Genomic DNA, 143,176 nt, shown 5'->3' with positions numbered 1-143,176 from the left:
ACACCCAAACACATCCTTCTAGCTAGCCTCTCACTATTTCTGCATTTCACAATTTTGTAACACATCACTGCAAGCTCTTTATTGATAAGTCAGTCAGGGACTATTTATGGAAAGTCCTCTACAATTTCTAATAGAAATGCTTAGATCCTCAATCACTCTCATAAACAACTCCACTTCTATAAACAAATCTTCAAGCTGCAGCCATTTGTGCCATGCTTCTGGGTTAATGGACTTTGGGCTGAGTTCTAATGAACGTCACCCACTGAGGGCCATTCCACGGGCTTCACCTAACTTCCATTTGACAAATACAATGGCACAAAAATATGCTGTTCTCATTTACTACTGCTTTGTGAAGTAAGGTCTCTGTTGTAAAATTTCCAACTTTTTTATCCTGTTTCCTGAGAACATTTGCCAGTCTTCTTCCTCCTTTTTGATGAGGAAGCACTAATCTAGATGTCTTAAGGTGAAGAATCACTTTTATCAATATTGTTTAACTTTGTGTTTGAACACCTTCTGGATCCCCTGTTGTTGGAATCCTTACAAGGTGTTAACTCATTAGAGTTGATAGAGACAATGATTATCTCATTTAGCATGGTTCCGTGTTATTGACCTGATCTTACAAGGAGATGTTATGGGCCAGAACTTGAAACAAGCTACTAAGTGGAACTGATAGAAACAATGCTTGTGTTCACACCTTTAGAGAGCTCATATAAGCAAGAAGCTCTTAGGGCCAAAGAGCACTCTGGGAGGAAGCCCACAATCTCTCTGAGGAGGAGTCAACCTTTTACATCGAGCATAAAAAAAGCTTCAGTGAGCACTCAGTCAGAGTCAGTTCGGAACATTGCCAGGAGTCGGAGAGGAACACTCTGGGACAGACACAGGAGCCCTCTGGGAGATTGAGAGCAGAAGCCCTCTCTCAGAGGCAGGACAGATTCATTCCAACTTTCACCTTGGTGCCGGCTGGAGACATTCAGAGTTGAGCTAGAGGTAAAAGACTAGCGACGAGAGCTCTCAGAACCAAAGAAAGCTGAGGCCTCTAAAAAAGCTACCCGGCCCAAGGAAGGATTTTATCATCTGGCTGCATTTGGAGGGATTATTACTTGGAACCGAAACTAAGGCTGCCTCCAGAAAACCTCCCGGAGAAACCTGCTCCCAGAGAACCATTATATAAAAGAAGAAGAACACCACACCCTGTCAGCTATTTTATTGTGCCAAATGTATATGTAAAGACAAGATCATCACCAGCATCACTTTTTCATTCTCATCTTTATGTTTGAAAAAGTTCAGATGCAAACAGTCCTAGGCCAAATTATAGCTCTATTTGTTTTACTCTTTAGTAAGTGGCAAACTATTTTACAGGTGAATGAGATAATTGATTTGTGTAAGTGAATGACAGTGTCATACTAATTATAAATAGGTGGCTCTCTTCTAGATTCCCTAAAGTTGTCTTGTGGACAGCTGCAGCAGCAGACAGGACGGCATGTCCCTATATGCTATTTATTTATTTTAACTAATAGATCAGCATCTTTTTAGGGTATTTCATTCCACAGAATTTGAATATTAAGACAATTTAATATCATTATTTCTCTTAATACCATTCTTTAAAATGTTCCATCAGTGTTCCATCCATGTGTTCGTGGATGATCGTTTTGTCAGTAATGATTCTCGGGGTCTAGAACCATACATTGTTTTACTTATTGGAGATATTTGGTAGCTTGTGGATGTAGTATAATGATTTGTCATCTGTTTATTAACAAAGAATAATGAGTTCCCGTTGTCTAATTTTGGTCCTAATGACAAGGGAGATTCTGAAGCTCAGCTGTTTGAAAGCTGTCTAGTAGAAGAGAATACATACTCTGGAATGGGATGAACCAGCATAAGAAGGACAATTCATCCATAGGTCTCAATAAGTTTGCTCTTCCAGCATGGTTGAAAACAGAACTAATTAATGCAAAGATTGCTATCATTTCCTGGTGTCGGCTAGTAGTGGTATATGGCTACAAAATATTCACACGGGGAAAAACGGGCCAAATCCCGGAACTCAAATGGATGCAACCAAGACCTGAAACTCGATAAAACACTCAGCTGCTCAAAGAATGCTCAGTTTGCATCATAAGGATCCAGTAGTCAGGAAACAGCAGAGGGATCCCACCCCTGCTAGCTTGGGAGAAGCACAAGGATTGTTTGCAAAATATCATGATCCAGAGCTGAAAGATCATTTGGCCAATCCCCCATTTTGCAGATGGATTTCGGGGTGAGCTGATCCAGAAGAGGAATTTTGTTTTCAGTTTCCTCGTCTATAAATAATAATTAATTATAATATAATTTGCAAAATGCTTTATGGATATACATCATTTACATATTTAATTAGATGTTGCAATAAGTTGTCTTGTAGTTCTTTCCCAGCCCCATGTAAAATCTGTGGATTCCTAGGAAAATAGCATCATTTCATTTCCCCCTATGTAAAAAGAAAGGGTTTGATAATCTTTATAGTCCCTTCTGGTTCTAGCTATGGGGTGCTATAAGCCTCTTCCAAAGCTCTTTTCACATTAAATTAAATTTTAATAAGGGGGAAAAATTCAAAAGGTAGCCACAACTGACCTGATGAAATCCCAGGTAGTCCTGAACAGTAGGTGAGACATAGAAGATATATCCATCGGCAGTGACTGCAATGAAAAAACCATGGAGAGCCTGGGTGGGGAATGGGGAAGGAAAAGAGACAGAGAGACAGAGAGAGAGATACACAAAGAGACACAACAGAGATACACACACACACAAACAAGGACAAAGAGAAAGAGACAGAGAGACAGAGACAGAAATAGAGTGACAGAGACAGAGATACAGAGAGACACAAAGACAGAAATAGAGACATAGAGAGAAAAAGAGAGAGAGAAGGAAAAGGGAAGGGAGAAGAAGAGAAGAGAGAGAAAAGAACATTAATCACAGCCACTGACCGTCATTATCAAAATCTATTCACCATCATTTTATCATCATTACCCAGAATCAATCCTGTGCCAGAGTCTGATTTCAGGGTCAGATAGAATTTCTGCTAGAGCCTTACTAAGTCAAGGAATCTCACAGGCTGTTTTGCTTAGATCAAATCAGATAATGGTAGCTTATGACAATTCAATCTGACAAGCATTTATTAAGCACCTCTGTGTGCCAGGCTTTTGTCTTTTAAAGTCGATTATCTTTATCAATATGTTGTTATTATTGCATTCTTTCTCCTAGCTCTTCTCATTCCATTTTGAATCAGTTCATATCAAACTCCCCAAGATTTTTGAAATCATGTCCATCATTTCTCATAACACGAGGGTATTCCATTGCATTCACACATCCTAACTTACTCATTCCTCAATTTATTTTTGAATTCTTTGACACCATAAAAAGGCTGTTACAAACATTTTTATGGATTCTTTCCCTCTCTTTGATTTCCTTGGGGCACAGAGAGTGGCAGTATAGCTGGGTCAAGGAATATGCACAATTCAGCTGGAAAAGATCTGGTTTTAGTGGACTCCAAACTGCATCTGTCTGCAGTATTCTGGAGCAGCCTAAAGTGTTGCTGTACCCCTTCAGGTGCATTAAGGGACATTGTGTCTTGGAATCATTTGGCCATCCTCTGCACATGTCTGCCACTGGGTTCAATTCTTCTCGGTGACACATTTTAAGAAGGACTAGAAGACATTCGAGGCATCCAAAGGAGAGTCAGCAGGACAACACAAATTATGCCCCATGGTGATCAGCTGAAGGAAGTAGAGATATTTAGCCTGGAGAAGAGAAAGCTCAGGAAGACATTGGCTGAAAGTATTAGGACTGAAAGAGACCTTGAAGACTTCTTCACTTTAAAGATGATACTTGTCTTCAAATACTGGAAGGGTCATCACATGAAGAGGCAGATTTGTTCCATTTGTTGCATCCCCAGTGGGCAGAAAGTCAAGCAAGGGGAAGAAGCCGTACAGAGCCTATTTAGGCTCTTTTAATAGGAAAACCTTCCCAACAAGGAGAGCTGTCCCAGAATGCAAGGCTTGCCAGGAGAGGTGGTTGGCCCCCTCTATGGACTACTTCCAGAATAATCACACATCAGAGAACCAGAGAGGAGACTTTCATTCAGATGGATGTTGGACTCGATGGCCTTTGAAGCCATCGTTCCTTCTGGGATCTCAGGATCCTTGGATACTGAAATAAGTCTCACCTTTGCCCCAATTCATTAAGGCCCTGAGATACCTACCTAGTGAGACATTAAAGATAAAGCATCTTATCGCGGCTTCTTGGGATTGCATATTAACTTGGTCAGACATTCAACACTACTCCGTGAGACTGTGTCACAAGGAGATATTTCACTGACTTCCTGATCATTTCTAGGGGATAAATTGGAGGTTCGTGCAGACCAGGGAATAAACAACTAGGCTACGGGTTCAGGATCCCAACAGAGGCAGAGTACTTGAGAAATCTTTGATCTTGGTTTTTCCGGGAGATTCAGAGAAAGGTGAATAGAATGGAGAGTTTTACGGGAGAATTCCAAGAGCGCTGCCACAGGCCCCCCATAAGAACTCCGTGGGTTTCTGTGGGCTATGCCCTGGCACCTACAGCAGGGACAGGGAGGGACTCAGCCACTGTAGGCAGACACGCAGCTCCTGGCTGAACCGAATCACAACTAGTTACCAGGTGTTCTAGCCACCTTGTCCAAGGTGTGGGCATTTAGTGGCACAAGGGAAAGTGCCCAGGGAGTTGGCACTACAGTGGTCAGGCCACAGAACTGATCCGGAGTCACACCGGCCACTACTTGCTCCTGGGGACTCTCCCTAGTGATGTGTGAGTGTGTGTGTGAGAGAGAGTGTATATGTGTTGTAAATATACATGTTTGAGTGTGTGTGTGAGTGTGAGCGTGAGCTGCCATCGATAAAATGGCTTTGAAACTGCTCTCACCCTGTTGCAGCCTAGTACGGGGAGGTGGGAAGGCCGTACCCAGTGCTGAGCTCTCCCCACGCTCCTCCAGCCGCCATGTTCCCGGGCTTTGCCCTTACTCCACCACTTCAAGTTACCGACCAACTAAGCCAAGGATTTGTTCAACACCTACTAGGGGCCAAGCATCGGTGACACAAAAGTGAAAATGAAACAGCCACATCCTCAAGGAGCGTATTGGGAGAAAAATAATGTGTGTATATACAGTCACATACATATATAAATCCTTTTACAGTAATATATCATGTTATATATTATTATAATATAACATTTATATAATTTATATATGTAATATTTAAAATGTAATTTGTTAATAATAAATAATATAATATCAACATATGTATGCACAGTTTAAGTATGAGGGAAACACATGTATACATATGCCTTCAAAGGCACATGCTCATTGCACGCCTTCTCCAGCACTGTTAACTAAAGAGAAGAATGGCTAAAACTCTCCCAACATGGAGGCAGCATCCTGGCCCTCCCAGAGCTTACAGTCTACCTCCAGAGAAAGGACTGACAGTGCAAGAACCAGAATATTAATTACTGCATTTGTGGTGACTCCATCCCAAGGTTAACCCAGTGGAAGGACTTGGACCACGCTCCCCCACCCCCCAGTCTACTGAGAGAGAGAGAGATGCATCTGTTCCCATCAGAACCAGCTGGCAGAGCAGCAGGAGGTCTCAGGAGGTCCTCCAAGCTGCTGAGGCAGGAAGCTGGGCTAGCATTCCCATGGCCCACTGCTCCCAACAGTGTGGAGGCCAGAAGCCTCCTGGACTCCCTCCATCTTAGATCCATCCGTTCCCAAGTCCTGCCCATTTTAACTTCCCAATATATCCCATCTCTCTCCTTCCATTTACTTCCACTGCCCTTTCTCCCCCTCTTTCAGACCCTCAGCCCCTCTCTCCTGGACAATTCTAACAGCCTCCTACTTGGTCTCTGCTTCCTGTGTCTCTCTACTGCTTCCCCCAACAGCCATCAACATCACTCTCCTAATAGCTGTGGTCCCTCCCCTGCTCCCTAGTTACTATCTCATGGTCCCTAGTAAAGCACAAACTGGGCAGCATGGGATCAAACTCCTCAAATTTGGATCTCCTCTACTTCCCCCCATCCCACCTTAAATTCCATAATCCCAGGTCCCACGTCAGGGATGATCCATGCCAACAGTTCGAAGAGCCCAAACTCATCATGACGTCTCCCACCTCCCCACGTTCGCATGGGCCAGGTCCTCATTTCCAGCCATCCAAAGCCTTCTCGGCTTTTCTGCCTTCCCTCAGAGCCATCCCTCTCTGGAGTCTTCCCTGATTTCCCAGCAGACACGTTCTCTGCCTCTGGACATTTTCCGGGCTTCCTTTCCCTGAATCTCTCTCCTCTGACTTACCTGAGCCTGGGAGCCATTTATCTGTGTCCAGGCCTTGCTCTGCCCCAGCAGGGTGTTGGCTCTTCCAGGGGAAAGATTGATTTTCGGCCTTGTCTTTGTACCCCCGGGCTTAGCCCGGAGCCTGACACCGAGAGGCAGGGAATGTGTGTGTTGAACTGAATTGAATCTGTTCAAAAATCCTTTACCGAAGTATCCTCCTGAGACCGACTGCTGAGCAGATCGTTTGGGGAGTTTTTAAGCCATCACACCCAGGCCAAAGACTTCCAGAGAGTGAGCAGATTGGCAGCCTCAATTCGGCTTCTGGACACCCAAAGCACCCAGGGCCAACTTGGGTCCCTCCAGGGACTATGACCAACAAAGTCCTTTCCTCCACAGGCTGCTAAATAAAAGGAGGGAACCATGGGATGCCCCAAGCCATTGGCTGGGCCAGACCCTGAGCCAGAGCCTCTTGCGGCTGTTTCTAGCCCTGCCTGGTTCTATTTAGTTGCTCCCAGCTTTTCCATGTACTTTGTGTCCCTGAGGACGGAAGGAGGGAGCAGGAGAGCATGACAATCTATGTGCTCTCCCAACTCTATTTCAGATTTACCATTCCTGCTGTCTATTGTGTCTATTATATCCCTTCATGTTTTTCTGTAACCTCTTCCCCTAATTAAATCTACCTTTTATCAAAGAGAATGGCCAATGCGACTCTGTCACGTGTCTATTTTGAACCAGGTATTGCCATCGCATCATATCACTGACCATAGCTGATGTTGGAGAAAAGTCTGCGGGAACCAGGATCCACGCAGTTGGGCAATAACAGTAGGGGGGGAAATCAGTAGGATGAAAATGGTTGTGGTGACTTCAGTGGCCAATTAAAAAAATTGGATCTGATCTTTCTTTTTTCATCTGTAAAAAGAACTGGGTGGACCAGGGGACCACTAAGATTCCGTCCAGCTCAAATAATCCACCATTTCCTACTGCAAATCAAGCTGGTCTCATTTTCAAAGCGATGGCAGCTAACTGGCCAATCCAGTTGGGGAAGGGCCATTCGCATGTGTAAGAGACAGACCGGTTAACAGAAATGCTAAGTTAAGAGCAGTTTTTAAATGAAAAAGTGTCCCTCAGAGGCAGCCGATGATTTAGGGGGACCATCTCTGGCAACGGAGCTGATGAGTTAAGAAACCAATTTGTAGGAGGAGAGACAACTGCCAAGCCCTCGAAAGAGAGAGCTTGTTGAAGCGGGGCAGGCGGCAGAGATTCAAAACTGTCCAGATGGAATAAATGGGGGGCAGCGAGCTGGCCTCGGGGTGGAGATAACTGAAACCCCCAAGCCCCAAGGCAACAAGAAGAGAGCAGCTTTAGGTGACGATGTCAGTCAAAGCCTAATGGGATCCAGGTGGCTTCATTAGTGCCACCGGGGAATCAGAGGCACCAGAAGGCCCTCACTCCTAAGCTGGTGGTGGCCACACAGCAGCTGGGAGGCAGAAGGGGAGCAGGCCTTCAAAGAGGGAGGCTAAACATAAGCCTCTGAGATGTAGCGGGAGTCAAGGCGGGCTCTCCAGTCCTGAGCCTGCCATCACTGGGTGAACTACAGAAGTCATCTTCAAAGTGCAGTTGACAAATGACATTAGGACATTCAATTCCCATGCTCCCACTGCTCCAAGCTTATTTATTGTCCCTACATCTGACTGATGATAAAAACAGGTTCTTGATGTTTCCAGGAATCGAGCTCGAGTCTAGAGTCTCTTCTCTCTCCTTTTATAAAACTGAGCCATTTGCCTTTCAGCAAGTCTGCTGGGCCTCTTCTAGTCCCCACATATTTTCCAAGAATCCTAACCATGATTTTACACAGACAGCCCTGAGTCCCAGAAACATCAAGTGACTTATACACCATCACACACAGGCAGATGAAGAAGCCTGAGCCCCATCTTCTGAATCCAAGTCTGGAACTCTTTCCAAATGACCTCCTTGCCCCTCTTAAGGGATAGGAGAAGCATCTTGCCCAAGGTTGCCCAGACCCGTGGCACTTTGGGACCGCAATCATTGTTGGGATGGCTTTTCTGGGTCTCAATTAGGCTTCATAATATTTCTGTGAGAGAGGAGGCATGGGTATTGTTAAATCCATTTTATAGATGAATAAACTGAGACTCAGAGATCAAGGACACCTCTCACAGTTGTGCAACTTAGAAACTTCAGAGGCAAGATTGGAATCCAGATCTTCATGACTCTGCCCAGCACTCTCAGCCAGAGAGGAGCTACGAAGGGGTTTTTAAGAGGGGAGCAAGTGTCCACGGGAAACCACTACTCCCAGCATTTGCAAAATAACACTGGTAAGCTCTAAAGTGATTGTAGTTTTCTTTATTTTTTAATCCAGATTGCTGGAGTGAAAGAAATTAGAACTAAGGCTGAAAGCTGTGAGGAAGGTTAATTATAGTTTATCCTAAAGTATTTTCTAATGTTAAAGCAGTCTACTGAGAGAGAGGAGTTGATGTTTGGGATGGGCTGCCATGTAAAATGGTGAGCTCTCTCATCACTTAAAGTCTGCAAGTAGAAGCTGCAATACTCTGGCCTCTAAAATCCTTTCCAGCTCTGAAGGTTTGTACTCTATAAATCATCGAGTCACAGAAGCTTTGATTTCATGAAATAAGGACCTGATTACAATTCACTTAACTAAAAGGGTCATGAACAATATAAGTCTTTCACAAGACTGACACATACTACCACAGACTTGCAGATCCCAATCCCATCTCCATTGGGATGGATTACAAGCCAAGTTTTCCCCACATCTTGAATATTCCCTCCGCGGTTAATTTCCCCGCTGCTAAATATTTGTTCGCTTCACATCCCACCAAAGAGTCCTTGTTGATGTCTCCTGATCTTGGCATCCCATCCCCTGCCTCCATGGCTTTACAGAGGCGGCCTTCCACGGCTGGGTCACAACTCCTTTTCTTCATGACTCATGCAAGTTAGGCTTTCCAAGAGAAGTCTTCCCTAAACCTCCCTAATGTCTATGCTGTCTCTCTGATCAAATTACTTAATATTTACTTCTCTGCTAGTTAATGTGCTGGAATCTCTTTGAGCGTAAGAAGCATTTCCTATCAGCTTTCTCATTGCCAGCACCTGAGCATGGTACCCTATTCACAATGGATGTTGGTACATGGGAGTATTAAACTTAAGAACCAACAAGACTTGGGTTTCAATAATGCCGTAATATGACTTAACTTCATGACTTTGGGCAAATTATTTTATTTTGGAGCGCTCCAGTTTCCTCTTCTATAAACAGAAGTAATAATAGCATCTACCTCTTAGAGTTGTTGGAAGGATAACATAAAATAACATATAGAAATTAATTTATAGATTTTAAGCATTATAGAAATATCAGCTGTTGTTGTTTCATTGTTAGCCAACATTGTCAAGAAAATATTCGTGTCTTGTATTCCAGATCCAGGTCTCTTGGCTTGATCCCAAAACACTCATTTTTGAAGCCAATCACAATTCTAAAGTATCAAAGAAAAAAAAAGGATGTGGACTTTACATATGAAATAAGATTCTACTAATCTCAAGACAGAGAACTTTCTGGTGAACTATCTGCTGACACAAATGTGCCCCATGAGTCAGATCCCGATGGAGCCTCCTCTTCACAATTCCTGTCTAGGAAAAAGATACAGGTATCATCCACCTACCTGAAGAAGCAAGTCTCCTTCGGAAAAGGCTTCCTGGGTGAAATGAGGGGGTATCATGGCATTTCCTCTGGAATTTGCAGATTGTTCATCTGGCCCACCTGTACTGAGGTTCTTCAAAATGGCTGAGAAAGCAAAAGAGATTTTGTTATAATGTAGCTGAGGGAATGTATAAACTCCAGCTGATCTTTCCAGTTTTCTTGGACATGATGATATCCAACTAATCCGTACTCCAATCTGCTCACTGGACTTGGCATCCCATATCCCAATCCCAGTGTGTTTGTCTGAGCTTTTCCCCATGTTTAGAATTTTCTCTTCATCCTATTTCTACCCAATAAAAAAGCCTCTCTTCTTTCAAAACTCATATTCAGATGCTCTCCCATTATAAAATTACTAACCATTTCCCTCACCCCTTACACATCCCCAGAGCTGAAAGTGATGTCTTTGTTTTGACGACCCTGATTATCTGGAGCTATCCTTTGTCCTTATCATACTTTAACTTATATCTGTGTTCCGGTCATCCAGTTGAACAAATATTTAAGCCAAGGACTGGGTGGGATACTGGAAATACAAAGGTTTTTTGTTTTGTTTTGTTTTGTTTTGTAAATAAAACATCTCACCTCAAGGAGCTTACACATTAGAGGAATTCCCAACAAATTTTTCTTGTCCTAATTTTGTACCTACTTAGATATTCTGGTTCCCAATACAGATTGGCAAACTGCTTTGTTTGTTTTGTTTAATTGTTTTAATTTTGTTGTTCAAGTACTAAGAACAGTGGCTGGGAAGAATTAGGTGCTTAAAAAAGCTTACTGACTAAATGATTGGTTCTATCAAATTTATAACCTCTGAGGATAAGTGTTTGAGAATAAGTCCAGAAAAATCTCTTATTTATGTACCCAGTGCCTAGCCCAGAGACCAGCCATTTAAAAAATGGCTCCTGTCTTTCATATCTGATCCTGTGTTTGGTAGAGAATCATACATGTAAAAACTGGCACAGGACTGGCAATGGCATAGGATAACGGTGGGCAGAATTGGGGGAATTTCTTCCATTCTAAGATTATAATTAAGCATATTTTTGCTGTGTTTTTATATATCATTCCCAATATGATCCTAGTTTATATATTATAATGATAAGGTTTTCAAGAATCCAAAGCCCAGTTGAAAAATCCAAAAGTTATTTATTATTTCCTGAACAAACTTCCTCCACAGCACCTATCTTCCATATGGCTTTATGCCTTCTATAGCTGTAGCTGCTGGGACCAAAATTTCAAATACATATACTTATGCTAAATTGAAACCTGAATCCTAGAGAAACAACAACAATAACAAGACTAGCTGGGACAGTCTTTGGATTCTCCCCAAGTGATCAGATTTGAGTCCCATCTCAGGATGTGGCTGTGAGACTCTGCCATAGAGCAAGGTCGGCCATTTTGGTAGAGTGGATGGTGATGGCTGAGAAAGGGCATCCAAGGAGCAGAAGAGTGATGCTCTTGCTGCCTACAAAATAAGTGGTGCTGGGACAGCACCTAGCCCCAAAATAAGTCTCAGAAAGCCATGACCAAATCCCAAAGGAAAAGAACAATGTTTTAGACCAAAAGTAGATTCAAAGAATTAGCCTGCTTCCCTAATATTTGTAAGGATCAGTAGAGGATTGAGCAACATCTCTTCTCTCTGACAAGGGAAGCAAAGCATGAATTCTAAGTTGTTCTTCAACACTATGGGATGCTGATGGTCAACTCTATTGACTTGCGCTGTCCAATTCCACCCAAGAAGGTGTTTAGGAACCCATCCATAACACTCAGTGTTGTGTCATTCTCTGTTCTTAAGTTTTTGTACATATAGCCACTCTTTCGTGATGACTAAGAACTGGAAATCAAAGGAATGCTCATCAATAGGAGAAAGCCAGGGTATATGATTGTGATGGAATATTGTTATGGTATAAGAAATGACAAGCAGGATGGTTTCAGAAAAATAAAAACCTAGAAAGACTTGCATGAACTGAAGTGAGCAGAACCAGGAGAATTTTATACACAAATTAATATTGTACGGTGGAGAACTATGAATGACTTACTTATTCTCAACATTACAATGATCTCAGACAATCCCAAAGGACTAATGATGGAGCACATTATCTGCCTCCAGAGAAAAAACTGATATTGACTGAAAACAGACTGAAGCATGCGATTTTTCACTTTCTTTCTCTCAGTATTTGGAAGATAGGCCCCTCCTAATGTGGCCCAAGATCCCATTAGCTTCTTTGAATGCCATTTTGCAATACTTTAATATGCTTTTTATAGTTGAGGCAAATGAGAGACCCATATAAAATAATGGCTTGCCCCCGTCTCATGGGTTTATTGTTGTCTTTAAGTTGTTTTCATTTTAGTCACGTCCAATTCTTTGTGACCCCATGTGGGATTTTCCTAGCAAAGATACTTTTCCATTTCTATCTTCAGCTCTTTTTACAGATGAGGAAACAGAGGGGAAAATGGGTTAAGGGATTTGTCCAGAGTCTCACAGCTAGTGCGTATCTCAGGCCAGATTTGAACTCAGTTTTTCCTGACTCCAGACCTGTTGTTCTATCCACTGGGCTACTCCACTGCCCTATATTCTTATTTTTTGTGTTGCTTGTCCTTCATTTTCATTTTTAAAGAGAACCCTTGATATCACATCTTGACTCATGTATGGATTAGATGAAGTGGGGTAGAGTTGTCCAGCCTTACTCTCTCTCCCTGACTCATCAAAGTCCAGTGGCAGGACAGAGGCAGGATGATGGATGATGGCCCAGGATGTAGTGGATGAATGAAAAGTGCTTAATAAATGCTTGTTAATTGACTGCCTCTCAATTCTCTTCCATTCCATTGTATCTACTCAGCCTGTTTTGCAAGGGCCAGCTCAACAATAAATGATCATGCCCCTACACTTCTATAGAGCTTATTATTTGTCCCCATAGCCACAGTTACTAAATACCCAGAAAAGGTTTTCAGCAGTTGCGGGAATTATGAAATAGTTCTCATAGAAGAAAACAAAGGGAACTGAAAAGCTAAGGGAAGAGGAATGAACACATGGAGCTTGGAAGCATGGTTTTGATGTCTGGAAAAGAGGGTCCGAAGAATGGCCAGGGCCGTTCTGCAAAAAGGAGGACTTAGGAGGAACTTAGATGTGGGGAGACCTCAGAGTGACATTCAGGTAGAGAAAGCCATCGAGGTGCTTGGATGTTCCAGGATGAGGAAGACGCAGGTACAGGAGGAGAGAGCAAGGGGGTCATGGTCTGAAACTTGTCTGACCATTCAGGTGCCAGATCAAGCGATTTCTACATTCTCTATATCTCTCCCCTTTCGTTCTCCCACACAATTATATGGTTAGTTCAAGTCCTCATCACCTCTCACCTAGATTACTGCAGTCTGCAAACAGTTCTCCCTGGCTCAGCTCTCCCCACCCCAATCCATTCTGTAGCTGCTGACAAAGTAGCTTCCCTTAAATGCAGATTTGATCACATGACTCCCTTACTCCACCAGCTCCAGCTGTGTCCTATTGCCTCCAGGAGAAAATAGAAACTCCCCTTTCTAGCTTTAAAAGCCTTTCATGAACCGGTCCCAACCTTGCTTTCCACTGTAAACACAGAGCTTCATCCAAATTGATTTGGATCGATGTGAGGAAGAGTACCCTAAGAAACCAAGCTAGGACCACATAGGAACGTGTGGGGCCCCCTCACTAGAAATCTAGAAGAAGACGCTGATGATGACCTTTGGCAGTATGCCTTGCTTCAGGTATGAGGTTAAACTGGCTGGCCCTAAATCCCTTTCTAATTCTATAAATTAGGGAGTGTGTCAATATTGCTGACCATTACTGAAAATCCACCCAACCCCAAAAACACCAAGAGTTGGCTGCACTTGGAACAACAACAACAACAAAAATATTGGGGGGGAGATTTTATACATATATATATATATATATATATATTCATGTGTGTATAGACATGTAACATACATATGTGTACATGTGTGTATATATGTACTATATATTTATATTATCTATAAATATATACATATACATATATATGTATGAGTGTGTCCAAATATTTATCCCACAGAGGATTGTGTATTTTTCTGTTAAATTTTCCATTTGCTATACCATCCACTGCAGATCCATGCAAATAAATCTGTTGGGTGGGGGAGGAGGAAACCGAACCCATGTGGTCTTCATGATTTCACGTTTCTAAATGTTATCTTTCTGCACAAATAAGCCCGTACATGCCCAATGTGTGTTTAGCTGCATAAACATGTAATGAAGTTTCTGGTGCTGGTAAAGAAAGATTTCTATTTTTACTTTTGCAGAGAATGATTTCCTTGTTCAGGAAAATCCCCCGGATCGACTTGAACATTCAACCACTATCAGAGTAGGAAAACAACTGGGAGGCCATCTGCTCCAAAATCCTTCTACGTGCAGTAGGATCCCCCCATGTTTATACCATTCTCAGCCAGTGAGCATCCAGGCCTTTCTTGAAGTGATGGGTTAAACCCCATTGCTCCCAAGGTAACCTATTTCATTACTGAGCAGCTCTCATGGTTAATTGTATGTTCCTTAATTGATGAAGGAGGTTGGGGGGGGGTACTTTTAATAAAATCCTAGGGTAAAGAAAGACCTAGTAGAAAAATTATTGAACCAGAAGTGAAGGCACAGTTTTGTACCCTTTATTATATAGCTATGTAAAGTATCAAATGATATTTACATTATGTATCCAGCAGGTTTGTTCAATATTAGAATCAATTGTGTAAACTGTTCCTCTCTCTGCTGCTATCCCCATCTTTTATCTGCTGGGAAAGTTGTATTCTTAGGCCTTCCGTTGTAAATCAAATTTGTTAAGCACATGCTATTTGCCAGGCACTGTGATCATTGCTGGTGAAATCAAAAGAGAGAGGGGGAGAGAAACAGAGAGACAGAGAGAGAGAGAGAGAGAGAGAGAGAGAGAGAGAGAGAGAGAGAGAGAGAGAGAGAGAGAGAGAGAGAGAGAGAGAGAGAGAGAGAGAGAGAGAGAATCCTTCCTCTCCAGGAACTCACCTTCTAATAGAAGAAGATCAAAGGTAAAGAGGAGCTGGGAAAGTGGTGGAGAGGGGGAAGGAAAGGAGAGGGTCCATGTGTATGAGCAAAATGACTGTGTGGAGTGAGAGCCCACCTATGAAAAACTGGGCAGAAGAGAGCTGAGGAGGAAAGGAAAATCCTCAAGGTGATGGTGTCCCCAGACTCACCAGTCAGTGAATAAGTAGACCTCAATACAATTAGCTTTTGGTGAGCATTGGACTAATTTTTTTCTGCCTCTTCATTTGGTTAAATTTACTGATTGCTTATTAATGGTATTGGTCTTTAAAAATAACTCAACTTTTGTTGTATTTTACCAATTCAATTGTTCTGTGATTCTTGATGCCTTTATTTAAAATTTGATTCCTTTGTGTCTATGATTAATTATTAATTTATTCATTTTCTAATGCCTTTTGTTACAAATGTTAACTGGTTTTCTATTTTCCTCTCTTGTGAAAATGCCCATTAGGACCACAACTATGCCTTGGAATTTTGACCGAGCATTGGTTACACTCCAAAAATATAGGTATGTTGCAACGATATTGTCATTATCTCTAAGTGATCTGCTCTTGTTTTTATTTTTTCTTGAACTCATGAATTATTCAACTCATCACTTTGTGTTTCCACCCTGGATTGCATCCTTTGATCATGTTTTTTGTTGTTATTGTTGCTGTTCAATCATTTCAGTCATGTCCAATTCTTCAGATCCCATTTGGGATTTTCTTAGCAAAGGGTATCTCCTTCTCCAGCTCATTTTATGGATGAAGAAACTGAGGCAAACAGGGTTATGTGACTTGTCCAGGTCCCAGAGCTCCTAAATCTCTGAATCTTCCTGATTCAGCACTCTAATCATTGTGCCACGTAGCTGCCCTTTGATCGTGTCTCCAACATTGTTTTTTTTTTTTTTTTATTGCATTTTAATGTATCAAAGAACAAACAAAAACTATTTCTAAATCTAGTGGTTCATATTTCCTCTAAATGTATCTGCATATTCTCTGTAGTCTAGAACATAGTTTATTATCATGAAATCTTGAATGTTCCTAGGGTTTTCAAGTGGAAAGCACTACATAATCTTTTGTTCATTCGGTTCTCTCTGAGCACCTAGCACAGTGCTACCGGGTATTCAGGAGGCATCTACTACATGTTTGTTGCTTGGAAATGCCTAATAAGCCCTCCTAATACTCTTCAGACTGAGACATTTGGTGTTTTCTTGTTGTTTATAATTCACATCATACTCTCTTACTGAGTTATTGATATCCGCCATCACTACGTATTTCCCATCTAAATCTTTTGGCAACTTAGTTATTTTCCTGTATGTATTTAGTTTCCATTTCGTTGTGTACAAATAAGTTTCATGCTGATATGTTGCACTTATCAATGGTGTCTTTGTACATAATATAATATCTTTAGGAAAAAAATCTTTGTCAATGTTTCTAAATGGAGTGCAGTTTTGCTAATATTATGGCATGGATCTGGATCTTCAGGAAATTATAGAAATGAGGTCCATTTTAGGCCAGCCTGCCCCTGAAACGTAGACATACCTGGACACATTGTCTGAAGACAATATATGGCTGGGTTGGTGTTTTAGTCTACTCAATAATCCATTTACTAGGATACCTCAATTAACTTAGATTCAAGGTCATGATTATTTAATCATATCAATTGTTCAATTTGATTTATTCGTTAGTGTTTTTTTTTTGTTAAATTAATTTTACCATGATAGAAAATAGTACAATCCATGGACTCAGAATATCACATTTAGCTTGAGGCAGCAAGTTTGGGAATGGATATTAGAAAACTGGAATGAATTCAGGGGGCAGCACGTGGACCGAATGAGCTATTCCTCTTCACATGGCACCTGTCCTGATGAACAGCTCCTGCCATTGGTGGGAATGACAAGGTCCAGGTCGCTTGCCCCTTTCTTCCCTATGGCATCCCATGTCTGGAGGGAGGGGGCAGTCAATGTATAAAATGGGTTATTGAGTGTTTTACCTTGTTTGTATATGTTTGTTTTTGTCTCTACAATTTCTGTTCTAAATCAAATATGCTTAATCATTTTATACACGGAGTAAGATGAATATATTTAGAGGTTTTCCCAGAGCATGGAGAAAATGGAGCAAAGGAAAAAAAAAGCCCTTTTGGTGATTACGCTCTTTCTAGTCTGTGCAAAATAAAAAATCTTTCAGAGAAGGGATGGGGGAAGCTTGGGTCCCGTTGGTGCTCTACGCCCCGTAGGGAAGGGACATGTCTCTGACAAGCATCATTTGACACTCAGTCATCTGCCATCTCAGGGTCATCTACAGTAACTCAAGACTAATCAAAGGAGTCCCCTGTGTTTCTCAGAAAGGTACCAGAGAACATTCCACCCTCTAGAGGAAGTGTTTAGTTGAAGACCTACACCACGTCATATCATCTCATCCAATTAATGGAAACTCCCATTGGCTCCTTCTACCGAGACAAATGTGGGCCCCTGCTCACTACTCGCTATTAACAGTAAATCCAATTCAGCAAGCTATCTCATATAACTTTTTAAAGAAAAGATCAAAACTATACTATTGTGGTTTGAGGAAAATAAAAACCTACATCATTATAGTTGTGCTTACAAAATAAATAGCAATAAAAAATCTCATATTTAGGATTGTGCATCCAATGTTGTCTAGCTTTCATAAATTGACGGTCGACAAATCCCTATGCTATAAATATAAACATTAAAATATCCTGGAGAAATCAACACATAAACTGTACTAGAATCAGGACATTATCACAGGGATGAGCTGGGATCTAAATTATTGGCATAAAAGCGATCAACGGAAACTTCCAACTAGCATTTGAAAGCACATCACCCAATGTTCTAAATCTGCATCTACTACAGAATGAAAAGCTTTCAAGAAGCAGAGACTTCCCAGAAGAACACAGAACCCCGGGGAAGTGATGAAATACACATTGCCTTCATCATCCTGTTGGCTGCTTTAGTTAAACTGAAGTTGTTTTCAGTAAACCTGTAGAGGAAACGCTTACATCCTAATGTTTTTATCTAATGGTAAAAAGCAGTATTTTATCCAGCTCTGAAACAGTCCACAGAGTATTAAATATAAAGAAAAATATCAGGACAGTGATTTGTCCTTTTATTATTTAGGATTTCATTGAAAAGCATGAGAATATGGAAAACCAACAACCAAATGAGAAAATAAAGATGAGAAAAATAAAGTTGCTACAATAATAATTCCAATGTGACTTAAGTGTAGTGTTCTAAGTTCTCCAAAGCCCTTTCCACTGATTTTCTCATTTGAGTTGTAGCCCAAGCCTTTCAAGCAGATGAAGATATGAAGGTTCAAGGACTTCCAACCAAGATCAGTAAATGGTAGAGCAATAGCTTAATCTAGGTTTTTATGTGAAGTCCAAAGGCCTTTGAGTGATGTGCCACAAATAAGGCTAAGAAAAAACACATCTGCACAAAAGTCGATATTCCACTATTCTTGATAGACACGAATCCATGAATTGAAGCTGTGACATGAATCAGTTCTTCAGAATAATGAACGGTTATTTACAGCTTATCGGAAAGATTTTCCTGACTCATTGTGGTCCCTTCCCCCAGCCCCAATACACACATACAGAGAACAGGAAAATCTATTTTTTTCACTATAATCAGTTCAACAGAGCCTTTGAGGTCCTAAATGTCCATTTCACATTTCTTCTCGTGGTGAGCAGAACGAACAAGCAGGCCATTGTTCTTAAACATGTCTTTCCTTCCAGGCAAGCCAAGGCACGTTACACATCTTAGCTTTTGCTTCAAGTCTCAAGTTCCTCTGAACCTTCAGGTAAACAACACAGATTCAATACCATTGAACTTGATCATATTAAGGAAACTGAACAGTCCTTAAAGAAACAAACAAAGATCCAAACATTCCAGTCTTTGGTTTGGGATGGAATGGGGAAGGGAACAATATCTATTCCTACTGGCAAAAGAATACTTCACAAGAAAAAGAAAGAAAAAATTACACTTGATAAAATACTTAACAGCAATTCATACAAGATGTTCTTATTTTTTCCTAACATTCAGAGACATATGAAAGGAGAGAAGAAAGAAGAAAAAAAGAAAAGAAAGAAGGAGGGAGGGAGGGAAGAGGAAGGAAGAGAAGGAGGGAAGAGGGGGAAAAGAGAAGAAAGAAGGAAGGAAAAGAGAGAGAGGGATGAAGGGATGGAGGAAAGAAAAGAAGGAGATATAAAAGGAAGGAAAGAGAGAGGGAGGAAGAAGCTAATCAAGTACTTAGGTTGTGATCATATTTATTTCCCTCAACCCCCAAATGTCCCAGTCAAGGAGTCAATTGATTTCCCCTAATAATCCCTACCCACAAAGGCTCTTTCCAACTCAAATCATTTATAGTGACAAAAGCTTATGCAAGGAAATGGATGGCATTCAGCCAGGGAAGCTAGACACCCCAGAATTTCTTTCAAAAACTCTTGTTATAACCAAGCTGGATTGCAGTAGGTTTCAAAAAGGGACAGGCAATGATTGTCCAGTTAAAGAAATCATGTACCATGAACTAAAAAGCTGTAACTTCAGAAGTGTAGCAAGGGGCCAGATCCCATGTAAATGAGCCTTCGCTAAGCAAGGATGCAGCCATGCACCCAGGGAGAGATGGTGGGATGGGGAGGGATGCAAAGCAAAGAAGCTCTTGGTAACTGGAAAGATTTTTTTTTTCCTGAGGCAATTGGGGTTAAGTGACTTGCCCAGGATCACGCAGCTTGAACTTGTGTTGAAGGCTTTGCATGTCTTCAAGTCTTATTCATACTGTAGCTTGACGTGTCTGGCAAACCAAGGTAGTAATTAAGGATTGGTTCATAATGTTGCTATTACGTTAATAAAGCAGGGACTTGTAATGTTGGAAAGCTGAATGTGTGCTGAGGTGTGCCGCGTGTTCTTCTGGTCCATCGAGAGAGGAAGGATGACATGGGGGGGAAATGCCAGTCTTGGGTTCTGATCCTGACAATGGCATTTACTTAGGCGAGCACCGCAGCCCCGTGTCCCCGTCTGTGAAACGAAGGCAAGGACGTCTACGCTGAATAAGCCGCACGGGGTTTGAGACTCCGTAAATGCTCGGCACTTAAGTGTGCCCTAGGATGACTGCCCCCCCCCCATGTCCCTCGGGTCCGAGTCTCCCAATTTCACGGCCCCTTCTCTCTCTCCCAAGCCTCAGGCAGTGGGGCTGAAGAAAAGGGCCTTCCATGGCAGGCAAAGCATCGGGGAGGCCGTGACGAGCCTACCGAGCGATGGAAAACACTGCAGAAAGGAATAGAGAAATGTAAGCCGAGAAAACGCATTACCGAAGATAAAACAGGGCCAGAACTTCACCGGGGGCTGCCCGGAGCAGGAGATGAAAGGACGAGATCACAATCCAGCTATTCTTTGGGAGACATTCTCTCCAGGGATGGGCTGGGATCTAAAACCGACGATCAGTAGAGTCGCCCTAAGTCTCGATCACGCAGGAACGCAGGCTGAGTCACTCGTCCCATCGTACCCTTCTATTCGGCCGATGACCGCTGTCCTGGAGCCAGTGGGTGGGGCCCAAGCCAAGTGTTTGTTACAGAATAGGAATAAGGAGCACATTTCCTGCTGCACAAACTACGACCATTCATTCATTCACTGAATCGTCGTTGTCTTTCTGTCCCAACCAGCAACTCCCCTGCCAGGTCAGAGCCTGGCACCCCTGGGTTTACTTACTACCTGAGGAGCAAGTTGATGACAGCCAGAAAGGGCCTCAGACACTTTCTAGTCCAATTTCCTCATTTTGCAGAGAAGGAAACTGAGGCCCAAAGAGGGGAGGTGTCTTGCCCTAGAGGGTAAATGTCAGGACCAGAACTTGAACCTTGGTTCTCTCAGTATTTTGCGATGGACAGGGCTCTGGGCCAGAAGGCAGGAGATCTGGTTTGGGGTCAGCTCCTCTACTAATGACAGGACCTACAGCACACCTCTCACCGCGCCTATTTCCTCCTCTGCAAGCTCTTAGTCTATGATCTGGAATACAAACTTCCGAGTCTCAGATTCCACCTCTGTAAAATGGGTTTGCGAGGCCAGACGGATTTAAGTTGCCGTTCTGGTGTTCTATGAGCCTGTGACCTCTGTGGACCTCAGCTCCTTTATTTGTACAGTAGGAGGGTAAATGACCTCAGACTCCTTTCCATCCTGATGTTCCAACACCAGAAGATTCCTTTTGAAAACTAAGCAGCCGAATGCTTCTGCTTCCCCCTTCCCTCCAGCCCCCAATGATGCCCATCCCTCTCTCTGCCATCTCCTTGGTCCCCCAGAATCAAAGTCTTGAGGTTATCCCTGATTCTTCCCTCCCCCAATCACGTGTCTGCCCCCACAGAATCCCACTGCATATGTCTGCCCCCTTGCATATTTTTGGTTTTAGCTAAACTGGTCCAGAAGCTATTCTCCAAATCCCACGTTCCCCCTCTTCGTGGTCACCCGGGCTTCCGACCTCTGGACCACCCTCTCTCCCTTTCTGGAGTTTCCCATCCTTCAAGGCTCAGCTGAGAGACTTCCTCCATGATGCTTTCCTTGCCTTGGTTTCCCTCCTCCAACAACAGACAGTTATAGAGCTTGTTAAATAGCTTGACCACTGAACTAAACTGGAGCCAATTAATTATTCTCTTAAGGAGGAGCCTGAGTCAAAGGACCTGGACTTCATTCCTGCCACGAAGCTCTCTGAGTGATCACTGACAGCTCGTGTGGGGTTCTCCGTCTGCAAGACGGGAAGGTCGGACAGACGGACGCGGCCCTGTGACCTCGGGGCAGACGACGCTGGTCTGCGCTCAGTCTCTTCTTAAGGGCAAAACCTGCGTCTGTCAAACCGGGGACTTGGGACCGTTCGGAGAAACCCTCTGGGATGCCCAAGGAGCGCTGCCCAGTGCCCCGTCCGCCCCCGCGGCCTCACGCCGTCCCCCACGTGGACATGGCTGCTCTGAGCCGATCTCTTCAGGGGTGCGACGGGTGAGAACACAGCAAGGTAAATAATTAATGATGTGTAAAAGCAGCCCACTGTTGGCCAGCACCTGCCGGGATCCCCCGGGCCCAGAGCCTGCCCAGAGGGGCGCTGAGTGGTAGCAGCAGGTGGTGTCAGAGAGCCAGATGGCACCTGTCCCCTGCTAGTCCCCCCCACATACACACTCACTCATACACACTCACAGACTCACTCACACACATGCATACTCACACACTCACACACTCACACACATACACACAAACACTCACACACACACACTCACACACTCACACACATACACACAAACACTCACACACACACACACACTCACACACTCACACACACACACACACTCACACACACACACACACACACTCCTGCAGAGCCCAAGGAGTAAGGCTGACAAAGTCCGACCCCTGGCACACATGAGGTATGGACTAGTTAGTGAGGGCAGAAAAATGCAGCCAAATCTCCTGGCAAAGCCTCACGTCCAGGGAGTATGAGAAAGTGCGGCTCCTGGCCGTGTCGCAGAGACCATACGGTCACAAAACGCCTCGCGAGATTTCTTGCAGAGCCTCCTTCCGATGACCCGGAGTCAGTGTTCACACGCTCGTTTTCACACGCACCGAGACCTGCCAATTGCCCACCAGCCAGCTGGGGGGAGAGCCAGGGTCAGACCCTCTGCAATTGGCTTTTCCTGCTACCAATGGCTTGAGCTCGCCATCAATTTGAGGCAGAGGAAGCAGTGACTGGGACATGACAGTAGCAATGGGGTGGGGCTGGCAGGGCCCTGGGTTCCACTAAGTGACCCGTGAGGTGGGATGGGTAAGAAGCCCCTTGCAGACTTCCGGGCCCCTGGGAGGGGCGTATGAGCGCTCCCTCCCCTCCCCTTCATCGCAGTCTCACCCTCATCCACGGCAAGAAGCTGCCCCCTGCCAGGGAGCAGAATGAGCCCAGGAGCGGGCCGCGTTCTGATTGGCCCAAGGGGGCAGAGGGGAGCAGATGGGGGGGCGGGGGTTGGATTTAACGGCAGGAATAACTTCAGTCAATAAGTGTTGATTGTGAAGGTTCAGCAAGCGTCAGGTCCTGTGAGCGCTATCAGAGAGACACAAATACAGATCTAATACACTCTACTGGGTATCCTGGATCTAATCTATTATGCTAGCTATGCTAGATCTAATATACTACATTAGCATATGCTATAATATACAATAAAAATACTAGAAATTATCCCAAACAGCCTCTGAGTCATTAGGATTATCTAAAAGGTTTTAGAGATGAGGCTGCCTAAGACGAGGCTGCCCCAAGGAAGTGAGCTCTCCATCTTTGGCGATCTGCAAGCAAAGCTCAGATGACCTTTTTTTCAGGATGTTCCAGAGACGCTCCTTTGGGATCCCTGGGAATCTGGAAAGCTTTTAGAGAAGGGGACCCGGGAGACAGACCAGAGCCTCTGCATCCCTTCCTTCGGTTGGTCCGACAGTGCTCCACGCCCAGGAGAAAACCTCAGTGGGCTCGTGCATGAATTGGGCAAGAGAAGCAGGCCGGGCCCACTCCTCCATCCCCACCGTGGCCTGGGCCAGGCCCTTCCCAGACGCCCGGGCTCTCCCTGACGGCAGCTGGCCTGGCGCCCGGGATCAAATGAGTCCAGCTTGGGGACCATCTGAGCAGCGAGTCTTGGGCAAGGAGACATCAAAGGGCCGAGCACTGGAGCCGGCCCAAGAGCAAGCCCAGGCTGGCACGCCAACAGGGAAGAGGGATCGGCTGAGAGAAAGAGACTCGACTGCTTAGTAACTGGGAGAGAAACAAACAAGCGGCAGTGCCCAAAACCACCCTGGGAGGCTGTGACAGACCCTGGGGGTCTTCGCTGGGGAGCATGAGGGGGAGGGGGCCTTTACCCCCTTCCCGTGGCTGCTCAGCTCTATGCTGGAGGGGCAGCAGGCCCCAGGCCGGGCCAGAGGAAGGACCAGGGCTGCACAGAGGTAGCCCCACTGCCAGGCCCGAAGCCGGGCAGGGCAGGGGACAGAGAGCTGGGGCAAAGTCTAGTTTTTGAACTCTTTGTGTGACTCTGTTTCTTCCTCTATTAAATGGGAGAGTTGGACTCGATTTCTACTATCCTTTCTGGCTCTGAAGCCAGTGATGCTCCCCCATGGCCAGAGAGAATGAGGGGATCTTGACTAAGAGCCCTGGGAGTGACAGAGCAAACATCCAGTCCTGGCAGAGCCATGACCAGGACCGGGCCGTGCTGCCGACTTTCCCTCAGAGGCTCCCCGGGACCTTCTGAACCCCCCATTCTTGCTCCATGACAAAGACCGACTTGTCTCTGGTGCAGAGAAGGCCAGAAAGCACAGACGGGCGCCCCTCCTCAAGAGCAAATAGCGACCCCAAGATCCCCCAAATGGCTCTTGTGGAGGTCAGGTGATGCTGTATGGAAAGTGCCGTTACTAGTCATGGCGAAGCTAGTGCTCCCACATCATCTTAAGGTTGGCGGAGGGTTCAAATCTCATCAAGTTTTATCCTCCCAATGATGCGAGGAGAGGGTGCTGGTAGTGAGGATTAAAGTGAGGAAACTGAGGCAGACGGAGATTAAGTAAAGGTCAGTGGCCAGATTTGAACTCAGGCGTTTCTGCCTGCGGGTTCCCTGCTCTCTCCCTCCCACCACTCGGCAGCCTTCTGCTTGCCAGCCTCAGGAACTGAACAGAACCTCGGCGTGCAGCAGAAATGTCCGCCTTGGCGGCATCTAGTCAACCTGTCCCTGAACAGGCCCTCCCCTGCCTCGGTGGCCCGGGGGCCCTGGTTTAAGGCCTCCGGCCAGGAGGGACACGCCCTGGGGTCGGCTTCCCACCAGAAAGGGCTGAAGGAGCGCAAGGAGTTGTGCTGTTGCTTTGATGGGTGCTGCTGAGGAGCATGGAGACATTTGTCCCGTTGGCAGAACCTTCCAGCCCTGGCTCCACTTTGGAAAGCAGAGACGGCAGCTGGCAGCCCAGGCCGCTCCCTTTGTGGGCGCTTGCCAGCGGAGCCTCCATTCTGAGGGAGAGAGCTGCCCTCCGGGGCGAGCTCATGCCATCTCCTCTGCCCCCAAGCCTACCTGGCACTCGCACGGATGTTTACAAGCCGCTCCCGTGCCAGGCTAGGAATGGCGTGCGCTCCCATGTACTAACCCAGGTCGCGTCTCCGGCTAGCCCCCTTTCCAGCCGGGCAGAGCCTTGCCAGAGCTTGGGCCCTGCCCGAAACATTTAACTCTCTGGTACGACCGAGAGGCATTGGCCAATCAAGAAGCTGGGGAGGTTTGGGAATCACACACGAGATAAGAGGAAAAGTTAAACAAGAGTGGAGGAAGAAGAAAGAGAAAGGGACAGGAGAAGAGAAAGGGGTAAAATAAAAGAAAGAGAAGAGAAAGAACGGCCGACAAGAGCAGCGAGAGAGACGGAGAAAAGGAGACAGAGAAAAAGAAGAGACTCATGGGAGATGGCCGGCAGAAATGCGCTGCTACTTATGGGGCTTATCTCATCTTCCGTGATTCCCAGACCCGTCCCTAGGAGAACCTGAGGGTTCCAGACATCCGTGGATCTCAGCAGCAGACCTTAGCTGGGCAGATCATTGTTATTCCACTTTCCTCTCTCTGAGGCAGATTTTGAAATCACTGGCAGCGCTGGATCACCAGGCAATCCCAATCAACCTGGATGGAAAATGGCGCCTGCGTGCAGAGAGAGAACGCTACAGACTGAAAGGAATCACTACGTGCGTATTCACTTTTTTCTTCTCTCTTTTCTCATGTTTTTTTTCCCTTTTATTCTGATTTTTCTCCCTGGATATGATTCATATAGAAAACTATAAAAATGAATGTGCACGTGTAACCAAAAATATTTAAATAACAAAAAAGGAAAGAAAAAAGCCAGCGCTGGATCATTCCCCAAACGTGACCAAGGGCAAGCGGGTCCCCCCTTACATAACTCCGACCCATCTGACCCTTCTCCGACCGGACTCCCAGGGAACGCTGCGTCCTGACTCCATCATCCAACACTCGGGACGCCTCCCTGAGGGCCGATTGTGCCTTTTACAAAACCAAGAGCGAGGAGAACTTGTTTCGACCGTGTTAAGATCCCCCAAGGAGTGACAGCAACAAGCCAGTTGATGCAGAAGAAAAATATTAACCAGACGTGACTCCCAGTCTTGGGCTCATCACTTAGAGCTGGAAGGGCCTCAAAAGACATCACTTTCAATCCTGTCATTTCCAGAAAAGACCTGAGGCCTGGGAAGGGGAAGGAAGTGACTTGCCTAAGGTCACCCAGACAAGAATCCAAGCCTGGCTCTCTGCCCCGGACGCAGCCACTGCCCCCCCCAAAGCCAGTGACAACAATGGATGGGCAGGTGCCGGCCAGAGCAGCCCTGCAGGGGCCAGAGGGAGTCACGGGGCTGGGAGACGTGGCTCCTTCCCTCGGCACTGGGACGAGCAGCGGGGAGATTCCAGGCAGCACCAGGAGGGATTCCAGGCCACCGGGGTCTGGGGGCTGTGCCCTCAGTGGGGGCGTGACTTCCTCTGTCCCACTCATGCTCATGGGGCAGAGCAGTGGGATGGTCCGGCCTGGGCGAGGGGGTCTGGCCCCCAGAGGAACAACAAACCCAGCGACTGACCTCAGGGCCGGGCTGGTTCAGCCGTTGTGGCCAGGTGCCCTGCGGTGTCAGCAGCTCCTCCTTCTGCACCCCGGCCTTTGTCCTCCTCCTGCCTCCTCCTGGGTCTTCAGAGGACAGATAGAAAGTCACCCCCGCGTTGCCTCTGCCAGACCGTGGGGGCTGGGGAATCACTGGCCAAATGTGGTCTGACGACACCTCACCATTCCCTACTGGGCCGGCGGGTACCGAGACAGGCCCTACAGAAAAGCCCGCTCCTCCTGGGACGGGGGGGCCTCTCAGGGTGGGGGCCGGGCCGGGGGCACGGCCAGAAAGGAGAAGGGTCTCAGGCTGGACAGAACGGCCAGAAAGGAGAGGGGTCTCAGGCTGGACAGAACGGCCAGAAAGGAGAGGGGTCTCAGGCTGGACAGAACGGCCAGAAAGGAGAGGGGTCTCAGGCTGGACAGAACGGCCAGAAAGGAGAGGGGTCTCAGGCTGGACAGAACGGCCAGAAAGGAGAGGGGTCCAGGCTGGACAGAACGGCCAGAAAGGAGAGGGGTCTCAGGCTGGACAGAACGGCCAGAAAGGAGAGGGGTCTCAGGCTGGACAGTTTGTGGCAACAGCCACTTCCCCCGTCTCTGAAAGCAGGGGAAGAAAAAGGAATAAACACTGACCCAGCACCATGTTCCATTGGATCTTCACGACAGCCCCAAGAGGCAGCTGCTATTATCACCTCCAGGTCAGCTCTCATTTACCTCCAATTGAGGAAACTGAGGCAATCAGAGGTTAAAGGGCCGGGCGCACACAGCGACCTAGTGTCTAAGGCTGGATTTGAACCCAGGGCTTCCTAATTCCATCCCCTGAGCCTGGAGCTACCTTCCTTGGAGGCCAAAGAATCTTGAAGATGGAAGAGAGCAGGGTTATCCAGTCCTTGAGTAGGACGCAGCTAGTCTTTGCAGGAAGTCAGTCCCAGAGATGGAGAACCCATCCAAGGGTGGCCTATTCCACACCTGGACACACTTAGTCACTGGGAAGCTTTTCCTGATGTCAGGGCTCTCTGCAGCTTCCCCTACTCCTGCTTATGGGCGGCTCCCACTGTTGTAGGCCCGAGTGTCCTTAAGTAGCTGGGCTGGGAGAGGGAGAGGCAGAGGAAGGCCTTTCTACCTCCGGAGCATCCAGGTGGCTCGGGGTGGCCTGGGGCTAGGCCTGGAGATGCTGACTGAACCAGAGCAGGTAAGGAGGTCAGGAGGGAGAGACAATGGAGGGAAAATATAACAGCAACAACAACAATAATAATAATAATGCCATCGTGATGGTGATAATTTTATAGAGCACTTACTACGTGCCAACTGTTGCATTAAGAGAGGTAGAACCCGCCCCCCCCCCAGTTCCCCAGTCCCTTTTAGCTTCTATTTGCCTATTGTTCTCCTAGATTGTGGGCCCCCTGGGAGCAGACTGGCCTTTTTTCTTTTTTAATAGAATTTGTATTTATAGTGTTTAGCCCACACCTGAGACAGAGAAGGCACCACAATACACATCACATGCACGCGTGCACACACACACACACACACACACAGACACACTCACACAAAGTCACACAGCTAATTAAGTGTCAGAGGCAGGATTGGAATCCATGTCTTCTCAGCTCCAATTGCCTTTGGCTCTTGCCCTTTCCCTTCTCGTGGAGGGGAGCAGGGGAGAAGGGGAAAAGGAGGGTTTGAACACAGTGTCTGAGCCTTGGATACCTGGGCTCCCTACTCCGCCATACCCTTAGCCCTCTGCTCCTCCTCATTCACACCATGGGGTGAGGACCTGAAAGGGTCTTCCTCTCAGAAGTTCTAGGGCATGGTTAGGGAACCAGGAAGAAGAGGGCTAAAGTGGCCAACACAAGCCTGGGGCCTTCCCCTTCTGAGGACACTTTCACTTTGATTGATTTGTTCCTATTGGCTTTGGGTCCACATTCATCTCAGTGGGCACAGGGAGACAGAGACAGAACTAGGAATAACCCTTGCCCTCAAGGGTCTTCCGTTCTATGGGAGGTCACATGTTCACAATTAAGTCCATATAAGACAAATTGAGGAGGGAGAGAACTATGACAAAGAATAAGGAGAGATCTCCCGCAGATCAGCATTGGGCTGAGCCTTAATGGAAGCCAAGGATTCCAAAAGGCTGAGGGTAGGAGAGGAAAAATCCCCTCCTGTGGGACAGCCTGAGTAAAGGTGTGGAGGTGGGAGATGGAATCTTGACTTGGGGAACAGCCAGAAAGCCAGTTTGCACAGAGGATGTAGAGAAGAATATTGAGCTGGAGATCTCCCATGGTCACATCTTCCGGCTGTTCCATGGTGATTGAGAATGTTTAAGCCCACAATTTGGAAATAGAGACCCTGGGGTCTAAATCTTGTCCCTTCCTTCTCCCTCCTGTACAGCCTTGTTGCTGAACGTCTTGGGTTCTGTTTTCTCCATTACAATAAAGTTGAATTGGATTTCCTCAAAGCTCTGATCTTGGGATCACAAAGCTCAGAAAGCTGCCAGGGCTCTGGGCAGTCCGTACTGGTGAAAAGCATCTCTCCACAATGGTATCTTTGTTCAGTGAGATGCACCCAAAACTGGAGTGCAGTGGGAGAGTCAGAATTGCTCTCTCCATCTTGAATGAAGAAAGAGGAAAGGAAAAGCTCCACCCCCAAAGCCAAGTAAAAGTCAAAGGACAAAGTCTCAGGGGACTCGTAATTTTAAAAGACTTAATCTCCAGGAGCCTCAGTGTCTGCCTGGGGAAGCTCTCTGCCTGAACTCATGCCCAACTTCAGATCTGTGAGCCATGTAGCCAGAGGAAAATGTTAAAAAACAAAAACAAACATTGGAAGAGGCCACTCCCAGACACATGTACACACCCAAACATGGGGAACTGCCAGAAATCTGGTTTGCACAGAATATTGGGGGGGGGGGAGGATATTGAGCTGGAAATATATCATTGTCACATCTCCCTGTTATCCCATGGTGATTGAGAATGTTTAAGCCCAAATTTCTTCTACAATACAAATATGGCACTGATACCAAACCAGGAAGAGCCAAAACAGAGAAAGAAAATTACAGACCAATCTCCCTAATGAATACTGATGCAAAAATATAAATACAATATTAGTGAAGAGATTACAGCAACTTATCAGAAGGATATCTATGATCAATTGAGATTTGTACCAGGAATGCAGGATTGGCAGGAAAACTATTACCATAATTGACCATATCAATGACAAAACCAACAGAAATCATATGATAATATCAATAGATGCAGAACAATCTTTTGACAAAATACAGCAATCATTCCTATTAAAAATACTAGAGAGCCTAGGGATAAAGGGAGCTTTCCTTAAAATAATAAGCAGTATCTATCTAAAACCAACAGCAAGCATTATTTGTAATGGAGAGAAGCTGGATGCATTCCCATTAAGATCAAGGGTGAAACAAAAATGCCCATTATCATCACTATTACTCAACATTGCATTAGAAATGTTGGTTTTAGCAATAAGAAAAGAAAAAGAAATTAAAGGAATTAGAATAGGCAATAATAAAATAAAATATTATTTGTTGCAGATGATATGATATACTTAGAGAATCCTAGAAAATGATCCCAAATCTACTGGAAACAATTAGCAGCTTTAGCAAAGTTGCAGGATATAAAATAAACCCGCACAAGTCATCAGCATTTCTATATATTACTGACAAAACTCATCAACAAGAGATAGAAAGAGAAATTCCATTTAAATTACTTAAATTATTTAAATAAAATACTCGGGGGCTACCTGCCAAGACAAAAGAATACAATTACAAAATTCTTTTTCTCGCAAGACCATGAAAAATCTGAATCATCCCATTGTTGAAAATAGCCATGTCTATCAGAATTGATCATCATATAATCTTGCTTTTGGTGTGTACAATGTTCTCCTGGTTCTACTCATTTCACTCAGTATCACTTCACGTAAGTCTCTCCAGGCCTTTCTGAATTCATCCTGCCAATCATTTCTTACAGAACAATAATATTCCATAACATTCATATACCATAACTTATTCAACCATTCTCCAACTGATGAACATCCAGTCAGCTTCCAGTTCCTTAACACTAAAGAAAGGGCTGCTACAAACATTTTTGCACATGTGAGTCCTTTCCCTTTTTTATGATCTCTTTGGGAAACAGGCCTAATAGAGACACTCTGGATCAAAGAATATACACAGTTACAAAACACTTCTCACACACATAAAATCAGATCTAAATAATTGGAAAAATATCAATTGTTCATGGCTAGGTTGAGCTAATACAATAAAAATGACAATTCTGACTAAATTGGTCCACTTGTTCAGTGCCATACCAATCAAACTGCCAAAAAAAATTTATAAAACTAGAAAAATAATAACAAAATTCATCTAGAAGATTTTGATCTTCAAGAATATCAAGGAAATTAATGAAAAAAGTATAAAGGATGGTGGCTTAGCCGAACCAGACTTAAAGCTGTATTATAAAACAGCAGGCATCAAAACTATTTAGTACTGACTAAGAAATAGAGCGGTGGACCAGTAGAATAGATTAGATACACCTGCCACAATAATCAAGGTCTAAAACAATCTAGCATTTGAAAAACCCCCAAACTCCAGCTTCTAGAATAAGAACTCACTATTTGACTAAAATTGTTAGGAAAGCTTGAAAATCAGTCAGCATAGACTTACATCTCACACCCCAAACCAAAATAAAGTCAAAATGGGTACAAATTAGGAGAACAAGGGATAATTTACCTAGGAGATCTTTGGAGAAGGGAGGAATATATGACCAAAGAAGAATTAGAGAACGTAATAAAATGCAAAATGAATAACTTTGATTACATTAAATTAAAATGATTTTGCACAAATAAAAACAACACAAACAAGATTAAAAGGGAAATACAAAGCTGGGGAAAATATTTACAGCCAGTGTTTCTGATAAAAGCCTCATTTATAAATATGCCAAATTTATAAGAATACAAATCATTCCCCAATTGAGAAATGGTCAAAGGATAGGAACAGACAGTTTTTAGATGATGACATTAAAACCATCTGTAGTTATATGAAAATGCTCTAAATCACTATTGTTGGAGAAATGCAACTCTGGTGACTCCAGAAGAGAAAGTGAGACTGATGGCTTTGTGCCCCTTTGTTACCTGCTTTGATCTTCACCATAACTTTAAGAAGTGCTGGGGACAGAAGGGCAAAACTCAATGGGTCCCTGCCCTCAAGGGGCTCGGTGAAGAAATGTGTGTTCAGCACATGCCCCTAGTTGTCCAGATCCTCCTTAAAGGAAGCGGACGTCTCAGTGCAACATTCATTCTCTCATTACTTGCTGACCCCGCAGAACTGACTGCCCCACCTGGGAATACCTACCCTGCTAAGGTCATACAGGTAGCGAGTGGATTTCCTGGGAGTCTATGTTCAGTCCCATCAGGACTTTCCCCACCAAGAAAAGCTTCTCTTTGGGCCCACGGGAGGCAAATCAAATCCATAAGCATGTGTTGGACACCAGCTGTGACCGGCGTTGGGCCGGGAGACAAAGGCAAAGCTGGCCCCTGCTCTCAAGGTGATGGGCGCCTCCTGAGCGCGTGTCCACTGGGAAGAGATGGCAAGTCCTTATAGCGGTATCCATAAAGCGTACACGAGGTCGGTACAAGGCCATCCCGGGGAGGACAGAAGCACGGTGGGGAGGACGGAAGCGCGGTGGGGAGGACGGAAGCGCGGTGGGGAGGACGGAAGCGCGGTGGGGAGGACGGAAGCGCGGTGGGGAGGACGGAAGCGCGGTGGGGAGGACGGAAGCGCGGTGGGAGGAATGGAAAGCCAAAGCCAGAGAAGGACCCGGAACGACGGGCAACAGCCCCCAGCCCCTAAAGAAGCCTCTCAGCCCAAGCAGCCTCCTCCTGGCCAGGCCTGTGCTTCTCCCGCCAAAGCTCTTGCAGGGGAGAATGCAACTTCTCCTTTGTTCTGTGATACATCCAAAGTTTCTGGGTAATTAATCGTTTTATCTGTCATGTTAGTAATCATTAATAAAAGGGTCAGTGGCTCTCTCAAATGGCCAAGGCCTCCCGGGAAATCCACTCAATTGCCTCTGTGACCTTAGAAGGGTAGGCGGTCCTAAGTGTGGCAGCCAGCTCTGATTGGCTAGCAAGTAATGAGAGAACGAATATTATAATGAGAGGTACGCTTGTTTTAATGAGTTGGGCAACTAGAGAATATGGCAGAGTCATCTTGGTCGATTCTCTTCACCCGTGCCATCCAGTCTGGGGTAATCTAGACAAAAGGGAGAACCCCCTTCCATTCAGACCTTTGGGGTTAAAACGGGGTGGAACCCCCAGATTCCCCTGAACGAGTTTCCCAGGTTGGGTGGGGTCTGAGGAGAATGCTAGAGAACGAGGAAAAGGAAGAGAAACTGCTTATTAACAGGAGAGAAGAATCACTTGCGTCCGGGTGCTTTGAAGAGCTGGACAGGAGAATCTGTCACACGTGGGCCAGGGTTTGTTCCGGGAGAATTAATAAGAAAATCCTTTGGCCTATGGACCCAATGCAGCCTAAAGGCCAGATCCCTAAGGATTGGGGGGATGAGCATTGTTCCAACAAGGAGAAAAAAGAAGTTCCACCTCCCCCTGCTAGAAAGGGCGTCGCAGGGGCCGGCTGCTTGAGAACTAGGGAGGGGGGCGCTTTTAGGAGAAGCCTTCCAAGGGGTCCAGGGCCAGGACAGAGAAAGGGGCTCCCTCCCCAGGGGCTCCACAAGGTACGGAGAGAGCAGCTTTTAGGTTGGAGCCCTGACTCTGTTGCTTATCAGCTGTGTGTCCTTGGGGGCAGCTGATGGGGCAGTAGATAGAGCAGTCAGGAAGACCTGAATTCAAATACAACCTCAGAAGACACTCACTGGCTGTGTGAACCTGAATAAGTCACTTCACCCTGTTTGCCTCAGTTTCCTCATCTGTAAAATGAGCTCAAGAATCCAATATCTTTGCCAAAAAAAACCCAAATGGGGTCACGAAGAGTCATGTCCGACTGAAATAACTGAACAACAACAAGGAAAATCCTGAGGAAAGCGCTGGACCTCTCTGACCCCGTTTCCTGACAAAATAAAGATCCTCTGAATGCTCTGCCTCCCTCCAGGGCAAGAAGCCCACAAAGCTTCAGATGGGAAATGCTCCCTGAGGTCCAGCTTTGTTATTCCTTTCTGGAGTCCATGTGACTCCAGCTTCACCCTCTGGAACACATCTCCCTCTCTGCTCATGGTGAGGTCCTGAAGAACCAAACAGAAGTGTCTGAAGAGTCCATATTGCTGCAACTACCAAGTATTTCTCAGTTATTTTTACTCATCTCAAGCTGAGACTTAGTCTTTTCTCCACCTATTAACATGAAACCTGATTTTAAGAAGAGGTCCAGACCTACTAGATTGCCAAGGAGTTCTCTAAGGAAGTCAAGTCAACAATAATATTAAGCACCTACAATACTTGTTCCATTAACCCAGAAGCCTTTGAGCTTCGGACACTTTTAAGTAGCTAATTAATACACAGTAAAGCCTCACAGAACAAATGGATGGGCACTCCTTCAGGGATAGCTCCTATGCAAGGGGCAATGGGACTCCTTTCTGACAGCCAGGAGAAAGCAGAGCAACATCCACCCTTCCGTGGTTCCCTCAGATCCTCCCTCCCTCTCTCTTTCCCACCCTCCCACACTCCTCTCTCTCTCTCTCTCTCTCTCTCTCTCTCTCTCTCTCTCTCTCTCTCTCTCTCTCTCTCTCTCTCTCTTTCTCTCCCTCTTTGTCTCTCTCAGGAAGCATCAGGGATCACTCTGGGATGAACTTTGACTCAGTTCCAAAGGAAGTCAGAAGTTTTTCTGGTGGTGATGGGAAAAAACAAAGGGGTTTGAGACCAAGGGAGAGCTGGATGACTCCAGACTCAATAATAACTCCTTCCCAAGAGACGAGTCTTGTGAATCAGCCCTCCCAAGAGGGGAAGGATCGGGTTCTGCTCCGTGCCTGGGGCTTCCAGGCCTTTGCCTGCACGACAACACTGCTGATGAATCTGGCCTCCTGACTCCCAGTGGTTTGTCTCCTGGACCCCTCTGCCCGCAAGATGAAGCTGCCGGCCTTCTTTTGGGGAAGCTGGTCAGAGCTGGAGCGGGGCGTCATTCACATAAGAATTCTGAACTCCGGATGCTTCCCAGACCGAGCTGGGGAAATGTCCCAGTCCAGATCTTAACTGAGATCCCAGATTCCCCGAGTGGAAAGAGCTTTCCGAGAGACCCTCTTCGCCGATTCATCCAAAAACAGCTAAACAGCCCCGTGTCATGGAAAGTGAGCAAGAATGAAAGCTAGCCAACCACTTCTCGTCTCTCGGGATCCATTTCCTCATCTGTAAAAGGGGAACTTGAACGAGAAGATTTTTAAGGTCCTTCCCAGTTCTGTATCTACAATGCTAATATCCAGAAATTCCCAGAATTAAAGGGTTTGCTGTGACCTTGGATGTGACCTCAGTAGCATCCCCTTTCTATTATATCTGACATATTATAAAAGTCTCTTCTGGACATAACCATTCTATGCCATATGACGTCCGGCGTCCAGACACTGAGAGGCCCTGACACTAGTCAGGGTCTCCTCGAGCCGATTCCTGAACTCTTCTTATTTGTCCAGTTTATCCTTCCCACTGACCTTGAGTCCCTGTAATAGCTGTTGACCTTTCTCCAGGTCTACTGAGTGATCCCAGACCAGCCATCTCACTCATTGCACACATACATGGGAGGGAAATGTGCTCATCAGAATTCTTAAGATGGAAAGCACTAAATGGCTTCCAAAATGACTGCTCCATTTGCTGATGTGGGCTTTCCTCACTTGCCTGCCAATTGGACGTGGAGAAATAGATCAAGGAAACTTGCTTCATTTAAAAGTGGTACTTATTTTGACAAGTAGCAAAGGAGAATCCAGAGATGTCTTTATTTAAAATATTTAATGTTAAATACTGAGAGACAGAGACAGAGACAGAGACATTGAGACAGAATAAGAGAGAGACAGTCAGACAGAGAGACAAAGAGTGTGCGTGTGTTCTGGATCTGGAATCTATGAAAACTTATGGAGTCAGTAGACAGACTTCAGAACTTGGATGGAAAATGTTATGTTTTTATTTTTACTCATCTCAAGCTGAGATTTAGTCTTTTTTTCCAACTATTTCCATGAAACCTGATTTTAAGAAGAGGTCCAGACCTACTAGATTGCCAAGGAGTTCTCTAAGATTCAACAAAGGTAAAGAATCCCTGACCTAGAGGAAGTCAAGTCACCAGTAATATTAAGCACCTACTATGTGTCAGGCACTGTGGTGAGCAATGGGGATAGAGAGCTTCACAATCATGGACTTACTGATTTGCACATCGTTGCGGTTTTTAAGAGAATTATAATAATGTGTTGCTGTTGCTGCTTTTAAGAACTGTAATAACGTGTGTTGTTTTTTAAGAGAACTGTAATAATGTGTTATTGTTTTTAAGAGAACTATAGTAATATCTGTTATTGTTGTTGTTTTTAAGAGAATGATAACAATGTGTGTTGCTGTTGTATCACCCAGAAGGGCTTGAGAAATCAAATATTTATTTACATTAATGCATCGAAGACCCAGGATTTCACAGGGTGGGGAAGAAGCTACTTGGGGACCCGGTTCCAGTCTTGGCAGTGATAGGGCCCAGGTCATCCCTCCCCAAGTCTAGGATTCTGTCTATAAAACAATTGGTTCACTCAGATCCTTTAGAGCGCTAAGTCTTTGAGCCTTCTTAAGTCTTCTTAGCCTTCTTACATGTAGGTCCACCCTCTGTAAGTAAGGAAGCTGTTCTGGAGGCCTCTGACACCCATCTATGTCTCAAGCAAATCACTGATGATAAACTGGCCCAAGGACAGATCGCTGAGACACTCAGCTAAGAGCACAAGAGCAGGGCCTGTTGGTATTTCACATGCTGCACAGTCCCGTGGAGCTGCTTTAAGATCAGAGGAGATAAGTTTCCTGAAGGGACTGAGGTTTTTGGTGGCGGCGGCTTTTGAGTTGGGTTTTTGGCCTCTGTATCGCAAGCACTGTGGGTAGCACCTCAAAGGTGGCGTTGATAGACAGAACGGTCACATAGCTAATAAGTCGCCAAATCAGGCTCTGAAGCCAGGTACCAAGTCCCCAATCCCTGCCGTGCCTCCCCCTTAATTTGTCACAAGCATAACATGAGATCATGTCCCTTTAGCGGTTCTGGAGACAGGGGGGTGTGATGTCAAGTGGGCTGGTCTGGAGTCAGAGACTCCACACTTCTGCCACAATTCTGAGTATGAACGATCTCCAGAAAGTCCCTGCACTTTCTCAAGGCTTCACTTTCCTCATCTGGAACAACGAGAGAGTTAAGCTAAATGGATTGTAAGTTCCCCATAAATTCTGAACCCTAGGGTCTTAGAAGAAAGGTCAGGAGGTAGTAGACGCCCAATCACGGGATGTCTCCAAACGGACCAAATGGCCACTTGTTGGAGATTGCATAGAAGGACTTTCTGTTCAAGAAAGAGAATGGCTGGATGTTCCCCAAGTCCTTTCCAACTCTGAGATACGTGATAAAAAGGGGAAGCAGTAAGATTCCCAAAACAGAAGTTGCCAGAAGCGTAAATGGATTACCTCTAACTCAGAGAGGGATAAACCTAAACCCTGCTGTGATTGTCCACAGGCTTTTACTTCTTCATGTATGGATGTGGATTATCTATCTTTTTTATATTGAATTTTTACTTTCCATCGCAAATTTTCTCCCTCTTCCCACTTCTTGCCTCAAGAAGGTGAGAAATAAAAAAAAAATCTATCATAAGTATAAAGTCATGCAAAACAAATTCTGGGGGAAAAAGACAAAAGACATATATGTGTATGTATGTATATGTGCATACATATATATATTATATATACACATACATAAATATGTGTATGTGTGTGTTTGTGTGCTTGTATATATTTCCCTGAAGAGGCAAGAAGTTAAAAATCTATTACAAGTATAACGTCATGCAAAACAAAATCTGGGAAAAAAAGACAAAAGACACACACATGTATATATACACATATGCATATATATACACAGACATAAATGTGTGTGTGTGTGTGTGTGTGTGTGTGTGTGTGTGCTTGTATATATCTCCTTGAATCTAAAGTCTGAGTCCATCAGGTCTCCATCTGGAGACACGTCTCAGCTTAAGTCTTTGGGAACCTTGGCGGACCATTGTGGAGCCAGAGTTACTAAGTATTTCACAGCGACTTATCTTTCCACTGTTACTATCCCTGTGTAAATTGTTCTGGTTCTTCTCACTTTGCTCTAGATCAGTTCACATGTGTCTTCCCAGCTTTTTCTGAAACCATCCCCTACGTCACTGCTTACAACCCTTTATTCTATCCCGTTCATGTGCTGTGAAATGAAGAACACCTGTCATCCTCCCCCTAAAGTTTCCAACATCCCTAACTCGAAGTGCATCCAAAGCAGGAGAGCGTGTTTGGCAGCAAAACACCAGGCCGTTGCCATGCGACTAATTGTGTCAGGTCTGTAATTAGGCAAATCGGGTGCGAGGGCTGGCTTTTGCCTTTGCCTTCACAGGTGATCTCTGCACAGCAAGTGGGGCTCACTGGGAGGGGAACAATTGTCCGCTTTATTTTAAACTAAATCACAGCCGCCTTTGGCAGCAGAAATACACTGGATTTGGAAACCAAAGACCTGATTTCAAATCCCATCTCTCCTACTTGTGACCGCTGCAACCTTGGGTAAGTCCTAATTACACCGAGCCTCAGTTCTGAAGGTGAAAAGATTGGATTGGATGCCCTTAAAGTCCTTTCCTGCTCTAAATCTAGGAGCCTCCCACCCTAAATGCTTCAGTTTTTTCTTCTGTGCAATGATAAAGACGGTCTCTGAGCTCACTTCCAGTTCTAGGTCCATGAGCCCATGACCTTCTTTGCAAATGGAAGGCAAGGAGGATGAGGCTGTGGAATTACATATTTGTGACTTAGTCTGGAGTAACACCTGCCCCTAGGAAGATCTCAAGCAAGACCTTCTCCCATGATGCCCTCCTTGATGCTTATGGGATAGAAATGAGCTTGGAGTCTCCCCAGGTAAGAGTCAGAGGTTCAGCAGGTCCTGCGACCTTCATGGAGACTCTGACAGAACAATATGTGAAGACCAATCCATCTGAATTCAAAATGGTGGCCCTGTCAAGGCTCAGACCCAAATAAAGATTGACTGGATTCTAACCAATCACAGAATTAGCTGGCAGGGTTTGAAGATGGTGGGAGCTGAGACAGAACAGAGAATAACCACAAACATCCTTTTGATATTGCTCATCTGTAAAATGGAAGTAAAAATATCAACCTAATAATAAGGTTGTCTATGAAATATGCTCTTAAATCTTCAAGCTTGGTGCTTATTATTCTCTGAATAAGTAAAATGAAATGAGTAGAGAACTTTTTTTTCACAGTTTGAGGTAAACTGAGAATCATAACCCAGTATTCATTCCATCCCTGCTGAATTCTAATGATGATATAATAAATAAACTCATTTGGATTGAGGAGAGGCTGGACCTCTCCTATGATTTTATTGCTCTAAGGAACGCCCAGTAGAAACTCCCTCCACCAATTCAAATGAGCCACTCATCGGTAACTGAGGGCATTAGGAGTTTTCCTGGGACCTGTGGTTAATTGACTTGCCAGTAGCCACACAGCCAAGGTGTGTCAAAGACTCATTCCCAAGTCTTTTTTTTTTTTTTTTTTTTTTTCATTTCTAGGCCAGCCCTTTGTCCATTATACCCGACTGCCTCTCAATCATTTTAAGGAACAAATTGAAATGTGAATGTGAAATTTGTCCTCAACCAATGCAGAGCCCTTCCTGGGTCACTAAAGATGTTCTGATCACGTCTCCTCCCTGCTCCAGAAACTCCAATGGCTCCCTATTGCCTCTAGAATAAAATATAAAATATTTTTGGTCTATATATGCATTTATTTTACCTCCAGACACACTCTCTTCTCTGCCAATCTGACCTACTTCTTATTTGTTGCAAGCATCTCCCACCTCTAGGTCTTTGCCTTTGCACAGACTGCCCCTCATGCTGGGAGGACCCCACTTCCTCACCACAAATATCTCCTAGAGAAATGGCTCTGACTGTTACCCCTGCCCGGGATGCATTTACCTCTTCCTCTTAGCCTCCCAGAATCCCTCATTTCTTCCAAGCCTCCACTAGAACACGATGAATGAAGCGGACTAATTTCCTATCATCCTAGGCCACAAAAACTGACATATGAGTAAGAAGTGTTCACGATGGCCACAAAAACCTTGCTCATGACTCATGATATCAAAGTAAAGTTTCAAAATCACTGGGGCTCTTTGCTCTGAAATAAGGTTTTACATGCTTTAGGGGAGTCACTGGATTTCTCAGAAGGAGCAACAAGCAATCAAAAGCCAGAGGGGAGAGTTCGAAGGGAAGAGACTGTACTATTGAAAACTTAAGCTGAGACCTTTGTCATCTATCCCCCTTCCAAGGAAAGCCATGGTGCAAAACACCAAGGAAAGCACCCCTGCATCTGCCCCTGGGCTTGGAATAACAGGGAAGACATCAAAATGTGGAACTTGCTGTCATTGTTCAAGTTGCAATTCATATTGTACCTTCTTCCCTCTGCACCTGGCAACATGGGCCTGCAGCGAGGTGCTCTCCCCCATTGCCTATATTCCCCAAGCAACTTTACAGCTTATATATGGCACCATGTGACCACAACGATCAACTAATGGCCAACTAGGAGAACCATCGACTAATGGCCAATTAGGAGAACCATCGACTAATGGATCAGAATTCAGGCTGAATTGTAGGGGTTTGGCCTGAGGCATTGAATTTACAGAAGACCAATGGTCCTTGCTCTCCTTAGGTTAGCTTCAAAAGCGACCTCGCAAAGATGTTCCAAGGGGCCCCTGACAACGGTGTTCACTCCCACTCCCTAAATGTGGACATCTTCCATGTTATTTCCCATGGGCACAATAATTCCTAACTAGAGCTCTGCTGCTGATGGCCTGACCAGGCCCACAGGGACGACATCCAGATTTGGGGACACCAAGTGGCACCCCGCCTCCATATCTTACCTGTGAAGTAGCCCTTTACCTTCAGGTAACCCACAGCCAGTCTGAGGATGGAAAGTTTATCCAGCCGGGCCCGGACATCCTCAGGAAAGGGCAACAGGTTGGTCAGTTTGTTGAGTTCCTGATTCAGACGGTCCCGGTGTCTTTTAGAAGGGTTGGACTTGGTGCCCTCAGGAGTGGGTGGTTTGGGACTATTGGATAGGGGACAAAAAGGAAAAGGAGATTATGATCAATTTAACTAGGCGGGTCTGCGTCTAATTTTTTTTTTATTAAACATTATCCAAACCACTGAAATGTCTAAGCCGATACCCCCTGGTAAAATTATCCCAACCCTACTGATCCTCAAAGGCGCAGCCCAAATTCAGCATCTTCCAAATTCAGTCTCATTTCTGAGCGTCCTCTGCTCACAACTTCTACAAGAATAGAAATAGTTCTGCAGATTTCAAACAAAAACCTGGAAAGACTTACATGAACTGATGTTGCGTAAAGTGAGCAAAATCGAGAGACACAATAACAGTAATATTGTGTGACAGGCAGCTATGATCAACTTAACTCCTCTCAGCAACATAATGATCCAAGGCAATTCCAAAAGACTCATGACAAAAAATGCTTCCACATCCAGAGAAAGAACTGATAAGAGTCTCCATTCGGATGGAAGCACACTATTCTCATTTTTTGCTTTTTAGCCATTTTTTTTCCTTTTGCTCTGTTTCTTCTTTCACAACATGACTAATGTGGAAAGATGTTTTACATGACTGCACATGTATAGCCTGTATCAGATTGCCTGCCTTCTCAGGGAAAGGATAAGAGAGGATGAAGGAAGAGAGAAAAATTGAAATTCAAAATCTTTCAAAAATGACTGTAGAACGTTGTCTTTATGAGTAACTGGAAAAGAAATGAAATACTATTATTTTTTTTAAAGAATAGCTCTATTCCAAAATTATTTTCTATTTTTGTAACTCTGGGAAAGTAACATCCCCATAGCCCCAGTTTCCCCATCTGTAAAATAGAGATAATATCATCTTCCTCCCTGGGTTTTTAGAAGAGTCAAATGAATTTAGAGAAGGTCAAATGGATAGAGAGCTAGACAGAGGATGGATAGAGAGATGAATGGATAGACAGATAAATGGGTGGATCGATAACTGCTGCACAGGTAGATAGAATTTTGCACACATAAAGATGTTATTTTTATCATCTACTCTGCATGTACCTATACATGTACACATCATCTCCCCTAGATAAGCTCCAAGCTCCCCTAAGGCATAATTATTTCATTTTTGTGTTTGTCTAACACAGTGACTGGCACCTGATATTTACTTAATAAAAGCTTGTTGAGTGATTGAGTAATTAATATCAGCTAGTCTTTACATATCACTTTACATTTTACAAATCACTGTACTCACATTACCCCATTTAATTTGAGCAACAATCTGACGCAGTAGGTGCTTTTACTAATTTTTTTCCAGATGGAGTAACTGAGGTGCTCTTTATTAGCCCCATTTTACTGGTAAGGAAGTGGAAGCTAGATCCTTTGGGGTTCTTTACCAACTGGGAAGCTTCTTTAGCCCCCCAAAATCTGCCAGAAGTTACCCCCTGCTGGCACAAGCTTACAGAGCTAGCACCCCTCCTTGCCCCTCAATATTCAGATTTGGATCTCGTGTATACTTTACTTTATACTCCAAATCAGATACTATCCTTTCCTGAACATCTCTCTCCAGTTCTTTTGGATTCTTAAACTGTGGGTCATGGAGTCGAGTACCAATGTAGGGGTCACAAAATTATGATTTATTATCAGTAAATATTTGATTTGTATAACTTTTATGTACCTATATACCCAGGATCAAGTAAAACTTTCTCAGGTAAAAAAAAGGGGTTGCAAGTGGAAAAAGCTTAAGAAATCCTGATTTAGAGAACCAGGCTCCAGGAAGGATTGTATCTTTTAAACACAGAGCTCAAAGGCTAAAGGTACTAAGGGCAGCCCCTGAGAGGAACACCGATCTCATCCATTTCTTGGTGGCCATAGGCCTTCAGGCCAGGAGACGGCAAAGGGCCTAAAGGCTTTTGTTTCAGAAAAGTTTCCTCCAGTTGGACCCTGAGGGAGTCAGACCTGGACCCCGAGCCTGGGCCTGGAACTCTCTCAGAGGATGGATGAGCCTCCACTCATCTTAGCTTCTGCTCATCTTAGCCTCCACTAAGCTCAGGCTCACCCACTCCTGCTCTCCCCAACTTCCTGGCATTTCTTTTTCTCCATCACAAAAAGAGAGGCCATACTTCTGAAGAGATAGGAGGGGAGGCCTCAGGTGTGAAATGTCACATTATCAGATTTGTCGGGTGTGGTGATTGGTTCTGCTTATTTTTTCTCCTTCCTTTTTCTTTTTAATTCTTCATTATAAAGTATAGTTCTGAGAGAAGGAGAGAGGTAAGGTTGGAGGGGGGATTAAGCCATCTAAAAACAAAGATGGATTTAAATAAATATTTATTTTATTTAAATAAATTTAGATATATTTTAATTTATTATTTATATTTATATGACATATTTTATATATAATACATATTTATATTATATAATATATCAGTATATATTACATTAATATATTAAATATATTATATATTAATATTAAAATAAAATTTTAAATAAATTTAAATAAATAAAAAATAAAAATGGATTTAAAAGGGGGGAGCTCAGCAGTCTGCAGAAGATAGCTCAGGGCATCTTGAGAAAGAAATGGATTCTATGCCTAGTTCTTCAAAGGGGAAGCCTATTTCCAAAGCCCATGCAGACAGCCCCCTTTAGAACAGCTCGTCCCCCAACCCTTCAGAAGCACTGACTCTCCGATCACGTGCAGCCACAGTCTTCCACTAATTCCCATGACCAAAGTGGAATTGTTGGGCAATAATTCCGCAAATGAAAGTCGCGATTTTTGTGTGTGGGCAAAGAACCTGCCACAGCCTGCAGAAGAATGTTGGCTACTTTCCTCAGTTAGGGGAACTCCCACATTTCCAGCAGGATGGTATTGATCAGCCTTGCCCCACAATCCCTAGAAGTGGAAGCCAATGAGGGGGGGTTTCTGTTTGATTGTGAGCTGGCCACCCCGGGAAGTGCTTTATCTCAGCACCCACAGCTCCCCAGAAGCCAAAAAGCTATGTCCCAGCAATTGGGCTCCGGGAAAGACACCAGAGAACACTCACGAATTGAACGTCTGTTGTCCAAAACCCAACATGGCCTAGAAGAGACACTCGAGCCCCAGCTGGGCCAGAAGAGGGATGGGCTTGCCAGCCACAGCTCCTCTTAAGAGTCTTTAAAGTTTTCAGCTCTCCCTCAGTAGAAGAAGTTCCCCACTGTAAAAAGACAGAGATGCTTGCAATATGAAATCCTGATTAAGCTCTAAAAATGGGCTGCCCGTCCCATATGACAAGGCCCTGGGATCTCATGTAGGGACACTCATCAGCTATAAGTTGTTGCTTTCAGGACTTGCCCGAGTGCACACACTGGGGAAAGCCCACAGGACACAGGCCTGAAGACTCAATATTTTCTCAACTGCCTGACATTCTGTTCAGTGACTCGAGCATGGGCGAGACACTGACTGTACATCTTTGGGAGAGCGACGATGGCCCTGCGCAGTCACTGGGAAACGTACCAGCCATACGTTTTACATATGAGGAAACTGAGGCAAGCAAGAAGCAAATGAGCACATTTGAAGTCATCAAGGAGCGCCAGTGAAGCTGCAGAGCTTCAGGGAAACGGCAAAAGCATCATGAGGGTTTTACACAGGCTAGCCAAAAATTTCTGTGGGGCTAAACAAGTACAGAGCGGCTTCCTGCCGCTCTCTCCTTTGATCCTTAATGCAACATGGGGAGTTGATGCTATTTCTCTTTCCATTTTACAGAGTTAGAAACTGAGGCCCAGAGAGGAGGAATAAACAGTTAGGAAGGGACAAAGTCAGGATTTGAACCCATGATGCTAAATTGCAAACTCGTTCTATACCTAACCTAGGAGTCTCATTTAAGTGATCCTGACTCCCAAAGTGATGCATTTCAAAGAGTTGAAATCTCTGGGGACACTTTGTTGTCACACACACAATCACGCTTGACACGGCTGTAGTTTCCCAGCTTGGAGCCCTCTGATGACCATGAACACATGGAAGACTGACTCTAGGCGTCCCATGCCAAAACTCCTGATGAGATGCAAGTTGGACTCACACTTTCATGGGAGAAAAGGGAGAGCTCTTTTGTTTAATAAAAAGAAAAGCAAATGAGTCACGGCTCTTTCTCTAAACTGAGTGATTAAGGAAAGCCGCAGGGTCAGGAGCACAGGACAAAGTAACTAAAAATCCACCCGAAGTGTAAGTGGATTTAAAAATAAAGAGGGCATCTTGTAATCATTAAGTGTTCCCTCCTCGAGCCAAGTCAGAGGAAGTTGGGAAGGCAAGGCCAGGTGGCCATGGGGGATACACACAGCAGCCTGCCCGCTTCTCACTCAATTCTGTCAGGTGGTCCAGCACAGGCAGAAGGGAGGAAAGGAAGGAAGGAGGGAGGAAGGAAGGAAAGGAAGGAAGGAAGGAAGGAAGGAAGGAAGGAAGGAAGGAGGGAGGAAGGAAGGAAAGGAAGGAAGGAAGGAAGGAAGGAAGGAAGGAAGGAAGGAAGGAAGGAAGGAAGGAAGGAAGGAAGGAAGGAAGGAAGGAAGGAAGGAAGGAAGGAAGGAAGGAAGGAAGGAAGGAAGGAAAGGAAGGAAGGAAGGAAGGAAGGAAGGAAGGAAGGAAGGAAGGAAGGAAGGAAGGAAGGAAGGAAGGAAAGGAAGGAAGGAAGGAAAGGAAGGAAGGAAGGAAAGGAAGGAAGGAAGGAAGGAAGGAAGGAAAGAAGGGAAGGAAGGAAGGAAAGAAGGGAAGGAAGGAAGGAAAGAAGGGAAGGAAGGAAGGAAAGAAGGGAGAAAATAAGGAAGAAAGAAAGAAAGAAAAGAGGGAAGGAGAGAAGGAGGGAGGGAGGGAGGACGGAAGCAAAGAAGGGAAAGAGGGAGGAAGAAACAAGCTACCTGTGTGACAGGGGGAACTTCATCTTCCTGAGCCTCAGTTTCTTCTTCTGTAAAATGAGGGAATTAGACTAAATGGTCTCTGAAGGTCCTTCCAGCTTTAGGTCTAGGATCCCATAATCCTGCAACAGCTTTTTTCTCTGTAAAATGAGGGGATTAATATGGCTGATCTTGGGGATCCCAACAAACTCTAATTTCTACAATCTGTCCTCTGGTCTTTTTTAGCCTCTTCAGAATGCAGAGACTGGGCAGGGAGAGCAGCAGCCACCCCTCTCTGGGCTCAGACAAAAGTCCAATCCACACAACAATTACAGGCTCCTATGGGTAGTCCATGGTCCATGGTCTGGGTTCCAGTCAATGTGCTGTTTTTCCCACACACACAACACTCCAACTCCTGCCTTGGGCCAGTCCTCCATCTTTGGGGTGCATCTCATTTCCTAAGGTTCTAAGTCCAGGTTCTGGTCAAATTCTCATTACTTGAGAAAACTTTCCAGGCAGCTACAGGGCACCAAAGACTGAACTTGGGACGAGAGTCCATCCCCCTCTCCCTCCTAGAATGTCTAATTTCCCTCAAAGAGCAGCTCCAGGGATTTCCTCCAGGAAGCCTTGCCTGATCCCCCTCTCCCATTTGCTAGCCCCATCCCCAATTATTCTGTATTTGCTTCATTGCATATATGTTCACATTAGATAGATAGAGAGATAGATAGATAGATAGATAGATAGATGGATGGATGGATGGATGGATAGATAGATCTGTATATATCACCTTGGCAGAAGATAAGCTCCTTGAGACAAAGGCATTGTCTTGTTTTTTGTCTTAATATTCCCAGGTCTATTGACTCAGTGCATTGAGCCAGGTTATTTCCATCCCCTTCCTCCTCTACATACACATTCATGCTCTCTCTGTCTCTCTCTGTGTCTCTCTGTCTCTCTGTCTCTCTTTCTGTCTCTCTCTCTCTCTCTCTCTCTCTCTCTCTCTCTGTTTGTCTCTGTCTCTCTGTCTCTTTTTGTCTCTCTGTCTCTCTGTCTCTTCTCTGTCTCTGTCTCTCTCTCTCTCTCTTTGTCTCTGTCTCTCTGTCTCTCTTCTCTGTCTCTGTCTCTCTGTTTCTCTCTCTGTCTCTCTCTCTGTCTCTGTCTCTCTCTCTCTCTCTGTATCTCTCTTCTCTCTCTCTTTCTCTCTGTCTCTCTCTCTCTCTCTGTCTCTGTTTCTCTCTCTCTCTCTCTCTGTCTCTCCCATACACACTCTCACTCATTCTCACACTCTCTCACACTCACTCACTCACTCTCACACTCAGTCCACTAACACTCACATTCTCACACACACATCCTCACATTCACACTCACACAGTATTCATTCAAACTCTACTTGAGGAATACGACAGTTAATTAGCATTTATATAAAACTTAAGTTTGAAAATTATTTCATCTTTGTTATTTCATTTGATCCTCATGACAAACCTCAGCTACTGGGGCTACCTTTAGTCTCCAAATTAGAGCCATGGAAACGGAGACCGGGAGACGATCAGGTGTCTTGCTCAGAGACAAGGCATGAGTCACGTGTATTCCCATGTAGCAAAGTCAACAGCCACCGAGTCACAGCGAATCCATTTCTAAGCCAGATCTCCAGGACCCAGTCTCTGGTGCCCCACGGCTTCCTGGAAGGTTTTCTTGGGCAAAGAGAATTTCCTGGTCCCTGGACTCACAATTTTGTGACCTGAGATGCACCTGGGCACACGCCCTGCCAGTTCTCTCACTGAGAAAGCTTGGTACTGAGTAGGCCAGGGAAGTCGCAGTCCAGAGGTCTTTTCCTTCTGGATCAGAGCTGGGGCAGGGGGCCCTTTTGGGCTTTTCCAGAAGATACCGTTATGGTTCTCCATATACTTGGTCAGGTTCATCCCTTCACTTTGGGGAACAAGCTGGGCAAAGAATTCTGGGAATCCTGAGAATTGGAGTTGGGCCTGTGAGTTAACTAGCTAGAACTAGCATCACAACCCTTTGTGCCTCAGTTTCCTCCTCTGTCAAACTAGGATCAGGAGGGACTGTGTGTCACCCCTCTGCCCACCGGCAGGAGCCGCACTGCACTGGGTTCCGGGTCACCCCCTCTGCCCACCGACAGGAGCCGCACTGCCCTGGTTTTCATGAATAGCCCCATGCCCGCCTCAACCCTTTGTTTTAGAGGAAGGAGGTGCTGAGAACCAGACAGGGCCTGATCCAAAGACCCCTAAGAATAAGGGGCAAATCCCAGATTCCAGCAGGTCCCAGGCTAAAGTCTCTGCAGCCCGCTGGCCAGGGCTGGAGCACACGCAGCTGCATGTTACATACTAGAACCCAAACCAGCCATGGGTTTTCCCGAGCCTCTGGGGGGGACATACAGCGCCAGGCTTAGAGATGCTCTGAGAACGGCCCTCCGTGCCCCCCCCACCTCTGTCGGCTGTTCTGCCCCTCATACATCTCGGCCTTCAGTCCAGCCCCTCCCCCAAAAGAAAAGAAACGACCTTAGCCTTGCTCTTGACACTTGAGCCAGTTCAGAAGAACTGAGAAAGAAAATCCCCCTCTAAGCAAAAAAAAGAAAAGCAAAATATTTTTCTGGGGGGTAGGGGGGAGGTCGTTTCATGAGGCTGGGGAGAGGGGTGGGGGCAGGGAAGAGATCCTAGGGAACATTAAAAATTTAAAAGCAAAGCCACATAACCAGCCCTAGCCGACCCCCCAACCCCCAGCCGGCCTCACCGAGCCAGAGGCAAAACCGAGGGAGGGGGCGCGGCGGGACCGAGACAGTGGAGGGGGGACGAGGGGGGACCGAGATGGAGGCGCGGCGGGACCGGGGGGACACTGCGGGACAGGAGGAGGCGATGCGCGGCAGGAGGAAGCGATGCGCGGCAGGACAGGCCTCCGAGTTGGGAGACTTCTCTGTCCTTAAGGAAGCGGGGAAGGTGTAGCGCGCGACTCTGCGCCGCGAAGCTTCTCCGAGGGCTGGGGTGGCGCTTCAAGGCCACTCGGTCCCCGTGCCGGGTGTCCCGGGAGCCCCGCTGGGACTCCCCGGTCTTGCCCGCACACTTTGGATGGGACAGAACTCCCGAGCTGAGGACGGGGCCCCGGCCAGGACGCCCTGGCTCTGGAGTCAGAAGTGCTGGGTTCTAATTCCGACCTTCCGTTTGTCAGATTTGGGAGCCCGGCCCAGAGGTTTCTCGACCTCCCCATCCGCCAAATGCCGACCTGCTGCTGGCCCCCTGCCCCCTCCCAGCCTCCCGGACGCTCGTTTCCAAAGTCGGAGCCCCACGGGAGGCGCCCCGGGACGGGCGGATCAGCCGAGCTGAGCTCCGGGGAGCTCAGGTGGGGCGGCGGCGGGTAGGCGGCCACCCGCTCCCCCCTCCAGGTACCCACCTCTTCGGCACCGGCTTTTTCCTTTTCTTCACGGCATAGACGCCTCCCGCCGGTAGCATGGCGAAGGCTGTTCCCTGTTTGCTCTTCCTGACCAGCCCGAGGACCCAAGCGTCCGGCACCTCCGAGCCAGGCGTCCCGCACCTCCGAGCCAGGCGCAGCGAGAGAGGGAGGGACGGAGGCTGAGAGCGGCGGGGGGAGGGCCCGGGAGTACCGGGGGAGGAGGCGGGCGCAGCACCTCGAGTTCGCACGCAAGCTCCCCAACGCCAACCCGACTGCGCTGGGCCGGGAAAGGGGCCGCCACCTTCGGCTGGGCCTGGGGTCAGGCGCTGAGGCTCCGCGGGGAGCTGCTCTTCGGCCACAACTGGGGGGGGGCGCGCCGGAAGGGTAAGCCGCGGCAGCGCCAGCGGAGCCCCGCCGTCCCTCCTGCCCGGCCCCTAACTGGGCTGCTGGCAGCCTCCGGCCTCGCCTAGGCTGAGTCAGAGCGCAGACCGCCGCCTCCCGCAGCTGCCGCCCGAGGCGGCTCTCGGTGGGGAGGGGGCGGGAGGGGGGCGATCACTCCCTCCCGCAGTTTAGCAGCCCTGCCATCAGCAGGGACCTGCGGGGCCCGACGGGCGGCGGGCAGGGAGGGCCGGACTGAGCGCTCCGCCTGCCAGGTGGTGGCTGAGCTCCGGGCGACACCCAACCCAGGAACCTGGCGCGCTGGAGGAGGAGGAGGAGGAAGAGGAGAAGGAGGAGGAGGAGGAGGAGGAGGAGGAGGAGAAGGAGGAGGAGGAGGAAGCTGAAGCCTGAGAAGAGGAGGAAGAAACGAGTGAAAGGAGAAGGGGAGAAGAGAAAGAGAGGGAGGAGGGAAGAGGGGAGGCAGGGAAAGGGAGGAGGAGAAAGAAAAGGAGGGGTGAGGAAGGAAGGAAGAAGAGGAGGGAAAGAAGAGGAGGAGAAGATTGGGGAGGGAAGAGGGGAGGCAGAAAAAGAGGGAGGAGGAAGAAAAGAAGGGATGAGGAAGGAGGGAGGAAGAGGAGAGAAGAAGAGGAGGAGGGATGAAGAAAGATGAGGTGGAAATTGGGGAGAGAAAAGGGGAGGCAGATAAAAGGGAGGAGGAGGAAGAAAAGGAGGGATGAAGAAGGGGAAGAGGAGGAAAAGAAGAGGAGGGATAAGGAAAGATGAGAAGGAAGAGTTTGGGGAGGGAGAAAGAGGAAAGAGGAGGCAGAAGAAGGGAGGGAGGAAGAGGAGGAAGAGAAGAGAAGAATGGTTAAGGAAAGGGAAGGGTAAAACAGGAGAAGGAGGAGTCTGAGGAAGCAAGAAGGGAGGCAGAGAAAGGAAGAAAGAGGTAGAGGAAATGGGGGGAGGAAGAAAAGGAGGGATGAGGAAGAATGGAGGAAAAGGGGGGAAGAAGAGAAGAGTGGGGGAAAGATGAGGATGAAAGAGGTGAGAGGAAGAGGAAGAATGATGACAGGGAAGAGGAGGAAGAGGAGGGAGGCAGGAAGAAGGCGAGGAGCCTCTGCCAGTGCTCTCCACTCTGGTCACACACGTCCTAAATGAGGGGTAGATAAAATTGGCCAGTTTTCTTTTTTCCTAGGTGACAGAGGACGTTCTATTTCCTGCCCTCCAACTGAAGATAGTTATAGTCCGGGTGCTGTCCTCTCCTGGGAAGTAAAGTTCACAGAATTTTATTGAGGCAGATCAATACAGAGGGAATGGGATCAAAGGCTGGCCATAAAATAAGCCAACTTCACATCCAGTCTTTGACCTTTACCACCTGCGTGATGTTGACCCCTCTGTCTTGTCTCTTCTGCACCTCAATTTCCTCCTGGGGACAGTGAAGGGGGTTGGCCTAGAGTATTTCTAAGGCTTCCTTGGTCTAAATCTAGGATCCTCAGAAGCTGGAGGGGCCCTCGAGGGGGTCATGTGGTCCAATCTGTCACCTAATGCTGGGTAATCATCTACAATATCTAATCTCATCTTGAATACTGTCTGACTGGGAACTCACTACTAGAAAGACCCTTTACTCACCCCAATGCTGGACAGCACTGCTGGTTAGAAAGTCCATCCTTCTATTGAGCCAATTCTCCCATGTGACCACCCCTTTGGGGTCTTCCTTTAGGGCCACTTCCTACCTGTGTGACCTCAAGCAAGTTTTTCTCTCTCTTGTTATCTATAAAATGATACATTGAACTAGACAGTCTTTGAGAGCCCTTCTGGATCTAAATTTATGATCCTATGAATTCACTCTTGAATATGACAGCCCTTTAAATGTGGATTGACAGCCATCCTGTCCTCCTCCCCGCACTCCCAGCTTTCCCTTCTCCAGGCAACTGGGTCATCCAGGATCCTTCGGCAGTTTCTAAGCCCCTGGTCACCCCAAATGCCCTGCTTGGTGCAGCGAAGCACTTTCATCACAGAGGAGCCCCAGACGCCCCACCGGTTCAGAGCCCAGTAAGACCCTTGCTTTTCTTGTTCTTATTTTCCTTTCTGAGGTTATCACTGGAAATGCTGACAGAGCTCTATGAAAGTTAAGCCATCCTTCCCAAAACCTGAGCCAAGGTGTCTGTTCCCTGACTACCCCCTAGCACTCGGGTACCAAGGAACCTGGGTCACAGTATGCTCCTCATCTTGTCCAAGGTCAACCGTCTCAGAGCAGGGAGAAGCCCAGGCCTTCCCTCCCTGTTCCCAGCCCCATTACAAGTCTTCAGGGCTTCTCACTCAACTGCCCCAGCTGGCTCCCTGACTCTCCTGTGCTTGTAAATTATTGAAGTGAGACACAGAGAGGCTGGCAGTTCTAGAATGCTCTCTTTAGGCCGACTATACAAGATTCCCAAATGGAAGGAGAAAATAGTCCCTTCTGGTCAACCTGGATAAGCAGGGCTGGGTCCATATCCCTGAAGGGGAAGAAAAATATAGAGGAGTGACATAGGAAGGGTCTGAGGCATCTGGGAGAGGTGGCTCCTTTTCTTGTGTTCCTCTTTCCACAAAGGATCTCAAACTAATTGCCCTCATCAAAAGTTCCTCACCGGTCATCTTACTTCTGTCCCATTTAAAGGAAATAAAGGTTCCAAAGGGGAACCAAGAGGAGGAAGTCGAATGTTCTTATTTCTCTGCAGGATTGTGCTTTGGGCTTCGGCTATTTGCCTTTGTCTTCCCTGCTGTCACATTACAAGAAGCAGCCATCTTGAACCACGGAGGAAGTGGATATAGGAAAAAAAGGCCTAACACTAAGAATTCTTCCAAGGTGCACCAGGCAAGGTTCACGCCTTCACTGCAGGTCCTTCATCCAAACCTGGATGCAACCTGACATCCACAGCATGTTATAGAGAGGAATCTTTTTCAAATATGGGTCAGTCTTAGGACAGCCTCCTTCAGCTCTAGAAACTGTGTCCTGCTAAAAGGAATTAGGAGGTCATTGAGGGCTGGAAGCCTGGAAAACATATGCAGTCAGGTGATCAACCAGCTTTTACTTTGCGCTTTCTGTGAGTTAAACAGTGTTTTTGGATCAAAAATGAAACCAAGCCTGCCCTCAAGAATCCTGCATTCTGCGAATGGAACAATGGATGTTGTTGTTCTTGAGTTTCAAGCAAGTCTGACTGTGACCCCGTTTGGGATTTTTTGGGTAGATACAGAAGGGGTTTGCCTTTCCTTCTCCAGTGGGGAAGCAGTAGATTCACAGTTTATGCAAATATAGAATGTGTACACGCTAAATATAAGGCAATTTTAGTCATTATGAGAGATCAGGAAGGACCTGATGTTGCTTGAGTTGAACTCTAAAGAAAGGAAGGAATTCCAAAAGTAGATAGGTAAAGAGGCCATTCCAAGCATGGCGGACGAGGCTGACCGGACTTTGTCCTGAGTTTATGGAGCTCATAGAAAGCTGGCCAGTTGGGCTGGATGCGAAGGTGACCATTGGGGACTGACCCCATGTACAGAGGTAGGCTAGGCTAGGGTTAGGCTCAGGAGATTGAGGGTTTTTAAATACCAGATAATGGAGCCCGTATTTTGGTGTCCAGCAGAGGCACGCTGTAACCTATCTTAGAACTAGAAGGGAAAGTCGATTATTAAATTTTCAGGGTGAGCATTTAGGGTCAGCCAATACTAAAAATCAGGGCCTGGTGTATTGTTTGGTTGGCTGTTTAGAAGGAAAAAAGAGATGAGAAAATGTCCGTGGTTCAGATTAAAGTGCAAAGTTTTCCTTTTTTCTTGTTTTTACCCTTCTTTGTTTTGTTTTTTGTCTATTTTGTTTTGTTTTTGTTTGTTTGTTTCTGCCCTTCTTTGCTCACCATTTTGTGGCTGGTTCTTAGGAAACACTCAGTGAATGTTTGTCAGGTGACTTTCCATCTTAGGCAGCTTCTCCTTCCAATGGAGCAGCTTGGCTTTAGTCCTCAGGGTATATACTTTCACAGTATAGGGAATAATACTGAAATGCAGCAAGCAAGGCTGATATCAAGCACAGGGTCCGACATAGCCTCTGGACACTTGTATTAAAGGACTGGAGGTCAGAGAGATCCCAGCCTGTCACTGCTGGGTCTTGCCTTCAAGTCCAACTCCCTCTGTTCCATCCAGCGGCCATAGAAAGACAAGCCAAAGCATTTGCCCAATGACCAGGTGGGAGAGCACCTGAAGCCCAAATGTAAATTTCTGTCCATTTAGGGCCCAAGTTTATGTCCCAACCCATGAAGAAAAGCCAATTCCAAGATCTAGAGTTCCCAATTCCTTAACTAATGACCACTCCTGATACATGGAGAAAACCATTCTTAGTAAGAATCCATTAGAAACTCTGTTGAATGTGTGATGCTCCTTGGCACCCGCCCACAGGCGTGTTTTTAAGTGAGGATTAAATATATTAAACTATCTCATCTCTAGAGTTCCTGGCTACGAAGCAGCCGGTAACTGCCTGCGAGCTCTCTGTGGCTAGGAGCAGCCCTGAGAAATCAGCCACATAATAGATGTTCTATTAACTATTGTACGATGGCTTTTTAGTGCTTCTATAAAAAAGTAATCCCTGCCTACAGCTGAACATGCTCTGTTTATTCCTTAGACAGCTACTCCATTACACACCAAGGTCACATGAGTAAGATTTGGTGGAATTAATAAGGCCATGGAGAATGGATCAGTAGGGGAGAGCTCAGAGCTAACGTGATTGGGTAAGGCCATACTAATCATGTACCTTAGACCAAAGGTGGGTGAACTATGGTCCACAACATCCAGTCCACTACATTTTTTTTTAAGGCCCTGGGAGCCAAGAATAATTTTTTCACAGTTTTAAGTAAAGTAAAATAAAACCTTATTTTAAAATGTAAACAAAAATATCCTTATCTAGGGGTGAAGGAAACATATTAAAATAAGTAGAGTAAATTTGCCTTTTAGGCCATAGTTTACCACTGGAGAAGGGGTTTCCCACTCTGTTTGGACCTTGGAGAGTTTGGAACTTCCAATATTTCCACAGGGATATTATCTTGCCCTCCCTTCTTCCTAACTTTGCCGTTACTGTGGAGAACACCATCATCTTCCCTTTCTCAATGGCATCTTTGACTTCTCGCTCACTCACTCATAAATTTAATATGTTGCCAAATATTGGATTACCTTTATAACATCTCTCGCTCTCTCCATTCACATAGCTGTATCCCAAATGATGCTCGATTATTGCACTGACTTCTGGTCGCCCTTCCTTCGTCATATTGTGAAAGACTGAGATGGTGAGAGAGGCCATTGCCTCTCACTGGGCACAGCCCAGTCCGACGTCTGGAGGTGGCGGGGAGGCCATCGGGGCAAGCTTGAGAGGAAAGCGCCTTCACCCAGTTTGCTCAGTTGGAGATTATGTGAAGGGGAATGCTGGGAAGTGAGGAAGCCCAAAGGGCAACAAGTATTGGCCGTGAGTTCCAATCCTGCCTCAGCCCCTTCCTCTCCATGTGACAAATTTCACATCTTTCAAATTTAGTTTCCTCTTCTGTAAAAAGGGGATAATAGGACCTGGTTCTTGGGAGAAGCAAGGAAGGTGAGATGTATGACATACTTTGCCAAATGGAGTATAAGTGGGAGCTTTGGGAGTGATATATTGAGCAAGAAGGAAGTAATAATAATAACAATTTCTATAGCCATTTCTCTAGGACTTTGCAGCTTGCACTTATACGATATGGTCAGGCTATGGTGAAGAAGGATGATTTGGGCAATTGTACGGAGGGAGAACAAAGAAAGAAGAGGCTGGAATTGGGGGGTTGATGAGAAGGCGATCGATCGGTTCAGCGGGCAGGAGATGAGGCCTGAGCCAGTCTCTGCTCTGGGGTGTCCCACCAAGTCAGCCTGTGTCTGTGTCCGTGGGGCCCAGGCCAGGGATGGTTCCACCAGGGGGGAGTGGGCTTGTTTGCTAACAAGAGTGGTCTTGAGTGTTGATAGATTAATTGGGGAGGGGGGCAAATAATGGCACTAGAGGATGATAATCCTCTGATCTTGTCTGTAACTTGGTTGTACCGAGCTGTTGGCAGCTTTTCTCCTACTACTAATCTGTCACCTCCCTAAGCCTTTCTTTGTATCCCCAGTGCTTAGCCTACACAGTCCCTGACATATAGGAAGTGCTTAATAAATGCTTATTTACTGGCTGAAAGCTCAGATCCTTGAGCCTTCCATCACGTCAGAACAAACAGCATCCTAGACAAGTGACATCTTGAAAGATTTGAGTAAAGAAAAAGGTAAATCAAGCGCCTTGAAGGAAAATCCTTCCGATTCAATAGCGGTATCCAGGCTCATTTTTAATTTTAGGGTGGTGGCCATAAGCAGAGCGGGAGGGCACTGGAAGGAGCTCTCATCTGTTCCTCACATTAGTAAAGGGGGAAGTCTCATAGGTCAGAAGTAAGAGAGCCGGAGCTCAACAGTATTAGCCCCTCATTACTCTTCTTTCACTTATAATGAATTTGACCAAGTATTAGGACCATCATGGAGAGGAAACAAATGGCAAACATCTTCCCCTAACACAGCTGTGGAAGACAGTAAGCACTTTCATGTTCTCCTTGCCTTTGCAGGCACACAGTAGGACATATAGCCTTAATATGTTTGAGAAAGTGACCTAAAACCCCTAAGAGCCAGGTCAGGTGTCCCCCTTTAAGGAGAGTTGTCCCCTGTGGTGGGCCTGAGGGCCTCGGGTTCCCCTTGGTGGAGAGCCGTCTACAATGAGAAGCCAGTGAATCAGTCTCTTGTCCGGGCTGTAATGGAGGGAACTCTTGGGCAGGGGTAAGGGATTTAGGGCCTCTGAGGCACCTTCTAGCTCTGCAGGCCTGGGAGTCACTGAGTTAGCAGCGGGGGGACTCTGACCTCGGAGTCCCTTGTGGGCCAGTGACAAGGTCTGCACAAAAGCACGAGTGGAGGGGCCGGGAGGGAAGGAAGGTCCGGGTGGCTCATTTCCAGATCACCTTCCAAACTGGACAGGGTGACATCATCACGTGTGAGTCCTTGTGATCAGGGCCCAAGCCTGCGAAATTAGAGCCCAAGTGTTCTTGGACTGGATTCCGGCCCAGTCCCAGGGTCCCGCGTTTGTCAAGAGATGGGTTTGGATTAGACGGCTTCTGAGTCTCTACCAGATCCGTGATCCTGAGGCAACTTCCCTGGGCCTTAGTTTCCTCCCTTGTTAAATGAGAGCAGAGCAGATGACCTGGGGAAAAGACCAATTCTTAAAGAGAGGATTCAACAGCACATGGTCTCATTTTAAAGGTTGAAATAGAGCGCGTTTTGTAGTTTAGGAGTTTGTTGTTTATCCAGTAGGATGCTGGAAGAAAAGGAGACTTTAGGTCACTTACAATGAATAAAAAACAGGGGGTGGCCCATAGCCATAGCAGGGGAAAGACATTCAAGAGATCCAGAGAAGATGGCAGGCTGATTTCATTGAAAGGAAAGTCTCCATGTTCTTCAAGCTGCTGGTACTTGGTGGGAAGTATCCCAAGAAGCCAGAGTTCTTCCTGGATGAATTTCGGATTCAGCCCACTGGGAATTAGCCCAGCAGCTAATCAAGTCTTGAGAAGAGTCTCAACGTCTCTTAATGAAAAGAACTAGTCTTACTTCTAAAGGGGGACAAAAAGACCTTAGGAATATACAGCCCCTCTTGGTGTCAGAGCCCTAGAAAGAACGACCTTGGAGAGCAGGGCAAAATGAGTGATAGGAAGAAGACTTAAGCCTCCCCAGGTCTCGTCAGAGAAAGAAACTTTAAGGCGAGTGAATCCTGGCCGAACGAGCCTCCGCTTGGATCTCTCCAGGCCCAGATCTGGACGGCCTTCCTGGCTGGGAAGGTTTTGCCCACATGGAACCGCTCTGTAACTCTCTGGTTCTCCCCCGGAGCCAAGCAGAATTCCTTTTCCACGTGACATCCCTTTCTGAACATGAAGACAGTTTTCACATTGTTGTTCTCCACGCAAAGTATTTCCAGTTTCTTCCAACAATCAGGCAATACGCAGAACCCTTCACTCTCTTGGCCGTCCTCTTTTGGACACCCAACTTATCACTTACCCCTTTAACCTGTGGTTTCAAGTGCTGAGTCAAATGCTGCGGAGGCAGTCTGACCAGGACACTCCCTTAAGGGTCACCTCTTCATCCTGGACCCTGTGACCCCCTAAACGTCCCCATTACATTCCTTGGTTGCCATGACCCACTTTTGGTTCCCACCAAACCTACAGAACAATTTTAAAAGAAATCAGATGAACTGCTATCTAACCATTTATCTCCTTATTGAAATCCCTGATCAAACCAAATTTTAACTAGCTGGTACAGTGGATAGTGAGTCAGACCTGCAATGAGGAAGCTCTGAAATTAAATCTGCCTCAGAGACTTACCTGCTGTGTGATTCCGGGCAAGTCACCCCGTTTGCCTCAGTTTCCTCATCTGTCCAATGAGTTGGAGAAAGAAATGACAAATCACTCCAGTATCTTTGCCGGGAAAATCCCAAGGTGGGTCACAGAAGAGTCAGTGACTGAAAGTGCCTGAACAGCAACAAAACCAAATGATTGCAGATAGAAAAATTTTGAAAGTAACTCAAGTATATTCTTCACAGCAAGTTACCTTACCAAAAGTTTATATACATCCACAAATACATATCTATGTAAGTGTATATCTATGTATGCATGTGTATTCACATGTATACACACATATAGACATATGTATATGCGTGTTCACATATAAACACACAAATATATATGTAGCTTAGAAATCATGACAAGGATTATAAAATCATAAAATGAATAAGAAATTGATTGAAAATGTGTCAATATTATTGTGATGATTAAAAAGCTTCAAAAGCCATCGTTTCCATCGTTTCTGGGTAATTTGCTTTTTTTATTAATAAGGTCAGCAGGTTACTAATAAATCATCTCTCTTAGACTAAAGGAACTTCATGGCAATAGAGCTACAGTTTATATGCCCTTCCAAGAAGGGGTGTTCCTAAGGGATGCTTAATCACCTCTGATTGGTAAATGAAATAGGATGTAAACTCTGTGTGTGTGTGTGTGTGTGTGTGTGTGTGTGTGTGTGTGTGTGTGTGTGTGTGTGTGTATTTTAATAATAGGAAGAATCAATATTTTCCCAGGACTTCTCTGAGCAAACAGAACAAATAGAAATCCACCCATTAGCCTCAACTAAGAATTTCTTATCCTCTCTGATTAGATCTTGACCTGGAGAGAGATTTCCCACAATGTTTGGTTTCTGGATGAGGAAGTAGAAAAGGTTCTAATACAATAATAAGTTATTCAATATAAGCAGACAGTGTTCATTTCTCAAATTATAAAACTTATAAGAAGTTTCAAAAGAAAATATGATAATGAAAATAGATAGAGATGATAAAGATAATGGCTCTTCCTACTTCAAGTATCTTCTGTGTTTATAGATTTTGTTGAACTCCAATAGAGGATTTTACATTTATCTTATTAAATATCTTTTCCCTCCTATAAGTTAACCCATTTATTTTCAGACTGTGGGCCACAGATGCTTCATAAGGTGATGGTTCTGTTGGTCTTTCAGTTCTTTTGGACTCCCTGTGGCAGATTTGAGGGTATCACCACAGAGCTGGTGGTGTAGGTTCTTGCAACCCCCTCCTTTCAGCTGCTGTTTTCATACAAGCCTCCCTAGTGCTAGATCCTAATGGCTCACTTCTTCATTTTGGTCTTGCCACAGAAGAAGGAAGCCTCCTTCCTTGGCTTACTGGGTAATTTCAGTCCTTTTCCTCAATTTTTCAGAGGTTTGTGCTGGGCCAGGATCCAAATCTACCAACAACTCCAATCTTGGTATTTTGGGTCATGGTCCCAATTGAGACTTGAAAATGCTCCTCTTCCTTGGGGTGGAGGTGGGGGGGCAGCTGCAACTCTGCGAGCTCTCCTGGGTTCCCCAGCTTCTGGATTAATTACAGAAGCAGCCTCATTCAAACCAATCTCGTCGGATGTGTCTCACCAAGGGCAAGATTGGAAGTTTGGCTAATTCGCAAGATCCTAGAGTTAAAGATGGGAGCTCAGAGCCAGTTAATCCAACTTATTCCTTTTAGAGATGGGGAAATGGCCACCCAGAGGAAAAACAGTTTGTCTAAGGTCTTTCAAGAAGTATTTGGTGAAGGCTGGATTCAAATTCAGATTCTCGACTCCATTCCCAGCTCTTTCTCAGTATATCACTATGGTTGGGGAACATCCATCTTCTCAAAATGTTTTTAAATTAAATTTTACTTTGATTTTCAGTCTTAAATCTCCCCTTCCCTCTACCCCTCCCCTATCCATTGGGAAGGGAAGACATGCTATTCCCATTATACATATACAGTCCACAGTCATGCAAAACAGAAATAATGTGTCTTTAAACAAACCCATTCCTAAAGATCTGTCTGGGCTCCCTTGACAACAGCGAGTGTTTACCAATGCCTGACAAATGAGGTAAGTTTTTGGCCAATATTTACTGATGAGTAAAATAAGGAAAGGCCAGATAAGCAGGACTGATTGCCACCCTTTTTCTCCCCTGCCCCCACCAGACACAAATAGGGGATGGAGTAAAGATGATAATGAGGTTTTGGGACCCATGATTTCAGTCCAGAGGGCCCTGATTGGCCCTAGATTGTAGACAGACAAATCTACTTGGCTATGTTCTAAAGAGCTGATGGATGTGAATGAATGCCATTTATTTGTTATGGATTCATTTTATTTAAAATAATACAAGTTTTCCCCAAACAACCAAGCCCCAATCCAATGAAATTTCATGCTTTCTCTCCTCCTTTAAGCTCCAGCCAGAATGGGGACCAATGTTGTCACCCTCTTTCCTTCCTCAAAGCCCGGTTCAAACACACCCTTCCCTTCCTCCCTTCCTCGATGAACCCCAAATTCCATCTCCATCTTGAGACTTCACTTCTGCTGGATGGCTTCTATGAGCCAGAGACCTTAAGGACAGCTCTTGGACCTCTTCACTGGCAAAAGCTGTACCCTTAGGCATTTTCATCTGCCCTGCAAATGGATGTGAGCTTCTCAAGATCAGGGACCAGCTTCTCTAGGGACAGGTACCTGAAAAAGGGACTAGCACTTAGTAGAGTGTTTGCTCATAGAAAGCCTTTAATAAGTGCTTTTTCTATCCCTCCTTCCTTCTCTCCTCCCCTCCCTTCTTCCTTCCCTTTCTTCTTTTCTCCCTTCTTTTCTTCCTCCTCTCCTTTCTTCTCTCTCCCTCTCCCCTCTTCCCTCCTCTCCTCCCCTTCCTTCCTCCTTCCTTCTCTTCTCCATTCCCTACTTCCTTCCCTTCTTCCCTCTCTCCTTTCCTATCTTCTTTGTTCCTTTCTTCCCTCCTTCCCTCCCTTCTTCCTTCCTTCCCTCCTTCCCTTCACTGGGCATTTAGTAAGCTCCTATGATTTCAGGAGCAAATACTCATCTTCCATGGGCCTAAGTGTTCCGGCTGCTCCCCTCATAATCTCCAGTTTGTCAGTGTTCTTCCTTCCAGGGCTGAGCACCACCCACTCTACAATAGAAGTGGGTCTCATTTGGCCTTTGTGTTCCTGGTGCCCATGGTTCATAAATGCTACTTGCAACAGCCCTAATTGTAGAGTTAAAGGACAACCTCCAGGGCTTCCCACCTGTGAGACTTGAGATACTTGCAACCTCCCTGGGCATCCGATGTTCCTTCTACATAATCTATATAATCAACTCTGAGTTTATCTTCTAAAATCCAGATCTGATATCAATCTATCAGCAAACATTTATTAAGTGCCTACTACATATAAGACACTGTGCTAAGTGTTGGGGATACAAAAAAAAAAAAAGATGTTCCCTGATCCTAAAAAATCTGGTAGGAGCAGTAGACTATAGGATCACAGGATTCCTCCTTCCTTCTGGATACTCTGCCCGTGTCCTAATATGGAGGTTCACCGGGAGGGGGGGGGGACCGAAGGGATGAGTCTCTAACACAAGAACTAAAAATGGAGCACCCAGGAAGAACACAAGGTGTCTGTCCTATGGACTATTAAAATGGGCTGAGTCCAAGAATCAGCTTAAAGGTCAACCCATCCATTTAATATCATCCCTGTTATTATTATCACACGGCCAAAGAAACTTGCCATCAACAGTTTGCAGCTCATCTTGAAACCTTGCTGAAGAGATTGTTGCTTCCGATTACAAAGGGGAGAATAGGCAGGAGTCCCACAGAAGAGGTCGTTCCTTTCCTCTCTGGCCATGGCTGAAAACCTTTGGTACATCCATTGCCTTGCCCTTCGGATCACGGCGAAGGAGGGTGTTCCTGGGGAACCACTGCCCTCTTGTGGTCTGCCCGTGATATTTGCTCGACTCCAGTCTACTATGAACTTGGAGGACCCTTCAATTTGATGCTCCCAGAATCCCTTGACAATCTTAAAAATTACTGAAGACACCAAAGAGATTTTATTCATTTACCATAATAAAAAATTAAAACATGTTTAAATTTATTTTAAATAACAATAATAAACCCATTATATGTTAACACAAATAGCATTTTAAAAATATCTATTTTTCAAAACAAAAAAGGTTGCATTATTTCTATAAATTTTGCAAATTTCTTTAATATCTGTATTAACAGAAGAATTTTTTACATCACATAATATTTGCTTCTGCAGTCAATCTATCCTAACCTGTTTTTTTTTTTTGTTGTTGTTGTTGTGGTTGTGGTTGTTGTTGTTTTTTTTTTTTTTGATTAAAGTATGTGAAGATATCCTGGACGCACAAGGATTTGTAATTGGAAAAGGAATGAGTATTGCAACGGGTAAATAAGATCTCATTATTATTATGAAAATAGTTTTGTTCTCATAGATCCTTCCCACTTCTGCCCTAAAAAAGTCTTCAAAGACTCTCTAATCCAAGGACTACATTTAGGAGGAGAGGAAGAGGCACCCAGAGCTGAATTCAAGTTACTGCTGAGTAGCCATCGGAGAAGATCTGATTGTGGGCCCCAGAGGACAGAGCCTGCCATCCCAGAGAAAGCTCTGCTCTGAATATCTTCACGGTTTGAAAACTGTCTTCTTATCAAAGGCTTCCCTGGCATATAAATGCCTTGTAATAAAATCCAAGAGTCTGGACAGTTTAGTCTCAAAGTTCTTTATTTCTTTCCAATTTCTTGTGCTGAAGGACAGCTCCACCGACAATGAACCAAACTACGTCAACATTGACTTCTCCTATATTGTATCATCTTTGCTGATTTTCATGGTGTGAAGTGAAGGTCTTTGAGGTGCATTTTGTTGGTTATTAGTGATCTGGAGCATTCCTTCATGGGTTGTTCTTCTGAGAACAATTTGTTCATGTCTCTTGCCATTTGTCTGTTAAAAGAATGACTGAGGGTTGTACACACATAGGCACATATATAACATTCAACATGCTATACAGTATCATATAATATATAACACATTATGTGGGCAATATATTACATATCATATATACAATATAACATAAAATGTTACATGCATTATATTGTAAATACACATAGATAATAACATAAGCATATACGTGCATATGTGTAAATACGCATATTTGCATATATAAATAAAATATCTCCCCAGTATTTTAGATAGATACAATAGGCAACATAGTTTATATAAGTATATATGTATCTATCTATCTCTATCTCTATATCAATATATAGATCTTCCTGATTCCAGGCACAGTGCTCTATCCACTGAGTAATCTTGCTGCCTCTTGCTTATACTAGCTGGTCTTAAAATGTAGTCTTTGGACCAAAGGGAATCTTTACTAACTTTTTTGGGGGAAGGGTTTTTAAGAACAAAACTATTTTTATAATACTACTGAGATCTTACCTGTTAAAATGCTCATCCCTCTTCCAATTACAAATCTGTGTGCGCCCAGATATATACATATATCATATACATGTTATTTGAGTTCGGTAAAGTATTCCTTTCATAAGGATGCTATATAGTATTAAAACTGTAAATTAAGTTTTAGCATTTTTATGATATTGTGTGGTCTAGTCAGGAGCACTGAATTTTCCTGTAGATATTTAAGTTGTGCCTTTTTTTTTTTTTAAGAATCCATACAAGAATTTTGTATGCTTGGGTAGGTTGATCCTCAATTGCTTTAGACATTTTGTAATTTGGAAGATTTCCCTTTCTCTTTTTGCGATTATATAGAAATGCTGTTGATTTTTGAGGGTTTATTTTATGGCCTGCAAAATTACTGCTGCTATTTTTTTTTTTGATTTAGTATCTCTGCTAATTTCCTAGGATTTAAAAAAAAAAAATAAAACAGGGTTTCTTCAGGAAATAGTGACTGTCTTTACTTATCTTTATACCTTGGACTTCTTTCTTTCGTCTTATTGTTATTGCTAGCATTTCCAGAATTATATCAAACAATTATGAAGTCAATAGTTTTTCTTGTGTAACTCCAGTATTTATTGAGAAAAGTTCTAGTGCATCCATATTGCATATAACTTTACTTTTTAAGGCATTACAAAAGGTCTCTGGATGCTGGAATTGAGCTCGGGTCCTCCTGAGTGGGCTCTGTTCGCTCTGCCATTTAGCTACTCCAAGAACAACTTGATCTATTTCCTTTTTGGAGATCGGGTTCTTTCATCTGTCTGTTTGATCTGTTAGGTGGAATATTTTATATTCTCAAAGCGAAAGCAAATTCTCTAATTTGCTCTTGGTTTCAGTTTTGTTAGCGTATGACTTTACCAAATAGACCCCTATATTCCTTTTATTTCATCGGATTTTCTTAAGAATATAGTTTATTATTTGAATGGCTTGATTTATCTTCCTTCTTCTTTTTAATCAGATTGCTAAAGATTTATCAATTTTATTCCTATGCCCAAAGAACCAGCTCATAGTTTAATTTCTATAACTTTCTTGCCTTCCAGTTTATCCATTTTTAATCTATTTTAAAAATCTATTTTGTGCTTATTTTCTATTTGTTTACAGTTTGGCTTTCTCCATTGTGTTCTTCTGGGAGACTGATTTAATTTTTGAGATCAATATTTTTCATGTGTGGAGATGATATTTTCTTTTCTTTTTTGGATGCAATTTGGGCTAAGTGACTTGCCTAGAGTCATAAGCTAGTAAGATTCCGGGGCTGGATAATGTTCTCCTGAGTTTAATGCCCGAGCTCTACCCACTGCTCTGCCTGGCTGCCCCACTGTGGACTGGGCTTCTCTTCTTATACTCTGTCCTTCATTTCTGTTTATTCACATTCTCTCTCCCTTATTTTCATTCCCTTTTTGGAGGCTATTTACTACTGTAGATTCAAAACCTTTATTCTGCCAAACGCTTCTGCTGTGCCTTTGAACCCATAATTCTTCTTTCTCTTTGATACCACTTGGATTTGGCCCTTTTTATACAGAGCAAGAAATGTGATGGGTGTGTCAGGTGTAGAATTTCATATTTACTTTAAAGTGTGGTGGGATAGTTCTGGACCATGGATGTCAAATAGGCAGAGTGAGGGAGCAGTAGAATCTTGGGCTTAGGCGAGAAGTGAGAGGGAAGGAGTAAGGAGAAGAAAAGAGAGGAAAAGAGAAGAAAAGAGGGAAGGAGTGGGGAGAAGAAGAGGAAAAGAGGAAAAGAGGGAAGGAGTGGGGAGAAGAAGAGGAAAAGAGGAAAAGAGGGAAGGAGTGGGGAGAAGAAGAGGAAAAGAGGAAAAGAGGGAAAGAGTGGGGAGAAGGAAATGGCAGAAAAGAGAAAAAAGAGAGGGAAGGAGTAAGAAAAAGAAAAGGGAGGAAAAAAGAAAAAGAGAAGAAAAGAGAGGGAAGGAGTAAGAAAAAGAAAAGGGAGGAAAAAAGGAAAAGAGAAGAAAAGAGAGGGAAGGAATGGGGAGAAGAAAAGAGAGGAAAAGAAGAGAAGAGGAAAGGAGGGGAGAAGAAAGGAGAGAAAGAGAGGAAAGGAGAGGAAAGGAGTGGGGAGAAGAAAAGAAAGGGAAGAGAGAAAGGAAAGAGCGAGGGGAGGAAGACAGAAGGATGAGGGAGATGGGGGAAAAATGACGACGAAAATGCCAGAAAGAAGGGATCTCGGGGGCTGTCTTGTCCAGTTCTCTGATTTTGTAGAAAAGGAATCTGAGTCCTAGAAAAGTAAAGTGACTTATGCAGGATCACACGGGTGAAACCATTAGAGAGGGAACATTCCCCACCCCCGCACCCCCCACCCGCATTCTGTAGCCTGGGTGGGGGCTGGGAAGGAGGCGAGGGGAAGAGGGAGGGAGAGCAGGGGGTGCAGCAGGTAGGGGAGGGAAAGGGAGAGAGACCAGAAAAAGGGAGCAGAGCAGAGGAAGGGAGCTAGGATGGAGAGAGGGAAGAGGTAGAGAGTACTAAGAAGGGCAAAGGATCAGGAATAGGACAGAGGGAGAAGGGAGGAATCCAGCGTGAGGGTAGGAAAGAAGGGGGAGGAACGTAGAGCACGAAGAAGCCCCGCCCCCTTCTCTCCTTGCTCTCCAGCCCCCCTCTTGCAGACTGCCTTGAGGGCGGGGCCAGGAACCAGACTGTGGTGGGCGGAGAAAGAGGCGGGTCCAGGAGGCTGGGAATGGAGAGGGGCGAGACTAACGGGGAATGGGCGGGGCTAGGGTTCTGGTGTTCTGGGCTGGGGATGTTGGTCACTGCATTTTGAGTAGGGCGGGGCATGCAATCAGAAGTGCGCAGGGCTAGAGCCCCGGTGGTTGAGCCAGGGAAGGCGGTAGGTGGAGGGGGTTGTTACCAAGGGGCGGGGACTAAAGCAAGGCTGGGGGCGGGGCCAGGTAGCGGGCGGCTGAGGCAGGCTACTGGGCCGAGGGAGGCCTCTGGGGGGCGGGGACATCCGAGACATCTAGCCGGATTGGACAGTGATGGGGCGGGGACGTGACGCCAGCGGCGGCGGCTTGTTGCCCGTTGCTAAGGCGGCGCGCGCTTGGCGACAGAACGCCGTGAGTCCGCGCAGGCGCCGTTGCAGAGCGCGGGGTATTGTGGGATGGGCCGGCTAGCTAAGAGGAGACGGCGGCGGCAGTGGCGGCGGGAGCTGCGGGGCCAGGCGGCGGCCTGAGGTGGCCAGGTAGGCGCTGGGGCCGCCATGAACTCCTCGGTGGTGAAGCGCACGCAGGACGCCCTGGGGAAGGTGATCAAGAAGCCGCCGCTGACGGAGAAGCTACTGAGTAAACCCCCGTTCCGCTACTTGCACGACATCATCACAGAGGTGCGGGCCCAGGCCGGGAGGGCAGGGGAGGCCCGGGGGAGTGGAGAAGGGGGTCTTCGGCGTTTGGTCAGAGGAGCGCCTGCCCTCGGGGAGCTCCGGTGGAGAGGGAAGGGAAAGCCTGCGGGCGGGAGGGGCAGCACGGCGGGCCTTCCCGGGTCGGGAAACTCCCTTCACCTGTGCAGATCGTCGATGTCACCCTCAGCTGGGGAAGGCATCCCCGGTCGCCGAGCACGGGGGGTCGGGCACCTAATAGCGTTTCATGAATGCCGGCTGTGTGTGTCAGGGGCCGGGCTGACTCCGAGCCTCGTATCCATTCTGCTGTCAACCTCCCCAAGTGGCCCGGCAGCCTCCGGGGACTGGCGGCTCACCTCCCGCCGCGGCCAGGGGAGCCAGCGGGTACGAACTCCTCCTGTGGCCCAGGCTAGGGACAGGGAAGGAAAGGGAGGGAGGGCCCGGGGCCGGGTCTGAGGCCGGGAGGTAAGGGGCCACTGAGGAGCAACAGTTTCGGAGCTGAGGTCGAAGCCCCGGGTTAGTTCTGGGAGGGCCCCGGGGCCCTTTTATGGTTGGGGAAATTGAGACTCAGCGATTTGGAACTGGAGTGAGGCTCCAGGGCAAATGCATGGTCGGGGGTGGGGGCAGGAGGGCTGAAGAAGGATGCTGGAGTTAGGAGGAGGAGAAGGAGGAGGAAATGGAGAAGGGATGAAGGAGAAGAATGCTGAAGGCAGGAGGAGGAGGAGGAAATGGAGAAGGGATGAAGGAGAAGGATGCTGGAGGCAGGAGGAAGAGAGATGGAGAAGGATGCTGGAGGGAGGAGGAAGAGAGATGAAGGAGAAGGATGCTGGAGGGAGGAGGAAGAGAGATGAAGGAGAAGGATGCTGGAGGGAGGAGGAGGAGGAGAAGATGAAGTAGAAAGGTTATGGAGGGAGGAGGAGGGAAAGGGATGAAGGAGAAGAATGCTGGAGGCAGGAGGAAGAGAGATGGAGAAGGATGCTAGAGGGAGGAGGAGGAGAAGGATGCTGGAAGGAGGAAGAGATAAAGGAGAAGGATGTTGGAGGCAGGAGGAGAAGGGATGAAGGAGAAGGATGCTGGAGGCAGGAGGAGAAGGGATGAAGGAGAAGGATGCTGGAGGCAGGAGGAAGAGAGATGGAGAAGGATGCTGGAGGGAGGAAGAGATAAAGGAGAAGGATGTTGGAGGCAGGAGGAGAAAGGATGAAGGAGAAGGGTGCTGGAGGGAGGAGGAAGAGAAATGAAGGAGAAGGATGCTAGAGGGAGGAGGAAGAGAGATGGAGAAGGATGCTGGAGGCAGGAGGAAGAGAGATGGAGAAGGATGCTAGAGGGAGGAGGAGGAGAAGGATGCTGGAAGGAGGAAGAGATAAAGGAGAAGGATGTTGGAGGCAGAAGGAGAAGGGATGAAGGAGAAGGATGCTGGAGGGAGGAGGAAGAGAGATGAAGGAGAAGGATGCTAGAGGGAGGAGGAGGAGAAGGATACTGGAGGAAGGAAGAGATGAAGAAGGATGCTGGGGGAGGAAGAGATGGAGAAGGATTCTGGAGGCAGGAGGAGGAGAGATGAAGGAGAAGGATGCTGGAGAGAGAAAGAGATGAAGGAGGAGGATTCTGGAGGGAGGAAGAGATGAAGGCAGGAGAAGGAGGAAAAGGAATGAAGGAGAAGGCTGTCGGAAGCAGGAGAAAAAGGGATGAAGGAGAAGGATGCTGGAGGGAGGAGGAGGAGGAGGTGAGGTGCTGGAGGCAGCAGGGGAGGAGGGGCCAGGCTGGGGTTCCTGCTGGGATCCTGAGCCCACGAGACAGCTTGAGGACCCTTTTTCATGTCTTGTTGCTTTGCCCTAGGCCTGAGCCCTTCCACTTCCCCAGTGTGGCAAGGACTGGAGCTTTTGGGGTACTCTGGGGTCCTTCTCTTGGGAAAGACTCCTTTCCCACCTAAGGGGCCATTGTTGGGATGCTGATTTTTAGTCTTTCTAGTCTCATTCATGAAGGGAATGTGAGCTGCTGGGCTGGGCTAGATCAGCCCCTTTGGTTTGTCTGTGTTGCCATGGGAGGCTGCCATGTCTCCTGACTCCTCTGCTTGTCGGGCAGTGGCCGAGGGGCACGAGAGATCCCTTCCCCCTGCTCGGGAACCAGGGCTACCTTTGCTACCAGATTCACACCTTTTTTAAGTGAATATCTCGTGTATTCTCCTACTGGCCAGGGCTGCAAGCTCTTTCTGTACGCTTGTCAAAACCCAACCAAAGAGGGAGAAATGGATCGTACATCCTATTTAAGTGCAGCTAGAGTCCTTGGAGTAGATCAGAGGAAATGAGATGTCTGCTTCTCCAGAGTTACTGCCCAGGTGCTTCCATCACAGATGTTTGACCACAGTGGAGTAGCCAGTCTGCAGACAGGATTGTTTGCTTGAAAGAAAATAGAATTCTGTGTGTGAACATATCATCCCTCAGGAAAGAGCTAGCCCTGGGAAGATGAACAAGTTGTGCTTTATTCAGGGCATGGGATGAGATGCACTTAAGTATTTCCACAAAGACTGGGCTGAGTAATTGCCTTATTGGGCACAGTAATTAAACATTTAAACAATGCAAGTTTGATTCTAATAGAAATTTAGAAATTCCTGACACTTGCTCCTCAATTTCATGTTATTTCCACATTTTGTAAACATGCTCTCTATTTCTTCATCTTCATTTTTAAAAAATCATGATCAAAATGGTGAATACTCCAGATTCTCCACCAGAAATCTCCCCCTAAGTTGACAGGGAACTACTCATTAATTGATGCTTGTTTTGTTCATTCAATCAATTCAAAATCCAATTAACTGTATAATCAGATAGCCTGAGGATTCCCAACCTTTTCAAGTAGGAGCACTCCTTTTTTAAAAGAAAAAAAATTGTAGACATCATATAATATTAGTTGAAAAATACACAACAAAACCTTTAATTCACTAATATTTAAAAATGAATTTACACCTTATAACAACACCATTTACATGCTTTTGAAAAAGTAACAATACATATTTCTGCTTCTAATATCATTTCTATTTATGTTGTCTTTACATCCCCAGGCCCCCTAGTTTGAAACCTTAGAATTAGGCTTAATTCTCATGTTTTTTACCTTCATATTCCAGTGTCCTTCACCATGTATTAAATTTTGTGAATTGTATCTGCAAAATGTTGCATTGCCAATCTCTTGCATTCGTCTCCTGTTCTTTGCTTATTGATTGAGAGCTCTGGGTGCTCAACCTGTATTGGCCATTAACTTTGTGCTATTGTGACAATTATTACAACTTCCTGAGTCTTACTGTGCTCATCTGTAAAACAGGCAGGGAAGGGAGGTAAAGTACTCACTATCTTATATAAGATATTAGCCTTTTCCCCCTTAACCCCAGAGAGGCAACATGGAGGACCATTCAGGCTGGGGTGAAGAAGAGAATTGAGATTTAGATGTGAGGATAAAGTTCCTCATAAATAGAAGAAGGGCCGCCTGGGGAAATGACAGGGTTCCGTGTAGGTGAGGAAATGTCTTCAAGCTAAGGTTGGGTGCCCATTTGGGCATTTGTTAGATAGCGGAGACAGTTTACTTAAGTAGGTGCCACTTGACCTTGAGAATCTCAGAGGTGCCTGTGTGAGCCTGAGAGTCTCTAACCTCAAGTCCTCTGAGCTCCCGACTTCTGATCTGACATTCTGGGGTTCGTTGCTTGAGGGAAGAAAGATGCAGAAAGAATTGCTTATTCACAAAGAGGCAAGATATCTGTGTTGTGTGGGGTAAAGAATTGTGCCACTCTTTCTGCCACTGTAGACTTTGGGTTGTTCCAAGGTTATCTTATCTACCTGAGCAATGATGTCTGCTGTATTTACCATGACATGCTGGCCCGACTTCGAATTTTGGAGTCAGGAAGACCTGAATGCAAGCCTTGCCTCTAACATACTAACTCTGGGACCACTAGCCAATCACCTAACCTTTTCTATCCCCATAACTCCTTCCTTTCCCAACTTGGAGACTATATAAATTCCAGATGAACTGGTCAGCTGCCTCACTGAGTGAATCTCTATGCAGAAATTCCCTGAACTCTCTAGTATCCCCCAAAAGAAAACACCTTTGAAATCTGCAATCTGAAATCTGTGACCTTACCTGGTAGGGTAGGTAATCCCCACTGATTTGTTGTCAGTGGTTCTTGCCCGTGATGTATCTTGAGGGACTCTGTCCGCTACCCTGGAAACATCATCATCACCCCTTTTGTACATCAGGGGGTCACTTGATTTGTCCATCAGTTTCTTTAAAATGCTAGGGCCACTGAAAACTTGAAAAAAAATTTTTTTTGATAAAATTGATGTAAAGCATCAGAGGGAAGTTATTTAAAATTGATTTTTAAATGATGTTTTTGTTTTTATTTTGTTTTTATTGATGCTTCCTGTTTTTATCTTGGGAGGCAGTAAGACATGGTAGACAGAAAGCTGGCCTTGATGCCAGGAGTACCTGACTGACTATGTGATCCTCAGTACTCTGGGAAGCTCTAACAAGCCTCAGTTGCAGAGAAGGTTGCAGACTTGCATTGGTGGGGGGTATATCTTTAACCAGGAATTTCTCATACCAATGAAATCACAGGTCCAGTCCTTATTTCTGTCCATCTGTTTTTATATCATATGTTTTTTCCTGATTATATCTTTTTTTCCTCTATGGAACTGCCTTAATTACAAAGATTAAAAAAGAGGAAGAGAAAGCAATTCACTAAAATTAACCAATGTATTAATGGTGTCTGATAGTACATATGATATTCATTTATTATTCTCACCTTTTCTCAGTCATTCTCTGCAACCAAGTCTGTTCACTATAATTACATAATAATTGAGTTTTTCTTTCCTCCCTCCCTTTCTCCCTTTCTTCCTAATTCATTGTCTTTCTTCCTCCTTTCTTTCCTTCCCCTTTCCTCTCTACCCTCTCTCCCCCCACCCCCACCCCACTCTTTTGGTTCTTTTACTTTATAGTGCAGTGATTGCTTATATCATTTTTTTTTATTTTGCTTGCTTCACTTCACCTCTTCATATCAGTTTTTTGTACTTTGCATTCATGAATCTAACTGCCTTTTTTTTTTTTTTCCTTCAAGCTGAATTTTGATCTACTAGCAATGAAAAAGGGTTTATTGAATGTATAATCCAATTGTAAATAGTCCTAGAAAGACCTCAAGCTTTGAGAGTTTCCACTTAAACCTATTATTGAATTTGGACTGATGATGCTTTCTGGTGTGATATTAATAATTTTCTCCTTCTTTATGTTTTAAAGGTAATTAGAATGACTGGTTTTATGAAGGGACTCTACACAGATTCTGAGCTGAAATCTGATAATGTTAAGGTAGGTTTGAAACCATCTTCTTGACTTGATTAATGTTTATAAGTTAATAGTTTTTCTTTACAATGCCATTCTCTTGAGAATCAAAAAGGTTGATATTTAACCTAATAACCTGAGGAAAACATTTCCGTTCTGCCCCTCTTCCCTTTTTTGGAGAGAAAAATGATGATGGACTGGCAAATTAAGAATGGTGAAAATAGCTCAGTACTGACTCATTTTACCTTTACCTAAGAGATCATTAAGAAAGCATCATTGAGAGAGATCATTTATTTTACTTTTCTTTTGGACTCAAGGAACTCTTTGAAAACATATTCTTTTCTTTGAAAGCCTTTGGTGTGCAATACTTTCACAGATACCTACTTTATATGTTTCATGTTCCAGGTCCTTCACCAGTTAACCTTTATTTCAGATATTAAAGTCTCACAGGATTTGCTGTATGAGCAATAAAATAATATTTTCTAAAAATTGGGAAAGCAATTTTTTTTTATTTAAAGAAAGACAATTAGAAAACGTTATCTTTTTTCTAAATTATTTGGAACTCCATTTGCAAATTTAAAAGTAATTAGAATGACTACTATCATTAGCTTTTATGAAACTCATGCCTCAATATGTATTTATTATTGATTATTAAGGGAAAATAGATTGGGTAAATCCAAATATCGCCTTAAAGACTCTCCTCTGCCCAGTATCACTAGGTGATCCTACTTCCCTCCAAGGTCAACTTATCAGCAGGCAGCTCACCATTATTCATTACGTCATGAGTAGCTATGATTTGGGGAGAGATCTTGGAGCCCTGTGATTTGCAACTCAGTGATGGCACGGGAGGATATTAATTATTGGGTTAATTCTTGAGAGACATGAGGGCAGGGAGTAGCTTGTGATGGTCCTCAAAACTGAGCTCAGCTATGGCTCATGCCATTTTCTTTTCACCCAGTAAAAAAAGCCTGGCTCTTGGGCCACCTCCAAGATTTACCATGGACTATGTACCTATATATTAAGTGACTCCTTGGTGACTTTGGTCATCTGAGAGGAGTATCTTGTTGATGTTTCCATAGGAATGAGATTTGTGTTTCACAGGTTTATTTTAGGAAATCAATTCAGTCCCAGAATGAATTGAATAGGATTATTTTTATTTACTTAAAGAGATCAAGTTTTTCTAGATGTAAAGTGCTTTTCAAATTAGCAATGCTGATTAGAGATGAGAACTTTCTCTGTAGAATATGTTGGAGATGGTACAAATTATGACTTTAAATAATGTATTTTCAATCTAAATTTATCAGGATAAAGATGCGAAGATTAGCTTCCTTCAGAAGACCATAGATGTTGTGATAATGGTTTCTGGAGAACCATTATCTGTGAAACCAGCGAGAATTGTGGCAGGACACGAACCAGAAAGAACAAATGAGCTGCTCCAAGCAATTGGAAAGTGCTGTCTCAATAAGGTAATAGTTCAGAGAGAAGCACCGGAACAGAGTGTGGTAACAGAAGAAAGAATGGTCTTATGGGTTTCTCAGATGGCAGGGATCCTTTTCTCAGTGATTCAGGCTTCTACATGGCTCCCTGAGGGATCTGTGGGTTTTGGTTGCATCATTGGCAGAGCTGGGGCTGAGTGTGGAGTTGGGGGACACCTGGGCCAAGACCTGGATTCCCTGCTTTGATTCCCTCTTAGACAAGTTGAAGACTGAACTGTCCCCCAGCCCGCCTAGAAGCTCCTGCAGGTCTCTTGCCTAAAAACTGCTCCTCCTGGAATCCCGCCAACCAGAGATTCATTTCATTTACTAAAAGCGTTACCTAAATGTCTATTGCTACTTTTATTTAAAAATGCTGGGCTAAGTCTCATCTCTTGGTATGATACATTTTTATTCTTAATTGATATTTTCTGTATCTATCACCTTCATCAGGTACCTTTTCAACTTTGCTAGCTCTTACCCTTGAGGCTGCCCAGGAGGCTATCTGGTGCCCAGGAAATTAAGAGTAAGCAATGCCTTTGAGGCCACGGGGGTTCTGAAGCTTGGAACCAAGGCTCTAACTCTGGTGTGTGAGGGTCCTCAGGCAGAAATTGGCCCCGTGGGGCTTTTTCAGCACAGACCCCAGTGCAATAAGAAGACATCCTCTTTGTCTAGGTGCTCTCTTAAGCAGGCCCCAATGGTCAGTGGTCCTGCACCAGTTCAGGGGAAGCTTGTGCATGAGGAATCTCAGCCTTGAGAGACCATGCTTATTTAGGTAGCCTGAAATGGCCCGGACCTCGCTGCTCAGAGTTGTGCAAGTCTCCGCTCTGAGGAAGGAGCCTCAAGGGAAGGGGAGGGATCTGCTTGTGCTCTGTCCTTCCTCTGTCTCAGTTTGGCTCCAGTTAGAGCAGCTGAAGAGCAAGAATCGCACGCAGCAGGTGGAGGTGATTTTTGTGTCCCAGTCAGCCCTGTGGAGAGCATTGGGAGGTGGGAGGGGTGGGAGGCAGCACCAGGGCCAGGAGATGCCCATTTGGGACCATGGCTGGCATGGGCCTGGCCAGTCTGGAGCTGAGTTTTTCTTTTCTCCAGGGTATGAAGAAGAAAAAGTAAATGTTGGCTAGTTAAAAAAAAAAAAAAAAACGTGATGGGATATGATGTCATGAATGAATGATAGCATTAGTAAAGGAGGCCGGGCCGTTTGCTCTCCGGTGAGCTAAGTAGGATTTGTGTAGCTATAGTAACTTTTTGAGAAGCTTCTTGTCAACAAGCATTTGGTTCCTCTCTGTAAGACCATGGATTATGTGGTAGAGACACTGTTCGGAAGGCGTTGAGACCTGGCGGGTACAGAGACAAAAGCCGTACACACCCATTGGAGCAGTCAGTCTCAGCTCTCCTCTGCGCCGCTGTCCCCCGCTGACCTTGGCTGAGGGGTCTCGGTTTCTTTACCCAAAAAACGAAGGGGAGGGATGATCTCTGGCCCACCTGCTGTGATTCGAGTTAAAGTACAAATTCAGAGAAGTCAGCCCTCGGCACCCAGTGAATGGTCCAGACCGTGATTACTTTGGGAGAACTTCAGAGGAGGGAAAGGATTCTGGGAAGGGCCAGAGATGCCCGCCCAGGGGAAAGGTCCTTGGGCAGTATGCCCGTCATGCCGCTGGTGTGATGGCCTCCCCACAGCTGTGTACTTCCATGGTCCCCGTCGCCCTCGCTGCCCCCTTGGCCTCCTGATCGGTCTCTTGCTTCCATTCTCTTTTCCAGTTTCTCCCCATAAAATTGCTCATCTTCCGTATACCCAAATAGACTCGGCCACTCACCAGATCTGGTTTGCTCTTGGTTTTCCCCTGGCCTCTAGTCCGAACTACAGTGTCCCTTCTGTGTTTCCGGCCCCCTTCTTGGTTCTTTGATGTGATCTCCCCTGGGGCGCTCGGTACTGCAGCCTGCTGGCTGTTCCTGGAGCTTCAGCTTCCTCCAGGAAGCCTCTATCTCTTCTTAAGTGACCTAGCAGGGCACATTTTAGTGTTCTGGGTATGTAGGTGACAAGGGGCAGAGCTAGTTTTGGTCTTGTCTCTGGGCTCCCGGGATCTGGCATGGCCCCTGTGGCCCCAGCAAGAGCTTCCTCAAAGCTTATGGGGCCGTGTCTTGCCATCCAGGCCCAGTCCATCAAGTGTGACTGATGAGGAGATGCTGAAGCCTCACCTCCTTATGGCCACGGGCCTGAGTCGTGCGGGTACAAAGCAAGCCAAGGGACCTTTTTCTTTTACACTCTCCTCCATGTCTAGATGAGTAATGGCACAAGACAGGTGCTCTGAAAGCACTTGCCTCCTGGAGAGTAGCCTTCCCTTTTGTCTGAGACACGAGGCGATTCTCTCTCTGCTTAGAGGAGATCTCCAGACTCTTGGTGGACAGGCCTTAATGCTTAGGGCGTGTTTTGGGGCCTCCTAAGGATTCACTGAACTCAATGAGCATGGGAGGTAGCTTGTATAAGTAGAATTTCCCCCTTTCACTGACAAGACCTCTGGGGCTCAGGGAGATGAAGTGGCTTGTCTTCCATGGTCAGGCAGCTAGGAGTCAGAGCTGGGCCTTCTGCCACCAAGTCCACATCGGTCATGACTTGGGTGGGCCAAACCACCCATGGCTTCTCAACTTGAATGACTGGTCTTTGTCCTTCCCCTGCTTTGCCTCAGAAAGTAATGTTAAGGGCTTTTCTCAGTTTCTCTTGGCATGGAAAGGGTTTCTTTTCATCTTAGGAAACACTGAATATCTAACAGCTGAAATTTTCTAACCTTTGCCTGGCTTGCCTTGTGAGGTAGTGAGCCTTCTGCCCCTGTGAGTATTCAGGCAGAGGCTGAATGCCTCTCGGCCATATTGCAGAGGGGATTCTTGTTTTGTAAGTCTCCGAGTGTGGTTGAGGTCAGGTGCTCTTGTCAGTCCCCCACCCCAGATCCCCCGCCGCAGACCTGCTGTAGGACTGCACAGCTTCAGCACGCGCTCTCTGCGGGCACCACGCCTGCCCCAATGGGCTTGCCATAGCAAAAACCAAACCAAACCCGGGCGTTTCCGGTCCGGAATCCGGGCGTCTGGCTCTCGAGCTGGGATTTCTTTGGTGGTCATATAGTGAGGCCTGCAGGATCTTGTACTTTGGGGCATAGAGCCTCCTGGTGGGAGTCCTGTGTGTACAGGGCATGGCTGTACCCTGGCCACGGGGCTCTGGGGGATCCCAAGCTCATCTGCGATTTCAGTTAGTCCCTTTTCTTCAACAGGTGACATCACATGTGTCAGGTGGAGCTTGAACTCCGCTCCATCTGTGATGACATGGGATCCCTCAGGGAGCTTGGGGGGGCGGGGAGGGGGAACTTTCCACTTGGAGCTGGACATGGGCTGGGCTCTCCGACTGTGATGAATGCTCACTTGAATGGCTGTTAGATCTGCTAACTCTCCCCCTTTAACTTTTTCTTTGTCTTTGCTTCCCTTTGGACGTGAAGCTCTCAAGCGATGAAGCAGTGAAGAGAGTTCTCGCTGGAGAGAAGGGGGACGCAAAGGGGAAGCCTCCGCTGACCTCGAAATCCCAAGAGCAGGACAACAAGGAGGTTAAGGAAGAAGAGCCACGGATTCACAAAGAGAAGGAGGTGAGCCGGGAGCCTTTAGATGCTTCAGATAACCCGACTTAGAATTTATTCACTTGCATTTATTTATTTACTTGTTTAGGAAAAAAGAAACTCTGAAATCAAAGACAGGAGCGCAAGCCGAGAACGCAAACAGAGAGAAGAGGGGAAAGATGAAGAAAGCAAACAGAGAGAAAAGGACCGAGACAAAGAACGGGAGAAGAGCAAGGAGAACGACCGGGAGAGGCACAAAGACCCTGACCGGGACAAAGTGAAAGACGGGGAGCGAGACCGAAATAAGAACAGAGGCAAGCAGGAGCGCGAGCGAGAGAAGAGCAGAGACAAAGACAGAGGCCCCAAGGACCGAGAGCTGGAGCGGGACAAGGAGAAGGACAAGAAGAACGATAGTGGGAAGGAGAAGGAACGATTGAAAGAAAGGGACAGAGAGAGAGAGAAAGAGAAGGGCAAAGACAAGGACAGGGACAAGCGGAGAGAGAGGGTGAAAGATGGGGAACACACAAAGGAACATGAAAAGGACAAAATCAAGGAGCAGGAAAAAACCGAAAAAAAGGTAAGAGCCTTCCGCAGGACCGGTCGTCTTTGGGCCTCGGCTCTGGAGGAGCGAGGTGGGCGAGGGAGGCCTGGACTCAAGGGAGTGCTGGGTGAAGTCGGCTTTCCTGCCTCCGCTCTGGGCCCGGAGTCCACATGAACTGGTGAATACCTGGTCTGACTTTAGGCTTTCATGAAATGGGGGCCTTCTTGGGCTCCCTGAGGCCGGGACTTGAGCCAGCTTAGTCCGATGTGGCATTGTGCCAGTGTTAGGGTCCGTAGACCTTCATCTCTGGCTCATCCCTGACTCGAGCGCCATTGGTTCCAGCTCCAACGCTGATTGTCATCATGGGCAAGTCGTAGACTGTCCCCTGAACTTCAGGAAGGTCGGGGACTAAGTCATCTCTAAAGGCCCTTCCACCTCAAAAGGTCAAGAGGTCTGTATTGCATTTGGTGGTAAAGGTTTCAGTGGTGTACGTTGTCTTTGTAGACTGTAGTAAGGAATTAAGAAGTTTTTAAAACAGGTACTTGGATTTCAGGCTCTAAGATTATTTCTTTTAAGACAGCAGATAAATAACAAGGTATCATTTAACTGGCGATCTTGTGGATTGAAATCATTTGACTTATTAATCTAGCTCAAACATTGTTAAAACAGAAAACAGAAGAGGTTAAAAAAAAAATCTGCGTTGACCTTTGTTAGCCTAGGAGATACAATGCAAAATGGATTTTGATGTTTCGTATCTTGTCTCAGGATTATCTTTCTGATCATCAATCCCTCTTTGGGAGAGATGATTTAATTATTGAGATAGAACCGGAGGAGATCTTTCAGATCACTTCATTTCAAGAAGTTAGGCCAGGCTCGCCACAGAACCTAAAGATGTTGGTCTCCTGGTCCTGTGCTGCTTACACTCTTCTGTACTGTGGCACCTCTTGTTATTAGATAGCAGAGGCAGAGGAGGTTCCATGAATTTGTACTAATTGTGGAACATAAATCTACGTTGATTTATTTCTTTATTTTGATCCTCAGTAATGGGTTTATTAATTTTTCCCGTCTCTATATGTTTTTTCTTTTTTCTTCCTAAAATTGGAGTGTATTTTTAAAAAATCCATTAGGGTAATTGGTTAAGTTTTTGTTTACTAAGATTTTACTGTAACCCCACGAGATCAAGAATTTTACTTTTAAATATTTTCTTTCATATGCCCCTTGAAAAATGGTCCTAGTGTTACGTTTTACAAAAACCTGAGTTCCATTATGACTTTTAGAATTTATAATTACATTCACATGTTCTGCAAACTTTCCCCTCTCCTCAGGAGGTTGTCTCACATATGGCTAAAGTCCCTGCGCTGTAATGGATGGCATTTTTCAGAATGTGGTCAGCGAAGAGAGACATTTTTCTTAGGCCCTTTGAAGTAGTGACTCATGGGCCCTGGCGCTGAGATGAAGGCCTTCTGGGGTTTCGTTAAAGGATGAGTCCCATCTACCTAAAAGGTTCCCTGCATTTCTGGAAAGTAACCGGGGCCAGTTGGAGCTGGAACATGTTGACTGCATTGGCCATTTCAGTTATGAAAAGGTTTTTAGAAGCTTTGAGGAAAAGAAAGAAGGAAGGTCTCCAGGTGGATTCTCGTCAGTGCAGCTTACTGATCATTTAGGGAATTTTGTGGAGTCAGGAGAAGCGTGAGGAATCCTTAAAGGAAGCTTAGTCAGGGTTGGATTATATACCGTGTGCTGCCTTGGCATTCACTCGATCTTGCCCATTACTGCTCTTGGCACTCAGAGCCCCGGCGAGGATGGTTTCCTGACGTAAAGTTCACAATAGCCTGTGACGTTGGTAATGGACGTGCTACCTTCTCTGGGCCAGACAGGTGAAGTGATGTTCCCCAGAGAAACATGAGAAAAGATATAACTGATCCAAAGTGAAAGAAGCAGAACAGTCTCTTCAGTCTCTTGCTTCACTGCTTTCTTCAGCACGTCATGTGTCCACAAAACTGGACTGTTCCAAATTCAGAATTTAAAAATGATCTCATTCCAGATCATTGCCAACAGTGCAAGAGGTTATTCATTTACAGTTCCTAACGTAGTCCAATAAAAGGTCTTTAGTCCATAGAGGTTCTTAAAGATGAAGAATCTGTAGATGTGGTAGGTCTGTGTGTGAATGCTGCCTTGGTTAAGAAATATTTGAATCCAATAAGAAATGTTCTGGTCAGATTAAACAAACCAAATAAATCAACACATTTAATTAAATATGATTGAATATATTTTTAAAGTAAAATTTTATCGCTATCTTTTGTTTTTACATCAGTTATATTTCTCTTCTCCTAAAGATCCATCCCTTTTAAATAAAGACGTAAAAAAACTGGGAAAAGGCAGGGAGAACAGTTCTGCAAAACTAACCAAAATATACAAACAATCTGCCATTATGTTCAGCATTTTATACCCATAAAAAGAAGAGGGGCAGGTTTGCAATATCTCACTTGAAGATGTAGCAGTGGGACAGGTTTAGTCATTATAATTTATAATTTCATAGCACTCAGTTTCCAGTTGCTTTGTTGTTCTTTCCTTTGCTATTGCTGTCGTCTTGGTGTGCACTGTTCTATTTATTTCTCTTTGCAGCCGTTCATATTGCTTCTCGGCATTCATCACAGTTGTCATTTCTTATAGAGTAGTAATAATCCATTACATTCATGTGCCACAGTTTGATCATTACACAGTTGGTGGGCTTCTACTTTGTGTCCAGTTCTTTGTGACTACTTAAAGTGCTGCTATGAATTTGGGGTGTATGCTTGTTCATGACTTCCTTGAGGTACATACAGAGCAGTTAGATTTCGTAGTCAGTGGGAGAGACATTTTAGTCACTCTTTTTGTCTCATTACAATTGCTTTCCAAAACAGTTGGACTGAAGATACAGTTCAGAATGACTGCAGATAAAGGACCTCTGTTCCTGGAAGGAAAGGGTTGGGGTTTTAAAGTCATTTCGATGAACTACTTGGCTGCCTTTAAGCAAATCTTGGGCCTCCCGTGGCTAACCTTGATGGTTTAAAGGAACCAGTGATATTGAGTGAAAAAAGTAGATGAGTTTTTAACCTACTTTAGCCACCGAGAGAATGGCTTTACTAAAGCAAGCCATTGGACCTGTATCTTAATTTCCTCAAAGGCAAAATACTTTACTTGTCCCAGAATTTTGTGTGACGATCAAACGAAATATATTTAATTTTCCCAGTTAGGAAGAATTCCTTTCCTTGCATATCAAGGAAACATAATTTTGCCAGGTTTTTTTTTTATATTAAAACATTGATTGATTGATTACAATACTTCAAATAGGATCTATATGAGAGCACTCTAAAGAGTTAAGAGCTCAATCCAGCTGCTACATATGTACCCCAAAGAAATCACGGTCAGAGTATACACCCAGTACTGCACCAGTTCATGTTAGAAATCTTTTAAAGGAACTTTTAAGCTCTTACTTACCTTGCAAGGTATTTATGAGGAAAACCAACAGTTCTCATTGGGTTTTTGAGATTCTTCTGTTAGTGTTTAAAATAATAACAACTGAGACCTTAACATTGCGTGATTGTGTGGTCTTACTCACTGGGAAAATAATTATCTTATTGTCCTTGGAAGTTCTGTGAAATATTTTGATGTCTTATTAGATGTTAAGTATTCTGAGGTAGAGGAGAAAAAGTGTTTTAATCATTTTATAGGCTGCAGGCACAGTGGAGAACTTGTCAAAAAAATACTCAGAGTCAACTGTGAAAGACCCCAGAATGGAAATGGACAGCGAGGTAAGCATGGCAAAAATGAATTTACGTACTTTATTGTATTAGCTGAACTCGCTGAACATGTAGTGGGGGACATTATCGGAAGACTGCCTTTGTTAACTTAGAGTAAAATTGCCTCCGCACTTTGCACGTGTGTGTGTGTGTGTGTGTGTATGTGTGTGTGTATGAGATAGAGGGAGAACATGTGCACACATCCATAGCTGAGGTTTTTTTTTTATTTTGTTAAATGTTTGGGATCCGAGATCATCTTCAGTGGAAGAGCTGGAATTTGATGTGAACCTTAGGGCTGCCGAAGGGCAAGCTGCCATTAACATGTGGTCCTTAATTTGCACAAATAAAATGGCTCCCTTTCTGAACAGACCTTGTTTCAGTGTTCAGTCTTCTGGTGCTTCAGGGGCAGTCACCATAGTGTTCTGACTCTTCATCTGCTCACGCTTGTGTGCCATGTTCCCATGACACACTTAGGCTCCAGGCCCTCAGAGGGGCTCTCGGCCTCTGCAGGCAACGCCATTGCTTCTCCCAAACAGGCTCTCCATCCTCTTCACCCCAAAAGCTTTCTCTAAACCTTTTGCTCCCTCCCCTTGTTTCCCCCATAATCCTATTCCTTTACTTCACAAGCTCCTCCTTCTCCCCTTCTACCTCAAAGCTCTTTCATTTAATCTCTCAATTTCTCTTCCTTTATTCAGTCTCATCTCATCCCCAAAACCAGCCCTTACATGACCTCATCCCTGTCTTCTCCTGCAGATTGCCTCCCCCAGCAGTCACATCTCCTTCCAACTCTTTCCCCTCTTCCTCTCCTGACTCGTTGTCCCCTGCCATCTCCCCTTAGATCCATCTCCGGTCTTCTTTTTCACCCTTGTTGCCTCTATATCTCTCTCTCCTAAGCTTTCCACAGTCTGACTAGTGAGTGCCCTCTCTTTTCTCCACAGTACCCAGCCATCCCTTGGTTGCCATCTCTTATGTTCTTTTTAGTGCCATCTTACTTGATGTGATGCCCTTGGAGGCTCTATCTAGAGCCCTCTTGTCTTCTCTCGTGGCTTATCCTTTAACTTGCATCTCTGTGATGAACTCTCAGATCTCATTATTCAAACCCCGTTTTCCCCAACTCCAGTCTCTCATTTCCAGGTGACTGCTGGACATTTCTAACAGCCATCGCAACTCAATATGTCCATAGCATTATTCTTCCCACCCTCAAACCCAGTCCTCTTTCAGACTTCATTGTTTCCATCAAGAGGACACTGTCCTTCCAGTTTGGCCTGCTTTGCCGACTCAGGAAAGTCCTCAGTCTCTCTCTTTTTTTTACTCCCCAGATCAAATTCATTGCTAATCTTATTTGATTTCAGCTCTACAATCTCGTCTGTAACATTACGTCTATTTACCCAGCCACCATCTTCATCCAGACACTTATCACTTTTTCTCAACTACTGTAATAATCTCCTTTTCTCCTCCATTGCATCCTCCATCATAGAGCCCCCAGGGTGACTCTGCTGAGCCACAAGCCCAGCCGTGTCCCGCCACCCACATTGCCTCCATCTACACCCTCGGTAAACTCTACTCGATCCCCTTTGCCTCTAGGACCAAGTACAAGGTGTCCCAAAAGTTGTAGTGAATTGTTAATACTGTTGAAGCTTGAAATGACCCTTTGACTTTGGGGACTTCATTTGGTGTTTAGAGCCCATATAATTTTTTATAAGCTGCCCTTCCAGACCGATTTCATGACTCTCTTTTGTGCCTGCCTGTGTTCCATCCGGAGGTGTCTGCCCCATGGACCTCCAATCTGACATCCATTCTTCTACTTCAGTGCTGGAATCTTCTCTCTTCACCTTCAGCTCATGATATCCCTAGATTTCTGAAAGTCTTGGCTCCAGGGCCCACCTGAGAGGAAATTTTTACGGATTTTCCCAGTTATTGTACTCCTATCCCCCCAATTACTGAGCATTTATCTTTGTACGTGTTGTTTCTTACATTAGAATGGCAGCTCTGAATAGGAATTGGTTCCCTTTTTTTGTCTTTGTAGTTCCAGCATTGAGCAAATAGTAGATGTTTGTAAGTGGTTGTTAATTTGAATTGAATTGAATCAAAATCTTTTTATAACTTGTAAAATAGCATGTAAGAGTTCCGGTAGGCCCCAGATTCACCTCTTGAGGCTAGCTCTCTGTACTTAGCTAGGGTGGTCCTCAGATGATAGGAATGCTGCCCATTACTGGCCCGTCACTCAGAGCTATTCCAGCTTGATGGGAGCTGACCGAGCTTTCGCTCCTCTGCCATACTTCAAGAAGCCAGGGTCGCCTCTACTCCATCACAAGGTAGGAAGATTTCAATGGACTGATCGTAGTGCTTTATTTTAAACAGTAAAAACAGATTAATTTGCCTAAGAAACATATTAGAATGAGTTTATTGATAACAGTGATAGAATTTCTCTTTCGGCAGCGATCTCGCTTCATAATTTATTTGAAATTAAATGTGCTTTTCAGGATTCTTTCACTTAACTATATTTGTATTAATATCAATCATTACTAGATTTAGCATTTTAAAATTCTGTTGGGTAGGACTTATGTAGGAAACTTACTGCCATTTTATACTATAAAGAAATATAAGGGGCAGCTAGGTGATGGATAGAGCACCAGCCCTGAAGTCAGGAAGACCTGAGTTCAAATGTGTAGACACATTTGAACACACACACACACACACACACACACACACACACACACACACACTCTTACTTTTCCAGTAGCCATCCCAACTCATCCATAGCATTATTCTCCCCATCCTCAAATCCAGTCCTCTTTCAGAGAAGATAGACAGACACACACACACACACACACACACACACACACACACACGCTGCTCAGTCATTTGTCTCAGTTTTCTTAATCTTTTTATCTTATAGATAACTTAATTCAGATCCTTATTTTAGTTTCGTGTTTTTAGAGGGATTTCTTTTCATATGAACCTTTATAATTTAGAAATTCATGTGTTGTCACATTTTCACCTCATCGTTTATTTATGAACTTTAATGGAAGATGGGGGCACTGAAAAGTGGGGTCAGTGCTCACTTCAGATTAAACACAGATCTCCAACAAGTGAGATCATGAAAGGGCTAGTCCAACTCTTCTACCATTCTATGATTCCTTGAAAGCTCGTCTTCATTTTAGAGCTCAAACCCAGCTGGGAGGGGATGAGTAGTTACTGTCACTCGAAAGCTCTAAGTAAAATGCAGCACAATTCTGTGGAACTCTTAGGAATGTCCCTTTTTTTTCAAAACAAAACAAAAAAGATTCTAAAACATAGTGAGTTGATCAGTTTTAAGTATGAGCACCTTAAAAACTATCAGCTTTAGTGTAAATCATCAGCATTTTGTCAGAATCCTCACAAATGCAGTTCCCCTTTAGCGGGGCCTCAGTATTCATTTTGTTTTAAGCAGTTCTATTTTTTACTTGTCCCAATGAATCACAAATTCAATTTCTGTTGTCCCTGTGATCTGCCCCCCTCCAGCAAATCCGTGCTTGTTTTCCACTTTGGAGAGGAGGGCTTGCATTGCTCTTGTTAACTGCGGTAAAATAAAGGAGAAGATGGGGAGCCTTGTCCATTGTGTTGTGCTGGTCCCGAATGTGGTGCAGCTGGAGTTTGGCTGCACGGCTGGTCACCGCCATGGGGACAGCCACGGCCAGGGGCTGTCAGGGCGGGCCTCAGCTCCAGGCCTTGCTGCAAGGATGGCCCTTCCTTTGTTGGTTAGTGGGCCTCTCGTTGAGCTTTGTAAAAGGGACTGTTATGAAAAAGTGAGATTTATTTCAATGGTTATAAAGAGTAACTCACCAGGAAAAGGGCACTTTGTTAGGGAGTGCCCTACTTGCCACTCTGGTGCTCTGGAAGACAACATGGCGTCTCTGAGGGGTGACTGTGCAAGGAGACTGGGGAGGAAAGCCGGGCCCTGTGTTGATGGCACTGCACTTTATATTAGGTGTCTGGTTGTGTGGGAAAATACCAATGTTAAAATAGAATAGGCTACAAAATCATCACTTCCTTGTCCTTCCATAATGAAGTCCTCCTCCAGGCCATCATCATAGCAGGAGTATTAGCTTGTGTACCAATCATTCCCAGGGCCATGTGGGATAAAATCTAAACTCCACTGGTTAGCTTTCCAGGACCCTCAGTCCCCATCTCAGTGGATCCTGCTCCCCCTTCCACGCTTTGCTGGCAGGCAAAGCACCCTTCTCTCTGTTCCTCATGACCCTTCATCTCGCATCTTCGTGTCTTTGCCCGCAGGACCCCCTTATTTCTGCTATACAGAGATCTGTTCTTCCTTGAACATGCCCCTCAGGGCCAGTCGTTTATATGAAGCCGCCTCCCAAACTTTCACTTCTTTGCATATGTTTGGATTGCTTAACTTGGTGCTGTATCTGGTTTTTCTATGTTCCTCTTATTTCCTTTGGGATGTAAGCTTTTTTCAAATAAGAGCTGTTGCATTGTTTGTGTTTGTATCTCCTGCCCCTGGTCTAGTGCCTGGTACGTAGCTGATACTTAGGAAGTTCTGGTTGAGGGTTTGCTCTGTAATCTCTGGATGGTTCTGCTATGCCGGAAAAACATCTGATCTTGGTAACAGATAGAGTCTCCTATATAAGAAGCAGCATTTTATCTTTAAAGAGCCTCCTTATCAATAGGACGCCCAGTAGTTGAAGAATTGGTTGGGTGGGGTAGCCCAGGAAACTCAGAAAAAATTCCTATGTCCCTTGGTCCTGTGGCAGTCCTTCTAGTTTTGACACGATAGTCCATGTAGCTTTAAACAGTCGATGAATGTTAAGTTGTAGTTCCTCAGAATAGGAAATTTGCCCGCTGATGAGCAGATTAATGAGCTACCTGAAGAACTGAACCGTACTTATATTAATAGTCTCAAAATGACCAAAACCAAACAGAAGGAAGTTGGAGCAAAGCAAAGAGAGGAACATATAAAAATCAGATACAGCATCAAGTTAAAAGATGAACGGGCATTTTGATAGAATGTTAACAAGGCACATAGCTAGGCTCTGGGGATACTTTTTTTTTTTTTTTTTTTAACTTAAATAGGCCAGACCTCAATGAGTTCACATTCTTCCAAGAAGGGACAACATGAGGCAGGTGACTAGAATATGTAAATGGACATAATGCTGGGCACTAATATCTTGGAGTGGGTCATATCAGGAAAAGCCTCTTGAAGAATCTAGCAATTGAGCTGAAACTTGAAAGGCAGCCAGATATGCTAAGAGTCAGAGGAAAGGAGGGAAAGCCTTCTAGGGGTGAAGGACAGCTAATGCAAAGATGGAAGGTCATGTGGAAACTGTAAGTCAGTTACTTTGGTTCGAGTGTCGAGTGGAAATGTGAAAGCAGCCTAGTAGGCCAGATCCAGTTGAGAGCGATTGCATGCTGGGAGAATAGGCTCAGATCGTGGATTTTTTTGAGTAGGGTAGCCATTTGGTCCAAACTGTGTTTTAAGGCTTTCAGATGTGTAGCTCTGTGGAGAGCTTCAAGACAAGGTGGATTTGAGGACCAGGCAGGTTCTTACGATGGGCCAGAGGGGAGGCATTGAGGGCCTGCACTTGCTAGGGTAAAGAAGGCCTGAATAGAGAGAAGGGACTAAGAGGAGAGATCTTGTAGAGTTGGAATAACCAGCCATGGGAGGTAACTGCATGGATATGGGAGAGGCGATGAGTGGGAATAAGACTCCAAGGTGTCTTGGACTGTCCCCAGATATTGACTGGACGTGTGCTGATGATCTTGTTTAAATCGGTGTTTAGCAGGATGGTTGAGTTTAAGGAGAAAGAAGAAATCCTGTTTTGGGTGTGTTTGCAGCATCCGTGGGATAGCCAGGTGAAGATGTTGAGCAGACATTTGGAGATGTGGGACTTGAGCTCAGCAGCAGAATCTTCCGTCCTTTTGTCTTTTGGGATTCATGATGAGCATAAGGATAAAGATCACCAGAAGGATGAATTGGTCAACTAAGAACATCAATCAAGCACCTACCTTTGGCTGGGAAGTATAAGAAGCTGTGAGAATATAGTCTCTGCCCTCAAGGAGCTCACATTTTATTTATTTATTTTTAAATAATAGCTTTTTATTTTCAAAAAACATACAAAAATAGTTTTTAATACCCTTGCGAAATCTTGTGTTCCAAATTTTTTTCTCCTTCCCTTCCCCCACTCCCTTCCCTAGACAACAAGTAAGCCAGTGTATGTTAAACATGTTTAATTTGTCTATACATATGTCCACATTTATCATGTTTCACAAGAAAAATCAGATCAAAAAGGAAAAAGAAAAAGAAAAAAAAACAAAAAGTAAGCAAACAACAAAAAAGGTGAAAATACTATGTTGTGATCCACATTCAGTCTCTATAGTTTGCTTTCTGGATACAGATGGCTTTATCACAAATTTACTGGAATTAATCCAAAAAGTTGAAAAGAGCCACATACATCAGAAGTGATCATCCCATAACCTTGTTGTTGTGTATACAATGTTCTCTTGGTTCTACTCACTTCTTTAGCATCAGTTCATGTAAGTCTCTCCAGGCCTTTCTGAAATCATTTTGCCGATCATTTATTATAGAATGTATCTATAATATTTTATTCACATACCATAGCTTATGTACAAAAATTTTAAATGGACATTGTTTTAAGAATCATGTTGGGAGAGAAAAATCAGAGCAAAACCATGGGAGAAATTAAAAAAAAACAAAACAGAAAAGAGAAGTAAACATAGTATATGTTGATTTACATTCAGTCTCCTTAGTTTTTTTCTGGATCCAGATGGCATTTTCTGTCCAAAGCCCATTGGGAGTTCTTTGGATCACTGGACCAGAGAAGAACCAAGTCTTCCATAGGTGATCATCACACTCTCTCTGTTACTGTGTACACTGTATTCCTGGTTCTGCTCGTTTCACTCAGCATCATTTCATGTAAATCTTTACAGGCTTTTCTAAAATAAGTTTGTTCATCATTTTTATAGAACAATAATATTCCATTACTTTTATATACTATACTTATTTAGCCATCCTCCAACTTCTGGGCTCACTTTCTGGTTCTTAGCACTACAGAAAGGGTTTCAACAAACTTTTTTGCACATGGTAGCTCCCATTTTAATAGATACCAGATGATTATAGTCTGTGTACCACTATCTCTTGTTGAGAAGTAAGGAACAGGGAATGTCTTCAAAGAGCTGGGTAAGATTCCCCAAATGCAGCCATCCTGTAGTTTCTGCTCAGTGACTTTAGCATGAGGAAGGTAGGGGTAAAAGAAGAGGAGGAGGAGGAAGATAGCAAACAACCTGGATGTGAGAAGGAAGCAGAACAAAGACTTGGGGGTCGCTCAATGCCTCGTGCCTCCCCATCATGATGATACAGCTGAGTTGCTCAGTTACCAATGACCTCTGATTGGAAAATAGAGATATTCTTGGGCTGTCATGATTTTCTTAGTAAGGGGCCCCTGGTACCCTCCACACACAACAGTCCTTGCTTTAGCAAACCTGCCCAGTGGTCGTGTCTCCTCTGCCCAAAGGGAAGCCATGATCACCTGAGCGTTTCAGAGCATTAGGAAGACCGTTCTGACATCAGACTTAGCCGTGCTTCTTTGCAGCTCCCCCATTGCTAACTTGATCTAATTCTGCCATCTTTAGTCATCACAGCCTAATCGCCCTCTCGCTGTAGCTCTGAGATGCAGGTATCATTGCTCCAGAAGTCTTTGTTTCTTCCGATTAAACATCTCCATTTCTAATAATTGATCTTCATCTGGTCTCATTAGTCCTTCACTATCCTGGCTGCCATCTTCTGGAGCCTTTTAGCTACCCAGTGCCCTAGCCCTGGCATCCTGAGTACCCTGCTCCAGATATGTTCCAGCCCCTTCCATATCAAGTGTTCAAATGGACTACAGATGTCCAAAGAGAAGATGGATGACTGCAGAGATATTGACCCTGAATTTTATTGTAGGACATTAAGCAGTATAAAAGAGGTGCCACAGAATTGACATAACAGTTTAGAACACTAGCTCATTTATGAAATCCTCTGGAGAGCAAGGTAGTGGAGTTTGAAGAATTCTGCATCAGCAAACCATAAACAGTGAGACTGAGAAACAAGCTTGAGGAATCGTATGAAGGAAATTCATTTGCATCCCAGCTGAGTCACGCTCCTCTTGGAGAATTTGCAAATGAATAGCAAATAAGTGGATGTGGAATACATTTATGCATCTTTTTGTTAATTTTCATCATCAGTGATAGAAACTCACATTTAGATCCTGTTCCATCAGGCTCTGTTATGTGGGAAGTAGAAATGATCCTTCAGAAGATAAAATTGAGAACAACCACTGGACCTAACCAAAGATGTACTGAGAGCCTGAGAGCCTCCTTGCTGGAGCAGGGACAGCTATTGGAGAAGGACCTGTAGGCAGCATGTCACCTTAGTTCTTTATCCCTCTTTCCTCCAGCTACTATTTTCTGAATTCTTGGAAGAGTTCATACTAAAATGTTTCATTCAACACTCCTTCAGTATCTAATCCCTGGCTTCTGCCCATGATAACAAAGATAGGAGACCAGTCTATCCTTCCTTCCTAGCCCTTTTCACTCTGCCCCAGATATTTTACTCTAGACCTTTTTCCTTCCTTTGTATGAGTTAAAATATCCCCATAATAATTCTGCCATTTTTAGTGGCCACTCTTTCTCTTTTGTGAAAGTGTGGACAGCAAAGTACCTCAGGGAAGGAAAGCTTTCAAAAGGATGAAAAAAAAGCCATGATGATATTAATATTCAATAAAGGTAACTGAGAAAACTTCACTTGCTGTGGAACCACGTGCCTCTTTTCTCATCGTTATAAAATCTCTGGACAAATTGTCTTAACAGCATATCAGACACATCTCCACTTCTAATAATTGATCTTCATCTGGTCTCATCAGGTCCTTCACTATCCTGGCTGCCATCTTCTGGAGCCTTTTAGCTTTAACATCATCAGCCATGAAGGAAACATGAGAAGGGAGAAAGCAGATTTTCATAAAGGAGTCTCTCAGCTCGTTACATCTTTAGGCACAACGGTAGAGTCTGCTGGGATATGGGGTCTGATCACAAAAAGCATTTGACTTTAGAAGAACAAAATGAAGCTTCAGGGCATTCCTACAAGCTTGAGTCTCACATGCCTTTATCAGAGTTCGTGCAAGATGTCTCACAAATTGAGTCACAGAAATAACACTAATGAATGATGTCAAAGAGGATGCAGAAAAGAAGAGAGATGATTATTTGAAGAACTGGAGCTGCTGTCTGTCATGGAAGATGTCTTGGTCCAGGTCCATATGGGAGAGGGTGAGTTCCACCAGATGCTCTTGCTTGCAGGTAGGGCTAATTACCTTTAGAGAACAACCTGGATAAACAAAAAGATTCTTTTTCTCTGCACAACTTCTCCCTTGATTGAGCAGAGTGACATTTGTTCAGTGTATAAAATCCCCTTTTGAAAATGTGGCTCATTTTTCCCTAAAAAGCTGATGAACCTGTTCTTGTGACTTAATTGTTTAAGGACGTTTAAACTGCATATGTGGCATCTCAGCCACTTAAGACATAAAATCCCCAGTGTACAAGTAGTCATAAATTCTCAAATTTGACATATTCCCTGCAGATTTAGAAGTCAGTCCATCTCCCTGACCTGGGGCACATGCACATGAGACTAAATAGAACTGCATCCTCCAAAGCCATCTGTGCTAAATATTCTTTCCAAGTTACTGTTAAGTTGGGTTCCTTTCATAAAATCTTAGATAATACGTGAGCATTTCGTTTTATTCTCTTATTTCCTAAGGACTTTAATCACTTTGGGGCTCAGAAGCTGTGATTCTCATGGCGGAGATGCTTCAGTATTTGGAGCTTAAGCTATCAGCACAGAGTTATCCATTAACAGGAATAGCTACAGAATTTTCACCATCTCTAGGGAATCCCACTCTGAGCTCTGTGATGGACCAGCACATGTGTGTTTCCTTCCTTGCTTGGATTTGAGTTATCCTCCTAGTTTCATCTTCCTCAGAACCTTATATTATCTCATCACACACATGGAAGATGGCAAAAATACATATTTTGCTCTGCTGAGCCAAGTTTTGGCTTTTTAAAATAGTCAGCAAAGGATGAATAGCATAGGATCTTCTCTTCTCTGAACCTGAGTCGATTTTGAGACTCTAGAAGATGTGCTTTCTTACAGAACATCATTTATGAAGGCCCGCCTTTTCCCTTCTGGTCTTTTCATTACAGACTCATTTGTAGATTGTGCTCATGGAGATTATAGGCATTTGGTTTGGTGGTTGCTTACATCCTCTCAGTTGTTACTGTTGTTTGAGTCCTTTGGTATTTTACCTTCTATTAGATACCTTGGGAAATGATCCCTGGTATTTTCAGAACTGTTGCCCCCAGTACAGATTTCGTCAGTGTACAGTTGCCCTTCTCCAAGTCGTTTTTCCTTGATTTTCTTAGAAGTGGGACATTTCCGATGTTCGTGTTTCAATTCAAATACAATTCCCCTGTGTTTTTAATTGATAATAGTTTTGTTATAGAAATGCTTATTTGATGACTTTTCCTTTCTGTCACTTGGTTTTCAGGACAGTGATTTCCTTGAATGGTTCAGGCCAGGGGAGTTGTGATTACACACAGGATCTTCGTAGAGTTACTGTTTCTTCTACTTTAGTATTGGAAAACCTTTCCTTAAACTAGTTCGAGCATGGTCTGCTCATACACAGAAAATTTATTTGGAAATGATTCTCACCTTAATAACCAGTAGCTGGATCTCTCTTAAGATATAATTCAGTTTTCTTCATGTTTGCCTTCCGCATTCAGCACCTTTGTATTTTCTGCTTTTTTGTTTGTTTGTAATTTGTAATTTGTATAGATTTTTTTTTTTTTGTTTTGTTATCACTTTTCATAGTCTATTCTCATACTTAACCACGGAACAAAAAAAAAAAAAGAAAGAGAAATAGTTAAGAAAATCAGCCAGCTTATCATCGGAGTCTCCATCAGAAGCATTGTTCATTAGACACATGTTCAGTAACTATTCCCTCACCTTTCTTAAGAAGAGAGGATGTATGTTGCTTATCTCTTCCAAGGCCAAGCTTCTTCTAAAGGAAGGCTTTTACAATATTAAGGTGCGAGGCTTCTGAGTCACTTAAAAACTTAAACCTTGTTTATTTTTTACTTTCAAACCAGAAAAGTATTTTCAGAGAAAAAATTTGGGGCCATCGACGTTTGTTCACACCTTCACATTACTCTCACTGATTGTGATTTTTTTGGTCAGACATACAAACAGGAATAAAATATTGAACACAAAACTATAAATTCCCAATATTTTCAATTTGTTTGAGCCACCAGTATTTTGATAAGAGTTCATGTGTGTGAAGGTGTGTGTATGCACACATAAATACAATTAGGGAAGACTGCTGGTAAAATATTACTAATAATGACTTTTTATTTCACCAGATTTTACTATTCTTTCATTTTAGTTCTAGTCTCTAAGTCTAGCTCTATTCTTTAAATCACTTAAAAAGAAACATCATACCTGTTTAGCCAATGAAGACATTTCATTAAAAAAACCTTCCACATCAATAATCAATATTTTATTTATTTTAAAAAACAGCACTTAAAACCATTTGTTTTAGAAACATTTTTGATTTCTATTTTGTATCAGATTGTTTGACTGTGACATGGTTTTGCACGTCACTGTGCTTCTAGGTCACGAAATGGAAAATTATTTAATCATTTCTTTAAATTTATAATGACACAAATGAATATAAAACTTGGGTTGAAATTGAATTTTATTTTGATATTTTAATGCCCAGAACATGGACGATCACTGAACACTTCACTTGGGATTTGGACCACTTGCATTGTCAGAATGGACACATCTTTATATTAATGTATCTTTGGAAGTAATTGTTTTATGTGAAATTTAGTTTAATGTGAAAATTAGATTTTATTCACTTATAATTTGCAATGCTGTTGATAGTAACTAAGCTGAATATTGTTTTGCATCATTCTCAAAAAAAGGCTTCATTATCAGTATTTTAGGGATAATGTTTAATTTGCCTAAGATTAAGACTATTTTTGAGCCCTTTAAAAACTTATTCACATAAAAAATATTAGAAAGTAGTCTTATCTGTTGATTTTGTTAAGGTAGGTATATAAAATATACTTAGCAATCCTTTATGCCTGCCTTGGACTTATTTCTATATTTCAGATCACAGTGTATTTGTCTAAAAAACCTGTCATTTGGACTGACTTCCTTTAGTCTGACCAAGGAGATTTTGTTATTTTATGTTCTTCTTCTTTGAAGATTCATTCCTAGGGTTCCATTGGTGATACTTTAAAAGGAATAAACAGGTGCCATCACAGCCAACATTCTGGGGTTTGAATGAATATCTTGCACCTTGAAAACTTGGCATTTGCTTGGGTTCTTTTGCTTTGTCCTTTTTCTCCTTTTGCCAAATGAACGGTTAGCTGTTCTTTTTTATGAAAGTTGGAATCACAGAATTATATGATAAGGTAAAATACCTAGAGCAGGGGTCCTCAAATTACAGCCCACGGGCCAGATGCGGCAGCTGAGGAAGTTTATCCCCCTCACTCAGGGCTATGAAGTTTATTTAAAGGCCCACAAAACAAAGTTTTTGTTTTTACTATAGTCTGGCCTTCCAACAGTCTGAGGGACAGTGAACTGGCCCCCTATTTAAAAAGTTTGAGGACCCCTGGCCTAGACAATGCTCTTATTTGAGTCACTTAATTCGGCTCCTAACCAGAGGTTCTATAGTTTCATTTCCTTTTATGGCACTGAACTGCATAGAGATCTTGTTAAAAACTTGTTTATGTTAAGCATCCAATTTAAACTTCTTCCTATAGTAGCAGAAAGAGATTAGACAGGCCAGAGGGACTGGTACTCTGTGCACCTTGCTGCTTATATATGCTCACAAAGGTTGCAAACCAGCATTCGTGCTTTCAAAATCACTTGTAAAACATGGGTTGCTTTTTATTGTTTTCTAATACTCCCCTTTCTCTTTTCTTGAAGGTTGACCTTGCCAATCGAGTATCTAGATCGTTGACATCTAAAGGATCAAGATGGCGATCCAAAAATTCAGCAGAAGGTACTTTGGGAGCTCTGGTCTTTAAAAATGTCTACAGTGTGCGCCATTTGTGGGGGTTCCCTTCTTTTCTGGGGATGATCGCAGGGGATGGTTTTAATGAGAAAAGAGCTTTCTATCCATGAGCACCAAAAATGCAATAGGAGATAGCTCCAGAAGATATTCTTGAGGTGTGTGGGGGAGGATCAAGGAATGGATGACAATCTATGGAGGAAGTCTTCATGCAAGAGACATGTCTCCTCTAAGCAGGTGCATGTGTCTGCATGTTTGACTGGGCACATGGTTTGGCGCTGACGGTCTTTCGGATGGACATTTGTAGTGGTGCGTTCAGTCCCAAATAGGCTTCAGGACCCACACTGACTCTGCTGTCCAAGACGGACCACCAAAGATTAACATCAATTACAAGGACAAAGCATGTCTGAGGGCCGATGACGATAGTTCCCAAACCAGTCGTTGTTCTCTGAGCGTGTGTTATGGGAAGCTTCCATCAGGCAGAAGCAGGTCCGGACAGGCTGTAGGGAGTTTGGGGTCATTTTCTCACTTGTGCTAAGTGCTGGGTGAATGCGGAGCCCGGGCTTGGCTTCTGTCCGGCCTCTGGGAGAAAGCGATCTTGGAGCTTATGTGTCTGAGCTCAGGGCCTCCTCCCAGACACTTCTCCATTTCTCTTCTCTTTACCACGAAGATGATAGGCCCAGGGATTAACGATCACTGACTCCCGGCATGACTGCCAGGAAGGGCTGTCACTTCTTCTCCCCTCACCCTTCTCAGTCCGTCCTCCCCCGGCTGACAAGCTGAGGTTTCTGACGAGCTCCGGAAGCTCTGGTGGTTCCTCCTATTTCTGGAGAACACAGAGCTTAATGGCATCTGACTCCTGTGCACCGCCCCCCACCCCCACCCCCAGCTTCTTGCCAGAGTCGCCCAGGCTGCTGCTGCCCAGGCTGCCACTGACCAGGCTGCTGCTGTCCATGTGTGACGTCCCTCTGTGTGCCTTTGCCAGGCTGCTGCCCAGATGCTGCTGCCCAGGCTGCTACTGCCCATGCCTGATGTCCCACTGTGTGCCTTTGCCAGGCTGCTGCCCAGATGCTGCTTCCCATGCATGACGTCCTACTGCGTGCCTTTGCCAGGCTGCCCTGGGCCTTTGGATGGGCTTTGTTGGCTGGCAGCTCCCAGTATCCCAGGCTTTCTGCTGAGCATAGCTCAAATGCTGTTCTACCCACCCCCCAGGAAGCCTCAGGCCCTAAGACATTCTTGGGGATGTACCTGACATATGTTCCCCCCAAGCCTGCCCAGTAGAGACTGTTTTTGGCTGGGATGCCCAGCGCCTGGCACGCTGCAGGTGCTTAAGGAGTGCTTGGGGGATGCTTGCGTCCTGGTGCTGGTCGGAGCTGTCGCTGCCCGCTCGCTGCCAGGCTCTGCCGCCCTTTGGTAGAGCTCTCCTTCCCCGCGCTCTCGGCAGGTCTTGGCTTCCCCCTCAGGGCCGAGCTTTCCCACATGGCTGATGAATGAATGCATGCTGGCATGGCTCCCGCTAAGAAGCTGAACATTGGCTCTTGTAGTTGACTTGGATGCTATTTGGCCCTCGCTCCTGGCCCTGAGATGGCGGGAGCCACATTTTGTTTAGAAGAAAATGCGCCTTTTGCCCACGGATGTGCGGGTCATGTTTGGTTATGGATCCGAGGGCTGAATCGCATCCTCGCTGCATCCATGTCAGAAATGGGTACGTGACCCTCGCGGGAGGGATGTGATTCGTCCGTGACTGGACAAGCGCTTGCGTCGCCAGACTCCGAATGCCACGGGCCGGGCTTCCCTGCGGTCAGTCTTGATGCTGACTGCAGAATAGCGGCTGACTCGGTCTGTGTCTTCCTCCTTGTAGAACTTGGAGTGAGTGGGATTGCAGGGATAGAATGGAAACCTGGTTTTCCTTTTGATAAAGTAAGGAGTCTGTCAACATTTATTAAGCACTTTCTGTGAACCAGGACTGGGCCAACTCCTGCCTCTATAAAGACCAAAGAGAGACAGTTTTTGCCCTTGATGATTTTACATTCTAAAGGGCCAACAGGCAGATTTACAAGCATGAGCCTAATATGTACTAAAATGCACACCCAGCCAGCTGAGGGGCAGCCTGGGAACCAGGATAGTAGGGGGCCCTGAAGGGGCAGTAAAAGTAAGGCCGCTAGGAGGAAGGCTAGCCCTGGAAAAGTCCCAGGATCAGTAACTTGAAGGGTTTTTCCTCTGACTTCTTTGTCTTAAATTGATATGGCCGGAGCAGCCCCTACATAGAACTATGTTCCTGGCTCCCTCCAGGGGGCTTCTCTGCAGACACCCGAGTCTAAAAGGCGCTCCAGCCTAGGAAAGCCCTGCATCGCCCGTGAGCCTCTGGGGGCTTCGCTGTGGCTGGCAGGGCTGGGGGAGGGGAGCGGGGGCCTGGCTCTGGGAGGATGTTAGCACCTTGGCTTCCTGGCAGGCCCCAGGCCCCCTTTTCTGTGAGGACATAGCTGGGGCAGCCTTTGGGTGACAGGCAGAGCCGCCTGGTGCCCGGGGAGAGAAAGGGCCTCAGTGTGGGCCTGTGGCTGCACCATCCGGGGTCTCGGTGCCTTGGGCCACCCTTAAGGCTGCTGGTTGTGGAAGGTGCCCCCTCACATTGCTAAAGGAAGTTCCCCCATCAGATCACTCATCAGAGAGTACAACCATGGCAACAGCCATAACAACAAACACCAAACTTCAGTTTGTATTTTCACATCAGAAGGAACAGAACACAGAACAGTTGAAACTAGACTTTTTCCCAGGGAGGGGGGTGGAGAAAACCCCGGAGCTTTCCCCTTCTTTTAGCTAAAGCCACGGAGCTTCCAGTGCTCCTGCGAGGGGTCTGCAGATGGGTGACCTTGGAGCCCCGCGCCCTGACCGGCCCCGGTGTGGATTGCAGCTGTGGCTGCTCCTGGCCTCTGTCAGAGGGAACCTGGCCTCAGGATGTGACTGTTGTGGCCAGAGCGTTCGAGCAATGCCAGGCGCAGCTTTCCCATGGGATTGTCCGTCCCTCTGCACAAGCCCCCCCGGCACTATGTCAGTCACTTAGCTGAGCACCCTGTTCTGGATCCTTATTTAAATACTGACAAGTCAGCGGTTTGGAATAATTAGCACATTTTAACACTTTGTGTGAAATGTTTTATGTCAGGAAGAAGGGAAGATAATGTTGCCTCAACTAAGACTATTTCAGACCCATCTGGGCTGGTTAAAGAGCCGGAGCAGCAAACGGCGTCACCCGAGATAGGTAAGGAAGTCGCGCCGCTCAGCTCTGACTGTGCTCACGTGCCCTTCAGTCTCATGGACTGTGTTGGAGCATGTTCAATGTCAGGAAAATGGGCTAAATGATCAAAAAGGCCCAAGAGTCCCAGCCCTTTCAAAGTGCCCCCTTGTGGGCTTTCTCAAGCACCTGCTGCCTTATCACCTTGTCCACCTGGGTCGGACAGGCTTGGAAGAGCAGGTTGGGGGCCACAAGCCTTACCTGTTATGTGGTATTGTAAGAAACAGGACATTAAATGGGTGGTGTTCATAGGGCAGGCTAGGAAAAAGGGTTCCAGAGATTCTGGGCTGGGCAGGCCCTGGTGCTCAGTGTGTAGGGGTGAGGGAGCAGTGCCAAGGGATGCCCGGGTGATAGATCAGGCGGGTCTTACAAGTTGGTCCCTTGCTTTAATCCTCACTGATGACAAGATCTGAGTCTCTGCCTTCTCAGAAGCCTTATAGTCTCCCCTTTCTCTGTCCTGCTTCCTGTCTGCAAGCTTGCTGCTTTTGCTTTGAGATTCCCATGACATGGAGCTCATTACCTTCCCTAGCAGCCCCTTCCCTTTTGGGCAGGCTTCTGGGAACACTGAGCCTAAACAAATTGGGTTATATATTTTACTCGTTGTACTCAGTTTTCTTCTGAAGTGAAGAAGAACCAGATTGTGTCCTCCTGCTCTTCCCCACCCCCCAACAAGCCCTTCAGATGCTTGGAGGCAGCTCTTGTGGCTCCCCTAGGTCTTCAGTATCTAAAAGATCTATGAGAATTTCCTCCCCTTTGCTTTGCAGTTTAAAATAGTCTAGTGTTGTTGATTCTGCTGAGAAAAAAAGGTCTCCAGTCTTTCCTCTTGATTCAGAATTGGGAGCAGATCTTTATTCCAGGCTGTTTTGTCTGCCGGCAGGCTGCCTCCTACCTCAGTTTATCTTCTGTCTCATGTGGCATAGCTGGTTCCAACACTTCTGCTTCTTGTGACTTAACTATCCAGAACAAAAGCTGGCCCTGCAAAGAGCTCTCCTCTGGCCAGAACTTGTCCGGCCCTCAGTTTGCCCAACTCGACACACCGTGTGGCCATATCTTCTAACTTTAAACAGACTATCTGTTGAGGTGCTCATCTTCCTTGTTCGAAGGTTCACGGTGCCCATTAACAGCAAAGTCGAGACAGATTATCGAGCATTGTCCTATAAAATCAGCACCCAGAGCCCATGTCAAAAAGGGGTTGTGGGGGCACAAGGCAAAGGAACAAGTTCATCCTTCCAGGGGCCTTTAGAGTCCAACCCAGAGCTCTCCTTAAAACCATCCTGGAATGGAAGCAGGATACTTTGACTTTTAGATGAGGGAAATGAGCCTCATTCAGGACATAGCAGACATCTGGTCCCAGAAGTGGGTTGGGCCTTATTTCACAATCTATTTCCCAATTATGTTTAAAAAAACTCTTCAGCATTCTTTCTTTACATTGTGAGTGCCACAGTCTCTCCCTCCCTCCCGCTTCTCCCCGAGCCCATGAGAAGGCAAGCAACATGATAGATTAGTTTTATAGGTGAAGTCGTGCATAACTTTTCTTATTAGTCATGTTGTAAAAGAAGCACACACACAGAAAAATGAAGTTAAAAAGCTATGTTTCAGTCAGCACTCAGGATTTATGGGAGCTCACTTGGGAAGTGGATGCATTTTTCACCATTGATTCTTTGGAATTGCCTTAGATCCTCATCTTGCTCAAAGTAGCTAATTAATCGGCGTTATACCATCATCGTGTATGTCATTCTTGTTCTGCTTACTTCCCTGTGCATCAGTTCATATGGATCCCTCCAGGTTTTTCCAAAACCATTATTTCTTATAGCACAATAGGTAGTACAGGGAATAGAGCCAAGCTGGGCTTGGAGTCAAGAAGGCTCATTTTCCTGAATTTAAATCCTAGCTGGGTGATCCTAGACATGTCACTTCATCCTGTTTGCCTCAGTTTGTAAAACGAGCTGGAGGAGAAAATGGCCAACCCCTCCCGTATCTCTGCCAAGAAAACCCCAGATGGGGTCCTGAAGAATCGACAAACTGAAATGACCAGCCAATATTCCATCACAATCCTCCGTCCCATCTTGTTTAGCCATTCCCCAGTGAATGGGGAATTTTCCAATTTTGGTTTCCAATTGTTTACCACCACAAAAAGAGCAAAAATTAGATTTTACAAATAGAGCCTTTTCCTCCTTCTTTGATCTCTTTGGGATATATACCTAATAGGAATATTGCATTTCAATTCTTTTAGTATTTTCAAATTGTTAGTTTGTTATTTTTTATTTATCAAATATGAATTATTTCTTTCCTATCTCCTTTCATCCACAAAAAAGAAAGGATCAAAGAAACTACCCTTTTATCACAGAAGCATAATCTCCATGGGTCCCATTCAGATACATCTTTCTCTTCCTTCATTATTCTTTATGATCATCAGCACATTTTCCAGTATCGTGGTTAATTATCAAAAGGATGGAGATGATAATGACGATGATGACAAAAGAAAGAAAGCTCTTAGATCTTTCAGAATTGTTTTTATAAAATATTGGTGTTACTTGTACACTATCTTCTTGTTTCTGTTTGTTTCACTCGATATCAGGCCAGCCAGATCTTTCCATGTCTCTTAAAGAACATCCTATTCTTGGATTCTTGGATTACATCACGACATTCATATGCTGTAGTTTGTTCAATCGTCTTCCAGTTTTGTTTTGTTTTTTTGCCACCACAAAAAGTGCTTGTATAAATATTTTTGTGCATTGAAGGCCTTTACCTCTTTCTTTGATCACTTTGGGGTATAGGCCTGGCATAAGGTTCTGTTGAGACAGGAGAAGACAGAGGTCCTTGATGCTAGCATAAAAGGCAAGTACATTGAAAGTTGGCTCTCCCTGCCAGTGAGTTTTTCAGTAGGAAGAAGAAAAGATCCTTCAAATGAAAAAAAAAAAAATGAGGAATTAAAAGTATGATTTTTTTCTTAATTTATGCTCTGTGCCCTAAAACAAGTCTTTATATTTGCCTTCATAGCTCACTTGATAATTATATTTGTAGTATTGTTTTGATTTCCTAAATGAATAGCTATCTGAAATAGAACATTCAAAAACAACAATTTCTTTTAAGTAAATACTGTTTGTCATTAACTTTTAGAAGTTTTCCATTCTACTTAGTAAAGCTTCCTTTTCTGATATTTGTAGCATTTTTTGTATAACATAGCTTCTCCTGTTATATTCTATTTCTTAAGAAAATGTTAAACATTGTATTAAAATTGTGCTTTCACTAAGAAAAAAAATGAGGATCAGATTTCTTTTTGTCTCTCCTTCTGATTTTTATACAAATGGTTAATGAATCAGTGAACTCTCCAGCCCTCGGTTTGCCCAACTCGACACACTGTGTGGCCGTATCTTCTGATTTTAAACAGACTCTCTGTTGAGATGCTCAGCCCTTGATGTCGCTAGGGTTGGCTCCTGGGAATATTCCCCATTGCTATCCCTTGGGACATCAGCTGGCTTCTCTATTTGCTACCCTAAGACTGTCCAGTTACCTGTGCCAGCTTTAAAAAGTATTCCATTCTTCTCCTCTCTGCCCTACCCGCCCAGTCTGGGAAATTGCTTAGGAACTACCTGCCCCATCCTCAAGACTATTGTGGGAAGAGAGAGGAACTAAATCCCAACTTGGAGCAAATAGTTTGGAGGAGAGGACAACCACAGAGAAGGGGGGATGGCCATTTTTGACTGATTAGCAGGATGTAGGGATTCAGGCAGAGTAACTTAGCTGAGGCCCGTGCTGGCTGCCTGTCTCCCCGTACCAAAAGCAGGGAAGATAAAATAAGCGTCCCCCACTCTTGTCACCGGAAGCTGCTCTTTACTGAAGCCTTTCCAAGCAAACACTTCCTGCCGCGAAGAAACCTTAGATAAATAAATAATAGATAAATAACGAGCTAATAATAGAGGGCTAGGGCATTCAGCTATGATTGCAATTGAATTGATTGGATTGCAGATTACACCCTTAATTGCGTGTTCTAAACTATTTTATGTCAGGAAGAAGGGAAGCTAATAATAATTCAGCTAGTGTTTCAGACGGCAGCCCAGCTAGTGTGTGGCATGAAAACACTGAGCCAGAGCCGACAGCCAAGATGAAAGGTAAGACTCCACTCTGGCTGCCCCTTTCTGGAGTGACTAGGGACTCCTCTCTCACTCTGAGCTCTCCCGGAGGCCCTGGCCATTGGAGGGGCCTCCCAAGGCCTTCCTGAGAGAGATGTAGGGGCCGCTCGGCCGATGTAAGGCGTAGCGCTGCAAGGCAATTGGAGCCATCAGGAGCTCCAGGTGACCGACACAGGCCCGGCTTCTGTCTGGCATCGTGCCCGCTGGGGGCCCAGCAGAATGGGCAGTGTCTTGTCTGTTGGAAGGAAGAAGCGACCTTGGGGCTTCCTAGCCTCAAGTCCAGTCCTCTCCCGGCTATGCCTTTGCTTTGAGCCCCAACCCTGGATGGCGCATGGCGTCTCTTTGGCAGCGCTTTTTGACGTCATTGTGGGATTTGTTGCCAACCTCAAGGCAAGAGCCACTAGACAGTGCTTTGAGCTCCCCGCAGGTTCATCTCACAGTCAGAAAAGTTCTTATGGTCTTTTAGCAAGAAATCTGTTTTCCAACACAACAGCCTTTGAGCGCTAGCTGGGCCAGTGTGAGAATATGGGCAGTTTGAACCCTAAACCCACCATGTAGGTGTAGAGGTGTAGGCTATTGGCTATTCAAAACTGTGAGTTCTCAAGGTCATTTTTCTGCATTTTATTTACAAACAATGCAATATTCCTCAGGAAAACTGCTCTGTCTTTGATGAATAACTTTGGAGTGAGAGCATGTGTCCCCTTCATGAAAATGATGAACAGCAATTTTTTTGATCATTGGGTATTTTCTTAATCAACAAACTCTGAAAGTGTTAGTACCATGACTGGGGGGTGGGAGGGAGAGCCTGCAGCATTTTTCAGGGTTAAAAAGGATATTAAGAGAAATTGGGAATAACTTCTTTAAATGGGATTGAAAATAAATATATACCATTTGTGAATAAGAGAGTGTCACTTGTAGAATAAGTACCTTACATGTAAATGTAATAAGATACTGAGCTTACAAGAAAGCCTCTTTTTGTCTTCATCCTCTCCCAACATGTGGATGAAGCTTTGCCAGTTCAGATAAGTGAGATAACAAAGGACTTTATTTCAATTCTTATTTTAAAAATATTTTGGCAACTTGATTGTATGGATTCCAGAACTGGAACAGTCGACCCCCAGATTTCTTTCATTATTAGATGTGGTTTCTTGCCCTGTTGCCTAAGCAAGGAACAAAGTAAGCAAATTTTCTTTGAACGTTGAGTTATATAAACCAGGAAAGAAATGGGTACACATACACACACACACACACACACACACAGAGAGAGAGAGAGAGAGAGAGAGAGAGAGAGAGAGAGAGAGAGAGAGAGAGAGAGAATAGCCAAGTTTTAAAAATCGCTATTTATTTGAATTCATGGACATAATTCTCTAACCATCTTAAGTAACGGCTAGGGAATAATAGAGAGAAGGCCAAAAGGTAAAGCTGATTCTTTAAATGGGTGAGTCCAGTCATAGCAAAGAATCCGGAAGGTTTCTGAACAGGGCTGTGTTCAGTTACTTCCTGTGGACATTCAAGACCACCACAATACTGAGATAATAAAAGTGAATATATTTCCTTTTTAGGTGACTCCACTAGTGATGCAGGTAAGACCTTTCTCATCTGTGTTAAGTGCCGTAGATGCAAATGCATTTTAACGTCCCCTGTGTGCATGATTCCCATGTACTGTGTGCTTTTGTAGGAGTAGTGAGGATGCGGGGCATTGCTTCAGAATCATCCACTGGTAGTAATTAAATCCTAGAATTTGTATCCCCATCCATAGTTGTACAATAATCCCCTCTAGTGCACTCTCTAGCCTTTGACGGGAGGCCTCCCTTTAGTGAAAAAGATCCATTCTCCTTCCCAAAGCAGCCCATCCCATCTTGGGCTACCTGTAATGGTGAGGGATCTGTCCTTGGATCAAGACTAAATCTGCCTCTGTCACTTCAGCCTTTGGGTCAAGTTCTTCCACTAGAGAAAGAGAAGTCAAATTCCCCTCCAACATGATCATCCAGTAGCAAAGTGTTCTGCCCAATAATCTGTCTTCCCTCCACCTCTCCTCCAACTCCCTGTCCCAAATCTAGGATAAAATATCCCCACGTACTTCAAGTGAGCAGTGTGGGACTGTCTTCCATACCTGGAGCCCCCATCCCAACTGATTACTGCCCTCTGGATGCTCTTCAGCTTTGCAATATCATTCTCAGATGTGCCCAGATGCAGTCAGTCAGTCAGTAAGCATTTATTAAGTGTCTGCTTTGTGCCAGGGTGTCAGGCCTGCACTTTAGGAAGGTCCCTTTTGGCAGTTGAGTGGAGACGTGAGAAACAGGAGGCAGGGGATCTGATAAGCCGCTATGGCAGCCAGACTGATTATGTTGCTGGAAGAATGGTCTGACCAGGGCACCCTCCCCCGCAATTGAATCCAGCAAAAATTCTTAACCATCTCTTACTTGAAAGACCCTGCGCCGATTCTAGAGACACAAACAAAAAAGCAAAAAATGCTCGTTTGAGGAACTTTTGTTGTGTTGGGGGCTGCAACATACACAGAAACAAGTAAATGCCAGGATGTTGGCGAAGAACGTTCACAGCGGCCACTGAGGAAGGGAAGCTGAGGCGCCCTTTGGAAAGCAGCGAATCGGGAACTGAGATCACATAAACTTGGGGAGTGACAGGGAGAACCAGGTCCAGAAATGGAGGGCCATCCCCTGAGGGAGGAAAGGCCTTCCCAGAGAGGCTGAGTGGCCATTGTTCTAGAGGTTGGATCTGGTGACCTCTGTCTTCTTTTTCTAACTCTAAAATTCTATGATTCTCTGTCTCCACCTAAGTCATAAGGCAAACCTAAGCCTGTTGTTCCATCTGTAAGGAGGGATAATCATGACAGCAATCTCACAGGGTTGTGGGGATCTGGTGAGGTGATATGAAGATACTGCATGAGCGTTGGTCATGAAATGATGTGAATAGGCAGCTTTGCCAGCCTTGAAATGCTGTATGTCAGCTCTGTGCCATCATCGTCGTCATCATCACCTTTCCTCACTTCCCTCCTCCTGCTGCCTCAGGGAAGTTTGATTGGATCTAATACCTGGACGAGTCACGTTCCTACAGTTTTCTATGACATTCAGTGGTTTGTGAACCCATGTGCGGGTGGCCTTTTGGGATTACATCGCCCGCCCTCTGCGGCCCCTGAAAGCATCTCCCTCAGGCCCTGGGAGGCGGTGATGACATCATCGCCATATGGCCCCCTCACCATTATCAGTAGGGCTTAAGTGGTAGACCTTGGCCTGAACCACTGCCCCCCTTTCGCTCTTTGGATTTGCGTGCTCTTTGCTCAGGTGGATAAAACAATTGTTCTCTGTAATTGCCCATCGGCGTCGGGATATGGCCGCTGCCGCCGCCAAGCATTTATCTGTGTTGTTCATGTAGAGAACTGAAGACATTTTGTTGATTCTCTGCAAAAATCTTGGGAAAGCTCATGGGCAGCTCTCCCCTGCCCAGTTTACAGGGGACTTGAGATTAGTCTGGCACGCTCTCTCTTATAAACTGAGATTTTATCAATTTTATTGATATTTCTTGTTTTTCCTTCACCTTCACTTTTCCACATTGGGAGCAAAGACTACAAGAGAAAAGAGGGGAGGGAAGAAGCAATCATCACCCATCAAGTGAGTGTGCCAGAATGTGCCGAACTCTAGATCCCAACTGCTGATGAAGGGTGGGGCTCTTTGTCTCCTCCCTTTGCAACTAAGCTCAGCCACTCATACTAAAAAAATTTGGTCTCTTTTTCTTCTTTTATATGTGTGTGTGTGTGTGTGTGTGTGTGTGTGTGCGCGCGCGCACACGCACAAGTGCTCACTCAGGCTTTGCCTGGTATATTATAAGCTACTGATAAAATGATTATTAATGGATTATTTTCTCGGTTTTGTTTACTTTTCAGCAATTTAGAGAAGTTTTTCTGGGCTGCTTTAGATTCTTCCCATTCATTTTTATAGCTCACTGATAATCCATCGTATTTCTTTCCCTTCATTTCCCCTTCATTAGGCAGCTGCTTTGTTTCTAGTTCTTTGCCAATCTGAAAAAGTATTTTTCTGACTATTTTAGGTCTTCCTTTCCTTCCCTCTTGGCCATCCTTGAGGCATATGGCACGACCTGTTCTTGATGAAGTCATGCTAACTATCCCGTTAATCTGGAGACCATCTGGAATTGTGCCAGGAATTAAAATTAAGCTTAGAGTTTGCAGACTCTTGTCCTTTTCCTATTCCTCCTTTCTGTTCTTTTTTAAATTTATTTTTAATTGGAAGTTCTTTGCCTTTTCCCAATCTTGGGCCACCTGTCCCACTTTGTGCATTATTAGAGATCACTGTCAGGGGCTTGGTCATCACATTTACCTGTTCTTTCTGTACCTTGGGATGGAGTTCAGAAGGGGCCGGTGGCTTGACCTCAAGGGAAATGAGAGACTCCTAGTTTCTCTTGCTTTGTCTTGACTTATTCTTTCCTCCTTATCCAGAAATCATTCTCCTTTGCAGAAAAAGGTAAAATCAGAGTCAAACCATTTGTCCCCATTGTCATATCTTCCCGTAGATCTTGGCAATTTTAGCACATGCTGCACTTGAGGACCTGGGATACAGTTACTTGTTGTTATTGTTATGTTAATGCTAGTTATTATTGTGGGGGTTTGTTATTATCATTATCGTTATTTTGGTCCATTCTTGAGATTTCATTAGTGTAGCGAACTTCGAGTAAGGACAGTCCTTGCTTCCTGATACATCAGTGTCTCTTGGATCTTAGAAGATTTCTTGGGAGCACGAGACTAAGGGACCCTTGTCCAGCCTCTCAGAGACTGACATGTCAAAAGGGGGGATTAGCTCCATCCCCAGTCTCCTGCTCCCTCTGCCTTTGCTGATGTTACACTTAGAGGACCCTGCCTGCATCATCATCAGTGCTCCCCTTTTGTTTAAACATCAAAGTTGCTTCATTCCCATGAATCACTAGCCAGATTCCTCCCTCTTCCCTCATCTGTTAACTCAGTGAAATTGTCTCTGCTCGGTTTCAGAATTTCCTTCTTGAACAACTTTCATCCCCATTGGCTTTAAGAATTTGGCCAGTAGAACTGTTAGCGAGTCACTCTCTGAGGCTGCCCAATTTCTTTCCCCAAATCTGCAGTCAATTTGGACCATCTTTATCTTTCTTCTTCATCGTGAATCCCAAGGTGAAGCTGGTCACGTTTCCCTAATTTGTTCCCACCCTTTCTCCTAACGCAACCAGGTCCTTCTTGGTCCGAATCCGATTCTGGGGAGAGGTCACATTGCCGGGACTTGGCAACCGATGGAGTGCGATAGTGAGAAGCAGGGAGGCTCTGAAGCGAAGCCCCTGGCTGACTGGGAAGATGAATTCCTGTATTTCAACATGCCCTAGAAATGCAAATCCTCTTCCCAGACACTAATTTCCTAGCTACGTGCGGAATCTTCTTGTTTCCTGATGTCCGTGCATCAGGAGGCTGCAGCAAAAAGCACTTTTTGTATGCCGGCAGGCTCCACTTTCTTTCCTGGGATGTAGAACTTTCCGCTTTTCTTCTGGGAAGATCATTCATCCTCCTGACCTTCATGCCCAGTGGGCAGTGATCATCTAGGATGACAGACCTTAGAGGGTACTCCAGGTGGTTAGCAGGCCTTCCTCCCCCTGGGGATCAGGTGAACAAGTAACCGCCTGGGCTGTTGTGAGCAGGCAAGGCCCCAACAACCGAAGCTTGGCCCTCCTTCCTTTGACTCTGACTGCATGACCTTCTTCTGAGACCACGGTGGTGGCCCCTTGCTCCTCTGCCTCCAAGGTCCTACGATTCCCTCAATGAAAATACGGGCAGGAGACTTTATCTGCAAGATACTTGGCCAATCTTAAAATGCCGACTAATGGGCAGCTGGTTATTTAGGCATTCACATGTGCATGCCTATGGATCTATAGAGAAAGTTCATTTTATCCATTTATGATTCTATTATTATTAATATTTCCTTCTGTCTTTCCACTTGTCAGGATTACCCTTTAGTGTCTTCTGATTTATTTTCTTTGCTGCTTTAACCTTGAAGCTTTTGGGGCATCTGCTCATGGAGCATCTTAACCTGCTAATTTGACAAACAGATGGGCCCTCTTTTTGGAGCAAGACCAACTTGCACCTGGAGCCTAGATAACAAATTACTTGACGGTGGGTAAGAGATAAATAATGGTGGACTGCATGCAGGATGCTGAAGAATTCCCTTGCCCATTCTTCCTGGGAAATGATCTCCTCAGTCCTCTGGTATTCTTGGTACTGGTGTTCCTTTCTAGGGGATCCAGAATGAAGCTTTATGCAGCACTCGTTGAAATTCATCTTGGACATCATTTAGCATTATACTAGCAAATAGTAAGGCAACATTAAAAATAGTAATGGCCAATCATGTGTGTTCCTGGCCCGGGCCCCCTTCTTGGCCATATGCCTTCTCCACATAACTCATGTCTCTGTTCTTTTCCCTTCCACGTGAGGTAACGCTTAGAAAGTGCTTAGCACAGTGCCCAGCACATAGTAGGCACTTAATAAATGCTTATTCCCTTTCCTTTCTCTTCTTTCTCCCTCCCTCTCAGCTTGAAAAATGCATGTGACATTGTTTAGAGAACCAGGTTACAAATCTGTGACAAGGTGACAGTTGGGCTTCAGTGGTTATGAGTAGAAATGAATTCTGTGGTTTTAAGATGTGGATTGTCTCGTGTCTCTCTAACGCTCGTTGGTTGGGTCCTTTGGGAAGTTGGGACTTTGCTTGAGAACCCAGTGACAGAGACTGTAAATGTGCCCCGAGTTAATGGGTTGGGTTCCTTTCAGTTTTCCTGATTGGAAACTTTATGTGTTTAGAAGGAGAAGTTGGAATGGTTACCCAGGAGAAGCCGGCGATATCAGACAATACCGAGATGCCCAGTGAGCTTGCGTCTGGCGTCCCTCCAAGGTGGGTGGTTTTTGTTTTCTTCCCATCAACTGCCCGTTGTTATGCCATAGAAACAAGGACCAGTCTGGTGCCCACAGTGTTCCAGCATCGACTTCATTTGTGGCAATTTCTTGTTCAATACGGATCAGATCATACTTGCGCAGACACGTGGCAGCCGCTTCTGTGGCCTGAGCATGTTTAGAAGTGTGTCATGGGATGTGAGCGAGTCTCTGATTACTGAATTATGCTGAGATGCTCTAGTTTGCAACTACCTGAGGGCTCCCCTCCTAAAGAGACTTTTAGGAAGACTCCTTCCTTCAGGCTCCCACACTGCTAGCAGCTAATTAGGATATCCAACATACCTCCAGGCTTGCCAAATATTTTATATGTGGGTGTGTCTCCTCCCTTTAAAAGCTATTATCATCATCCCCATTTTACAAGTGAGGAAACCGAGTCAGGCAGAAGTAAAATAACTTGTCAGGAACACACGACTCAACTAATAAGTGTCTGAACTCTGGTCTTACCTGTTTCCGGCTCCATCCCTTGGGCTGCGGTCAACTACAAGCTTTTCTGGTGGGTGTTCTGTGCCTGTGTACAGGAAACATTGTTTGCCTTCAGTATTGGTGAAGGTGATTTTTTTTTTCCTTTATAGCCAGCCTCTTTTCAAATGAGTGATTTAGGCTTTCTCTGTGTGTTTGCTTTCAGAAGAATACCTCGTCCTGGCAGTGCTCGGCCAGCCCCACCGCGAATCAAGAGGCAAGAAAGTGCGGAAGTCCTGGTTCCAGAGAGGTACGAATTATGGGCTCAGGACAAGCGTGGCTGAGAAAGGTCCTTAACCCTCTGATTGTTTTAGGATGTTTGCTTATCTTGCAGTTAAAGCAAAATACAATTCATTTTGTTTCATGCAGTTTTTGAAGAATTCTTAATACTCCAGATAATTCAAAGCCTAACTTTGAAGGCTATTATAGTTCACAAAAATCTCCTCTAAGTAACCCTGTCTAGGATGGTGACTGATCAGAGCTAAATTCATCAATGTGAAATAGACTTACTTTAAGACTGCTGGGAGTGACGGCATCTAATCCAACTAGCCGTGATTGCCCGACTTCTGGTGTCATTGTGGGATCTCTTAAATCATGTTTCCAGGGAAGTGACAAGTAAAGTGCATTTGAGCAAATGTTTGGTATCCTCTGAACAAAAATGCTGTCAGCTTTTTTACTGTACATGCTCCTAAGCACCTCCTGTTCCAACTTAATATTCACAGCATGGATAAATCAAGTCAGCATCAAAGGGAAGTTGTCTTTACTTGTTGACTCTTCTTTATAATATTGTTTTTGCTATTAATTATTTATTCCACAAGCCACCCTTGACTTAATTTCACTTTACTGGCTTAGAAATAACTTTCTTTTGTTCTAAACCATTCAGCTCCACAGGGTAGAGTAATTAAGAGATTTAAATAATATATTTAGTTATGTCAAGTTAAGGGACAAGATGTTGGTGATAATGATAAGTGTTTTCTAAGATGATCCAGCTCCTCCCATGGCTTTTCATTGGTATTGTTTCTCAGTGCCGAGACAAAACCCTGTGTTTAGACACAATGTGTCTCCAATTGATGAGAAGCCCTTAATTTACATGTGGAAAAATAAAGTCACACTACATAATGACAAGTGGATTCCATAAATTAGAGACTTCTTTCTTCTTGGGTTGAATTCACTTGTATTTAATGTTGTCCTGTGACCTTTCCCCACTTAAGAAAAACCACTAGCCATCAGCATTTTATTTCGGGGAATTAAACTAATTCATAACTTCACTTTTAGGTACATCATCACTTAGGACTTTTTGCCAAATAATCTCATGTCTCCCCCAAAGCCGCTATTTTAGTTGTCACTGGCACAGACTTACATGCAAAGCAAGTCACATGGGGAAAATGGAGAAAGAACTCTGTTTTGGTTAAATATCACTCATTTGACCAACACACTCACAGTTCTTCAGGTGCACATATGTTATTTAAGTAGAAGCCTGGCACAGAGTAGACTTGACTTTGTTTTCAAACTTAAGTCAACTCTTATATTTTTCATTCATCCCCAAATTCTTAAATTATTCAGTGAGAAAAACTGAAAAATGAGGCAACTTACTCAAGCTAGAAAAATGTGGTATTGTTTTGGTATTGTTAGGTCCTACTGATTGAATTGGAAAGAGCTAGGGACCCATTTAAGTCACTTCAGATTTTTTGACAGCATCTTTTGGTAGATTTACGTAGTAGTAGTAGTAGTAGTAGTAGTAGTAGTAGTTGCAGTAGTAGTTAATAATAGTAATGGTTGTAATAGGTAGTAGTAGGAGGAGGAGTAGAAGGAGGAGTAGGAGTAGTAGCAGTAATTGTAGTTGTAGTAGTAATTAGTAGTAATAGTAGTAGTTAATAGTAATAGTTGTAGTAAGTAGTAATAGTTGTAGTAGTAATAGTTGTAGTAGTAGTAATTGTAGTAAGTAGTAGTAATAGTAGTAGTTGTAGTAAATGATAGTAATAGTTGTAGTAGTAGTAAATAGTAGTAATAGTTGTAGTCGTAGTAGCAGTAATAGTAGTTGTAGTAAGTAGTAGTAGTCGTAGTTATAGTTGTTGTAGTGGTAGTCATGTGTGGGTGCTGGTGGGAAGTAGTGAACTGAGTAAAACCATTTGTAAAATGAGCTGGAGAAGGAAATGACAAACTACTCCGCTGTCTCCCAAGATAACCCCCTATGGGGTTACAAAGGGTTGGACATGGTTGAAATAACTGAACGACAGCAAACTAGGTAGGGGTCCTTGCAGGAACAATAGCCACAGCAATCATTGACGTGAAGGTTTAGGAAGCTCCCTACCTGGTCTCTCATTGAGTCCTCACAAGGAGCCTGTAAAGTAGGCGGTGTTATCATCTGAGGCAGGAAGAGCTTTGGTGACCTGCCGGGGGTCACACACCTAGAAAGTGTCTAAAGAAGGATTGGAACTCTGGTCTTCTGACTCCATGCCATCGTCCCTGGTCCTTCCCTCGCCCAGCTGTAGACATGATGCTATCTGGGAAATGTAAACACTGATTAAAACAAGATTAAAGGGAGTTTTTCTGCATCTGAGGGTAGCTGACAGTTGGCATCACAAATATTCTCCATCCTGGAGTCTTAACTGGTGTCCAAAATGGCATTTACGAAAGAATAAATGTTTAAAACGGCATGAGTTTTGAAAGGCAGAGATGCTGGTCTCTCTGCGTTTCTAGCATACACTTCACAAGCATTCCCTCACGCCGTCTCTTCACCCCATGCTTGGTAAGGAAGCCGGAGGTGGGGAGTAGCGGGACGGACTTAAGTGTCAAGCCTATGGCCAGACTTGAAGTAGACACCTAATAGAATAGAGCCACAGAAATCTTCAGAAAAGAGTGTGAGGAAAGTGGCTCCTTTTGGCTCCTGACTAACCGGAGTTCTCCTTTCCTTTTAGGACGGGCAATGGGAAGATGGTCTCCAACGTGATCATTGACTCGCAGAATTCGGACGATGAGGAGGACAGCCAGTTTGTGGTCGAGGCCGCCCCTCAGCTCTCGGAGATGCCGGAAATGGACACGGTTTGTGACATTGAGCTCGGGGGGCTCGCTCTTTCACTCTCTGTGCCAACGGCACCTCCAGAAGGTCCCCCTGGAGATGTGGTTTTCCGTGGGTTGGCCAGGTCTTCTCTAATTCTGGAATGCCCTTGCAAGCCGTTTAATGTTGCCCTCTGTATCTGGGTTCTCGGGTGGGTGAGACGGCCAGAGGGCAGCAAACTTAACCCGGTTTGTGTTTTTGGGCAGGCACCGGCGGTCGAGTTGGAGGACGATGAGAAGCACGGTAGGTCCTGCCTCAGTTTTTCAAAAGTTAAAAGTCATGACCGTCAGCTAGACGGAATGAGGAGTAAGAGCTGCCCAGAGCCTGGCCGGAATCAGACAGGTGCAGACAAACTGGCAGCATCCCACAGGTGGAGGAAGGGCGCTGGCTGAAGCTCCACTGCCTCTGGGCTCGCCCCTGCCCCCTCTCCCTTCTTTCTCTCTCTCCCTCCCCGTGCTGGGTTGTCGCTCTGCGAAGGGCAGCCTTTGTGCCAGGAGCTGATGGAAAGGATGAGAACTGCTTGTGTCTGTGTAGCCCTTGAACATACTGGGGCCTTTACATCTGTTCATTGGGTTCACTTGAGGGCCTAGGGAAGGAGTTAGTGTGACCCCCATTTTACAGGGGAAGAGACTGAGCCTCACAGAGACCGGTCCCTTTAATGGGCGCCAAGATGGCAAGGGCAGCTTCTCCCCACTCCAAGTCCAGGATGCGGGGGCCAGGCCCGGTTTCTTCTCCGTTGGCTGGGGGGTCTTTGGCTGCCTTGTGGTTGCCCCGGCCTGTAGGTGAGTTAGGAAAGCTGCCTTCTGGCTCCTGCTCCCCCCTTCTGAACAGCACCATCGTGGCTTCCTCACCTGCAAGAAGAAGTTGGCGAGCAGATTGCCTGCTCCTGGGAAGGGGCTGGCAGGCCGTTCTCTGCGCTACCCACAGGCGATTTTCCCAGTCTCTGCCATTTCCGAGGTCCTCTCAAGTCTGGCACTGAATGAAATCTCTCACTGAATCGGGGAAACTGTCTACGGCAAAGAGCCAGAGTCGCTTTATCTGTCGTCACTTAACATTGGGACTTTTAATGGGCAAAGTTTTGACTTGAAGACGAAGCCCACTCCCCACCTTGTCCTCAAGCCCACAATATGTGACGTAGTTGGACCGATGCATTTGGGGAACGACCCCTCCGGCCGAAGTTGTGGAGGCTCCCCCTTCGCAGGGAGCCAGCCTCTGAGCACTCAAGTTTTAGGAATGGAGAAGAAAACCTTTTTTATAATAACTTTATTTTCCCAAATTCTCACAAAGAGTTTGCAGCATTTACCCACGTAAAACCTTGTGTTTCAGACTTTTCTCCCCCACCTCCCCAGACCGTACTTTGGAGTGAGGGCGGCCACCGTTCTGAGGAAGGGGGACATGGGCGGGCTGCCAGGCCGTGTGCCCGGTGCCGAGACACCCCGCAGATAGTCGGCTCTGCCCCTGCCCTCGAGGGAGGCACTGGAAGACCTGGTGGTTGTGCCGGGCCTCTGGCACACTCATTCATTCCTCAAGCCTTTATTAAGCCTCTGCTGTGTACAGCTTCCTGCCAACAGCTGGAGGCAGGAGAAAGAGGGCGTTCTGACCAATTTTACTTCTGAGGACCGAAGTGTAGAAGGCCCAGAGGAGCCCGGACAGGAAGGGCCGGCCATTGCCCGCAGCCTCGGCCTGCTCACGGTGTCCTCCTCAGTTAGCTCCGTCTCAGCAGCCCTAACAACACAGTAAAGAGAAATGGATACTGGCCAGAGCTTGCCAGCACACGGACTGAGCCAGAAAGTTGCCTTCCTGGTCTTGGACCCCAGGCAGCAAGGAGGGGCGGAAGGGGCCAGTGACCCCTTCCAAGAGCACTTGGGAAGGGGCTTCATACCGACAACGGGGGCTTGAAGAAGCTCAGCTTAGACGGGAGCAAAGGAGCTCTCTCTGACTTAGTGAGCGTGAGCCTGCCCCTCTCCCCACAACTGCTTCCTGGGGGCCTCTGCCTGAGAAAGCCAGGGTCAGTCCCCACTCTTGCCAGCCATTCTGCCCTCGCCCATGCCCTGCCACTCCAGAGGGGACCACGCTTGAGCCCTGTAGGCAGGGCCTCCCAGAGAGAAGGGTAGAAGTCCCCCTCCCACCTCTCCATGCCCAGTGCCCACGCACAAGCCCCTGTGTCTGCGTCTCTGAACCAGGATAAAACCCAAGGTGATGAATGTCACCCATTGATGGGCGTCCCTGGGCATCCCAACCTCAGACTCTGTCTTTCCTACAGGTGGACTCGTGAAGAAGATCTTGGAGACCAAGAAGGATTATGAAAAGCTCCAGCAGTCCCCCAAGTCTGCAGAGAAGGTAAGGAGCCGCCCTCACAGGAACCATGATGAAGGTGCCCATAGTGAGGGTGCCCATGGTGAGGGTACCCGCGCCTGTGCGCCTGTGCTGTTTCTCTGTTTTGTGCCCTGGGAACCGATAGGCCCGTCTCCAACAGTGGGTCAGGGCCAGAGTGTGCTGGCGGGCAGCTGGCACAATCCCTTGGGGTGCTGGGCATCCTGGCCTGCAGAGTCACCGCTTTTGGCCCCGTTTCTCTGTGACAAGACACGGCCAGGGCCCCTGTCACTGTCCCCCTGTCGCTGCCCCCCTGTCGCTGCCCCCCTCTGGAGCCCCACCAGGGCTGAAGAAGTGGGAGAAGCCAGGCTGTGGGCTGGCATCCTGAGGCCTGCAGCGACGGACCAAGGGCACACAGGGCTTCTTCCAAAGCAGCCGACCTTGGCCCAGTGGTCTTGTTACCCCCAGCCCCAGGTCCATACTCTGGGTTTTGTCTCAGTGCATTGGCGCTTGAAGCCCCTCTGTGACCCCTGGTGCTCACTGCCTACTGACTTCGAGGGGGGCCATGCCTTGGTGGTGTTTAGGGAAAGCAGGGCCAGCCCCCCACCCTATAGGGGGCGTGCCCCAGCAGCCACCAGCGGGGTCCCTGGGGAGCAGAGGGGTCTGGCTTTGGCCCCCTAAGGGCTCCTCCTATAAGACTGGGGAGAGCTCGGGCAGCTGCCCCGCCTGAGATGGCCATCTTCTGAGAGGCAGAAGGGCAAAGGTTAGGAACGAGTGGACATAGTTCACCTTTAAAATGGCCAGCTCAGAAGAGCCCGCACCCCCAGGGGAGCCCCCCACAGGCCCTTTCAGCTTCTTGGAACGTCCAGTAACTGGCCGCCTCCGGCCACCGAGGGCGCTGAGGTGCAGAGTGGAAGCACCGTCCCTGAAAGTCACTCTGGGGCAGGGCAGGTTTCGAACGGAGGACTTCTGGCTCCCGGGCCCGCTGTTGTCCTGGGCCCTCTGGGATTGTGGGTAAGCGCAGCCCAGCTTGGCAGCCATTGAATTTCCATTTGGAATCGTTTTCTTCCATGTCCCTGGTTCTGTTATGAGGATCCGGGAGGGGACGTCAGGCTCATCCCTCCAGGCTCCTTGTAGCGGCCTCCCTCGGTGGTGAAGCGGACGGGTTTGCTTTCCTGCCTGGGCCGGGCAGTGCCACGGGGCCAGACCATGGGGCATGGCCAGGGGGGCAAGCCAGGGGCTGAGGGGAGCAGAGCAGCGGCTTCCCTTGTGAGCAGCAGGGTCTGATCGGAAGCTCACCTCGGGGAGCAGAGAGGGCCAGGCCATGTGCTTTTTGGGGACTTTTCTGGATTGCAGGACCCGGGTCCGCATTTCATGAGCATCTCGGGGCCCCCGTCCTGTGGCCAGCAGGGCGCACTGGGGGTCGTGAGCAGTGGTCTGGGCCGAGGGCAGGCCACCTGTGAGGCGACGCTGGAAGAACTTGCGCTTCCTGTCGTCCCGGTCACCTGGAAGAAAACATTCCGGGCCCAGGTCGGGGCTCCACAAGCCCGAAGCCTCTTCCTGTCCTACCCGAGGACTGCTCATCTTCAAGAGGAAATGTGCGCCGGCCACGGCTCTCAGAGCAGAGCGCGAGCTTGTTCTGGGCGCTGCTCCCGGGGGCCTCCTTGAGGGCGACCTTCGGGGGGCTTTCACTCTGACGTGAGTCATCGGGGTGCTCAAGGAGAGTTTGTTCTTCCATGGTTTTGCCTTCATGGTCCCTCTCGGATTCGAGACTGCGACTTTGGGAAGACTTTTCTCCTCTGACTTGGTTTGTGTCCATGCTCTGGTGCCTCCTTGGGCTTGATGGAGTGAAGGGATTTCCGAAGAGCTGTGGCAGAAGTGGATTTACTTGGAAGTCGCCCCTCCGTTCCTTGCTGGGCTGGATGTGAGCCACCGGGAGCAGGGTCTCCGCCATCTCCGCCCCTCCCCTCACTTCACTCTGTTCAGCCCGGCTGCAGCCGGCCCACTCCCCCCAACCCCCGAGGGACGAGGTCAGGACGCAGAGCAACGTGGATCCGGGCAGAGTCTGTTGAGAACCAGGATCCCCGGGTGAGGAGGCCCCTTGTGCCTGTGCTGCTCCTGCCATGTCATGGCCGCTGGGCGTGGGTGCGAGCTGTGCCCTGAATCCGCCACGCAAGATGGGTCGGGGTTACTTGTGACTCCGTGAGCCCATTGGCGAAGATCTTGGGGGCCGGCCCCTTCCTCCCCGAGCTTATTTGATGGCTGAGCTAACTGAGGTGAGCTCTCCCATCCAGGAAGTGTCCGAGGCGCCCAGGGACGTCCCCAGCTGCTCACCGAAGAGGCTCCACTTCGGGCATCTGACCTTTAACCTCTCAGGCGGTTCTAGAATGGATGGTAACAACACCCTCCAGGGGGCATCATTGGGGCAGCGACTGTATGTCCAATCGGGTCTGAGCTTGGGGTGAAGGGACGCCCCAGCTGGGGGGGCCGGGTGCCCGTGCAGAGGAAGCAGGGGGCGCTCCTGAGGCCAGAGAAGCAGCAGGTGCCCAGAGGAAGCCCCAGGTTCCAGTGGGGCCTCGGATGTGGTGGGAGCTGCTTTTAGCCACTTCCCATCTGCTGTTCTCCAGTGGGGCCAGAAGGGGCTGGCACCTTCCTCCGAGGGCTGTTAGGGGGTCAGATAAGCCAGTCACAGTAAAGCCCTCACAGGCCCCGTGCCAAGGATGCTGGAGAATCCCAGGAGGGCCCGACAACACCGGGGAGTCCCAGGAGGGCCCTTCTCTCCTTCCACCCTCAGCCCCCTCCCAGGATGCAAGACTCTCAACTTGCTGTTCCTCCATGTTGCCACAAGGGGCTGCTGTTGAACCACATCCCCAGCTCCTGGGCCCCTCTGACCCCCAACTCTTTGGACTGCGACTTTGTCAGCATCCTGTCAGAAACAAGGGGAGGGCATCAAAAAGGCCTGCCTTGTGCTTGTTTGTGGACCACTGTGCTGCAGGAGGGGGGGGTGCACGAGTGGTCCTGCTCATCCAGGGGGCTGGCCCATGCCAGGCTGCCCGGGATGGGCTTGGGAGACGTGTGAGGCTCCCGGGTTAGTTAGTGGAGATGGGCAGGCCCAGGGGGCGACCGCGGAGTTAGCAATGTCCTAGCAGAAAGGGCCCCGTCTGCCGGGAATAGGTCCGGCCTTAGGCCTCCGAGTCAGGCTTGGGTTTGAGGGCGCAGTTTCTGCACCAACGCTTCCTGTGGTTTCTCTAATTTTTATAAGGGTCCTAATGGAAAGAGTGCTGAGCTATTCCCAAGTCCGGGTAAGGACTCTTCTCGCCAAGTGTTGTGAGTTCCCAGGACAAGCACAAGAACCAGAGTCCTCTGGGATCCTGGGAACCCACTTGGAGGGACTCGGCTTTTCTAGGTTCAGTCCAAGGCCGATTTTGTCCTCCAGGCCCCGAATGGGAATCCTGAGGGTTCCTGAGATGTGAGACCAGTTGGGAGGCACTGGGAGCCAGAGGACTAGGCCTTTGCCTCCTGTCCCACCGCATAGATCTGGTGCTGGTGGTCCGGCCTTGGACTGATGGGCGTAGGGAGAGGGACCTGGAGTCTGGAGGTCACCAGGCCGGCAGAAGAGCTGCAGGACCTCAAGGAAATTGCCGGCTCCTCCCTGAAACAAAGATTCCTCTTCAGAATTCAAACTGAAGGTCTCCCGAGGGCCTTCGCAAGTGGGGTTCACTCTGACTTGAATGAAGAATTGTTCAGAGAGATGGGAGATCTGTCTCTGGGGGACTTGGAAGAGAAATAGAGGTGGGCAGGAAACCATTTTGGCGTGAACAGGTATAGAAACGAACAGAGGCTTAACTGAGTAGCCATGGCAATGACTCGATCCTGGTTCCAGAACTGAAAAGGGGGTGATGAGGCGGCGTATGTGTGCAGACAAAGCAGGGGCTTGAATCTCCAAGAAACCTCCAAGAAACCTCCCACGCAGCTCATCCCATTGGAAGCAGCCCTTAGGAAAGAAGGGCTGGAGGAAGAAGAGCACAGCCCGTGGCCCCCGCCATCCCTGGTCACCAGTCACTAAGACCACCCATGAGCAGGGCTTCCACCACCATCAGGTTGGCCTTGCCCGTGCCCATTGACTCCATTCTGCTGGGTCCCTGTTTGTCTCCTGGCTGGTTGCTCAGAGCTGTCAGAAGGCATCCTGGCGCAGAGGCGCCGGCGTGCTCTCTTCCCTCAGCAGCTCCGTGAGCTCTGGGCTGGGGGTGCGGCCGAGGAGTTGAATCTGGGCGGCCACGGACCGGGAGCCCACAGACTCGGCTCAGAACCCTCGCTCTTCTCCTTCCTTTCTGTGTGACTCTGACCGCTCGCCTCCCTCTGGCCTCAGCTTCCTCTGGGACAAAGCTCTTAGGAACTTTCCAGCTCTCAGTCCATGGTCACTCATGGTCATATAGCCAGGAAGAGGCAGAATTTGAACCTTGATCCTCCTCCCAAAGTCCAGCACTCCTACCCACTTGATTGGATGGATGCATGGATGGATGGCCGGGTGAATGGGTGGATGGCCGGGTAAATGGGTGGATGGCCGGGTGGATGAGTGGATGACCAGGTGGATGGGTGCTGAATCCTGCAACCTATCTGAGCCTGTCAGTGCATAAGACCAAGCCAGATTTTCCCCTGAACATTATTTTCAGAGGAGGAAACTGGCACTCAGTTCCATTTACTACAAGCTTAGAGAATTGCTCTGCAGCAGGGTCCTGTGGAAACCTTTCTGGAGTCAGAAACCCACTCCGGGTCAGCTGCAGTGACTTCAAATGGCGCTCCCTCGACTCTCATTTAGAGCGCGACTCGGGGCCTCGTCTCATCTCACCCGCGACTTTCCCAGCAGGGGCACCCGGGACCGAGGCCCTGGCTCAGGGAGGGAGCTCTGTTGTATGCAACAGTCACATGAGTGGCTGAGGCCTCTTGCCTCGGCCTTCCAAGTTAGGACTATTGCAAACTGAGGGAAAATATTTCTCTAGGAATTCCAAAGTACCAGTGTTTCTTTTTAAACAAATAAGAAAACTTCAAATCAGTCCGGAGTATAAGGTGCTTTGTAAAAGCATCTTTGGAAGAATCAACGGATCTTGCAGGTCAAACAGGCACTTTGCCTAAAAATGTTCCTCCTGCCTTTGCTGTCTTGATGAGGCGTCTCAGCCTTGCAAGATCCTGAAAAAAACTTCCTAAATGTATTTGGCTAAAGGTTGACCTTGCTTTCCCTGGATGCATAAAACATAAGGATAAAAGCAGCTCTAGGATTTCATTGGCTTAGGGAATGTCAGGTGAGGAAGCTTTTCTATCAGTGCTGATCAGCGCCTTCTCTGCACCCCATAGCCCTCTGAGATCACGAGACCCACACGTGGCCATTCTGTACCAGAAGTGACTTGGGCCTGGTGGTTCTGGCTTTGAGAGTGGCTCCCTGGACACCAGTTTTATTTGTCAGTAAGCCCCAGGAGCGTCATTGTATTAACTCTAGAATTAGAAAATGTGAAATCTGAAGTCGACCTTAGAGCTTATGTAGCCAAGTATCTCTGTGGTAGCAAATTGCTTGCCAAGCATGACACTGGCCCGGGAACTACCATGAGTCCTGTATGTACTGGGAGCTTAATAGAGATGCTTGGGAACATTCCGCAGCGACATGGAAGAAAAAGATTTATAGGTGAAAGATTTATGGACGTACTATTGATGGTGTTTAGCTCTTCAATATTGGGATGATTTGCCATTTCCTTTTCCACCTCATTATACAGATGAGGAAACTGAGGCAAACAGGATAAAGTGACTTGCCCAGCGATCACACGGATAGTGAATATCTGGGACCAGATTTGAACTCAGGAAAGTGAGCTTTCCGGACTCCAAGCCTGCCACACTCTGCACTGTGGCACCACCTGGCTGCCACCATGTGCCATGGGTCTACTCTACACTCATAATGAGCAACCACATATACAGGGCAGAATAAGAAGGCCTTTTGAGTCTTTCACAAGACTAACTCACTGTGACTCCCTCATTGCGTTTGCAGGGGAATAAAATGACGGGATCCATGATTTTGCTGAATCGATGTAATACAAGACCTCTTTATAAAAGGGCTTGTCTTTGGTTTGGGTCAGTGTTGCACAGCAGACTTTGGGTTTGCTTTGTCATTGGAGCAGAGGTGTGCTAGAATTTACATGGAGGACGCACCGCTATTCACAAGAGTGACAGAAATCAGATCCTATTGGAACTGTCCCACATAGGCCTGCTGCTTCAGAGAACCTTAAGGTGAACTCTTTGTACCACAAATGATCACTTAATTTTTTCAGATATTGAATTTTTTAAACGCACAATACATTTATCTTTGTGAATCTTGACTAATTTTACAAATCAGTCTTGAGAACCTTAAATTAGTAATCATCCCATAATAGAACACCTGCTTCTAAAAAAGAGCTATTGGCTGAATAACAAGAGTCGGTGAAGTTGCTGCTTTTAACCTTTTATCTCTAGAAGCTGATGCTGAAATTTGATGAAATAAACAAAAAAAAAATGCCTCCAATATTGTTTATTTCTTTAGCTCCTGATTCCTTGTTAAATCATTTGTAAGTTGTAAAATCATCGCAAGTGTAAATGCTGACGTGTTTTAGGGACTGTGTGTGTGGCAAAAGCAAGTAGTGTTAGGTATCAAAAGCAAGTAAATCTTCAGCTGAAAAATCTTAGAAGTATTTTTCTAAAATATATATCTGCATTCATCAGTAAGCCAGAGGCTGCTAAAATGCTTTTGGCTGCGGGCCCCACTGCCAGAAAACACAGCTGAATAAACAGCCCACAGCTGGCATCCAAAAGAAAGACGATCAGGTAGGGGGACAAGAGGGGACAAGGGGGAGCGACTTTGTGGCCCTGGGAGACGCCCACAGGCTCTGCCACCTCAATATTTATATAGCTTGGAGAAACTGCTCGTAGTAATTGATTGATCTCCTGGGGAGGGCGTTAAATCAAGGTGTTACTGGCTTCCTTGTATATATAATTATATGGGAGAATTTCAGGAAGCTCAGAAAACACAGTCCTTCCAAAGGAAAGAGCTTGGAAGTCCAGACTGCACTGTGTATGAGTGTGTGTGTGTGTGTGTTGGGGGGTGTGAGGGTATGAAGAGTGAAGAAGAAAAAGGAAAGAAAAGAAAGATGTTAATGAGCAAAGAAAATGTCATTTTTCTTTTGATAAAGTCAATGGTCTGTTTCAAGTTCAGCAAAACACATTATGGGGCATCTAGGCAATATAAGTTTAGGTTTGATCATTGTCATTTCCCCCCCATTAGGGAAGATAAAGGTATTTATCTGAAATATACTTCCAATAACGAGATGTCTATACATTTGAGTACATTTGTCAGAACAGGCCTATCTTTAGAAAGGCCTCCAACTTTCTGGACAAGCAGTCACTTTTTCTTGAATCAGATTATTGACTTTAAAATTAAGCAAACAATTTCTTTGTTGTGAATGATAAACACATAAGAAGCCATAGTTAGACCAGTGAAACTATATTTTTCTCTAAGAGTTTCAAATTTGGGGCCTCCTGATATTAAAAGGGTCATTTCACCCAAATATGGTCTCTGAAGTTCTTTCTTGATCTTGAAGAAAAGTTGTACAAATCACTTGCTCTCACTTTAGTCCTAAGATGTTTGAATCTGTCTTTTCTTCATTGGAATTAATTTCTTTTTTTACTCTTAAACAAGTAAAGATTATGTTTTCTGAAACACACGTAGTCAACTGTGTATAACTGAAAAGTTGAATTATCCATGTCGTCTTAGCTCATTTCCTTCACAACCAACCTATTCCCAGGTTGATTTCTAATCCAACTACTCTTTCAACAAAATGAAATGAGTCAATAACAGATTGAGAATATTATTTCGATCTTAAAATCTCCTATGCAGATCACGTCAATCTTTCAGGTAACGCCTTATGAGAAACTATTGTTTTTCTTTTTTTATTATTTTTAGCAATTGTTTTTCAAATTATTGATATCATTTATTCATCCTCATATTCCTTTTCTATCTCCTCCCCAGAGTCATCCCTTGCAATCAATCAATAAAACAATAACACAACATAACTAAACTAACCAACACTCTAGCTGAGGCTAATGGTGCTGTCTAGGCCATGTTGCAGCCACTAATTTCTTTTCTAGGATCAAGTTTTTAGCAGGACAGCATTCAGTTTGGTGCTTAAGATTTTAAATCCTTTCCATGCACAGTGATATGGCCATTGAGTATAGAGTTTTCCTGATTCTGCTTATTATTTCACTCTGCATCAGTTTATATCATTATTCCTTTATTTCCCTGAAAATCTGTTAATATTACACAATATAATATAGAAATTTTTAAAAAATTAATGTGTTTTCTTTACCAGTTTTTACTTCACTCATGATGTTCTAGAGTTTAGAGAGATGTTGAAAATTACCCATCTCTCCCCATTTTCCACTACCAATTTTGTCATTGTATTTTTTACAATTTGTAATTGTAATTCTCTGTTTTGCCTTCCCAAGGTCAAACAGCTAAGTTAGTGGATGAGTCTAATTACAATTTTAAGTCATCAATCTAGTATAAAAACTGATCTTTGAACTTCTGAATTATAGTGGTCTGAGATTCTGAATCACTTTACGTTCATTATCCTGAGCAACTTTATTTAAAACTCTGAGGTGCAGAAAAGCTTCTGATCTATGATAATAGAAGGAGCTCCATTGGGGGTTTCCATAGTCCCATCTAGATCTGAATTGTGTCATTCTCTGCTGTGTTGTCGAGTCTGTCAAATCTTCTCTTCCTAGAAAGATTGTAACCTCACAGGGTAAGGGTCTTGTTCTAGGCTGCTTTTGTGTCTCCCATCTTTGCTCTCCTTGTGAGGATGTAAGCAGAGTAGAAGCTTGGACATGTTCACCTAGCTGAAAGGACTTGGCTTTGTCAAAAAGATATTTTTGTATGGAGAGGCTCTGAGACCATGAACTGGTTTTTTTTTCCCCAGTTACATGTAAAAGTAATTTTAAATATTCATTTAAAAAAATTTAATCCTTGATTATTTCCCTCTCTCCTTGATTTTCTTCTTCCTCAAGAAGGGAAACAGTTTATAAATTAAAAAGACTAAAAACCCCCCAAAAATAAGGTTTTAAAATTATGCTCTAATCTTCATCCAGATTCATTAGTTCTTTCTCTACAGGTGGATAGCATTTTTTATCATAAACCCTTTGAATTGCCTTGGATCATTGTATTATTGAAAACAGCTAAGTCATTCAGAGTTGAACATGGTACAGTATTGCTACTGCTGTGTGTGCTGTTCTCCTGATTCTGCTCATTTCACTTTGCATCAGTTCATATAAGTCTTTCCTGAGAACAGCCTGCTCGTTATTTCTTATAGCACAATAGCATTTCATCATAATCACGTACCATAACTTATTCAGCCATTCCCCAGTTGATGAACATCCCCTCAATTTCCAATTCTTTGCCACCACAAGAAGAATTGCTATAATATTTTTGTACACATAGGTCTTTTTTTTTATCTCTTTGGGATACAGACCTAGTACTGGGATTGCCGGGTCAGAAGATGGATATGGCTTTATAGACCTTTGGACATAATTCCAAATTATTCTCCAGGATGGCTGAATTTTTGCTCTTAGGTGCTTTTATGTCAGCTTCAACCAGGGTAGCCAGCTTGTGACTTCCATACTAATGGAGTGAGACATGGAACTCTGATCTCAGTTACTGTTTTTTCTGTTGATTTTTGTGTCTCTTTTACCATTTTGCCTATTCTGATTTTTAAGTTGTTGTTTTCTTCAGGTAGAGGTGTGGGTGTATGTGGGTGTGTGTGGGTGTGTGTGTGTGTGTGTGTTCATTTCAGAAGTAGGGAAGACTTGAGCCATGGGACTCTCATCTGTGAAATGAGGGGATCGGACACAGTGGTCCCTGGGCCCTTCTGGCTCTGATTCTCAGATCCTGCTCCCAGCTCTGCCTCTTGGGCACACTTGGGGGTCAGGGGCAGGGGACAAGGTTTAATGATACTCGGGCCTGGGGTCGTGGCCTTTTGGGGGTCAATCAGGGCACCTCAGGCACATGCACGGATGCCCCTGTCACAGCTGCTTATGCTGCCTTAGCAGCTTCCAGCTCCCTCTGTGTCCCTAAAAACTCTGCTTCTTGTTCACTTGTTTCCTTTGGCATTGAGATTTTGTTTTCCTTTTCATTTGCTCGTCCTCGGTTTGAGATTGTCCCCTTTTTATCTTCAAACCTTCCCAGGACAGACCGCTTCTGCTGGAAGCAGCCTGGAAGAAGGAAAAGGACATCGTGTCCAAGGAGATCGAGAAGCTTCGGACGTCCATTCAGACGCTGTGTCGCAGCGCCCTGCCCCTGGGCAAGATCATGGACTACATCCAGGAGGACATGGATGCCATGCAGAACGAGCTGCAGCTCTGGCACTCGGAAAACAAGCAGCATGCGGAGGCCCTGCAGAAGGAGCAGAGGTGGGGGTGGACAGGGCCCCAGCAAGACCAGGGGAGGGCGGGCAGAGCAGGGCCGGGCAGGGCCTCAGCAGGGGTGGGCAGGGCCCCGATAAGATTGGGGGAAGGGTGGGCAGAGCAATGCAGGCAGAACCCCAGCAGGGTGGGCAGGGCCCAGCCCAGCTCCCCTCTCCCCGAGGCTCCTTAAAAGAGCAGCGTGTGTCTGGGACTTTGAGGAACAGGGCCCTTTACAGGAGCATTGCAGCCTGGGAATTTAAAAACACAGCCTTCGCTTCATTCTGACATAATGAATAGCGTTTCAAATGGAGGATGAGGTGATTTTAAAATAATACATCAAAATTCCCAAAGTTGTGAAGCCATTTAAAACCTCCAGCTGTGGGGGGAAAAAAAACCTAAACCAAAATGGAGAGCCTTTGGTAATAGAACAGTGAGACCTATTTAGGAGCCTGAGGCAAGACTGACTCTCGGATGATGTTTTGGGAATCGTGTTTTCCCACAGTGAATGGTACGTGCCCTTAACCCCTGGAGTCTCCTCTGTAGCGGGCTGGGATTTCTGTCCATGCTCTGAAATGACCCCAATGTTCCGAGACACCAGACTTGCCCTGGTGCTGTGACCTCCAAGGTCATCCAGGCCAGCCCTTTCATTTTTGACTGGTGAGAAGCTCACCCCAGATCATCTGGAGAGTAAGGTCAGAGCTGGGGTTCAGCCCAGGACTTTCCCAGGCGGTCCTTGTGCTAAGAGTGGACCAATTCCTCTTCTCTCTCATCCGGCCTGCCGAGCCACTTTCCCTCCCTCAATTCCCTTCTTTTAGACTCCAGGCTTCATGGCTGTAGGGAGATAGCGGCCTCTCCTCTCTAGGGATCGGGCCTGGGGTTCAGGAGAGGTGTGGCGGGCAGATACCTCTGGGGAACATCTGCACAAATGAGACCACAGCCCCCAGGGAGCTGATGAGCTTCCTAGAGGGAGGGCGGAAGCTCAGGGCCGAGGCTCGGGGGTCAATGCTAGACCCGCCAAGAAGGCAGGACACGTAGATGGAGAATTGAGACTCCAGGGAGGCAGAACCCAGGGAAAAACAGGGATCTGGGAGGAAGGGCAGGAAGGCCCAGGAATGGGAAGTCGAGAGGTCTCTCCAAGCCCTGGGCCCTCCTTCCCACTTGTTCCAGCTGGTTCAGTGTAGAAGCGGGAATACAAGCTGTGCCAAGGGAGAGAGAAAACCTGCACAGGGCAGTGACATAGTCAGGGGCAGGGGGAGCACTCACCTGGGACCAGGGGGATCAGGACCAGCAGGGAGAACGCAACTGAGTTTTAAAGAATTAAGAAATCTATGGAGTCTTAGGGGTGAAGAGGAGAGAGAATAAAAAGCTCCACTTCTAAAGTCTCACTGTCATGGCAGATTTATGCCTAAAAGAAGCCGCTTTAGGTGGGAAGGTTAATTGTTTAATTGATCCCATTAATTTCAAGAATCTCATTTTGGTTTTTAATCTGGTAAATCAAAAAGCACTTTATTTGGAAATGTTGTAGAAAAAAATTCATTAAAAAGACTTTGTCGCAGTGTAGTCTCTCCCTCCGTTGCCTCCTTCGCACAAAAGTACCCAAGATTCAGGAGTGCTCAGTGTGGCCTGTGACGTGGGCAGTAGCTCATTGGCAGTAGCTGCTCACCCACAGTTAGTTCTTCCCTTCCTCTTCACCCAGTTCATTTTCCACATAATACGTCTCCATTTTCTATGTAATACGTCTCCATTTTCTGTCCATTTGGGATATACATTTTACAAGTGTATTTGAGCATGTAAATTTAAGGAATATTTTCAGAAAGCTTTCTTTGGTCCGCCTTTGAATCCTGCTTGAACAAGGACCACACTTTGCATAGTAGAGAGACTAGAAAGCTCTCATGTCGGGCATATCTGTTTAGATTCCCATTAACATGGTAGGCGATAAATCCTCTTGGGGGGGTCAAGGAGCTAAGTCCACACTGATGTTCTGCCCCTCGCCCTTTCCGACAGCATCACGGACTGCGCGGTGGAGCCGCTCAAGGCAGAGCTGGTCGAACTGGAACAGCTGATTAAGGACCAGCAGGACAAGATCTGTGCGGTGAAGGCCAACATCCTGAAGAACGAGGAGAAGATCCAGAAAATGGTCTACAGCATCAATATCAGCTCCCGACGGTGAAGGCCCGACGACGACCTGGTACTCCGTCCATTTTACAATAAAAGGGAAAGATGTGTGTACGATCGAAAGCTGTGTCCATCAGCCGCGGCGGGACCGAGCTTTCCAAGTGTCAGTGTGTGGCGAGGGTGACCACCCGGACGGTAGTGGGGTGAGGATTTGCTGGCCACGGCCGGCTCCCCTCCAGCACACCCCGCGGGCTCCCTCTGCTTGCACACTTGCTTGGCCGGTTCTTCTGGGGAGTTACGCAGAGTCCACATTATGGCTGCAGATGACCGAGTCCCTCCTTTCTTTCCATCCTCCGAGACCAGGTCCCAAATTTACCAGTCGTTTGTGCCCTCCGGGTCGGAGGGATCCTTCTAGGTCAAGCACAGAGAGACTTGTTGCCGGAGTAATTGAATGCTCATATGCTAGTCCCTTTATAAGTAGAACAGAAAGGCCTTGAAAAGGCTGAGAATGGATCCAACTCGTGTCTGCGTTTGGAAAGGGTTAATACAAGTGCACATGTTCTTTTAAATACTTGTCTGTCTTCATGCTTCTTGCCTCACTCAGACTGCTGGGGTTCCTCTGCACTGTTTTCCTGTTGGTTTCTTGCATGTTTTAAAAGTTGATGATTTCTTTCAAATTTCACGTTTTTCTGGATGTCACAAATTATCCGAGTCCCCCCTCTCGTCTGGCACGCGTGCGTGTTGCCGCGGGTCAGACGCAAGCAGGCAGCTCGCCGCAGGCGGCCGTCACCATCCCCCGAGTTCAGGAAGGAGCTCGGCCTGGCCTCGGTGGGGTCCCGGCGCCTTCGCTTTTGTCTGGAGGAGGATCGTTCCCCCGGTGCAAAAGGAAGGTTTGTAATGACTGCAAAGAGAAGACCAAAGTGGGCATGTTTATTACCATTTCCAGAAAGCTAACTTTTTTTTTAAAAATCTATCTTTTTATATTATTTATATTAAGTTTCGCATTGACCTATGACATTGGAGAAACATACAAAAGTCTTTAAGTTACCGGATAAAGGATTTTGCTGTATCGGGAGACGTACTTACTAGTTTTCGATTCTGTCTCCTGCTAGTTACATTTCGAAATTTCGGATCGCTGAGGTTATTATGTATGTGCACTGAGGACAGCCCTGGTCACCCATTCCCATCATCTAATCCAAAGTTAACTTCCTTAGGAATGACTCCCGATGGCACAGTTGAGTTTGCCCAGCTGGCGTTGGCAGATGAGCCGTGTACTCAAGCTGTCACATGGCAATCTGGATGGAAGAGGTCAGGGAAGATCCTGAGAATCTCTTCTTTTTAAAAGCAGAAGCCTCTGGGCCCCTTTCCGTATGATACATTTAATTTCTGGAGAACCTTCCCTGGCTCCTTCCCTCCTACATGCTACCCAGATTTTCCCATCTGCTTATGGTCTCTTCTACACTGGACGGCATGACGAAGCAGCGCTAAGATGACCCCTGTCATGCTTTGGGATAAGATGCCTTTTATGCCTTTTATGAATCTTGTAAATAGGACCAGAATTTTTGTGTAGAAAGAATGGCAAATATACTGTATGTGCATAAAAATTTGTACAAAGTAGGGTCTTAAAATTGTATCATAAAATTTATTTTTCTTTTATATAAAATTCATTAAAAACAATCACCTATTTTTTCTATGAAGTGTATGAGTTGTACAGTTCAGTTCACACCTGGAAACATTATTTATAGCATTCGAAAATGATCTGTTTTGGACATTTGTGTATTTTATTTTGTTGTTGTATGAAAAGTTCAGGGAAATTCCTTTTTTCACAGTGATCCGATGACATTTCCATTGTCTGCATTTAATGAAGTTTCCGCTAAGACAGAGAAGTATTTCTCAGACGTTCTAAGACCATTAATGATCTTCTTGGGTATCAGTTCAGATGGTTATTTCTGCCTCTCTCTTGAATACTGATTAAGTCCTCGTCTTGCTTAGTATTTGAAAAGATACACAAATGAGATCACCTAAATGCTTTCCCCATTTGGAAACTTTGATTTATACTTTTTCAGTGAATTCTAAAATTACACCACATGGGGATTTGCATGAAAAGCGACTTGATGTTCCAGCGGGTGAGTCTGGGAAAGAACGTGGCCGAGATGGCCTTCCCAGCCACTCGCGAGTTCTCAGCGAGCCGCTTTTTCAGGGAAATACTGACCCGCTGACGCTGGCTCAAGAGAGTGGACTCGGTGACCCCCAGCGAGGCCGTCAGGGTTTGGCGTGCTGCTTTCCACATTACAAGGGTCTGTTCCGACTTTTGGGGAAAAATGAACCTGAAAGTACCCGCAGGTTAAACTTTGCCAAATAAATTGTCCACAAGATCCCCCGTGTCCGGTTCACGTTTGTGGGGTTTGCTGTGTCAGACAAAGTGTCCGACTGCATTAGTGGAGGGAGTGTTGCTCGGCAGAATGTCCCTCACTTAGGGCGTGGGGGAGGGAGAAAGGAACTGGCGGGAAGTGATGGGTTCTTGACGAGAAAATTTCTTGGAGTAGGAGTGGCGGTCGTGGTCATGGTTGTACTGGCAGCTCACATTCAGGGCTTTAAAGTCTGCAAAATGTTTGTCTGAATAAACTACACCCAAAAATAAATTTTCAGAATACATGCAGAAAGTTTTCAGCAGTCACCCTTGCAAAACCCTGTGTTCCAAACTTTTTCTCCCTCCCTTTCCTCCACTCCCTCCCCTAGACAGCAAGTAATCCAATATATGTTAAACACATGCAACTCTTCTATATCAGAAAAAAAGATGGATGAACCCCCTCCAAGCCCCCAAACTGCATTGAGAGGTGGTTGGGAGGGACGGCCGAAATGATGGGATCTACAAGGAAGCTCCAAATCGGGCTGAATGGGGCAGGAACCAGCTGCACAAGCAAGCACAGGGCGGGACCAGACATTGTCTACACAAGATCTGAGGGAGTCTGAAATAGGACGCGATGTTGGGCCGGAAGAACTGAGGCTTTCCTGGGCTGCAGCAAGATGTGGAGCTCCCGAGGATAAGGAGGGAGCAGGCCTTCAGCTCTGGGCCTTGCTCAGATGGGAGCCCAAGGCTTCGGTGTCTCTGGGGAAAGTTTCGGGTCAGGAAGCATCTAGAGGAAGGGGCTCGTACGCTAGTAGGTCCCTACCATGGAGGATCGGTGAAAGGGACTGGGCTCTTAGCTGCGTTTAAAGATGGAAGAAACTCTGGTCATATTCTGTTGGATTCTTTCAACTAATATTCAGGTCAAACTAGGGCTGGGCACTGGGCCCAATTCTGGGGACTCAAGGGGCAAAAATGAAACCGCCTCCGGCCTCAAGATGCTTTCATTCTCTTGGGAAGGAATAACATACACAGTAAAGTAAATATTGAACGTGAGGAGGTAGGGAGGTACAGATCGATACCTATGTGTGCAAATTATATACATGGTGATGTATACAACAGAGCATAAAGCACCGAGAAGCAATCGTGAGTAGAGAGAAATTCATACGAAGGCAGCAGTGGGGAGTGGGGAGCGGGTCAGTCCAGGAGCAGAGACTGACTGAGGGCCATCTCCACTTTGCCACTGACCCCATTTGGCTCCAGGTGACCTCACGCAGCCTCCTTTCCTCACTTGCACGACAGCATCCCCTCCCTGGTGTCTCCAAAAAGGAGGGAAGGGGCCAACCTGAGACAGGAAAAGTGAGCAGGTAGAAGCCGGAGGTCGGCGAGGCTGGATGAGGAGTGCACGGAGAGAGAGAGAGAAACAGGGAACCTAGGAAACCTGGAGCAAATTAGGAAGCGTTGAAGCCAAAGAGAGCACTTGTACCCCCAAGTCAACAGGGAGTAGAGCTTCTTGAGCAGGCCAGCCACGTGAGCAGCAGCCATGTAGAAATAGGAAGGAGACTGGAGAAAAGGAAGGCAATCTGGGGCTGATGGTGCTTGTCCGGAAGAGACGCTGTGAGACCTGCAAACTTCCCCGAAGGGGAAATTCAATTCATTAACGTTCTTGGCCATTAAAACAATATTTACAAAAGGAGGTTTTGATGTTGAAAGTGTAAATGAATCGGGATTCATTTGTTTTCCCTGAAACCAGACCCGTGCTTATAAACAGGAGAAAAATACTTTGCGAGTGAAACTTGTCCTTGTTGCCAAACTCCAGCGCGTCGGGGAGTTTGCCAGGTCTCTCCGTGTTCCCAGAGAGCGGCGAAGGGCAGAGCAAAGACCGGAAGTCAGGTAAGCGGCCACGGTTCGATCCTGTCGGCTTCCATCACAGTGGGAAGCTGGTCCACTTTAGCGTCCCATTTACTGAGAGGTGGATTTTTAATCAATCTTAGGAAAAGCTTCCTAAGGACTTGGGGCTATATACAGGTAGGATGTCTGCCTAGTGGGTAGTGAGGTCCCTGTCTCCGGGACTCCTCAGACAGAAGTTGGATGGCCATTTGGACAGGTTGGACCCAAGGGGAGCACTCACCAAACCAGGTCTTAGCAAAGTGGACAAATGTCAAATGGAAGTCGTAAACAGAATTAGGAACCCCCCCCCACCTCCCGCCCACCTCAACATGCTGAACCTGCTGGTTCTCCAGACCTACAGGAGGGAGCCATTGTCTCCCTCCACTTCCTGTGATAACCTTGTCCAGGTCTCCCAAGGATTCTTGGTTCTGCCCTTTCTGGGCATCTCTGGGCAATCTCAGGCCTTGTCTTCCCTCTGCTGTTTGAGTCTAGGAGAAGAAATAGCGCATAAAAATAAGAGCGTCCCCATATAACAGAGCTGGAAGGGACCTCTGACTCCAATGCTCTTACCTTAGAGAAAAGGAAACTGAGACTGGAGGACAATAAATGCTTCTCTAAGGTCCTTGGCAAGCTCCGTGCTAGGACGCATCAGCACGGCTGGCGATCTGTTCAAACTGAGCGATGTAAGGGAGCACAGAGGCAGCCATCGAGGTGCCAACCTGGAGCTTGAACTTCGGCAAACCCACTCGAAGGTCCTCCTCGGAAGCTAAGGCCCAGAAGGCACAAGTATCGGTCCAAAGACCACAATGGCGGAGCTGAGTTTTGTCCCTGGAACTTTGGCCGCCAAGCTAGCGCTCCGACTGTGCCAGTCAGACCCTATTTTCTGCTCCAGGAGATTGAGGGATTGATGATGAGGACATCCCAACAGTCATGTGGACAGCAGGGTCTTACAGGCTACCATGAGAAGTGGAGGGAGACAGTGGCTTCTTCTCATAGGTCTGGAGAACTGTGAGTTCAACATTTTGGGGAGGAGGAGGAGGAGGAGGAGCTCTAATTCTGTTTAAATCTTCCATTTGACATCAGTCTGCTTAGCAAAGACGTAGTTTGATAAGATTTCCCCTTAGATGGCCATCCAACCTTTAAAGCACTCCAGAGATGGTTACCAAGTAGGCCGTCCTACTTGTCCACAGCTGGAGTCCTGGGGAAGTTTCTCCCAAGATTGATGGAGAATCTGCCTCTCAATAACTTCTGCCCTTTGGGGTCTTGCTTCCTGCATTCAGTCAAGCATATGTACAGGCATTCAACACTCACTTGTTAATCGCCTGCTATGTGTTAAGCAGTGAGAATACAAAATAAAAAACCAAATAATCCCAGTTCTCGGGAAGTCTATATTCTATTGGGAAGAAACCAAGAAGTTTGTGCAAAAATAGATAAAATGTAAATGCAAAGTCATTTCCGAGGGGACCGCAAGTGGGGGATCAGGAGAAACCTCATGGAGCAGATACTTCTGGGGTGGAGTCTTGAAAGGAAGTGGAGGAGAGGGGGAAGCGTGTTCCAGCCTGGGCTTTGTGGCCAAGCAGATCAATTCTCATTCTTCTCCCACACTCAATAGGGTCTCAAACACTTGCAGCCGCCCTCCGTGTCCTCCCTGGTGCTTCTCCAAAAGGCCTCTCACTGATGGTGGAACATAAGCTCCATCTTGAAGGAAAAGAGGGGTTTCTAAGATAATAGTGAGTCTTCCTAATAATAATAGCTATTTTTTTAAGGTTTGCACGTTATGTTATTTGAGCTATCTACACGCCATTGGCTCCTCACAACTGGAGGAAGAGCTGTTGTGACTCTTGAGGTAGTATTCCTGACTCAGTATCCCTCACGCCTTGTATTGTCACTTAGCTGATTTCCTGAAGGAAGGACTCTATAGGGTGAGGGAGGACATTTCAAGTGTGAGGAAGAGCCATCGCCAAGGCAGAGGGAGTGGGGATGGGAGGGGGAGGGTCCAATGTGAGGAATGGCAATCCATGGCTGGATTATATTGGGGTGGAAGGGAGCCCTGTGGAAAACCAGAAAAGTTCTTCGTGCATTTCCTGAGGACTCTGCCAACATATAATGATTGAGATCACAGATGACCCCATCATTTGGAAATGGGGCTGGAGATCACTGTTTGACCAATAGTTTTTGAAATGCAGACACTACAGAGCCCTCAAGCAATAAACACAAACATTTATTAAGCCCCGACTTGTGCCAGACCCTGGGGATACAAATAGTAGCAAAACCAAAATCGAATGAGGAAGATAACTGTAAGAAAGTGGAAGATTTGGAGGTAAAAGGGGCCCTGGCAGGGATGTGAGGGAGAAAGAAATCCAGGAACACACCCCAGGGGGCAACTTGATGTGAATGGCTCGAGGGCTGCCTCCAAAAGGAGGTTCTGGAAGGAAGAGGCCAATCAGTGAAAGAAGCCACAGGGCAGAAGGATCTTCCAAAGGGGAGAAGGTTATTGGGAAATGATGGTGAAGTCTAGATTTGAGAGCAGAGCTCCCTGGTAGAAAATCGGACACTCAGCCAATGGGGATCTTGGTCCCTCATCCATCGCACTGTCTGTAAGCACGTGAAGGATGAACTTGAATGGCCTTTTTGTTTTAACCCAAATATTTGGTGGCAAGTAATTACGGCTGGGGGGATTCCTATAAAATCCAGTCATTGACTGTTCCCTCCATGCTCGTGCTGGCAGGTTCCACCAGGAGCTCCTTTCCTGCAGATCTCAACTTCTGAGAGTCTCCAGGATGTCAGTTTTGGTTCATATTTTCCCATGTATCATTAAAAATGCTTCTCTTTCAGCTTAGATTCCTTTTCCTCCTTGAAGAGTAAACACTCCTTAAGATCTTAATTTGAACCATCAGTGGGTGGGAAAATGGAGTAGTTCAGCCAACTTCTTTGCCGATGGCTTGTTGTGACTATGCTGTGTTTATACTGGACGCTGCCTTGTTCTTGGGCTTTGGAAGCCCCTTTTAAGCGGCACCCGGGGCCTTGCCGTGGAGCCCAGCCCTCGGCCCAACTTCCCCACGTTGGCTTTTGCCTTCAGACGCCATGCTCCCATGCCTTCTTCTTCCCAGGGAAACCTAAGGGTTTCTGAAGTCTGCTGGGGAGCATTGTAGGATTGTAGGGCATTCATGTCCTCACCGGGTCATTGCCGCTACTCCCCAGGAACTTTTCAGTTTAAACCCACCGAATTTCCCCTTGCAAGATTCAGTCCGGGGTGCTGGATCCGGACTCTTGTCACCTCATTCCAAAGCTGGGGAGAAGCGGAGTGAGCTGGGGCATGGAATACTGTGGTACCAGGACACGCGCTAAAACCAAGACCCGATTTCTCAACACTCACCTGTCCTGTCTATCTTTCCGTTCTCTTGCCCTCGAGTAGTGGGCAGAGGGCTAGCTCATATTACTTGGTCTACCAGCGGGCTTGGACCATTTCCGGGGACGATTCACCATGTCTCTATGGGACACCAGGCGCCGGGTTCTGTGTCCAATAAGACAAGCTGTGCCAAAGAGAAAGGAAGTTTTCTGGGAACCCCATGTTCAGAGACTCCGTACAATTGAACACCTCCCCAACAACTCTGCCCTAAACACCAGGGCTTCAAAGAGGAATATTGAATACTTAAAGTCTTCAACAGATGGGATATATTCTATCAATATTCTATCAACAGGATGTAAGATTTAATACAAAAAAAAAGATACTGTCTAGATCCAAAGAATGAGGTTCTAAACTCCAGACCCCTTTGGCAGTCTGGGGATAGCTACTGGCCTTTCTGGGAATTATTTTCCCCTCCGTAATTGAAGGCAAGGCTCAATTTCAAGTAGAAACTAGGGAAACTAAAGAGACAATTTCTTTTTGTCAAAATTCATGGGACCCCTGAACTCTCCCCACAGACCCCCACCCTCTCCATGGCTTCAGAAGAACCTCCTGAAATCATTTCCTGCTCAAGAAAACTACAGCCAGGAAGGGGCAGAGGCGGTTCCATTAGTGAAGGGAGCTCCTAGCTGGAGAGTTCACCATAGCCATGAATCCCCCGGCTTCTGGTTAAGCCCCAGGCTCTGTGCTCTCTCAGAGGAGACCGCAGTCTCCTGGAAGGCAAGGAGTCTCATTTTTAATGCCCGCTGCAGTGTCTGGCCTATAGACTTCATGAGCACTTTTGGGGAGCATGAAGTTAAAAGCTTTTCCCTGATTTACACACAACTGCTACCAGCATTTGCGCTTTCTCCAAGTGAGAGCGAAAATACTGAGCTGAGGTTTTGTGAATAAAAACTATCCCAGGGACCCAACTGCCGCCAATTAGAGCCAAGAACTTGAAGGGGGAGAGCTCCTGGGAAAGGGGTTTTCTCTGGCCCTGCCAGGCCGGCCCGTGTCCCGGGTGGGGCCGGCGCAGGCTCCGTGGGTGGCTGGGTGGCACTCCAGCACGGGAAGCACGTTGGCTTGGTGGTTTGGGCTGGAGTCTAGGCGGGCACGTCAGGCCCCCCTGGTGCTAATGGGGCCTGACAGTTCTGGGAAGGCTTGTTTTGTTTTCATAAAGTGCATCAGATCCTTACGGCTCACGCAGTGGAGAAGGCCAGTCTGCCAACAGGCAGGAAGGCTGCCTCTTTCCCCCATCAAAGCATTCCCAATGGCGTGGGTGAATCCTGTTCTCCTGCTCCCTGGCATCCAGCGGAAACCACTGGGTCTTCCGTCTGGGTCTCCATCCTCGGAGCCACCTCACCTGTCACCATGAAGCTCTCCCAGGAAGGTGCCTTAACCCATTTTCTGTTGCCTGAGGGGACAAAAGACCTAGGGATGAGCGGTAGGAGGCATGTCAGGGCCGGAAATCCCAGAGAGGGAGCAGGCGTGTTGCTGCTGATGTCCTGAGCTCCAGGAGAGAGCTGGATTTCTGGGGAGCAGGGAGCCTGTGCTCGGGAGGGATGTCCAGGAGAAACCCAGGCCGGTCCTTCTGGATGAGACCCATCAGGAAAGCCGGGCCTCGGGTAGCTCCTTCTCCACCGAGTGCAGACTCCCCGAGGACAAGACTTCCCCATCTTGTCTTCGTCTTTTTGTCAGGAGATTGAACTGGGAGCACTTTCTCTGCAAGGGCTTGGGCAGTTCCAATCCTATGGGATTCTATGGGAAGAATTGCGTTGTGGGGGGCGGGAGGGGGGATCAGGCAGGATCCACCGCGTTTTGCTTCTGTAGGACTCCAAAGCTCTTTTTCTAGAGCGCAGGAATGACCACCCCTCTGCCCCCTCCTCCCAACATCAAGGATTTTCACTGGCTCCCTATTGCCTCCGCCAGCAGCAAAGTCCTTGGTTTGAGGAGTAAAGCTCAAGCTGGGCCCTTCCCCGCTCTCGGACTTCTTACCTTTCTTCTCCTCGGCCGCTCTGACCCGGCCCCTCCATTACTTACTCCCTACTCTATGGCTTTTCGTGGCCAAGAATCCGCTCCCCTCCGCGCCTCCGCCTCCCGGCTTCCCTCCAGGCCCAGCTCCAGCCTCAGCTTCTCCGGGGAGCTTTCCCCACGGGAGGGACGCCCTCCGAGCGGCGCCCGCTGCTTTCCGTGTGCAGCCCCGGCACTTACCCCTGGTCTGGCGCCGGCGACGCTTACTGAGCGCTTCCTTGTTGACCAAGGGAAGCCTTCAAATGCCCGTGTTGGTGAGAGTGCGGGTCGGGCGGGCCCGACCACGCAGGCGCGATGGCTTTGGAAATGACCGGGAGAGAGGACTCTGGGGCCGGTGGGACCGTGGGCAGCCGGGACCCCAGGGGACCCTCCGGCTGTAGCACGGAGCGAGACCCGCCCAAGGAGCCGGTCATGACTAATGCCCTCCGCTGTTTCCTTCTGTCAGCCCCTCATCACCACTGGCTGCTGCTGTCACCTCCCCCCCCACCCAAGTCCCGGGTCTGTCCCATCGTTGCTGTCTAGAGCTGGTCTGGATGGTGGTTGCGAGGAGGGCCACAGTTTCCCTTCAAAGTCTAGTGACAATTCCTTCACGGCACCTCCCGGAAGGTGCTCGGGGTCCGCACTAGGGGAGGCAAAGGAGAGGAGTTCGCTTTCGGACACGGAGCTTCACACGTCCATGGCCCGCGGGGTTTCAGATGCTCCACTGGTGCTTGGGGTAGGTGGAGGGGAACCCAGCAGACAAGTGAAACTGAGAATGGGAGCGCAGAGGGGACGGGGTCGTCGGGAGAGGAGACCCCTTGTTTGTCCGAGCTAGGAGCCATCCAGCAAACTGTGCCCCAGGTGGCGGGACAGCGGCCACCTTCTGCACCGTCCGGGCCTCTGGGAGACTCCCGCCATTACGGGATCGCTTTGGCGGCCCAGTGTTCTCTGAGCCCGGACAAGTTGTGGCCACGTGCCCTGCTACCCACCACGGTTCTCCCCCTGTCGCTGTCAGCCCTCGTTCTTGGGGACAGCTCCCTGCCCAGCCCCTGGTGTGAGTCCCGGGATCCGCCCTGCTCACGCCCGTGGGTCCCAGCACAGGCGTCTCATCGGCCACTTCCCTCACTTTGAAATTAAACTTCATTCTATTCCCTCTTCTCCTGCTCCGTCTGGCTCGGACTGGTTCCGTCCAGCTGACGAATCCAGGGAACCGATGATACCGCCCAACGAAGCAGCACAAAGCACCGGCTCTGTAACAGGAGGCCTGGGTGCGAAGCTCAGCTCTTCCACTTAGCCCGTGATACCGCGAGTTACTTTGCCTCCCTCAGTGTCCGTTTGCTCCTTTGCAAAATGAGAATTTGGAACAGATGCTCTGGCTGTAGGGCCTGGGATCTGCACCATTCTGTAGGCGAGCCAGGGCTCAAGGGCCCATCTTCAGAAGGCCAGCCTCCAGTGACTGACGTATTAACCGTGAAAAATCATGACACTCGTTGGTCAAACTAAGGGGCCGCCATGCTGGGTACCTCCTTCCTCCCTTCCCCCAACCACCTGGAAAGTACAAGTCTTATGGGTAATTACAAATCACAAACTCCCCAAAGACCAATGAGTGGGTCCTAATTGGAGTGGGGGAGGGAGGTAAAGGAGCCTTCAAGGTGCCTAAATCTAGAACAGGAGATGACAAGGAACTATGGCCAGGAACTGAAAACTGGGTGGACGCCCATCATTTGGGGAATAAGTAAGTGATGGTATATGAAGCTTATGGAATATTATTGTTCTGTAAGAAATGACCAGCAGGAGGATTTCAGAAAGGCCTGGAGAGACTGACAGGAATTGATGCTGAGGAAATGAGCAGGACCAGGAGATCATGGTACACGGCAACAACACGGTTTATATGATGATCAATCCTGATGGACCTGGCTCTTCTCAACAATGAGATGATTCAAACCAGTTCCGATGATCTTGTGATGAAGAGAGCCATCTACACCAGAGGGGACTGTGGGAACTGACTGTGGACCACAACATAGCATTTTCACTCTCTTTGATGTTGTTTGCTTGCATTTTATTTTCTTACTCATTTACTTTCCTTTTTGATCCTATTTTTCTTGTGCAGCAAGAGAATTATATAAATATATTTACGTATAGTAAATTTAATATAGATTTTAACATGTTTAACATATATTGGATTGCTTGCCATCTAGGGGAAGGGGTGGGGGGAAGGAGGGGAAAATCTGAAACACAAGGCCATGTTGAAAAATGATCCATGCATATGTTTTGAAGATAAAAAAGCTTTTTTAAAAAGAAGCAATTGCTTCTTTTTATTAAGCAATATGCTAAAGACAAAAGTATATTGAAAAATACAAGAAATCACTCTTGAATGGGTCAGTTGTAGAAATAGTCATAGAACAGGAAGGACTTTAGTTGGGTAGTAAAGAAAGGCAGGGTTTCAACAGATGGATATTAGGGGGCCTAGGATCTACTCCTCTCTAGCATAATGGAAACAGTTTTGGAACCACAGAGGAACCACAGTACCGGGCCTGGAAGCAGAAAGAGCTGCCTCAGAAGCCTGCCAGCTCTGGGATCCTGGCAAAGCATTTCACTTCTGTCTGTCTCAGTTTCCTCATCTGTAAAATATGTAATGACAGCCCCTCTCCCCCCTCTCCATTTTGTCATGAGGATCAAATGAGATAAAGCATGGAGTGTGCTTTGTAAACCTTAAACAGCACAGAGATTCTAGCTGGAATAACAATCAGAATAACCATCATTGTCATTAATCGTCATCATCGCCCTCATTTCCTTTCACTCCCGATATCATTACCCCAGTTTTACAGCTGAGGAAAGAGGCTTCAGGAGATAAAGGGACTTGTAGAACTAGAAAATACCAAAGGCGGGTTTGGAGTCCAGGTCTTTTGGACCTGCCAAACATGCCATCTGCCATCCCAAGGTACCCGTCAGAAAGAGCTCATAGATTTGAGCCACGAGGACCCATTGATGTAGACATCTACCCCTTCCTATTTCTGGAGGCTCTGGAGGCAACATGCATCCCTCAGACACATGACAATTATCACTGTTCTTCATGGTGAACCAGAATATCAAGAAATAAGGGACCGAGATAAAAACTGGTGGAGGCTAAACACAGCCTGAAGCATACTATTTTTTATCTTTCTTCTTTTCTTCCTCCCTTCCTTCTTCCCTCCCTCTCTCCCTTCCTTTTTTCTTTCCTTTTTTCCTAGTTCCTCCCTCCTTCTTCCTCTCTCCTTCTTTTCTTTCTTTCTTTCTTTCTTTCTTTCTTTCTTTCTTTCTTTCTTTCTTTCTTTCTTTTTCTTTTCTTTTCTTCCTTCCTTCTTCCTTCCTTCCTTCTTCCTTCCTTCCTTCCTTCCTTCCTTCCTTCCTTCCTTCCTTCCTTCTTCCTTCCTTCCTTCCTTCTTCCTTCCTTCTCTCTCTCTCTCTCTCTCTCTCTCTCTCTCTCTCTCTCTCTCCACTTTTGGTTTGATTTTTCTTCTACAAATTGATTCATATGGAAACATGTTATACACGATCACACATGTATAATCTATAATAGGTTGCTTACCTTCTGAGGAAGAGGGAAGGGAGGGAAGGAGGAAGAGAATTTGGAGCCCAAAATTTGTTAAAAAAAAAAAAAAGGCTTAAAATTGTTTTTATACATAATTAAAGGAAAATAAAATATTATTGAAGAACCAAACAGAATTGGGGACAATAAGACTCCTGTTTAGAAAAGCAAGGAAGCAGCTGAGTTCTTTTGGAAGCTTTCTGTGACAAAAGGTTAAATAAAATTTTGGTGCAAGACTGGCTGGAATCGTGCATCTGCAGTGATTCCCTCTCTGGCAGGATCCCCGTGCCACAGGACAAACAGAGGGGCCACAGAGACAGAGAGTTTGTCCTCAAAGATGAACGAGGACATGGCAAGGTATCACCTGCTTCCCTGCTTTACTAAACAGGCTATTCCGGCCCCTTATTCTTAATGATTCTGGGTCACCATGAAGAACAATGATTGTTGTCATGTGTCTGAAGGATGCATGCTGCCTCCAGAGCCTATGGAGATAGGAAGGGGTGAATGTCTACATCAATGGGCCTTTCTGGCTCAAATCTATGAGCTCTTTTTTAAGACTAAATATTATTTTATTTTTACTAATAGCCTTTTATTTTTCAAAATACCTGCAAAGATAGTTTTCAACATTCACCCTTGAAAAACTTTGTGTTTCAGATTTTTCTCCTTTTCTCCCCCCAACCTCTTCTCTAAGGGCAAGTAATCCAATATAGGTTAAACACGTGCAGTTCTTCTATATATATTTTCACATTTGTCATGCTGCAAAAGAAAAAATCAGATCAAGATGGGAAAAAATGAGGGAAAAAACAAGCAAACAACAACAAAGATGAAAATGTTATGCTGTGATCTACCCTCAGTTCCTACAGTCCTCCCTCTGGCTGCAGACGGCTCTTTTCATCACAAATCTATTGGAATTGGCTTGAATCAGCTTATTGTTGAAAAGAGCCACGTTTGGCCAGAAACTGGAAAATGAATGGATTCCCATCCATTGGAGAATGGCTGGGTAAATTGTGGTATATGAATGTTATGGAATATTATTGTTCTGTAAGAAATGACCAGCAGGAGGAATACAGAGAGGCTTGGCGAGACTTACATGAACTGATGCTAAGTGAAATGCGCAGAACCAGGAGATCATTATATACCTCAACAACGATACTGTTTGAGGATGTATTCTGATGGAAGTGAATTTCTTCGATAAAGAGAAGATCTAACTCAGTTTCAATTGATCAAGGATGGGCAGAAGCAGCTATACCCAAAGAAAGAACACTGGGAAATGAATAGAAACTGCTTGCATTTTTGTTTTTCTTCCCGCGTTATTTCTACCTTCTGAACCCAATTCTCCCTGTGCAACAAGAGAACTGTTTGGTTCCGCAAACATATATTGGATCTAGGATATACTGCATCCCATTCAACATGTAAAGGACTGTTTGCCATCTGGGGGAGGGGGTGGATGGAGGGAGGGGAAAAATCAGAACAGAAGTGAGTGCAAGGGATAATGCTGTAAAAAATTACCCAGATATGGGTTCTGTCAATAAAAAGTTATTAATAAAAAAAGAAAGAAAAGAGCCACGTTCATAAGAATTGATCATTACATAATCTTGTTGCTGTGTACAATGATCACCTGATTCTGCTCACTTCTCTCAGCATCAGTTTCTGTAAGTCTCTCCAGGCCTCTCTGTATTCATCCTGCTGGTCGTTTTTATGGAACAATAATATTCCATAACATTCATATACCACAGTTTATTCACCCATTCCCCAACTGATGAACAATCACCCACTTTCCAGTTTTTTGCCACCACAAAAAGACGGCCCAGGAGATGATTATTGAGAGTGAGGTGAGAGGAGAATGCATTCAAGGGATGTGGAACAGCATCTGCAAAGGCATTTGCTGTCGCTAAGTCATTTTTCTGTCTCATCTGACTTTCTATTACTCCCTTGGGGGTTTTCTTGGCAGAGAAACTGAGGCATCTTGCCATTTTCTTCTTCACTCATTTTACGGATTAGGAAACTGAGTCAAGCAAGACTAAGTGATTCACCCAATCACAGCTAGGAAGTGTACAAGGCTGCATTTGAATTCAGGAAGAGTCTTTCTGATGTCAAGCCCGGTGCTCTATGCTGACCCCCTCAAGGAACAGGGATGGGCAACTAATGCCAGGTTGAGGGATCAGGAAGTACTTGAGGTTGAGAAGATCTTCCTCATTCAAAGACTCCAGGAGCTGAAGAAGGAAAGGAGGAAAATTCTGAGCTTTGGTGGCCAGAGAATGGAAGCTTTTCTTTGCAAAAGCACAAACAAGAAAATGTTTTCATGTTTCATTCGCTTAGCCTGAGGATTGTAAAGTTAAATTCGTGTTAATGGGATCTGACCTTTGGGAACCAACCACGCAAAGGAAGGGGGGCAGTGGGGTCCTGCCCTTCCCAGTCTGTTCCCCTGGGCCACGTTTTATATCCAGTGTTACGACCTATCAGAAGCTCAGCTTGGGAGGGCATT

General features: G+C 45.8%; 2 protein-coding genes across 10 annotated transcripts in view; one reads left to right on the top strand and one right to left on the bottom strand.

Annotated features, from left to right (window-relative positions):
• LOC127562779 (aryl hydrocarbon receptor-like) overlaps positions 1-49,914 on the bottom strand; it is a 71,331-nt gene extending 21,417 nt beyond the window's left edge. Inside the window, exons 1-4 of the mRNA XM_051998754.1 lie at positions 49,225-49,914; positions 40,821-41,008; positions 10,009-10,130; positions 2,602-2,691 (exon numbers count right to left, since the gene is read on the bottom strand). Of these exons, the coding sequence (XP_051854714.1) occupies positions 2,602-2,691; positions 10,009-10,130; positions 40,821-41,008; positions 49,225-49,283 (459 nt within the window). The 5' untranslated portion in view covers positions 49,284-49,914. The remainder of the gene's footprint in view (positions 1-2,601; positions 2,692-10,008; positions 10,131-40,820; positions 41,009-49,224) is intronic.
• Positions 49,915-66,588: 16,674 nt separating this feature from the next.
• On the top strand, positions 66,589-129,866 carry TRAF3IP1 (TRAF3 interacting protein 1). 9 transcript variants are annotated; one of them, XM_051998744.1, is made up of 17 exons: positions 66,589-66,820; positions 72,101-72,169; positions 73,447-73,608; positions 77,097-77,240; positions 77,320-77,787; positions 81,465-81,545; positions 94,576-94,651; positions 97,821-97,916; positions 101,960-102,061; positions 103,645-103,665; positions 108,924-109,014; positions 109,699-109,782; positions 112,451-112,574; positions 112,797-112,833; positions 114,854-114,930; positions 125,159-125,382; positions 127,381-129,866. In XM_051998744.1, the coding sequence occupies exons 1-17, from the start codon at positions 66,698-66,700 to the stop codon at positions 127,544-127,546; spliced, it is 2,145 nt and encodes a 714-aa protein (XP_051854704.1). In that variant the 5' UTR covers positions 66,589-66,697; the 3' UTR covers positions 127,547-129,866. The 9 variants fall into 9 exon arrangements, with proteins under 9 accessions (XP_051854704.1, XP_051854706.1, XP_051854707.1 ...); XM_051998746.1 differs by lacking the exon at positions 81,465-81,545; XM_051998747.1 differs by lacking the exon at positions 101,960-102,061.
• Positions 129,867-143,176: the final 13,310 nt, after the last annotated feature.

This window comes from Antechinus flavipes, chromosome 4 (genome assembly GCF_016432865.1).
Source record: "Antechinus flavipes isolate AdamAnt ecotype Samford, QLD, Australia chromosome 4, AdamAnt_v2, whole genome shotgun sequence".
In the NCBI taxonomy this organism is placed as follows: Eukaryota; Metazoa; Chordata; class Mammalia; order Dasyuromorphia; family Dasyuridae; genus Antechinus; species Antechinus flavipes.
Note: the sequence above shows the minus strand (reverse complement) of the source record. Positions and strands in the feature narration are given on the sequence as shown.

What these genes read in the sequence shown, in the direction of transcription:
- TRAF3IP1 (XM_051998744.1), top strand. Translation starts at nt 66,698, where the DNA reads ATGAACTCCTCGGTGGTGAAGCGCACGCAGGACGCCCTGGGGAAGGTG. An exon ending in GGATTCACAAAGAGAAGGAG is followed by an intron (nt 77,241 to 77,319) that starts GTGAGCCGGGAG and finishes TTACTTGTTTAG; the next exon opens with GAAAAAAGAAACTCTGAAAT. An exon ending in GAAGTCCTGGTTCCAGAGAG is followed by an intron (nt 109,783 to 112,450) that starts GTACGAATTATG and finishes CTTTCCTTTTAG; the next exon opens with GACGGGCAATGGGAAGATGG.